This window comes from Peromyscus californicus, unplaced genomic scaffold (assembly GCF_007827085.1).
Source record: "Peromyscus californicus insignis strain IS unplaced genomic scaffold, ASM782708v3 Scaffold_7__1_contigs__length_154581171, whole genome shotgun sequence".
Lineage (NCBI taxonomy): Eukaryota > Metazoa > Chordata > Mammalia > Rodentia > Cricetidae > Peromyscus > Peromyscus californicus.
Window position 1 is genome coordinate 12,939,623 of NW_026294595.1, and position 144,179 is coordinate 13,083,801.

General features: G+C 42.8%; 3 protein-coding genes across 3 annotated transcripts; 1 reads left to right on the plus strand and 2 right to left on the minus strand.

The window, feature by feature from the left end:
* Window positions 1–48,370: 48,370 nt before the first annotated feature.
* On the minus strand, window positions 48,371–53,261 carry LOC128102701 (vomeronasal secretory protein 2-like). The gene is made up of 6 exons (XM_052726710.1): window positions 53,169–53,261; window positions 52,574–52,704; window positions 52,267–52,337; window positions 50,927–51,037; window positions 50,165–50,266; window positions 48,371–48,444 (listed from the first exon to the last, which is right to left on the minus strand). Exons 1-6 carry the CDS (start codon window positions 53,259–53,261, stop codon window positions 48,371–48,373), a joined length of 582 nt encoding a protein of 193 aa, XP_052582670.1.
* A 79-nt stretch (window positions 53,262–53,340) lies between these two features.
* LOC128102702 (vomeronasal secretory protein 2-like) lies at window positions 53,341–95,202 on the minus strand. The gene is made up of 7 exons (XM_052726711.1): window positions 95,110–95,202; window positions 94,532–94,665; window positions 94,226–94,296; window positions 93,302–93,412; window positions 92,541–92,642; window positions 92,310–92,336; window positions 53,341–53,513 (listed from the first exon to the last, which is right to left on the minus strand). Exons 1-7 carry the CDS (start codon window positions 95,200–95,202, stop codon window positions 53,341–53,343), a joined length of 711 nt encoding a protein of 236 aa, XP_052582671.1.
* A 125-nt stretch (window positions 95,203–95,327) lies between these two features.
* LOC128102703 (G/T mismatch-specific thymine DNA glycosylase-like) lies at window positions 95,328–107,097 on the plus strand. Its single transcript, XM_052726712.1, is given in 3 exon segments — window positions 95,328–95,374; window positions 105,080–105,223; window positions 105,993–107,097. Coding segments are annotated over 3 exon segments (1,296 nt in total).
* Window positions 107,098–144,179: the final 37,082 nt, after the last annotated feature.

The window sequence follows — 144,179 nt, forward strand, 5'->3', positions numbered from 1 at the left end:
TGCAGGCTGGTCCATAAACTGTTTTTGTCTGTATGATTAAAGGCTAAATCCACCATGCAGTGTGCTGGGCAGCTTCAAGACCTCTGTGTACTGAAATGGGAATCTGTCATGCTGTGCTCAAGCCCAAATGCTGGGGCATCTTGCAGCCCACATGAGACACGAAGCAGGAATCTGTTTTTAGCTCCATTTTAGAATCTCTTATTAAGTTCTCTTGATTTTTAGATGGAAACTCGAGCCAACACATTGGGTAGCCAAATGGAGCCAGAAGGTTTTCCTTGGTCCTTCCCAGCCCTGCAGTCCTACAGCTGCTTATAAAACAATCATTCAGAGGCTTAATATTAATTGTCAACTGTACAGCCTATGGAAGACCTCTTGTGAGCTAGTTCTTATAACTTAACTCAACCAATGACTATTAATCTATCACCATATGTTCTGTGGCTTTACCTGCATCCCATTGCATGGTGCTCCTAAGATGCCATTCTGGCATCCCCCAAGACTCCACCTTTCTCTTTTCTGTCTCTCTCCTTGTATTTCCTGCCTGCTTCTAAGCTGCCTTGCCATAAGCCAAAGCAGCTTATTGACTAACCAATGGGAACAACATATATTCACAGCATACAGAAAGACACAGCTGTGGGGTGTTTCCTACAGCCCTTTGGTAATGTGTTTTACACCTCTGGGCACACATTTAGCTGTGGATTTCTGTTTTAGTTGTATAATTCTGATGAACAGAAATATTACCAGAATATTCTTCTTTACTGACACAGGAAAGTAACAGTATTATCAGTCTCAAAGACAGCCTTTTACACATTTTGCAAAGACCTTAGACAAGTCCAAAACAGACTAAACTGCCCCTACAGAATGTACACAAAGACTAATTCCCAGGTGTTGTTTATTGCTAAATCAAGGACAGTCTGTTTACACTGAGATTGTCTCTTTGCAATAGCTCTCTTTCTGCATGTATCCTGTCTGTTTAAGGTTCAGCCAGCTGTTCAATGTCTGGGAACCCTCACCAACTTAGAGCTATGCGCATGGGTCAATGTGACATTACTAGCCTAGGAGAAACTACATGACCTTTCTTGTGTTTTGAGAATGGGTAGGGTCCTGAAAATGTAACTTAAACTGTCCAGAGTTTTGGCTGTGAGAGAGCAGCAGCAGTGGTGTGGAGAGAGATGGCTGTGGAGAGCCACATGAGAGCTGCTGCAGAATGTGAGTGAAGTGTGTGTGCACGTGTATGCTGAGTGAGACATGAAGAAGAAGCATGAGAGAAGTGTGAGGGAGCAAGTGGGTGAAAGAGTGAATGAATAATCTAGAAGAAATATGTGAATGAGTGAGGGTAAAAGAGAGAGCTATGTGAAAGCTGCTGCTACATAGAGGAGCTGTGCCTAGGAACTGTGTAAAGTGCTGTATGGTGAGAGATATATGTAAATGAGATGTTTATCTGTGGCTGTAGGAGATTTGTAACTGTGTGGGGGTAAGGAAGATGAAGCTGTATGTAGGAGCCAGTTTTCAGGTTCCTCATGGCTTTACCCAGCAGGTCCATACAGAGAGGATGATTAGGACCACGGGCCTGAGTGCAGGTGTCTGAGATGGTCTGCATTTGGCTGTGCTGGGGGAGAAGGTCTTTTGCTCCACCCCTTGGCATCTCTAAATACCCTGGGGCAGAGACAGTCAGGGCTGTTGGAAAAGGTTCCAGGCCCTCTCGAGGCTATCCTTTATTTTCTATCTGTTTATCTCAGCAATATAAATCACTGACTGACTAAGGCAAACACAAGCCCCAAGGAAAGTTGCTATCAGAAATGCCAGCCTCAATGTCACTTAACGAGTCAGGTGCAGTTCTGATCCGGGGCCAGTGTCAGATGAAGGAGAGACACCTGTTAAAGCCAGCTGAAGAGAGACCAGAAACCTCCCAATGTCCCATAGTTGAAAATGTAAAATGCTTGGTCAAATCTCCCACTGCAAAAGCAAAAAACTTTATTCAAACCTCCTGGGCAAGAATTTGTAAGCAAGTCTGGTAAAAGAGAACCAGTTGACTCTCAGATCCTAAAAGACTATGGGAAATGGAGTCCATAAGCTTGCTTGTAACAAAGGACTGTTATAAGAGGAATGCATTCTGGGAAATGTAGCATTTCAGCTAAAGATGGTGATATTGTCCAAAAACTTTTCAGCTCACAATGAAGTTTCTTCTCAAAGCAATGCTAGAAAGCTTAATCTTACCTCTTGAGAACTCAGATCAGATAAAAAGCTACCTATAAGCGCAAACAAGCCACTTTAAAATCCTTAAAACAAGTGAAAGCAGTTTATACACTGAACTTTGTCTTAGATATGAAGAAACTTATGTTGAAATTAAAGTTCTTTGCCTTTTGAACAAACTGCCTGCAATGAGTAATTCCTTTGCAAATCTAATAAGGAGACAAGGAAACAGGGATTCAAAAAGAAATGACTGCTGTTGTGCCCAGATCGTGACCCCCAGAGAGACCACCGAGGATGAGCGTACCAGAATGCAAAAGCAAGGTTTATTTCTGTTACAAGTCACGACAGGGAACTCATCTCAACTCACTGGCAGTGAGGCAGGGAGGAGTTACTCTTTCTTGGGGAAGTTAGTTTTTATAGGCAAAACCCACAAAATTTCTTAGAGGGGAGGGGGTTAGTACCGGTCCATCCTTGATTGGTCCAGCTTTTCCCAGGCCTGGACTTTGTCTTACTCTAGCTTATCTGTTTGCCCTGTCAGGAGTTTTACAACCCATCTCTGGGGTCTGGTCATGTTATCTCTGGAGAGGGGTATCTCGTGGTTAATTGGTTAGCATCAGACATCCTGACTTTGTTCTTTTGAAAACTCCTGACTTCACCCTCTCCAGGAAGGGGGAACTGACTCAGTTTTGTTTATTTTTAAGATATCTCTTCCCTCAGTTCTTTTGGGTTTCTGGGGGAACTGTGTCTGGGTCTTTGGTGGGGGTCTTTCAACTGCTTTACAGACTGGAACAAACTTCAGAAAATCTAGCTGTCTTACAAAAGAGTTGCTTTACCTGAAAGTTCCTTATAAGAAATCAATGCTAAATATCACAGCTGCTAATAACATCAGGAGTTAAATCAAATAAGTGAAAATACTAAATCCTGAAAATGCTTTTTCTCAAAGTAAGTTAATGAAGGATACGTTTTATGAAAGAACATCTATATTCTTGACTCCTTTGAATAGTAACAATTTTGGTGAAAATATTGGAACTAACAAGTCAAAATGTTTCAACAAATTCAAGACACTATTCACAAAAGAAAGCTGCCATGCTTTGTGGGCCATATTAGAGCTCACTTCAATCTTCCTGGTCCTTTAGCTGAGGCTAATGCAATAGCTGGTAAGTTAACAAAGATAGCATTATCCCAAGTGGAAATGGCTCAACAGTCACATGCTCTTCATCAAAATAGCAAAAGTTTAAGAAAGCAATTCAATCTTACCAAAGAAGCAGTTCATCAAATAGTTAAACGATGTGGGGTATGTCGAAAATATTTTCCTGTCCCTCACTTAGGGATAAGCCCTCGAGGTCTTCCCAATCATCTATGGCAAATGGCAAATCATCTATGGCATATTGCAGAATTTGGCAAATTAAGATATGTACATGTGACCATTGACACTTAGGATTTTTAATGGCTAGTGCACAACCTGGGGAAGCTACAAAACATGTAACTATGCACTGCTTGAAGTGTTTTTCGTATATGGGTATATAAAAATTATTAAAACCGATAATGGTTCTGGATATAGAAGTAAGACATTTCAACAATGTTGACCCAATGGGAAATTGTACATAAAACAGATTTTCCTTATAATCCTCAGGGACAAGGTATTGTAGAAAGGGCTCATAGGAGTCTTAAAATACAACTTTAAAAAATAAAAATAAAAAAGGAAGAAATTTAACCTCAGTCACCACATAATGCATTAAATCATGCTCTTTTCATTGTGAACTTGGATGCTGAACTGAATATGGATGTCCGTGAGCAGTCTGCTGCATATAAGATTTTGGTACAGTGGCATCCAAGCGACTTTTGCTCAAGTGAAATGGAAAGATCCCTGCTCGGGATTATGGAAGGGTCCCAATCCTGTTTTAATATGGGGTTGAGGACATGTTTGTGTTTTTTCACAAGAGGAGAATGAAGCTTGGTGGTTACTGGAGCATCTGGTAAGGAGCGTGGAACTAAGGAAGGTCAGCTCCAATGACGTTCCTATAAAGGAACCAGAATGAAAGTGGTTCAATTGGTGTTTCTGAGGTTTTGTCACTGGTTAATGTAAATAGTGAGGAAATAAAGAGTTCGGAGCTGTGCTGCTTTTGGCTTTACTAGCTCCTTTAGAAAAATACTTTATATCACCTAAAAACTGTGCAGTATTTGGCAAAGAGCTTTACAGGAGCTAAATACAGTAATTTCACCCTCAGTGTGAAGTGAACTTTTTCGGTAGAACAAACCAAAAGTACTGCTGTAATAGAAACATTTGTCTGAATTGAAGTACTTAGGGGAGCTATTATGAATTTGGGTGAAGGACAGCCTCTAGTTGAAAACCGTTTACCGATGACAGTGCATCTCTGCCAGTTAGGAAAGGCTGAGAGAACTCGGCAACTTTGGGGTGTGGCTTTGTCCCAAGGTTACAGTCCCCTAGCAACAAGTAACACAATTCTATAATGACAACACTCACTAAATCCCAGTGTTGTATAGCAAAGCTGACTATAAACTTCTAAACTTTAGAAATGATGTACGTACTTCCTGTCTAGTTAAGAGAATCTTTCTAATAGAGATAGTGATGATAATTAAGAGTAAGAAGTAGAAAAAGATGAAAATAAGATATGTGAGTTTGTAGAAATTATTCTGTCTTCTTAGATCTGTGTTAAGATATCTTTAGGTGTTTGCTAAGTTAAATATATGCTAATGGTAGCACTATATGAGTTTGTAAAATAGATCTATAGAGTTCCTTTAAGCATATAAGCTTGTGGCCAGGTGGTGGTGGTGCACACCTTTAATCCCAGCACTCGGGAGGCAGAGCCAGGTGGATCTCTGTGAGTTCGAGGCCAGCCTGGGCTACCAAGTGAGTTCCAGGGAAAGGTGCAAAGCTACACAGAGAAACCATGTCTTGAAAAACCAAACAAACAAACAAAAAAAAGAATATAAGCTTGTAAGAAGTACCTAAGGTAGTCTTAAGACATGTAGTAATAAGCTTGTAAGAAGTAAAGATACTAGTTGTAAATGTAAGTTTAAATAAGAAATAAGATAAGAAGTATATAAGAAGTAATAGGAAATACATTTGCTAAAGTAGTTCTATAGTTTCCTTAAGGAGTATAAATAAGTAGATGTTAATGTTATATGTGAGTTTGTAAAAATGTGTAAATGTTGAGTGTGAGTTTATGCTTAAGCACATGTTATATGTGAGTTTGTGAAAAAGTGTAAATATTGATTGTGAATCTATGCTTAATGTATATGGTGAAAGAACCTGAGATACAGAAGGTAGTGTCCTAGTAGACTGCAAAGTAGGCAGTCTGAATGGTTTCAAAAGCTCCAGAAGCCGCTAAGAAGCTAAGAATGGCGGATGCCAGAACCAGCACAACAAGGCATCCGCAGCTGAGATCCGTGGAAAATCAATGCAACATAGAAAAACCTGAGCTAACAGCAAAAACAGTGCAGTTTAAAATATTACCATAACTAAAAATGTCTCTGGCTTGAGAATAAAAGTTGCAGAGGCGCTTGTTTTTAACTAAAATTGTTAACTGAAAAAAGTTTTGGTTGTAAAACGTCTCTTCATATTTTGAAGTGTGAAAGCCTGATACTAGAATTTATTTCTTGTTTGAACTTTTTGAACTTAAAATGAGATAAAAACTACAAAAAGATTTTCATTATGGATTTCTTCATATTAGGAAGGCTAGTACCAGAATTTATTATTTGAATTTTGGGACTTAAGAAATGAAATGAACAATAGTGATTTCATTGCAATGGGATAATTTTGAGTCTACTTATAGTAATGACCTAGGAACTGTTTTCTGGAATTGGGTTAAAAATGGAACTGTTTAAATGAAGAAATTTATTGTTTCTACCTAGACTAAAGATGCAATTTTATGTATGCATATATGCTTTATTAACTGGTGATTCATGAATTGTTTTATGGAACTGTTTATGTAAAAATGGAATTACTTATGGAACTGGTCTTGTGTTACAAATGGAACTATTTAAACAGAAAAGTTTGGATTTTCTAACTAGGCTTGAGACTTTGCTTAAAAAATTATAAAGAAAAGGGAGAGTTAATATTCCTTAGTCTACTTAATTTAAAAAATTGTTTGAGTGGATTAATGTCATGTTTTTTTAGTAAGAAATGCAAATGGGTATACTAAGAGACTAATTCTTAAGTGTAAAGAGTTTTATTAAGAAACTGCTTTGGAATGTTTTGCTAAAAGTTTTCAAAGTGTTAATGGTTAGATTAAGAATATTGCTTTTCAATATGGGTATGTAGGAATTGTGTAAGTTTGGGTTTTTTCTAACTAGGTTTGAGATTTTGTTTAAAAAATATAAAGAAAAGGAGGAATTATGAATGAATTAAGGTTGAATGTATGTTTGCAGAAATTATGTTTAACCTATTGATATTAATGCACCCTGATTTTGTGGATTTAAGGAAATATTTAAGTTTGATGTGAATACATCGAAGTTTTTCCTATGTTCTGTTAGCAAGAAAATTAAAATGATTAAGAGTTAAAATTGTAAGACTGAGAAAATTGTTAACTATATATAGCACCATATATGTTAATTCAAATGGTTCTGTTAAGAGTTTGCTTTGTGTTGTAAGATTGGGAGAATTGTGACTATGTATAGCAATATTTATGTTAACCTGTTAATGGTAATGATGAAGCTAAGGGATTCTTTACATTTGCAATTTCATTAAGTTTTTGGTTTAGAAAGGGCTTGAGGCAGCTAAGACTGCTGTAGTCACCTTGGACCTAATTCAAAAGAGAAATGCCATCTTTATCATCCTCTACTCCCATGCTGGGAGGTATAATAGCTATGGAGATTGCTGTAAGCTATTAATGAGTTATTTTTTATATATTAAGAAAGGGGGACCTGTGGGAGCCCATTTTCAGGTTCCTCATGGCTTTACCCAGCAGGTCCACATAGTGAGGATGATTAGGACCACGGGCCTGAGTGCAGGTGTCTGAGATGGTCTGCACTTGGCTGTGCTGGGGGAGGAGGTCTCTTGCTCCACTCCTTGGCATCTCTATAAATACCCTGGGGCAGAGACAGTCAGGGCTGTTGGAAAAGGTTCCAGGCCCTCTCGAGGCTATCCTTTATTTTCTATCTGTTTATCTCAGCAATATAAATCGTTCTATCTAATATTTCCTGCTGCTCGCACTCAAGAACACTCTGGGGAACTGTGGGGTTAGTGGGTAAATGCCCCACAGCTGTATAGAAAAGAGATGTAGAAGAGAAATGTATGTAAAAGAAAGCTGTGTAGCCATGTGAAAAGATGTATGTATGTAAAGATATGTAGCTGTATGCAGTATGGTGGAGATACGTAGTAGTGTGGAAACAGAAAGAGTCAGAGACCATTTTTAAGATGAAGTAAAAGAGAAAGTTACCATCAGAAAGCATGTGTGTTTCCTTATTTCACCGGTCATAGATAGATTAAAACTTGTTCCTGGGCTGGAGAGATGGCTCAGCCGTTAAAGGCTAGGCTCACAACCAAAACTTGTTCCTAATTACCCTCAGATAAAAAAGTTTCCCACCCCTCGCTCCTCTGAGGCATTCTTTTTATTACCCTGAGCTGATTATGGGAGCTGATCTCTCAGGGTCTGCATTAGTTAACCAACTGTCACATTAGGGAATCTTGAGCAAAAGAGACCTCAAAGCCTGCCCCTACAGAGACATACTTCCTCCAACAAAGCCATACCTCCTAATAGTGCCATTACCTTTGGGGACCATTTACTTTCAAACCACCACAGATGGTTAAGAGTGTGTTCCATTTTGTAAGATGCTTCCATCATCTCCCTCAGTGACTATAGCATTTTGTGTTCCCTCAAGGATGAAGTTCCCAGTTGCTCCCTTCCTTGCCAGAATTGACAATATCAGTATTCAAGGATCTGTCCTTTTTACCACAGGCATGTCCTGTTTTATTTTGTGGTGTGTGTGTGTGTGTGTGTGTGTGTGTGTGTGTGTGTGTAAGAAAGAGTGAGAGAGAGTGTGTTCACGTACCATGAAGGACATGTGGGAGTCAGAGGACAACATTTGGGGACTGGTTCTCTTGCTCTACAATGTGGATCCCTGCAGAATTCAGTTTCAAGCTTGGTGGCAAGCACCTCTCCTCACTGAAACTTTTGTTGGCCTGTGTTTTAATTTGAATTCCTGATGCCTGATGACATTTGATGTGAAGTATTGTCTTATTTATGGTTTTTATTGCTGTAAAGAGACACCATGACCACGGCAACTCTTATAAGGAAAACATTTAATTGGGTGGCTTGCTTACGGTTCAGTCCAGTATCATCATGGTGAGGAGCATGGCAGAATGAAGGCAGATGTGATGTTGAAGATGAGAGTCCTACAGCCTGCAGGCAACAGAAAGTTGACTGAGACAGTGGATGGTATCCTGAGCATAGGAAACACAAAGCCCACTCCCACAGTGACATACTTCCTCCAATAAGGTCATACACACTTGAATAAAGCCACAACTCCTAATAGTTCCATTCTCTATGAGATTATGGGGGACAATTACATTCAAACTACCACAAGTTTTTTTTCATGTTTATTTTTATCTACATCTTTCCTCATGAGATCTCTCTATAACCTTAGCCCATTTTCCAGTTGTGTTATTTATTTTCCTATTGCTGAGTGATGAGAGTTCTTTGTGTGTTTTGTATTTTAACTACTTGTCAGAGATGTACTTTGCATTGTTTTCCTATAGTTGGTAATCTTGTCTTTTCATACTCTTCACAGCATCTTTTTTTTTTTTTTTCTTGAGACTGGCTATTGTGTGTCACGTGTTGGGTTTGAACTGGCTATGTACTTCTTAGTGCTTAAGTTGCAGATGTCTGCCACCATACCTGGTCAATGCAATGGTAGGGACTGGACCCAGGGCTTCATATATGCTATAAAAGTGCTATATCATCTGAGCTACATCATAACCTGATCAGAGCATCCTTTACATAACAGAAGTTTTTCATTTCAATGGAATCATCTCATCAGTTGTCTTTCATGGCTTGCACTTTTTAAGTGACCTTGCCATAGTCACTTGGACTTTCTCCCAGGTATTGTCTAGGCATTGTATGATATTTCACTTTATACTTAAATTTAAGACTTATTATTTATTTATTTAATTCTTCCTTCATATAATACATCCCAACCACTGTTTATCCACCCTCTGCCAGTCTCTATCCCCCACCTCCTTTATTCCACCCACTCTGCCTCTCTCAGAAAAGAACAGAGCTCCCAGGGATATCAACCAAACTTGGCATTGTAAGCTTCAATAAAACCAGGCACATACCATCATAACAAGACTATATAAAGAAACCTAGTAGAAGGAAAAGTGTCCCAGAAGTAGGTAAAACAGAGACAGCCCCCACTTACCTGTTAGGAATCCTAGAAGAATGCCAAGCTACTTGGACATAACACATATGCAGAGGACCTAGGTTGGATTCCTACAGGCTTCCTGATTTCTGGGAGTCTCCATGAGTGTTGGTCAGTTGACTCTGTGGGCTGTGTTCTCATGATATTCCTGACCCCTCTAGTTCTTATGATCCTCCTATACTGTCCTCCACAGGACTTCCTCAGTTCCACCTAGTGTTTGGCTATAGGACTCTCCATCTGCTCCCATTAGTTCCTGAATGAATTCTCTCTGGTTGCTTTGATGACAATTGTGGCAGGGTCCTGTGCTGTTGTTCTTTTTTGGGGAGGGGACCAAGTAGGCACAGAGTCAATGACACAGACTCTGGGAGAATGTTGAACCAACGAGCTCAGTTTATTCAGGAAGAGGCAAGCCTTATATACCCTCTACCCCATCCTGGGGGAAGATTTGGATGAATATGCATCTGTCAGTGGAACATGGCTGCCTCTCATTGGTCCAGGCCAATGCCAGATCATGTCTCAGCTGCTGTTGCTAAGGCCCTTTGGCAGACCCAGGTTGGCTCTCAGAAAGTATCTTTTTACTGATTTGGGCCAGCTGGCCATCAAGCCTGTTAGGGATTAGTCATCCACATATTCACCACTTTTTATTATTTTATGGGACGTGCTCAGTGGGAACTAGGGTATATTGCCCTAACCTTGTTGACCCCACCTCAGGAGAGCTCAGCATAATGGACTGTGCTTGGCTTAGGTTGGCTTGCCAAACAAGCTCATACCAGTCTTTGACTATCAGCCCTTGAAGAGCACTCAATCCTGGAGAGCTGTCTGGGTGGTGGGCTTTAGGGAGTTTTCTGTATCTCAGTAAGCCATGCATACATTACCTCTCTAGGAGGACTTTCATCTAGGTGTCTGAGAGCCAATAAAACCTGTAGGGTCACCCTTGTGGCTGCCTTCTATTAGTGAACTTGTTGTAAAAGAAATTTGAACAGGAGAAGGATTAGTCAAAATTCAGTCTCAAGGACATGGATGGGACCCTAGTCATGTTTATTGTGCCAATTGAAGTCTTTCTGATGATGCATTAGCAACCTTGTAGGGGGTGATTCAATTCCTTGATATCTAGGGTCACATGCCAGTAATGACATGACCTTTACTAATGCCTCAGTAGGACAGCAAAGCATACATTACCCCTCTGAAGCTTCTTCTTTGGCCAAAGTCTCTTGGTCTGCTGCCAGATGCACATCTCTGGAGGTTATCCATATTGGTGTAGTGGTATTCTTGGGAAAAATGCAAGCATACCCTCACCTTTGTGTTAATAGGGGAGCAGGGGATTGCCATTGAAGGGTGATGGGATCCCTCCAATGCACCAAGGGCAATGGTGTCTCTTGAGGCAGATAAATAAGCTTAATGTCCAATTGGGGCTTGTGTGACAGGGTTAACATATGGTTCTCAGCCTATGAGCATCTCAAGAGAAACAGTGATGTTGTACTGCATATTAAAATGAATCTGAGTCTCAGTCTGGTAATCATAGGCAGCTTGCCAATTAAGGAAGACCGCAGGCTCTAACACAACCTTCATCAAATGGTACCAGTCATAATATGTCTGTAAATGCATTGCCCATTGCCATAGGACTTGCTCAAAATACAGCAAGTCAGGACCCGATTCATTAGCAGCCTTATGGACCAAAGACAGGTCTGCAATAGAGGTAAGTATCCATGATTGGTTGGCTGCATTGGGGCCCACATTAACTGGAAATGCCATGATGGGCATGTGTGGCACCATAGGTGGAATTTTCTGAGCAGTGAGGTGAGAAAACAGGGTGCCCATGACCCTATCTCATGTCCTTTCTGTGTCAGCCATGACCTTAATTGACTCTTCTGTTTCTCAGTTTCCTTGTTGTCTTTTTATGTCACCATGTGCCCTGCTCTGTCCTCATAAGGACTGAAGAGCCCTTCTTCCGAACTCAGTCATGAACCTTCTAAGCTGCAGGTATGATGGTGTCTGGGTCTTCACCCAGTACACCTCCTTTTCAACCCTGGGTTGTTCATTTTTTTTCCTACATAAATGTGCATCCCTGAAGATCACAATAGTAAGTGACTCCCTGTGAGAACTGTAGGAGAGCTCAGACTCCTCAGTTCCTGAGGACTGTGATCCATCTGCCTGGACTCTGCTGCTGAGGCAGGAGAGTCCCTGCTTGTCCAGATATGAGTATCTACACCAGGATGTAGCCCAAGCACAATTCCCAAGACACTTAGGAAGTGTGTCCTTTCTCCAGAGTCCTTACTATACCCTGGTCTCTACTTAGCCTCATCTTCAATCCAACATACTCACCAAAAATACTTAGCAATCTTGCTGTTCTAGGTGGACCAGAATTATGTTTGAGATTTTATGACTATCCAGCAGTGACTTCACCATATCTTTGGGAATGACATTCTCTGATTGGCATCTGCCTCCCATGAAGCAATTCACCTACTGCTACTCTTACAGTAGAAGAAAGGGGTCCCACATATGTGTTTCTCTTCCTGTTACAGCTGCCCCTCAGAACTACAAATTCTATGCCAATTCTCTCATTCACACATAGCATTGTCTTTCCTGGAGTACGCATTTCCCTGCACCACACTACACTGAGACACACTCTTCCTCTCATCCTAGATCCCTACTACCCACTGGACCAACCTCCTGCTAGAGCCCTCTACCCCACCCCAATCTAACCTGAATCAAAGTAAGGCACTGAGTAGCCATTCTGGATCAGCATCAGTGAAGTCATCTGTAAGCTCCTAGAAGTTCTAGCACAAGGCTGTGGAACTCTGAGACCCAGCAGTTGTCAGAACCTAAGAACCATGACATCTCACAGTCCTGTAGGATACAGGATGTACTAGAACAGTTGTTTGTAACCTGAGTATTGTGACTCACTTGTGGGTTGAACAATCTTTTCACAGGGGTCACCCAAAACCATCAGAAAATGCATTTATTTATGTCACATTTTATAAAAGTAGCTAAATTACAATTATGAAGTAACAATGAAAATAATCTTAGCTGGGTGGTGGTGGCACACGCCTTTAATCCCAGCACTCGGGAGGCAGAGCCAGGCGGATCTCTGTGAGTTCGAAGCCAGCCTGGGCTACCAAGTGAGTTCCAGGTAAAGGCGCAAAGCTACACAGAGAAAACTTGTCTTGAAAAAAAGAAAATAATCTTAAGGTTGGGGGTCAACAAAATATGAAGAGCTGTATTAAAGGGTTGCAACATTAGGAAGGTTTAGAACCACTGTTCTAGAAGTTCAACCACCCAATATGGCTTCAAAATATGTATAACAAGGGGGCAGGAGAATTTGGGAAGCTACTTGATTGGGCAGAACATGAGAGACAGTATCACATCTTCATATGTGTGGAGGTTCCCAAAAGGATCTTGCTCCAGTGGGTACTCCATCAGTGAGTAGCCTGGGAGCAGGGGCTAGGGTGGAGGGAAGAGGATGGCTAGATTCTCTGTCATCAACCCTGAAGCAAGACAGAACCAGCTACAGCTCCACTAGTCATTTTCACACACTTTGCCCTCCATGTGATTTGTCCAGTGTACAGAGTCTGTGCAGCCACTGCCTCCTGGGGATATGGGGGCCAAAGTGAGGGAGGAGTGGCCATATACCTTGAATAATATAGGCAGATCCATAAATTCCCATCTCAATGATACCTAGATTCCTGGAGGATGAGCATTCCTGGAGGTGCCATTTTTCCCTGAGAGGCTGTTGATGGTTCCCAACTCAGCAACTCTTCAGCTCCCACCCTAACTTATTATCCTTTCCTTGAACCTTTCTGCCTGTATATGATTCTTGTTGAGTAACATAGATCATTCTGATAGGAAGCAACTACTTTCAAGTTCCTGGTGGAGCCTGAGGTGATTGGACATATTGGTGGTGAGGGTTAGCTAGAACTCTACAAAACAAGTTAGCACAGCACCCCACACTACAGGATAACAGAAAATATGGAAGGCCTTCATTTAGCATTGTAAGAAAACAACACTTGAACAATGACATGTCAATAGGCAAGTGTGCTGATATATTGTGTATCAAATAAAACTTATCTGAGGATCAGAGGGCAGAGCCAGCCACTAGATTAAACATAGAGACCAGGCAGTTGTGGTACATGCCTTTAATCCTAGCACTTGGGAGGCAGAGATCAGTCTGGATCTATGTGAGTTCAAAGACACACTGGACTACATGAGATCAATTCATTTTAGGACAGAAACAGCACAAGGCAGTGGTGGCATACACCTTTAATTCCAGTACTTGGGAGTCACACACCTTTAATCCCAGCACTTGAGATCTCATGACTTTGCTACCAGTATTTGGGGAGCACACACACCATTAATCCCAGCACTAAGAAGGAAGTTATATGGCTGGGTGGAGAAAAGTATATAAGGCATGAGGAGACAGGAACTAGAGCCTTGTCAGTTGAGAACTCAGAGGCTTTCAGTCTGAGGATTCATGGAGATAGGATCTCATCTTCCATTCAGCCTGAGGATTTGGCAGTGGTGAGAAGTTTCTCTAGTGGCTTGTTCCTTTGTCTCTCTGATTTTTCAGCATTTACCCCAATATTTGGCTCTGGGTTTTTATTATAATACCATTAGAATTTGTGGTACAGGCAAGCTAAAAGTTGAAGGGGGCAATCTCATGGGTTCCTTCCCATAGACAGAGAACTACAGGTAGCTAATGACAGATGGGAGAGGGAGAATTAGATAAGCTCTCAATTGTGTTATCCATTACAAAGCAGTCAGTTCCAAAATCATGTACAGCAAATCAACACCAAACAGACTCAGCAGTTGTATTTAAATATTTATGTACATACTCACACATGCATATATAAAAGATAATTATCAAATAAAAAGAGGCCATCAGTTTGAGAGGGTATGTGGGGCTTGAAAGAGTTTGAGGGAAGAAAGGGAAAAGGAAATTGATGCAATATTTTTTAAAATTTCTTTAAGTAAAGGAAGTGGAAATCTTTCAGCAATATCTGGAAACTTAAGGAGTTATGAAGCACTGAAGCAATGGTACAAAATTCTGGGCTTCACAGTCCAGATTGTTTTTCAAGAAGTATCACACATATCTGTAGAAAGCATTATTAACTTTTGTTTTAGTGGTCATATGTTTACTACTTTAGAGGCAATAGGACCTGGAAGAGTGGGGCCAATAAATGAGGTGGATTTAAATCTGAATCAATAGCCAACTTTATTCAGAGCCTCTGACAATTCGTAGTTTGAGAGTTAAAAGGAGTCATATGAGTGAAATGTATAATCACAAGGGCAAGCAAAATGTGACCAACATGGGAAAAAACAAATTTATCCATAGAGGCATATAAACAAATAATAAAAACAACCAGTTATAACAAATAATCTGAAGTAAACTCACTCCTATTCACCATGCCTGGGAGCAGCACCAAAGCATAATTCAGGAACAATTCCTTGTTTTTGAAGAAACTGTGATCGCAAGACCCTTGTCTTGGTTTCTTGGATTTTTCTCACAAGCACTCAAAAATCTTCTCACATAATTTCAGTCTTGGACTGCATTCCAACAGTCATATTTTACACTTGAGTTTTTCTTTCTTTATTTTTAATACTAATTTCAATGTACAGTTAACTCATGTTGCCAGCATACTAAATACACAGTACAATTATGTCAGCCAAACCTCTGTGCTGTCCTTTATGGACATGCCCTCCATACAACTTACACTTCTGAGCTATACTAACCCAAATTTGTCTCTTGAACCTGTCACATTGTTGCATGATTTCCCTGGGGACAATGTCCATTTAACTCAAATAGGACAGACAAAAAGACCACCCCTGTCCAGCTTGCAACACCAGTGAGATTCTTGGGGAAAGTTGTTACATTATTTCATGAGCATAGGTTCCTCAGTGAGCTCCGTCTTCAATATACCCACTGTGGCATGGGTGAATCCCATGAAAGCTGCATCACTGGGGTAACTGCTGTGAAGTCTCCTCTTTTTCAGTTATTGTTGCATTTCTGTGATATTACAGAGGGAATCGTGGGTTTTGTAATTTCTTGGGAATTCTTAAAATTTTCTTATGAGTTTTGTGAGTCTGTCCCTCTTCCCTCCATGAGACAACATGGCCATCCTAAATCACAACCCCTGGAAGAAGACCATCCCAGTATGAGGAACCCCAGTTAAGACACCACCCACTACCCACTAATATGCCTTAAGTCCTGCCCAGTAGTCCCCAACAGCACCTCCTCCCCTTGACTCTATATCCTGGCCCATAACCCCTTACAGAAGGCTCCTTCTCTACTGAAGGCCATACAGGTATTAGGAACCCCAGAAAACACCCACTCTACTGGATAACACATTGTTATTAGGAACCCTAGGCATCCCAGGTACCTAACCCCAGAGACCACACTGGTATTTAGAAAACTAGAGGCCATGCCATTTTCCAGAACCTCAGAAGAAAAGTGAGGACCCAAAAACCCAGAGGCAAAGTCAGTCACCTAGCAGAGACGTGTAACTGGACCTGAAGAGTTAGTTCCTGGTCACCAGAATCACAGGCCACTCAGACCAGAAGACCAGAAAAGATACACAAGAAAAGGGGAAAATCATTCATAAAGCATCCATCCAACAAAGATAAACTCAGAAATCAGCACCTAAACTGATAATAACCCCAAGTCCAGATGACTAGAGGCCAGCATAAGGACACAATCAACCACACCCAGGGCAATAGGGCACCACAAGCTATCCTACTACAGAATGCACTGGATATTCCAATACAGTGGAAGCACAAGACCAGGACCTTAAATATAATCTTATGAAGATGATAGAGATTCTTAAAGAGGAAATTAAAAAAACGCCTTAAAGAAATGCAAGAAAACACAAACAAACAGGTGAAAGAAATAAATAAAAACCCTTCAAGACCTGAAAATGGAAATAGAAGCAATAAAAAAAAAGACAAACAGAGGGAATCCTGGTTTTGGAAAATATAGGCAAGTGAACAGCAACTGCAGATGCAAATATCACCAACTGAATACAAGAGATGGAAAGGAGAATATTGGGCATTGAAGTTACAACAGAATAAATTGATATAGCAATCAAAGAAAATGTTAAATCTAAGAAGTTCCCGACACAAACCATCTAAGAAATCTGGTACACTATAAAAAGACCAAACCTAAGAATAATAGTAACAGAAAAAGGAGAATATACACAGCTGAAAGACCCAGAAAATATCTTCAACAAAATCATAGAAGAAAACTTTCATAACCTAAGAAAGGAGATGCTTAGAAATGTAAAAGAAGCTTAAGAACACCACATAGATTGGATCAGAAATATAAACACCCCCCCCCCCCACAGCTGCATAATAATCAAAACACTAAACCTCCAGAACAAAGAAAGAATATTAAAAGCTGCAAAGGAAAAAAGCCAAGTATTATATAAATGCAGACATATTAGAATTACACCTGACTTTTCAATGAAGAATCTAAAACCCAGCAGGGCATAGATAGATGTTCTGCAGACTATAAGGGACCTAAGATGCCAGCTCAGACCACTATATCCTGCACTTCCATCTGGAGAAACGGTGACATACAGACCTGGCTACTGCTGAGAACCATGTCTGGGTCCATGGTCCTACCATGGCTTAGGTTTGTGCTGAAGTCCAAGTTCCATATTGCCACAAAAGGTCACATAGAAGTTCAAGATTGGAGCCACAGTCTGAAGCCTTGGTGGTGTCCAGGAGCCTTGCTGCCACCAGAACTATCCACTGGAGTAGCCAGTGCTTCTACCTAGGCCAGGGTCTCATCTGGTCTCAAGCTGCTAATGAAGTCCATGTCACCTCAGGGGATCTTAGGAACCATGCAAGATGAAATCAGAGGGCCATACTGAGCAGAAGCCAACCTTCACTTGGCCAGGGAAAGCTGACCTTGTCTCCCACTGGATATTGCAGCAAGAGAGCTGTCCCTGACCCTCGCAGGAGAGTTGGCCCCTGCATTCTGGAGAGATGGCCCCACCCCTCTCCACAGGGAGAGTGAACTGACCATGAGGGAATGGGTATACGGCAGCTGATTCCACCTCCTTGCTGCCTGAGGTGGGTGGCCCCTGTGGCCATGACTGACCACACGTAGGCCCTGGGTTGACCCATCCTAACCTCTAACCCATCTAGGACCTGCTGAAGCTTGTGAAGGGACTGGTCCTGTGGAACAATATCCATGGGATCTCCAATCTTGGGGCATCCACGGGATATGCCAGAGAAATTTCGGTGAGGATCCAGTGATGGGGGTATATCAGAAACCCCTGGTCTTGAATCAGAGCAATGACTCATTAAAATGAACTGTTGTTAATAAAGCTTATGGACAAAAGGGTATACTATATGACACAGAGGCCCTCAATGCCACCAAGATGAATGGAGAGGTGTTGGAGAGGCAGAAAAAAAGGAGAAGGGGTTTTTTTTGTGTGTTAGTTTTGTTCTTGTTTTTGTTTGTTTGCTTGCTTGTTTTGTTTTCTTTTGTTGGGGGGTGCTGCAGGGATTATGGGAGATATGGGGGGCAGGAAGGTGAGCAGAATTTGGGTACATGATGTGAAACTTCCAAAGATTCAATAAAGAAGTTAAATTAAAAAATTAATATAAAAACAATGACATCATGAAATTTGGGACAAATGAATGGACTAGAAAAAAATCATGCTGAGTGAGTTAATCCAGACTCAGAAAGATAAATATGGTATGTACTCATTTATAAGTAGATATTAACTGTAGGGTAAAAATAACCATGCTACATTTCTTTGACTTAGAGACACTAGCTAACAAGTTGGGAGGTGCTTGGGTCTCCCTGGGAAGGAGAAACAGAAAAGATTATGTGGGTGGACTGGAGGTAGGTGAAGAGGGGAACATGAGGGATCGTGTGGTGTGGAATGAAGAAGAATACTGAAAGAGATGACTGCAAAAGGGGGGCATTTCATGTGGGGTAACCTAGTGCAAAGGAAACTTCTAGGAATCTACAAGGATGACCCCAGTTAAGATTCTTAGCAATAGGAGATATGTGGTCGGAACTGGTATCTCCTGTGACCAGACAAGACTACCAGTAGAGAGATTGGAACATCACCCCAGCAACATATCCTTTGACCTACAGTCTGTCCTGCCTATGGATGTCCTGGGGTAAGGGTGGTGCAAAGACTGTGGGAGTGGTCAACCAATGACTGGCTCAGCCTTACCCATGCCACAAGAATGAGCCCACCCCTGACAATGCCTGCAGCACCAGGACCCATAGGCTGAATGTCCCAGAGACCTAGGATAGAACCAAACACAACTGGCAAAAAAATTTAAAAAAAAAAATCAATGTAATGATGCCTAATGATATTCTGCTCTACTCACAGATTTGTGTCTAGCATAATTGTCATCAGAGAGGCTTCATCTAGCAACTGATGGAAATAGATGCAGAGACCCACATTGTAAGGTACCAGTAAGCCACAAGCCATGTGGCAACTTATAGACTAATAGATATGGGTTAGTTTAAGATATAAGAACTAGGTAACAAGAAGCCTGCTGCGGCCATACAGTTTGTAAGCAATATAAGTCTCTGTGTGTTTACTTGGTTGAGTCTAAGTGGCTGCGGGACTGGTGGGTGAGAGAGATTTGTCCTGACTGTGGGCCAGGCAAGACTGGAAATCTCCAGCTACAAATGGTGCCCAATGTGTTGGCAAGAGTTTCCACCTAAAACTTGACAAAAAAGAGTCTAACACGGAGCTAAAAACAGCTTTCTAGTTGTCTCTCTCAGGTTAGCGGTAGTCTGAGTGTTTGAACTACTCTGTGGCGGGTTTGTGGCATGCGTGCAGGCTTAGCCTATGCTATGTTACACAGAGATGTCTCCAAGTGGCACATTATGCTGTGTGGTGGATTTAGCCTTTGCTAGTACAAAAGAAAGAAAAGAAAGAAAGAAAGAAAGAAAGAAAGAAAGAAAGAAAGAAAGAAAGAAAGAAAGAAAGAAAGAAAGAAAAAAGAAAAAGAAAAAAGAGGCTTCTGGGCTATGTGCTGCTTTGACAGAACTGCTTCTGATAGTTGATGGTATGCATAGCTCCAGACCCAGAGCTGGTGGTAAACTGTACCACTGCCATGTTGGGAAGCTGTGCTGGGCACAGCCAGCAGCCACAGCACTGTTTCAGTCTTAAAATGCTGCAGTTTAAAGCAATAGATTCACCATAAGACAGATTCAAATGAAATAAACCTCTAAATGGTTTGCAATATGTATAAAAATGTACATGGGCTTGAAAGAAAAAAGAAAGGAATACATACAGTTATATTAAAAAATAAAAAGTTTTAATAATAAAGTCTTTAAAGAGACAGTAAAATATAAGCCACGTAAAGATGGATACCACACAGAGAATCTGGATTGTGTTGTCTTTGGGATTCTTAACTGTAGAGATATATTTGATTGTAAAGGAAGCTGAGTTAAACCAATATGTATATTTTAAAGATACCTTGACTTCAAAATTTGGATGTAAGGATATGTTGCTTTGGAAAGGAGGCTCTGCTTTTGTTTCCACAGAAAGCCAGAGGCTATGGATTTGTTCCAGATTAAGATACATCAGGTTTGACCAGCCAAGACCCCCTGAAACGTCTCGGATGACACCATGGCCCAGATGATCCAACATCCAGAACGGTTTCAAGGCAACTGGCTCAGATGATACACCTTCACAGACTACTCCATAATCCTAAAATTTTCTTTGTGTCCCTATAAGATATAGTGCCCCCCTCCAGCAGGAAGTAGTAAGAGAAGCTATGCCCAAATTCCCAAATAGACCAAGCTGGCTTTGGAGATGGAATTGGCTCACTCCTTCTCTAAACCCAAACATATTGCTAAAAGAAAGGTTAAGAGATTCTTGTGTCCCAAATCAGAAGAGTCCTCTGGTGTGGGACAGAAAAAAAAACAATTATTTTTATTTAAATCAGGTTGATTATAAATACAATATCTTTCTAAAGAAGAAAAGGGGATAGTTTAAACATGATAGGATGAAAGGGTAGATTAATAAACCTACTTTTAAAGAGCAACAACTTGTTTGAAGTGTTTTACATTGGTATAGATTTTAGTTTATTGATACAAGTTTAAACTTAATTTTGTTATACGCATATATATTTCTATTCTCATTTGAGATATTATGTTTATGTAACTCATTTAGATTGTAATGGATAATTAAGAAATACAGATTAATAATTAGTCTTCTATGATAGTCAAACTTGTAGCATGTTAGTTAAGTTTTCTAAGTATACATAGATATATTTCAGATAGACAGGTAATCTTCAAACACTTCAAAGATCTACAGAATATGGCATTTAAATATTTTTAAAAATTTAGACTTTCTGGACAGTGAGACATGTCTCTTCCTGGCAGCACTTCAGAGAGGAGGATGGGCATTGAAGACACTCCATATGGAGTTTATCTTCTCCTTTACAAAAAAATAGCCATTTGGGCAAGAAACTGTTCTTGCCTGGACTGCTTGATCGACTCGACATGCAGGACCCATGGGAAGGTGACCACTGAACTTTGCTTGGCAAAATGGTCCTTTAGGTTCCTGCTTCACAGAGGAAACTGCCAGACATTCTACAGGACACAGAGAAAAATGACTGAGAGACTCTAGCCCTGTGGGCTGAAGACAGAAGCCCCAACTTTACAAGAGAACTTCGGATGACTGTCCAGGCTGCCAGCTGTCTCTGTATACCCTGCAAGACTACTGAAAGTTGCTTGCATCCTTCTCCCATTTCTCAGGTAATATTGTACCCTTCTGAGGTCTTTGATGTAGTTGAAGACTAGTTATAATTTTCCTTAGTTATGATAAAAGATAAGTTAGATATAAAACCTTAGACTCACAAATGTAAGATAGATAGGCTATCTTCTTTAATTTTGCCAAATACAAATAGACTAGTTATTATAAATAGACACAGAGGTCTGATTTTCTTTCATTTTGTGATGAGCACTGCTTGTTATACCACACCAACAGTCACTCTCATCAGTTTGATCAGTTATGAGTTGTAGTAACCATAACCCACAGCATAAATAACTTTCACACTGAAGTTAGGCTGACAGCAGCCATGACCTATGGGCATGATCAGCATGATCAGAAGCATTTAGAAGGCATTTGACAAGCATACCATGTGCAATTATCAAAATAAAAGCAGTAATCACCTCACAGGGGCATTTTTAATTTAAATCACATTTAAAACGTGATTGTTCGCCATTATTGTTTCCATTTTTGAGAACGGTTTGTTCATGTCATCAGCCGATTTGTTGATTGGATTGTTTGGAGTTTTATTATTTATAGTTTAGAATTGCTTTTTCCATTTCTGTGAGCAAAGATGTTACAATTTTGATCAGAATTCCATGGAATCTATAGATTGCTCTGATAATATGGACATGATCCCAGTATCAATTCTACCATTCCATACACAAGGAAACTATTCCCATTTCTGTTTCTTCTTCAATTTTTTTCCCTTGTGATTCAAAACGTTCATTCTTTCATTCTTCACTCCACAGAAAATTTCGCTGTTGAGGCCTTTAACTCCCTTGACTGAACTTCTAAGGTATTTTATTTCTCATTTGGAAGCCAATGCTACCTGGAGCACTTTCTTGACTTCTCTCTCCATATGACCCTCTTGGTATGGGGGAAAGATGCTGGGTCTTATTCATCAATTTTGTAACCTGATGTTTTTGTAAAAGTTTTTATTAGTCCTCAGAATTTCCTTGTGGATCTCTGAAGTCTCTTATGTACAGGATCATATCATCAGCCACTGCTATTATTTTGACTTCTTCCTTTTCTATTTGTATCCCTTTTATTTCTTGCTGTTGTCTTATTACTCTAGATCATACTTTAAGAAATAATTCAGTAGGATAGAAGAAAGAAGACAGCCCTGTCCCTGCTGACTTCATTGACATTGCTTTGATTTGTCTCCACTTAGGATGCTGCTGGCTGTGTTAATTCACTCCTCTCAGGAATAGTTCCTTCAGAACTATGATCATGAAGGATGGATGGCCTTTCTCAAAGGGCTTCTCTCCATCTCAGTTGATTGTGCCATTTCTGCCCCTAAATACTTCAGTGTGATATATCCCATTTATTGCTTTTTATATATCAGACCAGAGGGATAGTAGTAAAATATGTTGATACTTTGTTAAATCCTTTCTCTAAATGTAACTGACAGTTTGTGCTTACATGTTAATCAGGAAATCAGCCTACAATTCCCTTGGTTGGGTATGTCAGGACAATACCAGATTCATCAAAGAGTTTGGTAGCATGCAACCCCCTTTAAGATTTCTGGAATGGATTCAGGAATTTTGTGTTCATTCTTGGAGAATTCAGCATTGGACACATTTGGCCCAGGCTTATTCCACTTAGAAGACATTTTGTTGCTGTTTAATCTCACTGCTCACTGTACAACTCTTTATGTTGTCCGTGTTTTTCTTTTTAATTTGTGTATCACAGTGTATAATACTGTTCATTTCTTTTATATTTTCCAAGTTACTTGAGTACATGATTTTAAGGTATATCCTGAAGGTCCTCTGATTTTCATGGGTTATTCATATGTATTCTCTTTCATCTATTATTATATATAATTTTAGTTTTTCTTTTTTTGCTTTGTCAAGACAGGGTTTCTCTGTGTAGTTTTGTGCCTTTCCTGGAACTCACTCTGTAGACCAGGCTGGCCTCGAACTCACAGAGATCTGCCTGCCTCTGCCTCCTGAGTGCTGGGTTTAAAAGCATGTGCCACCACCACCTGGCTAATTTTAGTTTTTCTTTTGCTTTGTTTTGCTAAAGGTTGACATTCATGACACTCTTTTCAAAATAATTTATTTTTATTTTTTTCCTCTTAATGCTGTTACTTGTGGGATTTGCCCCTGATCTTGTTTGCATCTTGGTGAATCAGGAAGCTGAGTGCCAGGGCAGACCCAGAAGCAAATTCCACTGACATCCATGTCTTCTAGTGAAGACACAGTGCCAAAACTTCCACATTTTCCAAAATAGGGCCTGTGTATGCTATTTCATATCCAAAAAAAAAAATCCTAGAAACTAATACACAAACATAAATAGACATTATACACACACACACACACACACACACACACACACACACACACACACACAGACCCACTGATATGAATGCATACAGACACATGTGCACACACAGAAAAAGGCATACACACAGTCACACATAGAATGACATGTCCATATATGGGCAATGGCACTAGTCACAGAGAAAAACACACAAACACGCTGTATCTACATATTCAAAACATACACAACTGATACAAATGCACAAAAGATCTACACAGGCATAAATTTACACAATCAAGCAAAGGCACCAGCACACAGAGACATTTGCACACATTAACACATAAACATAAATATTCATGTGCAATCTCCACAGCTACCCAGACACATATGCACATTCTGTACACTCAGGCACAGACAGCTACATACATACACAGAAGCAGGACAATGCATTTACACTGTAGTGTGACAGAGAATGAAAGAGAAATGAGAAGTAGGACACCCAGGAACTTTTGTCAGAGACCCTATTCCGAAAGAATCTTGGATCTGGGAAAGTGTGAAGGCAGCTGCTCAAGAAAAGGTGGGTTGGGATTTATGTGAATTTTAAGGCCAATCTGTTAGCTTGGTAGAAATCAGCTGTGGAGAGTCAGGGAGTAATGTTTTTCTAGGGGTCCAGGTGATTGCCCTATGTCCGGTGTGGGATATCTGAGGGAAAAAAAATCTACATACACTATGCTCTTATATCTGTTAATTTTATTCCTCCAAGACAAAATTCTATCAATACAGCTATATCTCCCTCCAGATGCTTAAGTTTTAGTCGGGGAGGTCTGAGGAACAAGAGACGGATTTTACTCCGTGTCCTGAATTTTTTTTCCTGATGATTGATGGCTTAAGGACAGCTTTTGGAAGATCTGCCAGTAGGCAGACTATAAACCGATCCTTTTGGAAGACTTGTCTGAGGCTATAAGCTGATTTTTGGCTTAAGAGCCATCCTGACTACTGTAAACTTATTTGTATGGATCTTAGCTGCTTCCAGACCCATCTGTGCTTCTCAAGGCAGTTTGAGAATGAGTGGGTGGAGTTAAGGTGAGTTAGGGCTAGAATCATAGAAACCACCCAAGCCTGCCCATTTGAGCCCGCCTACTGCCAGTGGAAGTCAGACAGAAAAGGTTGTATGTGCCAGATGCAGCAGTGGGGAGGGAGAAGGGTTTAAAGATTTAGCAGAAAGTTTGGGGATAAAGTAACTCTTTTATTTGTCTGTTCACTGGCAGAAGTTCCCACGAAGCTGTTATGCAACCAGATTTACCGGTACCTGCCCCTTTGTTCTATGGCTTTTGCCCATTTGCTGGCAGAAGTTCCCGTGACACTATTATGTGGCCAGATTTATCGGTACCCACCCCTATCCGCCAATGTAAGTGGTAAATGTATCCATCCCTTTGTGTCATGGCTGTAGCCAAGAGAAAAATAAAAAATTATAATAACAAACAGGGATCAGACTCCAATCTCAGGTGTCCCCAAAGAGTGGAAAGAGATCTAAGAATCAGCTCAAGCTCCCGTCCTCTTTGTCAAGGGATGGGAAGGGCTACAGCTGCGCTGGAGTTGGTCCACAGTTGGACCTTAGACAGCATTTATGCCTTGTCAGGAGCGAAAATGTGCCTGCCATTGCCAGCACAGCCTGAGGACAACCCCCGGGGTGTCTGTCACAAAGAATATAGCTCAGACTACAGCCTTGAGAACAGCAGACTCACTGTGGTGACGGCAGCGGTAGCTCTGTGGGGGTCCAGCAGAAGCAGCGAGGGACGTGCATGCACTCGAGGTCTCCTGGTCTTGCTGGATGGGGGAGGAGGTGGCAGGTGGCAGCAGTCACAGCAGGTCCTTGGTGCTTGGTGGTGTATCTGAGTCATGGCACCAAATGTTGGTTAAACAGCGCTGCTCGTGGCTGGCCGCCGCCTGCGGCAGCCATGCCAGCAAAGGAGAGTGCTGATTGGAAGAACCACAATCCATGGTTACCTTTTTAGAGCTTTATTGGGAGAGGGGGGAGAGAGAGAGGGAGAGAGGAAGAGAGGTGGGAGAGAGAGAGAGAGAGAGAGAGAGAGAGAGAGAGAGAGAGAGAGAGAGGAAAGAAAAGAAGAACGCACAGAGGGTCTGCCCGCTTTTTAGGCTGGGACACTGTTGCAGGCTGGTGATGTAATTAAGGACAGAATCCTTATACACAGTCCTGCTAATGTGAAGGCCTAGACTTAACTTTACAGGCTCTATTTTAGGGAAGGGGCCACCATCTCAGACCACTTGCTGTACTCAGTTCTAGGAAAGACCTCAGGAATATGCCATGGTAACTCGAACAGATACAGAGCAGTATCCTCCTGCAGACATCCTGTCTGCTGTTTATACAGGAAAGGAAAGCTTAACAGGATCCTGTCTGTGGTTTATAGCCCTTAGAGATATCTAGATAATCCTGCTGAGCAGTCCAGGTAATCTTGTTCAGTGGGTTGTGGTTTTGCACCCAAAGTCTAGACCAATAGTTTCAAAAAAATCACCTTGCCCTTCTACCCAATTCCAAGTTGCCAATTCCTGGCTTGTGGTTTTTCCCTATAAAAACCTTCTACACCTGGACTCATGGCCATCACCACATTTCCTTCTATCTGCCATGTGGCAGCCCAGGTTGGACCTGAATAAAAGGACCCTTGTGTGCTTGCATCAGAAACCGGCTCCTTGGTAGTCTCTGGGGGTTTTGCGAAACGGGTACGACACTAATGACTAAACTCCTGTGTCTAGCCTCATCTTTGATCTGTTTCCTCATTCTCCATTCCCACTACTCTACTCCTGGCACTCAGAAAACACTACCCAAGATCTGCTTACCCTTTATGGAACCTCTGTCTTCCTCCCTTTTCTCTTGCCATGCCATTTCTCCAGAAAATGCCTGTCCTCCTCTCCCTGGCCACATGGTTCTCTGCCTCCTCAGGAATGTTCCTCCACCCTGACTTCCACCTTGATATGTAAAAACCTCTTTTGTTCTCAGTCAATTGCTCTGGAGTGCCACTAGGCTTCAAGGTGAGGGATGGTCTGAGCTTCATTTGCACAAGAAGCAAAGCTGTACATCTCCAGCCAGCTTGTCTCCTAGGCTCAGAGGGAGAGTTAGTAACTTAGAAGTTCAGCAGGTCTGGAAATGTTTGGTTACACAAGAATTTCATCATGAGGAAAGATGGAACAGAGGGGCCAAGGTGAGGAAGGGTGGCACCATAGCTCAGTTATCAGGGGGACTGTGGCTAGAGAACACACTCCTGGCTACTACCCTGCTGTGTGGAGACAGGCTGGTGATTGCTCTTGAAACTGGAGGTTTTGAGGGGGAAGAAAGTGTTGTGGCACCTTTTCATGGGAATAGAGCCAGGCATGGGGAGGTTGAGAACACGGGAGCTCTTGTTATCCTCCAGCTCTGGGTTCTCAGGTGTCACTTCTCACTCTGATAACATTCTCTCTCCTGACAAGGCTTCCTGAGAATGAGTGAAAATGAAGGCAGGTGGCTAATTACAGAAATTAGCACCACGTTTTCATGAGGTCCAAACAAAACAGTGCAACCAGACTATAGCATGGATGGAGGCTCTGTGCAGATGGGGTGTCACCCAGTGCAGGACATAAATGCTGCAGCAAGGCCAGGAGCACAGAGGCACCATGGTGACCATGCAGCTGCTCCTGCTGACTGTGGCTCTGACCCTGCCCTCTGTGGGGCAATCATCCTACAGAAATTTTCAATATGATGTCACTATTGATGAGGTGAGAGTGCTGGGCAGACAGAATATGTACAGTGGGTTCCCGTGGATTGAATGAGAGTTTCTGGGCTGCTGATGAGAGCTGAAAATGCACACCACTGAAATGCTATTTTTCCTAACTCACTGTCCATCCTCCATCATGGCTTTTCTTGATGTCTGACATCAGGGGTACCCAGATGCCAAATGGTGATTTAAGAATGCCTCTGTCTCATCATATGCCACAGAAACCCACTGCTTCCTCTGTCAGCCTGAAGTCTTCTAAAGCCTTCTAGATATTCCACAGAAATGACTCTTTTCAGAGTTTCTATTTCTCAATGAAAGCCTCATGCAGGATGATGTATGCAATGCAGGGCTGCTGTCTGCAGAGGGCTGAACACTGCTGGGTAAAAGAAGGGCTGGAGGGAGGGAGGGACTTCCTGAGGTATTTTGATGTTTAATTTGATGATGTGTTTTGAGAAGATAAGAGACTCTGGAGATGATCAGGTTTCCTCCTACGCCCTGTCACTGATGGATAAAGATGCCCTTGTGGCTTCCCCAATCTTCCATGGCCTCCTCATGGAAACTCAGTTGACGTGAACGCAAGTACTCCCCATGGATGAAGTTGGTATCTGGGTAACCTGTCTCTCTCTGACAACAACAGCTTAATCTGGACCAACACTCCTTCTCAGTCTTAGAATGAAAGGATTGGACAACTCTAGATCATGCTCTTAGCCTGGTGCTGTTTGTGATTTTCTCTGTTGTTTATGTGGGATGTGTGCAGGAACCCTAGAATCAATCTGTAGCCCAAAGATTTCCTATGTCCCAGCCTGCCAGTGGTCGGGACAAAACTTTCCCACATGCATCCCCTAGTAAACACACAGAGGCTTATATTAATTATAACTGCATGGCCATGGCTCAAGCCTTTTGCTAGCTAGTTCAGTATCTAATATTAGCTCATAAGTATTAATCTATGTATCACCACATGTTCTGTGGCTTTATATGTGTCCCATTACGTGTTGCTCCTTGGGCAACTCACTGACGTTCCTCCCCACCTTCTTCCTATCTCTTTCTTTGAATTTCCTACTGGCCTCTAAGCTGTCTTGCCATAGGCCAAACAGCTTTATTTATCAACCAATTAGAGCAACACATATTTGCAGTGTACAGAAAGACATTCCACAGCATCAATCTGTCCCAGGAATGATAACTTCCACTCAAGGTCCCAGGACTATCCTGCCTGGATCTGCCCACTCATGACAGAGAGGGGCTAACCATGACTAGGGCTCTTTTTGATGCTTCAATATATCGTGTCCCTTCAAATGGTACAGGGACCTTACACCAGGCTCTTGCTTCATCTCCTCCCATCTCAATTACTTCCTAGAACCACTTTGTTTAGCTTCCCTTTTCCATGCTCCCCCCTAATGGGTGGCTTTGCTCTCTAGCTTCTAGGAAAGTGGTATATAGTTGCCTGGGTAGGAAATGTGCCTATTCCTGAAAAGAAGAAGTTCAGCCCACTGCCACCCTTCACATTCGTCAGGAACATTATTGGCAAGTTGGAGTTCAGAATGAACATCTCGTGAGTACCTGCCCTCAGAAAGCCCTCTCTGCACTTGGCTTCATGGAATCACCACACTAACCATGTGCATGCCCCAGACATCAACTGGGCACTCAATGTCAACATGGAATCCTTTTCTGTTGTCTGGACAATGGTTCAGGTAACTTTCGTAAGCACAGGAGAGATGTTCACAGTACACTGGCTGCAAACAGAAGGCTTAGTGTGTCACATTCTGTTCTCCTAGCACAGTCCCTGGAGGACTGAAGCTTTCCTTCCCTGAACTGCTTTGCTCCCTGGAGCCAGTGTAGATGCTGTGCTTATTTCTGTGCAGGCACAGAACCTCAGGCCCCTCAAGATTTCACTGAGTTCCTTGTGCAGTGAGGACCCAGGGGTAGAGACAGCAGGTGCAAGACTCTGTCTTCTGGGGGATACCTTTGGAGACACAGTAGCAGAATAAGGGAAGGACTTGGCCTCCTGGGTAAAATAGATTGGGCTGGCAATATACTGTTCAGAACTGGAAGATGGGCTGTCTTCAGATATGGACCATTTTTCTGTTGCTCCCATCTGCTGTGATGTAGAGCACACAAGAGGTTGTAGAAAGCCATGAGCTGATGCTTGTCTAGCTGGTATATGTATCAGAAAAAGGGTTGGGGGTGTATAGCTCAAAGATGGCAACAGCAAGGACAGGGCTGACATCATTGAGAAGGCCATGCTTATGTCCTGTGTTACAGAAAACCCACCGGGTGTACTGAGCTCAAGATCTGTATGGATAAAATTAAACATGAACCTGGTGTCTTCAAGATCTGTGAGTGCTTGGGTTTATGTTCTTCCTTTTCTGGTGCCATTGTCCTTCAGCTACATGATTTATTTTTCTCCACAGGGCCAGATCACCGCATCAAATTTGTGTTTGTGCATGGGAAGGACTTCGCTATTGCCCATTATGTGAACAATCAAAATAAGAAGATTATGACAATGCTTATGGGTACGTCTCACTCTGCCTAAGCTTGTGAGAGATGAGCATGGTTTGGGGGGCAGTGTGTACAGAGTAGGTCACTATCTCCTGCTCTCCTGCTCTAGTCCCCACCTTGAGGTCTTTTCTGAGATGCTTGGAGTCTTTGAGAGAGGGGATTGTGAGCTCTTGATGTGTCCTCAGCCCTCTCCAGATGGCTACTGAAACACTAGGCTCACAACCACACCCCACACACTGAGCCCTAGGTCCTCCCTTCCTTTCTCCGTCGGCCTCTTTTCTTGTCCTGTTCTAAGAAGAGATCTGCTTGGAATCATTTCCCATGGTGACACTGAGAAACATTTGGAGACAATGTGCTATTGTCGTGGTAACAGGTCCTGATCTGACAACCAGTCTATGGAGGGCAGAGTTGTACTCAACTCCTGCTGTACATAAATTGCTCCACTCTCTCCAGATAGATATGAGGTACTGGAATCCACATTTATTATAACATCAAAAGAGGAGTGAGAGACAAATTGCTGAAGGAAGGTTTCATGTATAGTTTTAGTCAGTGTTAAGTAGAGAAAAATACTTCGTTACTCTCTTCTTCCTTCAGATTGTTTAAAATGTAATAAGAAGCTTGAACAAGGCTTAGGAAGTCTCAGTGGTCAAGAGTTCTTGTTCTGCAAACATAAAGACCTGATTCCAGATCACAAGAGTTCACATAAATAGCTAGACATGGCTGAGCATGCCTGCAACCATTATTGTGGAAGAGACAGTGGGTCCTCAGAGCTGGCTATTCAGACAATCAAGGCACATTGATGAAGGTCCAGATCAGTGAGTGACTGTGTCTCAAGAAAACAATGTTGAGAGCTGTGGAGGAAGATGATTGACATCCTTCTCTGGTCACCATGGTTGCAAACAGACACATCCAACCATCCAATGCACACACACATACACAAACACATACACACACACACACACACACACACACACACACACACACACACACACACACACATTTGCCAGTTGGGAGCAAAAACAGGACTTAGGCATGTGTTTATTTCCTCAAGAGAGAACTTCAGTCACATTCTGGGGAATGGAGGTGTCCTGATCAAGCGTTACATGCTGTGTCTGTTCTAGACATTAAAGTACACATGAAAAGAACTCGGGTTCAAAGTTACCAGTGTTGGGTGGAAACCTGACCTCCACCATCCACCATCACCAAGCACTTAGATCCCAATTCTGGCAGCACATTTCTAGCCTCTGCTTGTATTCTCCAGTAGCTCTTCTCTCATGATCTTCTGAACATCAGGTGGTACTGTGCTTCCTCCCTCTCTCTAGGTCAGCCTGAACACCCAGTAATCTCTGCACACAAGAATTCCAACAATGGCCTAGGAGTCCCTCAGCCTAGACATGGAGACTCTACATACACCTACTGCTGTCCTTTGGGAGTGCTTCCACCTGGTCCTCCTCATGCTCATGAATATTCAGCTGGAGATTCTCTCTATGACTTGAAATCTCTCAGGTCCCAGAATAAATACCGGAATGATATGTGTGTTAACTGTCTATAGTCAGAGACTTCCACCTTCTTGTCCCATACCCATGTGTCCTGCAGGTCACAACATGGCTCCAAAGCGAACAATACTATTGGATTTTGAAAATGTTGTTGTAAATGCTGGGATGAAAAGAACAGACATCATCCACCGTAGATGTGATGGTAATGAGATTAATATTTTGCTTATTTCTATTTCCCTCCCATTCATGATTTTCCTGTAAGACAATGACCATACCAACACCATTCTGAGACAACTATCTCTGTTTCTAATAGATTCCTGTGAGCTGTCCAGAGAAATTTAGTGCTTGAAGAAGTACCACAGGGTCTGCACAGGACCTTGAACCTGGGACCACTGCACTTACCCTGTCATACTATAAATACAATCCTAGGTGCCAAGAGAAGGCAGACCATACATCCACACCCCATCAAGTCTCAGATTTCAGTAAAAGTGGTAAATATTCTCTTCTGTATGTGTCATGTGTGATCAAATTATGCCTGGATTTATTTTACTCTGGTGTGAGAAGCCAAACATTCCTGAACTTGATCACCAGCACTCATGGGTCCCCATGTCATGCATGGCCCATGAGGCCATGGCGCTCAGCTTTGGCAGACAGAGCATCTAGAGAGAGAGAGAGACAGGATAGGAACATGCATTATGGCTAGTGAGGGTAGGAGAGGGTTATTACAGTCACAGGCAAGCAGGTGTAGGTCAGCTAGTGTGAGTCAGTTTAACAACATTATGTTCTGGTGCCTAATGTTGGATTGTTGCCCTGTTGTGAGGGCCATGGAGGAGGTAGCATGGACTCTGTAAACTTGGAATGCAGGGCTTGCAGGCAAGGCCTTTACTATGTCTACCAATTAGGTAATCAGGGACTGAGGTCACCAGAAGCAGAGAGGTCCAGACACAGAACTTCAGATACAGAGGAAGTCAAACACAAACATGCTCCTCCATAAGCCCAGATAAAAAGAAAGGGAAAATTTACCACACATCACCACTTCAGTTCTAATAAACAATCTTCTTTTGCACACTACATATCTTTCCTTGTGGAAAGATATTCATATAAAATGCAGAAATCCTCTTTCTGCTGTCTTCCCAAATTCAGGGAAGCAGGTGGGTTTACTGTTACAAGTCAGGTCCACCTGGGGTCACTCTCTGCATGAGGTTCCTGAAGGTCAGGCTACTATGGTCATGAAACATGTACAGTGAAAAGTCAGCCCATCTGGCCCTGTCCCTTGGGTATGCCAGCAAAGGGCTGTCATATGAATTTGTGGATTAGTGGATTTGTGCCCTGAGTAATGTATAGAAGAGAGGACCTCAGAAGACACAGTGACATCTCAGGATGGTCATGTCCATAGATCAGGATGAAGGACGAATCCTCTTCATGGAGTCACATCTTTTGTGCCTTCCACCTGTCTCACACTGAACTTCTGGGACAGAAAAATGGCAGAGTGCTCCTAAGTCCTGGTAAGTCTGGTTGTGTTAATCAACAAACATCTTCTCACATTTGACTATCACATGCAAAAGAATGAAGTACAGTTCCACTGAAAATTAACTAGATGAACCAAAGAGTAATTTGATTATAATGATCAAGGGTGAAGGGGTATTTCCAGGTGCATGACTGACCTGTAGGAAGCCACACCACTGAAACAACTCACCAGGGCATGGATGACAAACTACCGACAGCAGTATAGATGGAGCTTTCTTCAGTTAACCTTTTGTGTATTCCAAGATAAGACCATGTGTAGTTTGTGCAGTTACATGCATCTTGAAGAGAGGTCTAGTAGGGAGTAGATGGAACCTCACCTGAAGGTGTAAGACCCACCACAAGCTTATTTGAGGGAACATATATAGACCTGATTTCAACGGTGTTTTGATTATCACAGCTGCTAATAGAAGATGGTTGGGGGTGTTATGCTTGGAGAACAGAGTTCTACAAACAGGCAAGGTCAGGAGTTTGCACAGTCACCTACAGTGCATGAATGGGTTCGGAATCATCATTTCTCTGGATCCCTGGTGACACCATTTCCATGGAAACTCAAATCCCCTCTGTACCATACATCTTGGATAAGACAAGTGATTCTTGACTTTCTTTAGCTACACAGACCATAGGTGGTAAGAATTACTGATGTCTGTGATATCTGTGCACACTTGGCTCACTATGAAGCCTTGCTGGCATTGCTCATTCAACAGAGTATAGGATGAGATTTAGACACTTGACACAATGGACTCCATTCAGAGGACTCCAAAAGAGGAGAGTTGGGCAGATAACTGTTCCCTTGATGGTGTTTATCCTAGCTTAGCAGCAGAAACACATTCAAATAAATAGTGTTATGGGTTTGGGGCTGTGACAACTGCCAGGAGAATGTTCCTGGATCAGGGTGTGTTGCAAGTGGGATGATATTTTGTGGTCATGCCCACAATGACCTCAGGAAATGTGAGGCGGAGTTATTCTTGACTAGAGACCCAAATGTAGAAAGCAGCTCAGAAATCTGGCCACAGAGAACCTTGCTTCTGGGATATGGTAGAAGTGAGCTGGGTCTTATTGACACTAGATATGTATTTTGTTTTTATGGGCTTCATGGGAGCTGACCAATTATGGATGCTCCAGCTCACAGTGGATCTTGTTCTAGGTTATTAGAGTTGTGTGTGGGCCCAGAGTGTGAGAGTAGTGTTGAGACTGTATAGATTTTACCTAAACTGTTCTGGAATTAATAAAAACTTGGCAATCATAAATTGAGATATAAACCTGATAAATCTAAGGAACAGCAGAGGAACAATCAGCTGACCTTACGCTCCATGTTTTAACCATCCAAATGCCCTAGAAGACTCTCCTCAGCCCTTCCTTTTCTGTTCCTGTTGCTCTCTCTCTTCAACTTCCTCAGTCTTCCAACAAATCTATGGCTTATCTTGGTCAGCCAGTCACTGAATCTGTCCTTGACTTAAGGTGAATTTATTGGGACAGCAGGATGGCAGTTTGAACAATTATCCCACAACATTTCTTCATTTTTGTCTGAATGAAAGGGAAGGGTTTTAGCTCTAATATAGTAAAATTGTATACAATAAAACAATTATCAAGTGAAAAATACATCCATAATGTCCAGTCCATTAGTATTTGGAAATACAAAGAAAATACTGTTATTTATCCTATCTTGGTGAATCCAAAGTTTTGTACCTGAACTACTTTCTATCAAAACTATAAAAACCGTGCCTATAACTGTCTAATCTTCAACCCCATCAGAGGTCTAAAAAAGATATAATATTATCTGATTAAATAGAATGTGCAGAATTATCAACTTCCAAAACTAAAAAGCAACAAAGACATCTGGCTGCCTGGATAGGTTCCCCAAGGTTCCTCTGGAACATTGGGGCATACACCGTTGGCCTACATGTCTAGAATATCTAACGGACTTTTCTGTGAAGCAAGAATTTTGAAGGACTGTCCTACCTTGTATTAACAAATTTTGGCAGTTGTCTTCTTTTGTGTTCTGCTTGACAGATTTGGACAGCATACTGTCAGCAGTCAAGGCAAAGACAGTTTCTTTGCTCAGTGGCTAACTTTGCCACAAATGAAAGCAAACTCTATGTGGGAGTTCTTTAATGCCTGTCATCCTCTTTTAAAGCAAATTGGTACTGTCAGGAGCAAATGTGTGTCATTGTCATGAAAAGCCCTTTGTTATTAACACATTTTTTTTTTGGCTTTTTGAGGCAGGGTTTCTCTGTGTAGCTTTGGAACCTGTCCTGGAATTCACTCTGTAGCCCCGGCTGGCCTTAAACTCACAGAGATCTGCCTGTATCTGCCTCCTGAGTGCCTGGATTGAAGGTGTGTGCCACTACCACCTGCTTTGTTATTAACATTTTAAATGCCATATTCTATAGGTCTCAGAAGTGTTTGAAGACCATCTATCTATTTAAAATATGTCTCTGTTTGAAAACATACCTAACATGACTAGAAGTTTGATTGTTATAAATAAATAACTACTAATCTGTATTTCTTGGTTATCTTAAATACCCTTCAAAGACTAAAACTTTATTTTACATTTTTAAATGAGCTGAAAAGGTATAAGACCTTAAACAAGAAATAGAAGCATATAATACAACGTAACAAAAATAACCTTAAATTTGTATCAATATACAAAAATATCTTAAATAAGAGTAGAAAGATATATACAGTATAACAATAATAACCTTAAATTTGTATCAATATATGAAAATCCATACCAATGTAAAATATTTGAGACTAGTAGTTGCTTTTTAGTCTTAAAGTAGATTCAATAATCTACCCTTTTATTATTTCATTTCCATATCTACCCTGAATCTAATTTCCCTTGCTTAGTTTCCTCCCTGACCATGACCAATACCAACTTGTAATCTATCCCACTAAATGATGACAAACATCCGTCGAATGACCAAAGACTGCCCATTACCCGTCTTGGGTATATGGACAACATGTTCCTGCTGTCTGGAGAGGTGAGAGCATCTTTAGGGGACCCTGAAGTAATTGAGATAAAGATCAAGTCTTGGGAGAGCTAGCTGAGGTACATTCTCTGTATGATAGGAAAGTGCAAGACTTATCTGAAGTTCTGACTGTAGTAGTCTGTGATGCTGGACCAACTTATCTAACCACCTTGAAATTGTCATGAGTAGTTTGTAGTCCAAGGGTGATCTTTGCATCATGTTTGTCAGCTTAGTGGCATTACCACAATTCAGATGGAATCATCTTTGTGGGGTCCCATCATCCTTTTGGAGACTTCAAAGGTCACTGTTAGGAATAGTCACAGATCAGTGTAGAAATCTTAACCATTTTTAAATATCACATTCAGCAGTTGTTAAAAGACCACAATCTATTAAATATATCTAGAATACTATCAGGGAAAAGGACAGAATCTCTAGTTAGTGGAAAAATACAGATCCCCATAAGACAGGGAACTAGATCATCTTACAGTCAGGTTGCCTAGCAACAGGACATTGAGTCAGAGCCCTTGACCCTTTCACCCTGTAAACATCCTATACAAACATCCTGTTAGCTTGCCCCACCTTATGCAGATGACAGCTTCTTGCTCCCCCCACCCTGCAGGAACTATATAAACCCTCCTGGAGAAAAATAAAGTTGCATCTTGATCAGAATCTAGACTTGGTGTATTTCCTTTGTATCTCCTGTCCCTATCATTCCGCCCTTAGGGTGGTCAAGAACCTGTTGAAGCCCTGCAGGTGGGGTAACTGGCGCCCAACGTGGATGAAACTACCTTTTGAGGATTTGGAACGTCGTCTCCCGGAGGAAAGACCAAGGCCTTGGTGAAGTTGTTGGATCCCCCTGAAATTGCCCGGTTCAGGACTCGATCCCATAGGAGAGCGGAGATGACGCAGGTAAGAAAATGACGAGTCATGGGACAGGCAACTTCGTCACAAGATTTATTTCTGGCCTAAATGAGCCCCTCAAGTTACAAGGAACTAGGGTAAAGAAAAAAGACCTCAAAGCCTTTGTTGATTATTAATGACATTCTTAGGGTCTATAAACATTCCCCTGACATACAAGAGCTTATTAATATAGGAGAAAAAAATCTTCAAAGAAGACTTTCACTCCCCCTCTACCTGCCCTAAGACCCCCCCCCCCCCCCCAGTGCTTTCTCGTCTGCCTTCGGTGTGTCCCTCGGATTACGTCCTATGCTCTATGGAAGAGGGGACGCTCATGACTTTTAAACCTAAGAATCCTCAGGAGTCTGCCCCTGCCCATCTTTATCCCTCTCTTAACAATTTTACCTCTAACTTCCCTCTAGACCCTGCCGAGGAGGCCTCCCTAGAGGGTTGGTCCAAGGGTAGTGGTGTTTACAACTAATTGATCACAACCAGTTACAGATTTCTTTGTTCCTTCTCCACTCCCACTACTTCACTTGAACAGCCATCCTCAAAAACTTGGACGCTAAAGAAACTTCTCAGCATCTCCCCTTACGATACAAATGCAGCACAGGCAAAATTCCCTCTCGGCCAAGAGACTGTTCGGGCCAGACAAAAACAAAAGTACCTTCGTTAAACACTTGGCCTTTGAAAACGCAAACCCTGCCTGCCAGGAACTAGGGCTTGGGGTAGCTACTTGTGTTTTCAGGATTTGCCGAGGCAACCATGAGTCCCCTGGGTGGCTAGAGGGGACAGGGGACATTTTGTCTCTGGATGGGCAGTCGCCTGGTATGCAGGACAGGGTCATCTCTGAGATCGTGTTTCTGCTCCAACAGAGTAAGGCCGGTCTGGATGGGGTGGTGGTGGAGGATCTCAAAGTGTAGGAGGTGTTGGCGATAGTTTGTCTTTATGGGGGGGGGGGGCGAAGCCGGCCTTGGAGGTGGTTCCTGGGACTGGGGTGCTGGCAGGCCGGATGCTTGCTGTTGTGGAGGGTCAGGTCTTGGTGGCACTGGGGGGAGGGGAGCTTGTGGGGAGTGGAGGGTGGAGGGGAGGGCCTTTCCACCTTGGTGCTGCTGGCTCCTTCATTCATGAGGAGAGAGTCACAGGGGCCGGCAGGGGGAAGGGGGTCTGAGAAGGCCAGCAGCCTTCTGATTCTCATGATGTGAGGTAGGAGAACATTCAGCATTAACACCATTGCTGATCATCACAGAAAGACTAAATCCTGTTAATGGTGCCATAAAAGAGATACACTCTGCTCCCAGATGGTTGCCGGAACGCCTGGTTAGAGCTGTAAATATACCTGATCTGCCCAGGAGAGATAGCCCCTCTCCTGAGGAAACTTCTTCTGTTTCAAATGCTGTCCCTCCGGCAAGCCCTCCAGGCTGTTGTCCTCACCCACAGCAACCCCCACCAGCCCTTTAGCTCTGTTATCACTCTGCTCAGAGTTCCTGTGGGGGGACAGTGGGAACTTTACAGCAAACTGTGTTTGAGACGTTTCACAGAGCATACAAGTCCCATAGTCAATCACGTTCTGGGCTGAGCAGGGACACTGCTTGTCACAAATCCAGTCTGACAGCAGGGGTCATGTTTCCAAGGGCAGTGCTGAATTTTCATCCAAAGTGTCAGAAAGGCTTGTCAGACTTGCTGGCCTTGGTGTCACAGGCGGTCATAGGCGTGTTGGGCCAGCTTGACACAGCCTGTGGCTGGCAGGTAGCAGAGCAAACAGGGTAGCACCAGAGAGAGGGCACCCATGAAGGACCAGCGGGTACAGCAGTTGGAGCGGGAGTAGGAGCAGGGATGGTCAGCACAGGAGCCCTCATCATCCTCATTGGTGCAATGGTAAAAGATGCCTTGTACTAGGCACATACATGTGCCATAGACCCAAATCTTCCTTGCTCAGTTGATTCTAACCTTCTGCTTATAAAGATACTCTTTTAAAAAATCCTGTAGCACTGATGGCAGAGGAAGCCCACCAATCCCATCATATGTAGTGCACATGCAGATCACTGGGTCAGGTCGCTGTGTTGCCACTCAGGGCACTTAGGTCCCTTCCACCTAGACTAACCTATTATTCCTCAGATCAATTCTTAGATCTCTAGGAAGAGAAGCCGCGCTGAGACGACTGCCTTGACGGAAGCCTGTTACTGCCATCACCTTAGAAGTCCTTTTGGGGGTTGGAGCAGCAGGAACAGGCACAGGGATTGCCTCTCTGGTCCTGTCCAACCAACATTACTCTGAGCTTCAACTGTCCATAGATGAGGATATTGTCCAATTTGAACAGGGAATTTCTGCTCTCGAGTCATCCCTTTCCTCCCTAGCTGAGGTAGTTTTACAGAACAGGAGAGGCCTGGATCTTCTCTTTCTACAACAGGGTGGCCTTTGTACTGGGCTCAAAGAGGAATGTTGCTTCTTTACAGACCACACCAGGGTAGTCAGGGACAGTATGGTAGGTTAGAAAAGGACTAGAAAAAGAGAAAAAGAAAAGGAGAATAAGAGCTTGGGTGGTTCCAGAATTGGTTTTCCAACTCCCCTTGGCTAACAACCCTTCTTCCCTCCCTCCTAGGACCTGTTGTAGACCTGCTCCTGGTCCTTGCCTTTGGGCCATGGGTACTTTCCTGGCTCACTCGGTTCATCTGAAGCCAAATAACAGACCTGCCGGGCAGGCAGATCCAGGTTCATTACCACTGCCTTGATATGCAGGACTCCAGGGTTGAAATTTCCCCTGACGAGAGATGCCCCACACAGACCCCTTCACTCGGGGGAGACTGCACCTGTGTGTGGGAAAAAGGCTCACTCAAGGCATGATTGGAGTGCAGCTGGAACTGCACAGGCTGGGGACCATGGTACCCCAAAATCCCGAGAACCTGGATTATATGCCCTGTTGCATAGTGGTTGTGCAGTAATAGCCTTGCGCTTACCCATTTCCTCTCCCTCAAAAAACTGTACGGTCCATTGATTCCCGCACTATGGGGATGCCCGTGGTGCTTGAATCTGGAGAGACATTCCCTCTCAGACTTTTTTTCACAACCTTTAGAGGGATAGGGCCTCTGTAATCCTCCATGCAAAGCCTCTTTCAGAGCCCTCCTTTTAGACCACTCAAACCTGGTTTATGTTGGCCCTTAGATTTATTACTAAGAAGGGGGAGATGTCAGGGACAAGGACAGAATCTCTAGTTAGTGGAAAAATACAGACCCCCGATAAGACAGGGAACTAGATCATCTTACAGTCAGGTTGCCTAGCAACAGGACATTGAGTAGAGCCCTTGACCTTTTCATCCTGTAAACATCATACAAAAACATCCTGTTAGCTTGCCCCACCCTATGCAGATGACAGCTTCTTGCTCCCCCAACCCTGCAGGAACTATATAAACCCTCCTGGAGAAAAATAAAGTGGCACCTTGATCAGAATCTTGTCTTGGTGTATTTTCTTTGTGTCTCCTGTCCCTATCATTCTGTCCTTCGGGTGGTTGAGAACCTGTTGAAGCCCTGCTGGCTGGGGCAGTTTACAATGTTAAAACTTGGTTTTGCCATCTACAGATTGTGATTATGCTCTACATCTTAGGACCAAAGCTAAACACCAGGGACTGAGATATTCCTATTTTATGTTGCACCAAGGTGATGACCAATTTAAAAATACTTGTCTAACCTTCTTATAAGAGGTCACATACAATGGCAGGAAGCACCACCTCTTTGGGCCGTATAGCAGAGCAAATACTACCACATTCTCTGCTTCCTCAAGAAACAGATCCCTGAGACCTCCAGGATAACAGCTAACCAAGTGCTTCTTCACCCCTAACTCCCACTAAGCATGAGCCCCCTCCCCACATCATCTGAAGTAGCAAGAAGCAGACAGACTTGAATCATCACCCATATAGCCAACAAGGTTAGGATGTTCTCTTGGAAGCTCTGCCTCAGCCTCCTCCTCCTTCTCCAAACCCTGCCCCTCAGAAATCCTACCAAGCGACAACTCCTCCCCCGGAGCTCCTCAAGACTGCACCTACAGGGTATTTAAGCTCTGATTCATAGACCTGCCATGTGATTTCTCCTTCCCCCACGATCACCCTGGAATGCTTGGCTCATTAAACCTGGACATGTAATTTGGCTTGATTTGGTTTACTGCATCAGCAGAGAAACCTAAGACTGAGGATCCAAAAATTCTTATTACATAGGGCCACTGTATGACCAAACATATAGGTGACATCCAAAGAACACAGGTAATACCATACTCTAATCAGTAGAACCCTGTATTTCAAGGTCACTAGCCTGCCTCCTGTCTCTGGAGGACACTGTCCATAAATGACATCTATTAGGGCATAGCCTTTCAGTGAGACTGCCTGCTATGAAACCTGAAACCCCAGAAGGGACATGTAGTAAGTCACTGGTTAGAACTCCTGTTCAATTGTTCAGTGCTTAAGGACACATCTGTTCATGGAAGTTCTGCACAGACCACACCTTCCCACTTCAGAGCATGCACACTGACCATACAGCACCCTTTGCAGAGCTGCTAGAAGAACACTGAGGGTGCCAGGGTATAGCTGTGCACATTCAAATAACTAATAGTAGTAGAGAACATGGGCAGGAGGTGGAATCTCTGGGGTCCCTCACCTATGAAGTGTCCATCTTAGAATTTTTTTCTCAAACGAAAGGTTTCAGAGTATAAGATGTAGTGGTACTTTATTGACATCTCATGGGTGTGTAAGGACTTATGGCCCAAAATTTCAGAATAAAGAGAAATGGGTGTGTAGTGTCCTTTTCAAAAACAACATTCAGAACACACTAAGAACAGTTTAGAAGATTTCACCAGTAACCCATGAGTAACCAGTCAGCTGGCTCCAAGCTTGGCTCTACCCCCATCACAAGACAGAAGTTCCTCCTGGAAAAGTGCCATCTCCAGCTATGGAGTCAGGACAAGAGGTCTCAGGAAAGATGGAGGCTGTGCATGAATGGCGCCCTAGCAGCTACACTTCCCTGCTTCCTATATCCTAAGCTTCAGTCTCCATGTCTGAAAGTGGACAGAGGCATGGTTTCTTCTGTGGACTAACCTGTGATCTCTAAAGCCACCTGGGAATTAACTGGGTAGGCCTTCCTGAAAAGTAAGAAAAGCAGGGATACTACAACCCCAGGAGCTTACCTTGCAAGGGATAATCAGGTGCAGCCAGGGGTACCATGTTAACTAATAACTTGACACAATCTAGGATCACCTGAGAGATGTTCCACTGGTCATGACAATGGCTGTTGTATTGATTATGTTAATGATTGTGGAAGACTTATCTTAATTGTGGGCAGGAACATTCTGTGGGCAGAAGATCCGAGGCTGTGTAAAATGGTGAAGCCACCTGAGCACGAGTATGAATGCATTCATTCTCTCTTCTGACTACGGGCATAATATGAGCAGCTGCTTTATGCTCCATCTGGAGAGCCCCACCATTGTGGACTGTACATTGTGGACTGAACTGTGGGCTAAAGCAAATCCTTTCTCCCTTAAGTGGTGTTGATTTGAGTGTTTTATCTCTTCAACAGGAGAAGAAACTGAGACAGGAACTCACAGTCGTTATATTGACCGGCTCCTCTGTTCTCTGCATACAGAATCCTACCTTAATGCACTGGCCCTCAGATTTGGAAAATAGGAAAGCAACCCACAGCCTCTTTCAGAACACATGCCTGTGCTCTACTGAGGTCAGCTGGTTCATCAGCCTTAGCACAATATCCCCTGAAATCCCACATCAACCCTTCCCATGTTTTTGAATGCTAAGATTGTATCCCCTCAAAGGAAGGGGCTTTTTCTATCATCAGTGTCCAAACATAGACAGAGAAGGGGATAGAAAGCTGAAAGTACCCATGGGGGACACTCACATGAACTCCAATGTTTTTTGTTCCAGTTTGTGAGTATAAAAGGAAACACTACCAGACATCTCCTCAGCTCAGTCAGATTCCCTTGATTCACTGTCACCTTTACAAACCAGATACCTGAGAGCTGTAGCAGACAGTCATGATCCCACACTTGTCCAGCCATAAGTCTCCCCCAGTTTGCCAATAAGGGGTGTAGCTTGAACACATATCCCAGACCCCAAGATTTAGCCCCCAAGTTAGTGAACTTCCACTTTCCAGCCCCTTATTCCTTAAAAGTAGGCTAGAACTACATTTTGATGGCCTATTAGAAGCAGAATATGCCTGTCTCCAAAGGCTCCAAACCCTTAGGATTCTCAGAAACAACACATAAAGGCCCTACCAAGTAAGACTTTCTGGTTCTTGGTGTCACTGCTAGGACACTTTCTGCTCCAGCTCTATGGAGCTGGAGCCCATGTGTGCTGGAGAACAGCAGCCTCTGCTCAGACTCAGAGGACTTGAACACTCATGAGTGCTAGCTCTGGTCCTCAGACACTGGCCAGCAGTCAAGCCTTCCACATACACCTGTCCACCATCCCTCTCTGCCTCACTTTGTTTTCTTCTGAGGGAACGGGCAGGTCATCCTGGGTCTGCAAGACAGCCATCAGACCAAACAGTATGACAGTCAGGAGCAGGATCTTCAGGCTCTGTGCTCACAGACAAGGCAGGCCACTGTGCTGGCTCCTCAGAGGATGCCCTTTATAGCCAAAAATGACACTGGCCACACCCCTCCTGGCCATCAGTCATAGAAAAGTCCATGTCCATCATGGCATTGGAAATTGTTGCTGTTGTGATATGGTTGTTATTTCCTGCAGATAAAAGACACAATATTCTGCAATGCCTGTACCATCCAAGTTTGCTACTCCTGAAGGACCCCAGAGAGTATAAGTTACTCAGGCATTGGGTGGGGAGACAGACTGCACTCTGGACCAGTAAGGGGGGATTAGTTCATTCCCTTGTCATATCTAGGCCTGTTCTCCCACTTTGGACACCCATAGCTGCCATTGACACCTTCCCAGCAAGGTGACTTCTCAGCTCCTGCTGCTCATAAAGGGATTGGGCTTCTTTCTCCACACATGGTTCTGCTGATTTGCAGAGCCCACACTATGTTCTAATAGCTCAGGTCAATGCTATTAATGCCTGGTAGGCATACCCTAGATGTGGGTAGGGTCACTGTGTAATGGCTCAGGGTGTCCTGAAATAACACCTCCTCTAAGAGTCTTCTAACCACTCTCAAGCTCAGTCACCTAAACTAATATATACAGCTGTGCTCTCTTAGAACACTTATTCTCAGATGTCTTGCTTCTTCTTCATTACCTTTACCCATCAACTACCTCCTATGTTTCATTCTAAGCTCCTGAGGAGTATGGCCTTGATGGCTGAGCTTCATGATTTTATCCTGAAGCTGGAAAAGCTCTAGCTGTATGTCAAGTTATCACAATTACATGTTATTTCATCTGTGTGATCTCAGGGACATCAACTTTGACAAAGGATATTGGCTCTCCCACTGTGTTGGTTATCTGGGGGCCTGCCCAAAAGACTGGTGGAGTCCCAGCCCACTCTGCAAAATTGAGGCTCCTTCCACAACTTGTGGCCCACATGAGATTCTTAGCTCAAACAGAGACAGTTGAGAGTCAGCCATTTGTACAGCTGCATCAATTTTCTCAGTCTACAGCCCCCAACACTCTAAGGTTTATCCTCTCATGTGTCTGAACACTGACAGGTCATCAAGGTGACCAAGTATAAGTCTCTTTGGGTAAAGATGTCAAGAGGGGCACAGGGAGGCCATGGCCCCCTACATCTGGTGTCCATGGCTTAACTTTCCTGTCTCATTTGGAGTGACTCCACCCACCTCCCTCCCCCAGAAGGAACTCTGCCTCCTTCCTCTCCATCTTTCACTTCTTGGCCCTCAGTGTCCTGTTCTGAGACCATGCTGGCCCAGGCTCTGGAAGCAGGTGCTGGTCACACAGTGGCATCTTTGTACTATAAACTATATGGACCCAGATTGGACAGCAACACATATCTGCAAACAATATTAATGAGCACTCTCTGGCAAACCTTGCTGAGGCGCTCATAAGACCTAGGGCTTGACCCCAGCAAGCAAAGTGCTACAGAACAGGAAGTCTGTCATCTCAAGAGCAGAAAAAGATGGGGCCTGTGCTATGTAGAAACAGCAGATACAGATAGGTTGAGAGTCAATGACAAACCCATGATCTGAGTTCAGGATGGTCTTCCAACCAAGCCACCCCAGGTCATTCTCCATGAGGAGGCCAGGCTATGCCCTTGATCTCCAAATGTTTCTCCAAGGGCCTCTCCCAGATGACAGGGTCCTGAATGTGCCCATGATCCCTCAGGCTCCTCATTGCCTACAGAACTGACTGAAATCCTGGAGAGCAAGACTCCCTCCCTACACAGAAATGAGCAGTGTGCACACTGGTTTTTCCAAGAGCCAGCAGTACTGTACTTGGAAGTTCCTGTCATTCCCAATGTGCAGCAGTACAGAGTGCATCAGGTGGGACCCTGGGTCTCCTGTTCTAAGCTCAGTGTTCCTGAGTACATCTTTCCTGCAGTTACAGAAGACAAGATTATTCCATGTTTGAATCCACTTTTCAGCTGAAGTTGAGAGAGAGCATGTGTGGGGTGAGGGTGAGGAGGCCATGCACCAAAGAGCCAAGCAGATGGCCTGAGAGCAGGTACTCAGAAGATATTCATCCTGAACTCCAAGTAGCCAATTCTATTTTGGGTCAATGTGAAGGGCTTCTCAGCTTTGCTTCCAGGAGAGGAAGGTTTCCTGCTCAGTGAATTATGTACCAATTTCCTAAAAGCTAAATGGGGAAGCCATTGCTGAGGAGGGCAGGAGGGAGAGCCAGGAAAGGGGGTTTCAGGCCTTAGCTGAAGTGGGAACAGATGCAGGAGGGGTTTGGGAAGCATTTCAGAGCAGACTGGAGGGTCAAGGGAACTTGGTCATAACCAACCCCTCTGCCCCACTGGCAGGCTGTTCTAGGCAAGATAAGGCAAGAATCTCCTGGGAGATGCTGTTCCTGACAGTGGATATGGCCATGGCCCTGCAAAGTTCTCTCAGAAGGAAGAGAAAAGTCACCTCCAGGATAAGGTTGGGGGTGGAGTGGACAGAGATCAGAAATTACTGGTCATATGTGGACAATACCACCACATACACACTGAGTATTGGATCACTGAAGATCATACCCACCATATATGTGTGTGCCTTGCTCTTGTGGTCTCTGTCTCTGTATGTCCACATATCAGTGTATGTGTGTACCTGTATCATGTTTGTGTATGCCTGTGTGTAATCCTGTGTTACTGTGCATTTTGGGGCATATCTGTATATATGTGATTGTGTGTGCACCTCAACTTCTCTGTGTGCATATGTGTGTGTGTTTGTGTGTGCACATCTGTGTGTGCAAATTTATGTGTATCTGTGTAGACATTTCTTTGTTTGTGCCCCTGATGTATTACCTGGGTATTTCCCTCAGGCTCTTGCATGTGAACACCTCCGCACTAGATGGAGGCACTTTTCTGGGAAATATGTGGACCTGTGGTCCTGGAGTCTCATGAGAAGAAATGGGATGTTGGTAGAACCAACCTTAGGGTCTAAAGCAGTTTTTGATCCCTCAAGATGCAAATAAGCCATGAGCCCAGCTTGTACTGCCATGGTTCAGCTGTTGCAGGCACCACACCTTACTCCTTTCCATGAGCCAGAACAAATCCTTCCTCCACTGTGTTGTTTCCATTTTGTATTGTGTATTTTGCCAATTGACCAGAAGAGGAACTAATGTAAGAAATTGATACTAAGAAGTAAGGTCATTTCTTGAGAACCCTGAATATGTGGATTTAGGCTTTTAGAAACTAGGAAGGGTTTAGAGCTGGGGGGTCAAAAAAGCAAAGGAGTTTAGTCAAAGGATGACTGCTAAGATAGGGTCAGTTTTCTTCAGAGGAGTTTGCCCATAGTGGTTTTCCCATCCTTAGTTGCAGGGTCTTATACTCATACACACATACACAGCACTGTGTATGCTTTGGGTTTGTGAATGAGAAGTTAAGGAAGAATGAAGAAGGATAGGAAGGAGGACAAGGAGTGAGAGGAAAAGGAGGAGAAATTGCGAAATAATCATCAAGTTGGGAAGAGGACATGGTGTAGGGTCCAGGGGCCATTGGAAGGGAGAAGAGGTGGCTATTGGACATAAGTCCAAATAGTCCCATATGAGGTTTCCCAGGACTATGTAATAAAAAGGAAAATAAATATTAAGAAAAGGAAAGAACAAAGCAAATGGTCAACCAAAAAGTGAGACAACAAAATGAATAAGATTGAAGAAAAATAACTAATCAAAAGAAAAAAGGGAAACACAATTTAATTCATTAGAAATAAAAGACACTACCTCAGACACCAAATGAAGTTCAAAAGATCATTAAGGTATGTACTAAAAGCTATATTTAAATAAATTGAGATATATAAATGAAATAGATACTTTCATAGACAACCATGACTTAACAAAGTTCAACAAGAGAAAAACAACTCAAAGAGTTCTGTATTGAGCATGAGATGGAAGCAGTAATAAAAGCCTCTCCAATAATTAAAGCTCAGACAAACATGGATTTTTCTTTTTTCCTTCCTTCCTTCCTTCCTTCCTTCTTTCCTTCCTTCCTTCCTTCCTTCCTTCCTTCCTTCCTTCCTTTCTTCCTTCCTTTTTTGCAGTTTGTACTGTTACTGCAGAGACTCTTGGCTGACTAAATTACTGAAAATACGTAACTGTTACTACATACAAAAGAAAATGTGTCTTCTATCCTACATCCCTCAAAGATTCAGTAAACTTCAGAGAAGATTGAACAGAAAGAATGTAAGCATTCTAGGAATGGGTGGAGTGCAGTTTATCTATTTATTTCATATTGAAACATTCCATTATGGATAGAACTGCAGGAGGCTCACAAAACTCACAAGAAATTTACAAGATTCATGACCCTTCCCTGACCCTTTCCTATTACCAAGGTTGTGTAAGTAGTAAACAATTGCTAGGAAAGAGGAGACGTTTTGGTGTAGTTACCTAGGACCTGCAGAGGGAGATTAAACTACTTAGCTTTCAGGAGGCATGACCAATGGAGAAGGAGCTTTTGATGATGCAGTGTGTTAAGTCACACACACACACTCTTCAAATTAGGATATCTGACATTGTCCTAATAAATCCAGTTGGTCAGCTGGCTAGACTTGAATGATATGGATTCTTTATTTATTGTCATTGCCCAGTCTGGGGTCAATGGACATTCTCAATATCCCCAGGAAAAGTCATATCTGCCCACAAAGGACACCACAGAGAAAGATTTGGGTAAAAAATTTGGTAGAAGCACAGATTAAAATACACAATACATGGACTGGAAACATACATGAAAACAAAAATCCAATGAAAAATAAACTGTATTAGACAAATACTAAGTTCTGTTTTTTGGAGACTGGGTCTCTCTCTATAGTCCTCTCTCTCATGATACTCACCATGTAGACCAGGCTAGTCTCAAACTCACAGATACCCATCTGCCTCTTTCCCCAAGTGCTTGCATTTAAGGTGTGCACTACTTTTCTGGGCTCAACCACTAAGTTTTTAAAGCATGGTATATACTTAAGTGCAGTCAAAACTATTTTTCACGTAAGATTTTTCACTCTGTGATTCAATATTATGAAGCTCACTTTTTATCCTGAGTTCAGTAAAATATATCCACTTCTTTTTTAAGTTCTTCCATGGAGATTGTTGACCCTTCCATGATATACATGAGTCCTACACAGCAGAGACACAGGGAATGATCACCAGCTTTATAATTTCATGCTGTCCTTTCCCTTGTACTTGTCCCTGCTGCCTCAGGCTCCAGCAGGTACCTGAGGGGCTGACTCCAGGTCCAGTTGACCAAGTCCAGGCAGACAGGTGCAAGGAGAAGACAACAAGTGAGCATGGGAGTTTGACTGAAGGGTTACTGCGAATGCTCATTTGAGAGCAATGGGCAGCTTCTTGGGAGAAAATGATGTTGCACACTCATCCTCCAGGAATACGTGTACAACTAAGATTGTCAATGAGCATAATCATTCAAAGTACTGGCCCAGCCCTCCATCACTGTGGTTCTACCATGTCCCTGAGGCAGTGTCAACACAGACCTTGAATACTGACCGACCATAGAAAGCCAGGGTGAGTAAACATACCCAGAGATCTGCATCCAGGTCTACCTTGCTTGAGGTGTGATGAGGGAGGGTCCTGTAATCTTCCTCCCTCCACTGCTGCCACTGCTCCTAGATTACTCAAAGCTAGGTCCCTCACAGATTCCATGAAGTTCCCCAATGCAGCAAGATCTCTGTAGGGACCTGCAGACATTAGTACACCTGATGCCATCGCCAGTCCTGCCCACCCTAGTGACTACTCAACTTTCCTGCCCCGGTGTCTGCAATCTTCTGAAGCTGTTTGGCATTGGCTGCACATTACTTGATCTTCTAAGATATCATATAGTTCTATAGGATTGTTGGGTGCCATGCTACTTGGTGTCTGGTATCTGTTCCAATATTTCATCAAACTTGTGAACTGAGAAGGCCTGCCACATAAAAACTGAACTCAGACAAAAATGCTAAACTCTTTATTGGATTCAGACAGGGCAGGGACAGGAGTTTAAAGCTAAAGTAGGATAGCAGTCCAGTGGGAGTAACAGTCAAGGAAGGAGTGGGTCTCCAGTGGGGGAAATGCAGCTCTGTGGGGTGTGGTCCAGCGGGAAGAGTAGTCCAGTGAGGTCATTGCCTTGTACTAGTGGCAAAGATAGCTCAGCAGTTGTGGTCCTGGTGGGCTGTGACTAAGAGAGGAACACAAGTGAGAGACTCCCCCCCCCCCTTACCGTGGGAACAGCAGTCAGAGAGTAGCAACCTGGGAGGTGGGTGCCTATCAGAGGTCTTCCTTGCATCAAGCCTCTAGGAGGTCTCTCCAGAGAATACATGGGCCCCTGAACAATCCTAACTCCATGATCTTGTAGACCTCAAATTGTGATTGGTGGGTTCCTAGGGCGTGAAATTAGACCAAGTGGAGACCCACAGTAGGGGAGGGACTCTGGGAAAAGAAAGGAGAGATTTCCCAAGTATCTTGGGAATTAACCTTGAGGACACCTCCTGAAGTGGTCACTGTTTCCTGGCTAAGCTGGGTCCCTCCTGAGAGAGAGGATGGGAGCAGGGCCAAGAACAGATAGAAACTTTAACTCTGGAGCTGACAAATCTGTGTCCTATCAATGTTCCTTCAGTGGGTCACTTACCACTGTGATGCTCGGGAACACAATGTTCTGTAAAAGCAAGGGGAAAAAAATCAAATAAAAGAAGGTGTGATGGTTGAAGAACCAGATTACCCTCTGCAGCCCCAAGATCAGAGAAAGGCCTTACTGGCAAAGAAGGGCACATAGTTACACAAGCGTAGAAGTACTACGGATAGCACATAGGGCACATAAGGGGGGGGGCAGAGCAGAGTATCCTCTCACCCCTCTGCTCAGGCACAATAATGTTTTCTTGGAGAAGTCCTTTGTGCTGTATGAATTTCTTAAATTCTTCCAGGGCGTCTATGTTTTCTTTTAGATGCTTTCCTGCAGGCAGAGGTCAGAACAGAACAGGCATGACTGTACAGCTCTGTTGGGAGCCAGTGACACAAGGACAAAAACCCTGCCTAGCACTAGGGCCTTCAACCGGGAGAAGATGGAAGCAAAAGGGGAGGAGATTTCAGAGTGAACACGGAGGTGGGATATGGATGATTGGCTTGCCCACAGGAAGTGAGTATCACTGACACGTAGGGCCACCATAAGACTAAACATATAGCTGACAACCTAAGGAGACAAGTAATGTCACACACTAACCAGGAAGGACCCTGTGTTTCAGGGTCACTAGCCTGCCTCCTGTTCCTAGGAGCCATTGCCCATGAAAGGTCTCTGATAGGACACAGACTTTCAATGAGACCTGCCTATTATGAAATCTGAGACCCCAGCAAGTGACATGTAGGAAATCACTGGCTAGAACTTCTGCCCTATTGGTCAGTGCTCAAGGCCACATCTGCTCATGGAAGTTCTACACAGACCACAGTTTCCCACTTCAGAGCATGTACATTGACCACACAGCACCTTAACCAGAGCTACTAGAAGGACACCCAGGGGACTTTGTAGTTCTGAGTGCCAGAGCGTAGTTGTGCACATTCAAATAGTTAATGATAATAGATAAAATTGGCAGAAGCTGGAGTCTCTGGAGTTCCTCACCTAGGAGGTCAACTGCTTCAGATTTTTTCTCAAACATAAGGATTTCAGTGTGTATGATGTAGTGGTCCTTCACTGGAAGCTCATAGATGTGGAAAAGCACATGGCTGGAAACTGCAGATTAAGGAGAAATGGAAATGTAGTGTCTTTTTCAAAGACAACATTCAGAGCACACTAAGAAACAGCTGAGAAAGTTTCATCAATAACCCATAAGCACCCAGCCAGATGACTCCAGGCCTCAATGTGGCCCCAACACAAGACAGAGGCTCCTCCTGGAAAGATGTCATCAGTAGCTTGGAGTTGGGACCACAAGTGTCATGGAAGATGGAGGTTGTACATGACTGGTCCACTAGCAGCTGCTTTGTCCTGCTTCTTAAATCCTAAATTTCTGTCTCCTGGCCTGACACTGGATAGTACTATCTAAAGGGAAACATGGTCTCTTCTTGCTTCTGAAAGCAAGATGTCTTTCTGTATGCTGTGAATGTGTTGCTCTGATTGATTGATAAATAAAATGCTGATTGACCAGTAGCCAGGCAGGAAGTATAGTATAGGTGGGATAAGCAGAGAGGAGAATGCTAGGAAGTGGGAGGCTGAGTCAGGAGATGCTGCCAGCTGCCACCACCATGAGAAGCAAGATGTAAAGTACCAGTAAGCCACAAGCCACATGGCAACTTATAGACTAATAAAAATGGGTTAATTTAAGATATAAGAACTTGATAGCAAGAAACCTGCCACAGCCATACAGTTTATAAGTAATATAAGTCTCTGTATATTTACTTGGGTCTGAGGGGCTGTGGGTCTGAGCAGGACTGGAGAAAACTCCAACTACACTAACCTTTGATCTCTAAAGTTACCTGGTAATTAACTGGGTAAATCTTCCTGCAAGATAATCAGAGAAGAGATGCTACAATCTCAGGAGCTTGCCTTCCAAGGGATAATCACATGCAGCCAGGGTACCTTGTTGGCTAATAATGTGATGTGATCTAGAATCACGTGAGTTTATTCCACTGGTCATGACAGTGGAAATGATATTGATTATGTTCATTGATTGTGGAAGAATCATCTTAATTGTGGGCAGGAGCATTCCATAAGCAGAAGATCCTGGAGTATATAAAATGGTGAAGCCATCTGGTGAGCACTAGCATTAATGCATTCATTCTCTCTTCTGACTATGGGCATAATATGAGTAGCTGCCTCATGCTCCAGCTGCCAGGAATGCTCCACCATCGTGGACTGTACCTTGAAATGAACCTTGAACTAAAGTAAACCCTTTCTCCCTTAAGCAGTGTTGATTAGAGTGTTTTTTGACAGCAACAGGAGAAGAAACTGAGATAAGGACTCACAGGAGCTGTATTGATCAGGCTTCTCTGTTCTCTGCATATGCATTGTTGTCTTCATGCACTGGCCCTCAGACCTGGAAAACAGGAAACCAACTTGCATCCTCTTTCAGAACACATGCCTGAGCTCCACTGAGGTCACCTGGTTCATCAGCCTTAATACAATGTCCTCTGAAATCCTATACCAACCCTTCCTATGTTTTTGGGTGCGGGAACTGTGGCCCCTCAGAGGAAGGGGCTTTTCTGTCATCAGTATCCAAACATAGATAGAAGAGGTAAGAGAAAGTTGAAAAGACACATGGGGGATACTCACATGATGGTGGTCCTGATCTCCAAAGTTCCTTGTTCCGGAAATGACACTCTATTAGGGAATGCTACCAGAGGTCTCAGATTTGTCAGGTTCTTATCACTCACTGTAGCCTTCACGAACCAGACACCCGAGAGCTGGGGCATACAGAGTCCTGAGCCCACACTAGGCAGCCTCAAATCTCCCCCAGGTTCCCATAGGCAATGTAGCCTGAACACATATCTCAGAACCCAAGATACAGCCCCTGAGTTAGTGAGGTTCCATGCTCCAAACCCATGCTCCTTAATATTATATTAGACTACAAATTAGTGGCCCAGCAGAAACACATGGTGTCTGGCTCCAAAGGCTCCAAATCCCTAGGAGTCTATGAAACAACAAACAAAGGTCCTATCAAGTGAGAATTTATGGTTCTGGGTGTCCTTGCTCTAGAACCCTTCCTGCTCCAACTCTGTGGCTCAGGAGCCCATGTGTGATGGAGATCAGCAGCCTCTGCTCAGACTCAGAGGACTTGAACCCTCATGAGTGCTGGCTCCCGTCCTCAGACACTGGCCAGCAGTCAAGCCTTCCACATACACCTGTCCACCATCCCTCTCTGCCTCACTTTCTTTTCTTCTGAGAGGAAGGGCAGGTCATCCTGAGCTTGTAGGACAGCCACCAGGACAAACAGTGTGACAATCAGGAGCAGGCTCTGCATCTCCAGGCTCTGTGCTCTCAGACAAGGCAGGTCATGGAGTGACAAAATGAGTCTCTGCTGGCTCCTCAGAGGACGCCCTTTATGGCCACAAGTTGCACTGGCCACACCCCTCCTGGCCATCTTTCACGGCCAAATCTATTACCATCATTGGGCTGGATGTTGTTGCTGTTGGGATCTGGTGTTCTTTCGATGCCATCTCCAGATAAAAGACACAATGCCTTGCAATGTCTGCACCATCCAATGCTGCTAGTCCTGTAGGACCCCAGGGAATGTGAGGTACTCAGCTGTGGAGTGGGGACACAGTCTGGGCCAGCCAATAAGGGAAGGCTGAGTTCATTCCCTTTCCACATCTAGCTCTGCTCTCTCCCTTCAGACAATCATGGCTGCCCTGGCCACCTTCTCTGGAAGGTGATTTCTTGGCTCCTGGTACTCAGAAAAGGACTGGAATTCTCCACATGCAGTCCTGTTGATTTCCAGAGCCCGCATTATGTTCTAGGATCCAACTCAATGCTGCTAACGTGTGGCAGGCCACCCTAGATGTGGGTTGGGTCCTGTGTGGTGGCTCTGGGTCTCCTGAAACAGTCCCTCCTCTAAGAGTCTCCTAGCCACAGTTAAGCCCACAGTCACCTAAACTGCTGCATTCTGCACTTGGGACAGCTGTGCTCCCTTAGGGCACTTCTTACTCTCGAGGGTCTAGCTCCTTCTTCCCACCTTATTCTTTCATCCTACCCCAAACCTATCTCCTTATTTCATTCTAAGATCCCGAGGAATAGGGCCTTGATGCCCATGCTTTACAATTTATCCTAAAGCTGGAAAAGCTTAGCTACATGTCAGGGGCCATTATTATGTGTTCACTACGGGATATGTCAGTGTTTCACCTGTGTGAGCTTAGGAACAAAGGATATTGGATCCTCTGTTGTGTTGGTCATCAGAGTGCCTGATGAAAGGACTGGTGGACCCCCAGCCCTCCCTGCGCAGTGGAGTCCCCTTCTACACCTGCGGCCTGCATGAGGTTCTTAGGTCAGGCATCGACAGTTGTGAGCCAGTGTTTGTACAGCTGCACCAAATTTCTCAAACTAGAGCCCCCATAATACTTAAGTTTACCCTCTACTTTTTCTGAAAATTGAAAGGCTACCAAGGTGACCCCAAGTCTAAGTCCCTTTGGGTAAAAAGGGCAGGAGGGATACAAGGTGGCCAGGGCCTCCCTGAATCCAGAGAACATGGCTGAGCTTCCCTGGCTGCCCTCTCTAATGACTCAGCCCAGCTTTCTCCCCAGCAGGAACTCTGCCTCCTTCCTCCCCATCCTGCACTTCTTGGCCCTGAAGAGTCCTGTTCTGAGACAATGCTGGCCCAGACTCTGGATACAGGTGCTAGTCACACAATGGCATCTTTGTACCTCTGTGGACCCATGTTGCACAGCTCCACATATCTATAAACAATGTGGAGTCAGGTTGGACAGCAACACATATCTACAAACAATATTAATGAGCATTCTCTTACAAGCTTTGGCTCTTGCTGAGGTGTTCATAAGACCAAGGCCCTGACCCTAGCATGCAAGGTGCTACTGAGCAGGAAGTCTGTCATCCCAAGGACTGGAAAGGGTGGGTCCTGTGATCTTTAGAAGCAAAGAATAATGAGAAGGTTGAAGTACCCATATCTGTGGTGCCAAGGATTATTTTGGTTGTTGTCCTGCTGATTGAAATAAAAAAAGCTTATACTTCACTGCATGTGGATCACTGATTAAAGTATTTATGACAATGGTATATGGACTTTAAAAGACTGACCAATCATGAATCTCATGTGTAGTATGATGTGAAGCCTCCCCACACCTCTTACCCACCTGTCATTCCTATGTCCCTGTGAGCTGAGTTCTGCCACCTATGCTCATAGAGACCCAAAAGTTAAAGTGATGAAAGAATCCATCCAGAGCTGGTGAGGCAGAGTTTGAAGTCAATCCCTGGTGACTGAGAGAGGGCATCATGTGGAGTCCTCAGATGGCACATGATCTCAGGAGTCAAAAAACAGGTGGCTGGGGACAACCCAGGGTTAACAAGGTGGAGAGATGGTAGGGTAGGAGGGAGAGGATGCCCTGTCCACAGTGTGCCATGGCCTAAGGCATTTAGGAGTGACCCCATTTCATTCTAGTGGTGGTTCTTACAGAGTTCTCCAACTCCACAGCTCCTGGTCTTACCACTTCTGGTCACATCCTTCACTGCCCTTGAATATGAACCCCAATGTGGTCAACTTTTAGATGCTGCTAAGTCACAGGTGCCTCACTACAGGGTCTTGTGTCTGTGCATTCTACAAAATTTACAGATGGGGGGTATTGATAGCTCAACCGATAGCACCAGGCAAGATGGGGTATTGACTGGGACTGAGATTCATTGAAAAGAAGTGGAGAGCAGTCCTGAGATTGCTATCAGTAAATCCTGGAATACGGACTCCGTAGTAGGGGCTACAGATTGTTTCTCCATAGACTTCAGTTGAGGCTGCACTTGGACCACCATGAATGCCTAGCTCCAGTTTAAAGCCAATCTGAAGCATGAGTGCTCAGTACAAGAAGTGAAAGATCCTTTCGGGTGCTGCTGCTGAACTCTGCTGGTTCTCTCTTTTTTTTTTTTTTAAAGGCAGGTCCAGGCACACTGATTTATGGCTTGCCACCTCCAGTACGGTACGTCCCTCCTCTGTGTTTCAAGTGACACACTCTGGTCAGGCCCAGATGTGTCCTGTGTTAGCACACTCAGTTAACAAAGGCAGTTACCAATAGGATAAGAGGAGTCTGGTGTGGTGCTGCAGACCTTAATCCCAGTGCTTGGGAGGTGGAGACAGGAGGATGAGGAGTTCAGTGCAAACCTAAGACGCAAACTGAGTTTCATGCCAGACTGACTTACCTGCATTAGACTGTGTCTCCAAAGAATTTTTAAGGAATAAAGAAAGAAAAAGGTCTGTTTTTCAGTTCCTCCGTCACCCCTCCCTCTCTCTCTCTCTCTCTCTGACACTGTCTCTGTTTGTCTCTGTCTCTGTCTGTCTGTCTCTGTCTCTCTCTGTGTGTGTGTGTGTGTGTGTGTGTGTGTGTGTGTGTGTGTGTGTGTGTGTGTGTGTGTGTGCTCCTTCATTCTCTCTCTCCCTCCCATTTCTCTCTGAGGAAAATCAAGCACACTAACTGTCCCACAGTGCTCATCTTCTAGGTGGCATTCTTTCCATATTCTCTGCATTTTTTTAATTTTACTGAAATATTTTCATTGTATATAGTGGTTTGAGTGACAGTCACCCTCATAGGCTCAGATATTTTGAATACTTGGACTCCAGTTTGTGGTTCTGTTTGGCTAGGTGTAAGAGGTGTGGCCCTGCTGATGGAAGTACGTCACTGAGGGGCAGGATTTGTGATTTCAAATGCCACATGGTATTTTGAGTTTGTTAGCTTTGCTTTCTGCCTGTGGAGTGAGATGTGAGCTCTCAGATTATTTTCTTGCTACCATGGCAGCCTACTGCCACACCTCATGATGGTGATGGCCTTATATGCCTCTAGAACTATAAGCCCCAAACAGACACTTACGTCCATAAGTTGGCTTAGTCTTGGTGTTTTATCATTAAAGTAGAAAAAGGATTAAGACAGAATCTGGTGCCAGGGGTGGGGTATTGCTGTGACAGACCTGATTATGTGATTTGGGGAGGATTGTGGTGGCATTAGAACTTTGAGCTGGAAAAACAGTTGGCTGATCAGAGCTCAATGGCTCTTCTGTGATCAATGGGAAGGATGGAATGCTGAGAGAAAGGCAGATGATAGAGGATTACCTTGTGAAGATAAAGAACCATGGAGTCTATCTCAGGCATTTGGTGATTTTTGAGTTAATAATCCATGGTGTCTAGTGTCTTTAGCTGGAGCTGAAGAATACCTGTGATTATCCAGAGACTGGAACCAATACTTCACTCATACAATCAGTACTGGTTAACTGGAACTGAGAAATGAGCAATGATTTAGATGAGACCAGAATTAGAGTCTTCTGGAAATATTCCCTCAGAATTAGCACAAGAAGATGTGGTGCAGAGGAGAATAAGGCTGTATCTCATGATTTCATCTGAACTTGGTAAAATATAAGAGCTGCCAAAGTGGTGCTGGGATTTATATAAGTTTTGTTAGTTTTATTCATTTCATTTTTCATGTGAGGGTATTGCCTGCATGTATGTCTATGCACCATGTGAGTGATTGGTGCCAACAGACATCAGAAGAGGGCATCAGATCCCCTCAAAATGAAATTAGAAATGGTTTTGAACTACCATGTGGGTACTGGGAGTCAATCCCCAACCTTCTGCAAGATCATCAAATGCTCTTAACCACTGAATCATCTCTCCATTCCCCAAGGTGGTACTGGTTTTGAAGATACAAAGAGATCATGGGGATAAGCTGAGGCTTTGCATTATGTGGCAGGGTTGGGGCCCTGAAGAGAGGCCATTGGTGAGGGTGTAGTGTCCATAGCAACGGAGACCCCAGGACACTGGAGATACCATAACTATCTGTAATCACTGCAAAAGACAGCAGCAGATGTGAGATGAAGGCTGGCTTGTGTCTGTGAAAAATACTATTTGTTCTCTATCAGGCAGAGACAGGGAAGTGGAGTGAGGTGCCCATGCACTTTGGAGCCCAGAGAACTATAAGTACATCCTAGACATCAAGCACTTTTTATACTGTTGAAGTTTGGTTGTGCTTTGATTTGATTGTGATTGTACCCTGGTTCTTCCCTTTTGGAGCAAGAAGTATTTAACTTGGATTTTGTTTTTATTATTATTTTATAAGAGCCCACAGTTGAGAGACTTTGGACTTTGAAAGAGACACTGGATTTTTAAAGAGAACTTGGATTTTTACAATTTTGAAGTTTTTGAAGACTGTGGGACTTTTAAAGTTGTTTGGGTTTTATATTGTAATAGTAATGTCAACCTGACATCTCAGAAACAAATGAGAAAGGGAAGACTGTGGTTTAATACTGATGTGATTTATGCATGAAGTTGATGAGTGGTCTACTCTGCTGGTTAGTTTTTATGTCAGCTTAACACAAACTTAGACTTCTCTGGGAAGAGGGAATCTCAATTAATGGGTTTCATCCATCAGACTGGAATATAAGCAAGTCTGTGAGTTATGTTCTTGATTATTGAATGATGTGGGAGAACATAACTCATTGTGACAATACTGCCATTATGCAGTTGGTCGTGGGCAGTACAAGAAAGCATGCTGAGCAGGTCTTGAGGTGCAAGCCAATGAGGAGCATTCCTCACTTGATGAATTCTGCTTCAGTTCCTGCCTCCAGGTGCATGCCTTGAGTTCCTGTTTTGAGTTTCCTCTGTTATGGATTGTAACCTGGAAGTTTAAGACAAAATAAATCCCTTTCTCTCCCAACTTTGAATAGGTAAGTTTTTACCAAAGAAAGAGAAAACCAAACAAAACCCCGATTCTCATGATGAACAATGAACAGTGTCGTGATTTCCAACTGGACTAGTGAGAGTGAAAAAGGGAACCAAAGACACATATCTATAGGAAAAAATAAGACCCTATGTAGGGCTGGTATGACTGTCTCTGTGGAAAAATCCAATGAGTATAAAAGCAGAACCAGAACTGAAAAGTGACACTTCCAAGACCCAGGCCGTAGCACTTTTTCTGCCATGATGGAACCAGCCAAGTGTAAGAAATTGCAGCACAAAATGGTTTCCTCAGCTGATCTCCTGTAACCCTCTGTTAGTGTCTCTAGCTCTCCTTACACTGTGTTATTCAGTGTTCATTATATTCACTATCCCTGCTCAGTCTACTGTGTGCTCCTGTCTCCTGATTACTTAATTATATATTATTACAAGAGTGGAGTGTGCCATGAGGAAGCCCCAAATGAACAAGGTCAACTGCAATTATGGGCATGAGGGGTTGTAGAATTAATGGAAGAGTCGGAGTCAGCTGCACAAAGGGCCATTTAAACGCATAATTGAAGGTAGTGAAGGGAATGAGACATGAATGCGGAAGTGAAAAAGAACTCCAGATGGGAGGGACATTCAGTGAGGCCTGGAAGGGGCAAAGGGAGCCTCACTATGCCAGGAATAGACAGGAGGGCAGGGGAGATGGAGCAGATGGCAGGGCAGGGAGATGGCCAGAGACCAGGTTTCAGAAAGGGTAGAGCAAACAGTAGTGATTTGTGGGCCACTGTGGCACCTCTGCTTTTACTATGAGTAAAATGGAGAATGGAGATAAGGGGAGGGTGTTGTCATTGTGTAGACATACCTCCTTGTCTTAGACAAAAAGAATAAGTGAATCAAAGATGCGGTAAATGACAAGATAGCAGGAGATGTAGAAGATTCAAAAGGCTGAAACATCTATCTTTCTGTGGCCTTCTCCAGCTTCCACTGCAGATTTCAGGTCCTTCTTCCCCTTCCTCAAGATCCCAATTTTTTTCCATGTGAGATGGGAGCTCTCTCTGGGGTGAGATCCTGTGGGTGCTGCCTTCTCCCCTTTAGATTCCCATTGCTCTGTCAGCTCTATGGCCACATGAACTGCTGCCCAGACATGGTCTCTGGCACTATCCTGCACATCTTGTGGGCTTCCTCTTGGACTTCAAAGGGCTCATGGCACCTTCTCAGCCAGGTGGCCTGCCTGGGTTCTCAGCTATGATTAGTGGCACCTAGAAGGGGCAAAGAGCACTAGGGACCTGGGAAGTGTTTCAGTTTGCATGGTCACTCTCCAGCCCCTATAGGAATTTTGGTGCCCCATGGACAGACTGTTACACTACATGTTGTTACATTCTCTGACAGGAAATGTGCCCCATGATGACCAAGATTCATTCTTTTTTATTGCTTTGTATACTTCTCCACAAAGTTTTTATTGATGAAGTTACATTAGCAAAAAAAATTTCTGCTTCCAGAAAAATTATATTTTTGAAGTAGGAAAGGTAGAGCCCACATAATAGAGTTGTGTAAACATGACATGTTGACCCAGCTTTAAGGGGATAGCTGGGGAGGTCAGTCATTTCCCTGTGTTCCTGAGCAAATACTGAGTCCAATGCCAACCACATCCATACTCTGGGACCAGACACACATCTCTGATTACACCACAATAAGAGACACTGTGATCTGGAGCACCACCACTTGGTCAGCACATATGGACTCTAATAAACCAGCCACACACACAGTGGCTCTTAGATCCAGCTCTCCTCCACCCTGTCTCACATAGGAGCCCCTCTGTGAGCCAGCCTCCCAAGCTGTGCTCTAGGCTGGGGCTGCAATCCACAAGGAGTCTCACAGTTCCCTGAAGTCACTTTAGGGCTACCTACTAAAGTGCATTACTCCTTACATTACACCCTGATCCAGGAAAGAACTCCAGTGAGTTTCCACAGCCTATTAACATGTCTGCTGGTTCTCAAGAGAAATCTATTTGACATACATGAATTGCCGCGGACTGGGTCTCAGTAGGAACACCAGACCGAGGGAGAACAGGTTGAAGGTACTCGAGATAAGTGGGATTCGGCAAATGACAGACAGACACAGACACCAGAGTATGCTGTGAACTGCTGCAATTTTACTCAGATCAAGCAGTGTTTTTTATACAATCATTTGAAGAAAACAAGGCAATCGGCCAGTGGGGCAATAGACATAGAATCAACAATGTGGTCACACAATTTTCTCAGAATGACTAACAGATCTCATGAGTACAGGTGTTATTTCCTCTTTTGTGGTCTCTCATCCAGAGAACATTACGCACTAGCTGAAGTTTTTCCTTCTACGTAGTTATTAGACCTTTGTTTTGTATCACAATTAAACCCTTCCCACCATCGTTCTAATCATGGTTTCATTTGTGTGAAAATATTTAACCTTTGCTTGCAGGTGAGAAGGCACCAGGGGGGTTGGGACCTCGCTATTCTTTCCATGAACTGTAACTTATGCCATTCTGTTTTCATGCTATTATGATTCACCCATTGGTTCCCATGTTTATCATAAGCTCCCGTAAAGGGCAATGACTCCAAATAATTATTATATCTAGGATTAAAGTTAGGGGGTTGCCACCACCGACCCTTGATGAGAAACTCTATTTGTCCCTTGATAATTCTTGTAGGACTGGTTAGTTCCTGTAACTGCTTCCTTACAGCTGCTGTTGGCTGCGCGTATGGATTGCTTATGAGTTCCTGGACTTTTACTTTCATTCTCTCTTTGCTAGAATCTTTGTCCCTCTGAGTCATAAGTTCTTTTTGTTCTAAGTCATTCATAAATTCCCCCAAACTTCTAGGACCCTCTTTAACTGTTTGCCTAAAAGCTTGAATTATAGGTGGGGGTATTGAGGCCACTTTTGAGGAATCATTATTCTCTTTATGGGGCACATCAGGAACATTGAGAGCTAACTCCCTGAAATCAATACACAAGGAAACAGCAATAGTCACAGCTGCAAAGAGAAAAAGGCAGAGTGCCAGCCAGCCTCTGCAAGCAGATTTTGCGTGGTTCCGTGTAGCCTGGCACCATGATTCGGGCAGATTGATAAGGGGTCGCCGGGGGCATAGACCCGAGGGCCGCGAGCCCCCCTTTCCCACATAACCACCTTATCCAAGGCATTTGTTACGCGGGCGACACCGTCGTGGGCGTGGCAATGAATCCTGTCCCTGAATCGAGGCTTGGGTGAAACTTTCCCAGGACAAAGCCAGTTTCCCTCTGTCAGGAGCTGTTAAGAATGGGGTCTACCATACCACTGTCTCCATCCCATGTTCTATGTTCTCTCAACATAAAAGGTGGCAGGTGATTAGCTCCTGGTTGCTGAGTCATCTCCACAGAGCCTGCTCCATTACTAAGATTCTCAGATTACTCACAGGAATCTATTTCAAGAAGCACAAAGAGACAGAGGGCTCTAAAGAGTGCTTGTGTGGTTGTGTCTTATAGGGAAACGCTGAAAAGAAAGGAAGGAGACATGAGGGAAAACCCAATCTCTACTGTCACAAGGAGGGTTGAAGATGTCTATTCTCTTCAGACCTGTATTCAACATAATTGTTTCATACACCCTCACCGATAGTGGGTTTGCAAGAAGAGAATGACCTGTAGGACACATATGGTGATAGTGTGTGTGACTGCAAGACCCCAGTCTATATAGGGATAGGAAACGATGTTTTAGGAAATGAGACCTACAAGTAGGCCACCATGGTTCCTCTTGGATCTTCTATGACATGGGAAGACTTAGGCCAGGAATAGGGAGGCCCCAGCTCAAACTTCCTGGAAAAGAGGCCAGCAAGGTGGGAGGAGTCAGGAGGGAATCATGTTTGCATGTGGTTTGGAACAAGTATCATCTGAGCAGATGTGTCTGCAGTAGGGCTGGAAGTCTCAGGTGGATCACACACAAAGGCTTCTGAGTAGGGGTTTCCACCCCCACAGCCCAGGGGAGCAGAGGACACACAGGATTCAATGCACAGGCAGAAGCTGAGGACAGGATACACACTGCTAAATTGAAGTGCTGAGTTTGACAGCTGAGGCAGCATGAGGGAGGTGTCTTAGGTTTTCTTTTGCTGTGACGAAACACCATGACCAAAACATAGTTAGGGAGGAAAGGGTTTATTTTTCTTACATGTAACTGGAGTATTCCTGTGTCCACCCAGATCCTGTAGCCACTCAGGCCCAATTAAACACACAGAGATTTATATTACGTATAAACTGTATGGCCATGGCAGGCTTCTTGCTATCTGTTCTTACATCTTAAATTAACCCATTTCTATTCATCTATAAGTTGCCACATAGCTTGTGGCTTACCGGTATCTTACATCACGCTTCTCCTCATGGCGGCTGCCAGCGTCTCCTGACTCAGCCTTCTATCACCCAGCATTCTCCTCTCTCCTTGTCCCACCTACACTATCCTTCCTACCTGGCTACTGGCCAATCAGCATTTTATTTATCAATCAATTATAGCAACATATACTCGCAGCATACAGGATACCCCACAGCACTTCCCCTTTTCTGTTTTTTTCAAAAAGGAAGATTTTAACTTTAACATAGTAAAATTACATATAACAAAACAATTATCAAACAAGAATTGCAGTTACAATATCTAGTCTATTTATAATGTCTAGTCTATTTCTATTTGGCAGAATTAAAGAAGATATCCTATCTATCCTATATTTGTGAGTCTAAGGTTTCATATCTAACTTATCTTTTATCATAACTAAGGAAATTATAACTATCTAGTCTTCAACTGCATCAAAGACCTCAGAAGGATATAATATTACCTGAGAAATGGAGACGGACACAAGCAACTTTCGGGAGTCTTGCAAGAGTAGACAGAGACAGCTGGCTGCCCAGACAGTCATCCAAAGTTCTTCCGTAAAGTTGGGGCATCTGTCTTTAGCCCACAGGCCTAGAGTCTCTCAGTCATTTCTCTCTATGTCCTGTAGAATGTCTGGCAGTTTCCTCTGTGAAGCAGGAACCTGAAAGACCATTTTGCCAAGCAAAGTTCAGTGGTCACCTTCTTATGGGTCCTGCATGTCCAGTCGATCAAGCAGTCCAGGCAAGAACAGTTTCTTGCCCAAATGGCTATTTTTGCCAAGAAGAAGATAAACTCCATATAGAGTGTCTTCGATACCCGTCCTCCTCTCTGAAGTAAAACAGTGCTGCCAGGAGCAGACATGTCTCATTGTCCAGAAAGTCTGAATTTTTAAAAATATTTTAAATGCCATATTATGTGGATCTTTGAAGTGTTTGAAGATTACATACCTAACTGAATTATATCTATGTATACCTAGAAAACTTAACTAACATGACTATAAGTTTGACTATCATAGAAGACTAATTATTAATCTGTATTTCTTAATTATCCATTACAATCTAAATGAGTTACATAAACATAATACCTTTAAAAAGAGTAGAAATATATATACACAGTAGAACAAAACCAACTCTAAATTTGTATAAATAAACTAAAATCTATACCAATGTAAAACATTTTAAACAAGTTGCTCTTTAAAAGTAGTTTCAATAATCTACCCTTTCATCCTATCATTATCTATACTGTCCCCTTTTCTTCTTTTGAAAGTGATTGCATTTATAATCAACTTGTTTTAAATAAAAATGTTGGTTATTTTCTGTCCCACACCAGAGGGCTCTTCTGATATGGGACAAAAGAATCTCTCAACCTTTTTTTTTTTTTTTAGCAATATGCTTGGGTTTAGAGAAGGAGTGAGCCAATTCTATCTCCAAAGCCAGCTTGGTATATTGGGAATTTGGATTCCCATCATCTGCTGGATGCGGGCGCTGTATTCTTATGGGAACATAAAGAAAATTTTAGGATTATGGAGTAGTCCATGAGGCTGAATTCTCTGAGCCAGTTGCCTTGAAACCATTCTGGATGTTGGATCATCTGGGCCATGGTTGTGGGGCGTTTACCCACCAACCCCACAGTTCCCCAGAGTTTTCTTGAGTGTGAGCAGCAGGAAATATTAGATAGAAGGATTTATTGCGGAGAATATCGCGGAAATAAACAGATAGAAAATAAAGGATAGCCTCGAGAGGGTCTGGAACCTATTCCAATGGGCCCCGACTGTCTCTGCCCCAGGGTTTTTATAGAGACGCCAGGGGGTGGAGCAAAAGACCTCCTCCCCCAGCACAGCCAAGTGCAGACCATCTCAGACACCTGCACTCAGGCCTGTGGTCCTAATCATCCTCTATGTGGACCTGCTGGGTAAAGCCACGAGGAACCTGAGAACGGGCTCCCACACATGGTGTCATCAGAGACCTTTCAGGGGGTCTTGGCTAGTCAAACCTGATGTATCTTAATCTGGAACAAATCCATAGCCTCTGGCTTTCTGTGGAAACAAAAGCAGTGTCTCCTTTCCAAAGCAACATATCTTTAGATCCAAATTTTGAAGTCAAGTTATCTTTAAAATATATATGTTGGTTTTTACAATCAAATGCCTTTCTGCAGTTAAAAATATCAAAGACAACACAATCCAGATTCTCTGTGTGATATCCATCTTTATGTGACTTATTTTTCATATTACTTTTAGTTTCTCTTTAAAGATTTTATTTTCTAAAACTTTCTATTTGTTTAATATAACTGTCTATATTCCTTTTCTTTTCTCTTCCAAGCCTACGTACATTTTTACAGACATTGTAAACCATTTAGAGATTTAACCCATTTGAATCTCTCTTATTGTGAATCCAGTGCTTTAAACTGCAGCATTTGTAAGACTGAAACAGCTGCTGTAGCTGCTGGCTCCACCTACCTCAGCTTTCCAACATGGCGGTGGTACATTTACTGCCAGCTCTGGGAGCCAACAACTCTCAGAAGCAGTTGGTCTATGCTTCTATCAAAGTAGCATGTAGCCCAGAAACCTCTTTTTTTTTTTTTTGTACTAGCAAAGGCTAAATCCACCATGCACCACGTTACATGGCTTACAAAATCTTCTGTGTAACTTGGCGGGAATAGGTCAAGCCCACATGCTGCAAACCCGCCATAGAGTAGCTCAAGCCTGCATGTTGCAGCCTCTCGCTGCCTGTGTGAGACATGTTTACAACTCCATTTAGAATTGGTTATTAAGTATTTTGAAGTTTAAGGTGGAAACTCGAGCCATTGGGTGCCATTTATAACTGGAGTAGTCCTGTGTCCACTCAGCTCCTGTAGCCACTCAGGCCCAATTAAACACACAGAGACTTATATTACTTACAAACTGTTTGGCTGTGGCAGGTTTCTTGCTGACTGTTCTTACATCTTAAATTAACCCATTTCTATTCATCTATAAGTTGCCATGTAGCTTGTGGCTTACCGGTATCTTACATCATGCTTCTCCTCATGGCGGCTGCCAGCGTCTCCTGATTCAGCCTTCTATCACCCAGCATTCTCCTCTCTCCTTGCCCCACCTACACTATCCTTCCTACCTGGCTACTGGCCAATCAGCATTTTATTTATCAATCAGTCATAACAACATATATTCACAGCATACAGGACATCCCACAACACTTACATGTCAACATTGCTGTTCATCACTGAAGGAAGTCAGAACAGGAATTCAAACAGGGCAGGAACCTGGAGGTAGGAGCTGATGCAGAGGCAATGGAGGGGAGCTGCTTACTGGCTTGCTTCCCATGGCTTGCTCAGCCTGCTTTCTTATAGAACCGAGGTGTAAGATGATTTGCTAAATAGTCTTATTAACAAAAACCTCAGAGTCAGATATTGGGGTGAAAAACCAAGAGATCAGAGGAGTAGGACAAGCCACAGCCAACCTCACCTCACCAATTCCTCAGCTTCTAAAGAGCCCTACTTCCTGTACACCCACGCCTACACGCCTTTCTGTTTGGCCATCTCACTTCCTCTTTCTGTCCAGCCCTGTCACTTCCTGTCTGTCTGTACAGACCTCCATGGTTAGTGCTGGAATTAAAGACATGTGCTACCATTGCCTGACATATATGTTTGATATAGTGGCTGGCTTTTTCCTCCGATCCTCAGATAAGCTTTATTAGGGTGCACAATGTATTGGGGGACACAATATATCACCACATTTCCCCTTTCTTGTCTAAAATAAAAAAGTTATAACTAATATAAGAAAAACTATATACAATAAGTACAATAACTATATACAATATACACAAGTAATAAATACATCAATAATGTCTAGTCCATTTGCATTTGACAAATTCAGAGAAAATATTCCATTATCTATCCTATCTTGGAAAGTCCAAACAGCCATGTGAGTGAAATAGAGCCAGGCATGGTCATAATTCCTTGCAGAAAACTGATAGAGACTCAAACACAAAAACATGTGCAGGCAGCTAGAAGAAGCCTTTTTTCTAGAATTAGTTAGTACTCTATATGACCATTAATATCATGACAAAAGTTTAATATATATATAAATAAAATATAATAAAATTTGATATAAAATTCATACCTTAAGAAAAGTTTTAAAGAATCAAAATAGAACCAAAGAATTATGAGATTAGTGGCAATAGAATAGTCCCTTAATTTTGGTTTTCTTCTGTCCCATATCAGATGGCTCTTCTGACATGATACAGAGATTTTGCATTTTCTTTTAACAAGCATGCTTGGGTTTAGAGAAGGAGAGAGTCATTCTCCAACTCCAAAGCCAGCCTTATTTTTTTTTCTGGTTTTTTGAGACAGGGTTTCTCTGTGTAGTTTTGGTGCCTGTCCTGAGTCAAACTCACAGAGATCTGCCTGTCTCCAGCTCCCAAGTGCTGGGATTAAAGATGTGCACCGCCACCACCTGGAAATAATGATTTCTATAAATGTGTATGATACTTCTCACAAACATTTTGCCCCAATGCTTTAGTGTTTCTTAACTCCTTCATTTTCCTGGCATTGCTGAAATGTTGCCACTTGTTTCATTTTGATTAATTAAAATATTACATTACTTTCCCTTTAAATTTCCTCTCTCCAACCACTCCCATGCCTCCCTTACATCCTCTCAAGTTGATGATCTTATTTTCTTTGATTATTATGATTACACACGTGTGTGTGTGTGTGTGTGTGTGTGTGTGTGTGTGTGTACATAAAGATATAAATACAACTACTGAGTCTGTTTGGTGTTGCTTTGTTGTATATTATTTTTGGAACTAATTGCTTTATAATGGATAACATAATTGGGAATTCATCCCAAGGAGAGTCTAATTCTCTCTCTCTCTCTCAATTGCCATTAGTTGCCTGTAGTTCTCTGTCTAGATGTGGGACCCCCAAGAGATTACCCCTGTCTTAGGGTTTTCTATTGCTGTGAAAAGACACCATGATGATGGCAACTCTTATAAGCAAAACATTTCCTTGAGGTGTCTCACTTACAGTTTCAGAGGTTCAGGCCATTATCATCATGGTGGGGAGCATGGCAGCATGCAGGCAGACATGACGCTGGAGAAATAGCTGTGAGTCCTACATCTTGCAAGTAACAGGAAGTCAAATGACAATGGGCAGTATCCTGAGCATCGAAAACCTCAGTGACAAACTTCCTCCAACAAGGTCACATATCCTAATAGTGTCACTCCCTTTGGGGGCCATTCTCTTTCAAATCACCACAGCACCTTCCACATCATCATGCCTACTGATATCATCATTGTTTGGGTGTTGTTTTCTTACTTTGTTTTACAAAGGACTTTGACAGTTCCGTATTTTCTGTGGTCCTGCAGAGTGGGATACCGTGTTTGCTAGGTTTGTAGGGTTCTGCCATCCAACATGTCCAACCACCTCAGTCTCCACCAGGCACTTGAAAGGGGTTGCTTTCTTTCAGGATGACCTATGATCCTCAGCAATAATCACATCCAGGTAGAGAGTGACAAGGAAAGGACAATATGTGAGGGTGGGAGCTGAAGAGTTGCTGAGCTGGGAACAATCAACAGCCTCTCAGGGAAAGATGATACCATATGCTCATCCTCTGGAAATCTAAGTCCCATTGAGATGACAGTTTATGGGTCTTTGTCATTCAAGGTACAGAGCCACTCCTCCCTCATTGTGACAACTTGTCCCCATGAGGTAGTGTCCACATAGACCTCAAACACTGGACAAACAACATGGAGGGCAGAGAATAAAAACAAGTAGTGGGGCTCTAGCTGGTACTGTCTTGCTTGAGAAATGATGATGATTCATTTGTACTCTTCACTGCTGCCCTTTCTACAAGGTCACTCACTACTGGGTCCCTTAAAGGATTCTCCAGAAGTCACCACTGGAGCAAGATCTCTATGGGGATCTGCATACACTTGAATCTGTCATAACACTCCCCTAGTCCTGCTGAACCCAGTAGCTTCCCAAATTCTGAAGCCATGTTGGGTAGTCCTACATCCTATAGGACTTCAAGATGCCATGGTCCTTGGGGTCTGGTACATCTTGGGTCCCACAGCTCCTCAATCTTGTCATAGAGCTTCTGGGAACTTACAGGAGACTTCAAAACACATGCTGAATTCAGAATGGCTGCTTAAGGCTTTACTTGGGTTTGGGGTGGAAGAGGGGGGGTCCTAGCAGCAGTAGTCTGTCAGGTAGGGAGTATCCTGGATAAAGATGGTTTCAAAAGGTGTATCTCAGTGTTATATGGTCCAGACAGAAAGTACTCCAGTAAAGCAATACTATGCATTCCTGGCAGACTTGGCTCAAAATTTAAAGTTCTGATGGGCAGCTGTGACAGGAAGAGGAGAGAGGTCAAGGTCCCCTCCTTCTACTATGGGAATAGCAATCAGAATGTGGCTAATAGGAATCAGACAACAATCAGAGAACTTCCTTCCCACAGGTACTCTGAAGATGCTTCTGGGTACTCATGGTCCTCAAGCACAGCCTGCCACCTTGACTGGGGAGGTCACTAAGCATTTTGCTGGGTATGTTGGGTGGGAGATGAAGCTACAAGGAGATCATTACATGGAAAGAATACAATGGAAAAAAGGACAAATTCCCATGTGTCCTGAAATTTTGTTTGGGGCCACATACTTGAAAGGCTACTCACATCGAGACATGCAGGGGCTCTTCTATGTCAGTATAATGACCCAAGCAAATGGACCACAGAACTCAGGTACTGAGGAGTCTTAAGCTGCCCTAAGATTCTTCAACTTCCCATTGTGATCATCAGGGATACACATTTCTGTAGAAACAAAGAATAAACTGTAATTGATGAGGTACAGTGTGTAAAGATCCAGACCCCATTACACATTCCCCCTAGATACCATTATGACAAGACCTGAAGTATGGCCCTGTTGTTCTTGTGGGGGGAGATGGGGGCAAATGGTGACGCAAAGAGATAAGGGGATATGGAGAAACACAAGGGTCACTTTGGACACAGGAAGACATGGGAAGGATTATGGGCCAGTCTATGTATCTAGAAGGAAGCATGGTCTCTTTGGTGGATTAACTGAGACCACTAAAAGAATACGCAGAAGTGACAACTAGTATTTAACAAGACGACCTACCACATGTATAACCCCCTGCTAGGGAGCCCCACTCGGCAGAGCTGTGGGGATACTGATGGTGAATAACTGGTTGTTTCTGTCCATAACTTCTCAAGTGCCACCACTTTATCTCCCAATAAGAACAGCTGTGGAGTTCTTTCCACAGCCCTTTGGTGGTGTGATTTATACTTTGGGGGCATAATTATGTCTGTGATTTGTCAGAGGGATGACTTTCCCTTATACTTAGTAATTTTAGTGAATAAAATATACTTTCATAGCCAGGCCTTTAGCTAAAGACCCTAGCAAATTCAAAAAAGACTAGTTGCCCTGGAGACAAAGAGCTCAAGGACAAGTTTTCAGGTGGCTAACAAAGTCAGGCATGAAACAACTTCAGTGCCAATTTTTCTGCTTACAGAAAAAGCTTGATGAATAACAAAGATGCAACTCACTGTTTCAATAATTGACTTTCTGCACATATTTCTAACCTCATTTTTATGTTATAAAAATCAAGGTCTAGCTAACTAACTGTTTATGCAGGGTAGAAGAATATATCTTAAGATTTGGGATGCTTTCCAGGTCACTGTCTTTTGCTATGTGCCTTTTTGCCTGCTTCATAGACTACACATCAGGGAATCTCACTGACACACAAACTTTGCCCTGGTTATGGTTGGTGTGACTTTTTCAAGCCTGAGAGAAAAACGTTGTCATTTCTTATGTTTTTATAGTATGGCTCTGTCTCTACACTTAAGAAATGTAATATGCCCTTCAATATACAGCTCTTGTGCTGGCTAGAGTTTTTTTTTTTTTTTTCTGTGAGGAAGAATTTTCACAGGAAGCCGTAGTAAAGAAAGTTACCTTCAAAATGTGTGAGCCTGCTTTTCCTAAAGACTTTTTTTAGATAGATAAAATCTTTGCCTAGCCCTCACTACTCTGAGGTATTCTTTTTGCTACCCTGGTGCAGATGGGGAGCTGGCCTCTTGGTCTGCTTTAGTGAACTACCTTGGGATTTCTAAACTCAACTGCTTATCTCTCTGCTCATGTAAAATGATGTTTTCTGGTGGAAAGCATCTCCACTGTATGAATTTGTTGAAATCTTCTATGGCCTCATGATTTTCTTTGGAGTCCTTTTCAATAGGCAGAGGTCAGATGAGTAGAGGGGTCATGAATGCACAGCTCTGCAGGGAGCCAGTGGCACACAGACAGGAACTTTGCTTAGCACTAGGGACTTCATCCTGGCCCAGGTGCTAACAGGAAAGGAGGGAGCACTTGAGAGTAAACAGGGAGGTAGGGTATGGATGAAGGAGATGGACACCAGCCTGGAGGCAGTTACAAGGAGCTGGCATATATCCTAAATGCTGTGCAGGATTACTCCCTGACCTGGAAGGACCATGGGTCACAGAGAGACTAGTCTGTTTCTCAACTCTAGAGGAACATTGTCAACTAAAGGCCTTTTAGGACCCAACCCTTCAAACGAGATTCCTGAAATCTGAGACCCCAGGAAATGGTACTTGTCAGTACACTGCTTGGAATTTCCATTATGAGTAGTTACAGCCCTGATAGCCATATCTGTTCTTTTCTCTGAAAGTCCCCATCAATCTGACCCTTCTCTCTCAGATCTTGCACACTGCACAAGCAACACCTGGTGTCCAGAACCCAGACAAACATCAAGTCTCCCATACTAAGCATTCTAGTCCCTAGTGCCAAGGTGTAGTGCTGCACATCCTCTGGCTTCTGGTAACAAAGACCATACAGGAATGGGGTGCCTGGGGTCCCACCTATGAGCTCTCCCACATACATTTCTGCTGAAATAACTTTTATTCACTGTAGAATTGCAATGGTCCATCACTGGCAACTTATAGATGTACATGAGAAACATATCCAAAACTGTAGGTGAACAGAGAAAATGAGTCTGTAGTTTCTTATTCCAGATGCATCATTCTGACCATGCTGAGGAAATGTCTAGAGCAGTGGTTCTCAACCTTCCTAATACTGTGACCCTTTAATATAGTAACTCTTATTGTGGTGACCCCCAACCATAAAATTATTTTGTTGCTACTTCATAACTGTAATTTTGCTACTGTTAGGAATCATAATGCAAATATCTGATATACAGGATATGTGATATGTGAAAACTGCTACTCTAGAAAATGTTAGTAATGACCCATTAACTCTCAGTCATTGGAGCCTGAGCTTGATGTAGTCTCAACACAGGAACAAAGTTCTCTCCTGGAAAGGTGTCATCTCCGGGTATGGAGTCTGGACCAATGGTGGCAGGGAAGATGGAGGTTGAAGTTTGACAAGGCCACTTAGCAGCTGCCCTGCCCTGATTCCTAGATCCTAATCCTCAGTTTGCCTATGGGTCAAGGGACAGAACTATCTAGAAGAAAGCATGGTCTCTTCTGTGGAATAGCTTGTGACCTCTGAAGTCCCCTAGGAGTTAACTGGCTAGCCTTTCATGGAAGCTAAATGGGGCAGGGAATGCTCCAATCACAGGAGCTTGTCCCTGTAATGGAGGGTCACATGTAGCCTGGGAGACTGCAACAGCTCAGGTTAAATGTATACTTGACAAGCAAGAATCTCCTGGGAGATGTGCCTTTGGCCATTCCAGTGATGCATTATCTTGATTATAATAATTGAAGTCTTAAGAGACATTTTTACCTATGGTGAGACTATCAGACCCTGTGTGGAAGACCCTGGACTATGTAAAATGAAAAAGTCAGCTGAGCAGAAGCATGCAAGCATCCCTCATTATCTTCTGGCAGTAGATGTAATATAACCAACTATTTCAAGCACCAGCTGCCTTGAATTCCCTGTGATGGTGGACTCTATCTTGAACAGTGAGCTAAAATAAACCCCCTTTCCCTAATCCTATGGACAGAGTGTTTTATCTAAGCAAAGGGAGAAGAAATTCAAACAGAGACTGACAGGCTCTGTATTAGTCAGGCTTTCTCCACTCGTTTCCTCCACCAGGAATTCCCCTGCATGCACTCACCATTAAACATAGAAAATAGGAAGCATACCAGCAGCCTGTTTGTGAGCCCACACCTGTGCTCTGCTCAGCTTCAATGGTGAATCAGTGACTTCCAAATCCCCTATCAACAGCAGCTTCAGTTTAGGATGGTTGCTGGGATGGTGTTCCCTCAAAGAAATAATATGCTTGTCATCAACACTCAAAGCATATATGGGAAAAGAAGGGAAATCTGGGAAGATTCATGGTGGTGATACTCACATAGTTATGAGCATAACCTCCATGCTCATTACTATGAGCTCTATGGCTCTGAATACAAAAGGGAATTCTTCCATAGGACTCTTCCAATCTGTGATATTCAGGGACCTGTACTAGGTCCCTGAGACCTATAACAGACAGACCCCTGAACACACCCAGCCCAGGCCAAGTTCTTCCCCATGCTCCAGCCCATGGGCAGGTGTTGCAGTAACGCCTGCGCTACCGATACCCATTCACCATGTCCGAGCGAGGGCCTGTGGATTAAAAAATAAGAGACAAGAGACAGTGAGTCATTTGCCACAGCTGAATGCCAAATGCCGTTTATCGAAAGAGGGAGGAAACCTTAAATACAGGCTTACAGCACAATGGAGGATTCCCAGAGGGCAGAAGTTCGCTACTGAATGTTCTACATTCTTGCATCTAAGCTGTTTACACCAAATGCAGGATACAGAAACAAAGAACCTCTGGTGATCATTAGGTGAGAAGGAAACCGGCAGGGAATCTGCATAGGGAGGACATCTGGTCAAGGTCGGCAAGCAAGGCGGCAGCCACTCACAGTAGGGGACCAGGGCCCACAGGCAGGAACCTAAAGAAACATTTCAGAGGCTAGGCTGAAGACCCTGAGATGGACTGGTCCTACTCCCTAATACTTTGTTACTTGAAGTTTGCCTGAAAAGTCAAATTCCAGTAAGGCAGGAGATGTCTGTTCCCAAAGCTCCTAAAGTCTTTGGGTCTATGACAGGGCATGAAGGTTATACCCCTGAGAAATTCTGGTTCCTGGAGTCACTGCAACTAGGATGTCCCTGTGAGCCAGAAGGGCCTGTGCTCTGCTGGTAGAATAGCATAGAGAGAGCAGAGCATTAGAGAGAAGACTCCAGGCTGAGGCACGTTGTTAGAAGCCAGACTCAGAGGGCTTAAAAGCTCATGAGTGCTAGCTTCCAACCTCAAGCAGTGGACAACAGTCAAACATTCCACCCACCCCTATCCACCATCCCTCCCTGCCTCACATTCCTATCTTCTGAGAGGAAGTTCAGGTCATCTCAGATATGTAAGACACCCGAGGACACCAGGACAAATAATATGACACTCAGGAGCAGGCTCTTCATCTTCAGGCTCTGTCCTCTAGACAAGGCAGGTCACTTGGGTAACATGGTGAGACTGAACTGGTTCCTCAAGAAATGCCCTTTATGGACACAAATGGCACTGATCACACCCCTCCTAGACAAATCTATGTCCATCTTGGGGATGCAAACACTGTTGAGATCTGGTGATCATTCTCACCAGACCAACTGCAGTTTATCTCAACTTCTTTTCCTACCACTTGTCCTCCCATGGTTGCCTGCAAACCCTGGTCCTTCCACCTCCTGATGGTGCCTTTCATCATTAACATAATGACAATTTGCCCTAAAGACATAGTGCCCTAAAAGGTCTGCACTGTCCAAGTATGCTACATGTACAGAACCCACCACACTGGGTAAGTGAGGAGGCCAGGGAGGTCCCTGGTTTCCACCTGCTCTGACTCCACACCAGCACTTACTCACCAGTCATCTTTGGCCTCCTTGACTCTTATCTCGAAGCTGACTTCTCTCCCACTGGTGCTGAGAAAATGATTGGGCTACTTTACCATACAGAAGCCTGACAGTGCCCTGGGTACAAGCTGCACACTAACAGACCACCAGTTACTACTGCTGCTGGGTGGCCCTGCTTAAGATGTAAGTAGGGAAACATTTGATGTTTCTAATTGACAGGACCTAGTTGATAGCTCAGGAGCTCCTCGACCTTGACTGCTCTGAGAGGGAGGGACTCCATAGCAACATTAGAGACCACATTCACCTGAACAGCTTCTCTTTGTTCATCATGCAGCTGTGCTCTCTTACAGCATTTCTTACTCTACAGTGTCTTGTCCCTCTTCTTTCTCTACTGCACCTGTAGCGAGCACATACCCCAGTTACGGGGGAGGAATAATCACTTTTGATTCAGACTTGGTATAGCACTCATTTATTCACACAGTAAGATTACAAGCAATATTCATCCTGTCTTCCAAATGGAAGCAGGAGTACCTCTCCGGGTGTACAGGTCCGGACTCACCACATCTGTTCCTCTGGATCTTGGGTCAGCCTTCCTCAGGTCAGCCACATCTGCACTGGGGACAGGATCTCACATCTCTGGCAGAGGAGAGTCGTCTCGCGCGAGGGCCTGACGAGCTCTGTTGGTCGGGTCTGAGGCTTCATCTTTTATATTCTTTCCTGGCTAGGTTTCTAGTCTTATCCCTACTTCCACACATAGCTTATAGCTTATCACTACTCCATTTGTGGTTTACTTACATCATTCTATTGCTTATCACTCCTGACCAGGGTTGTTCACCCTAGGCCTTACATGTGTTCCTTACAGTACCCATCAACTAAATATATCCACTCAATTACATTCCAAGTTTCTGAGGAGTCGGAATTGACTCCTGTGCTTCACCTTTTATTCCAGAAGCTATCAAGGCTTTAACCACATAAAGCAGTCAAAAAAAACTTGTGACCACTAAAGGAAGTTTCTCAACCGTGGATCAGGGTTTTATCTCCAACAGAGGGAACTGGGTCTTCTATTGCGTCAACCATCTTAGGATCTTATGATAGGACACATGTAAACCATGTACTCCCATGGCATAACTCAGGTTCCTTTCATAACTTCTGGCCTGATGTGAGACCCATAGGGCTCATCAAAGCCTGATGTGCAACCATCTTAAAACAATAGAGCTCCTGATTTACCAAATGTTTTCACTACCTTGTCAGGTTGACTCATGGCAAGCTCTCAAGGAGACCCCAAGTTTGGATCCCTTTGAACAAGTAGCAAGAGTCACACATGGAGACCAGAGACCCATATGGGCCCAAAGCCCGTAACTGAGATGCCTTGTTCTGGCCACAGCCCAGCTCTCTCTCCAGCACAAAATCTGTTTTGTCCCTGCACATCCTAATATGCTGATACCAATCTGACCTCAGCTCTACAGAGAGGTTCCACTTCTAAAGGTACTTTTGTGTCTCTGTATATCAAGCCTGGATAGCTTTAAGAATTGATAAACAATATTAATGAGAACTTTATGACAAGCCCTGGGCTGTGCTGAGGAACTGCCATAATCCAGTTCTGTAAACTGCTGCTGAGCAGGAAGCTGACAATTCAGTTGTGAGAACTTGGTGACAGTGCTCTTTAGGACCAGAGATTAGTGAGCAACCTGGAGTCTCTGTACTCAGTGTGTCAAGGACTTTGTGTACTTTGTCTTGCTGACTGCACCATAGATACCTTTCACATCATTTCTTAGATCACTGATATCAGCACTTACGACAGTGGTTTGTGTAATGATTCCCTTTGCAAAATCCTGAAGAGCCACATGCAGATAGATGAGGTCTGCAGTCATGATCTTGTGTGCAGTATGAAGGGCAGCTCTTGCAGTCTACAATTGCTTCCCATCATCCACCTGACTTTTGCTGTATCCCAGTTAACTGCATTCTACCAAGTTCTGCAGATATACTCATAGACATTTCTTATGTTAATGATGAAAAGCACCATAAGGAGGTGGAAGGCCCAGGGTTTGCAGGCAACCATGGAAGGACAAGTGGTAGGAAAAGAAGTTGAGGTCTACTTATGGTAGGTGCTCTCAGGAGTCAACAGAACAGGGGGTTGTGGTCAGCCCTGGGTAGACATGGTAGGACAGAAAGGAGAGGTTTCCTGGATCATGCTGTTCTCACGTTCTAAGGCATCTCCCTTCATTCCTCCTCTTTCTTTCTGGTGACAGGTTCTGCAGGGATTCCCCAGCTCCACAGTTTTAGCCTCTATTACTTCTGGTCATGTCCCTCACTACCCTTGAATTTTAACCTCAGCTTGGCCACCCATTCTCTGTTCTGCTAATTCCTAGGTACCTCACTGCAAAGGACAGAGTCTGGGCTTTACTCAGCATTAGCATAGCTTTTGATGGTCCCAGGCAGAAGGTGAACTGGCTGGGACTGAGGAGTGTCTTCATTAGGCTTCTACTGATGTGGTAATACATCATGTCAAAAGCAACAGGAGTGGAAAGGGATTCTTTAGTTTACAGTTAACAGTCTATCATCCTGGAAAGTCAGGAAAAGGGCTTAAGACAGGGATCTGGAGGTAGAAATTGATGCTGAGGTCATGTAGGAGTGTTGTTTACTCATTTGCTCCTTATGGATTGCTCACCCTGATTTCTTATAGTACCAAGGACTACCAACTAAGAAGTGGTACTGCCTACAGTGAGCTAGACCCTTCCACATCAACTACAAATTAGGAAAATATACCACAGGCTTTTCTACAGGCCATTTTTAAAGAGCATTTTCTCAATCAAAGTTCCCTCTTCCCAAATGACTCTAGCTCATTTCAAGTTGACATCAAATTAGCTATGACAAGACACATCTGAAACTCCTGGGGAGTAGTCTGAAATGAATATCCATAACACCTGGAAGATCATCTGCATTGTGTGTAGTAGAGATTGTTTCCCTAAACATGATTATTTTAATCTTTTTAAATTCATTTATTTTGTATGTTTAAGTCTTTTTCCTACAAGTATGTATGTGCTCTACATGATTGCCAGGTAGAGGAAGTCATAAAAAGTTATCAGATTCCCCCTGGAAGTGGAGTTACATACAGTTATGAGCTGCCCTATATGTACTGTGAACAGAGCTCAGGTCTTATACAAGAGCTATATGTGTTCTTAACCAATGAGCTATCTCTCCAGTCTCTCATTTATTATTTGAGAAGCTGTGTTTCCATAACTCTGAATACTCAGCTATAGAATAAATTCAGTATGAAGCATAAATGGGTCAGTACAAGAGGATGGACTGTTGTTGAAGTGGCCAGTGATCAACCATCTTGGTCCTTTTGCAGTTTTTGCATTTTTTTTTTTTTTTTTTTGGTGTTTTGAGACAGGGTTTCTCTGTGTAGCTTTGCGCCTTTCCTGGAACTCACTTGGTAGCCCAGGCTGGCCTCGAACTCACAGAGATCTGCCGGCCTCTGCCTCCCGAGTGCTGGGATTAAAGGCGTGCGCCACCACCACCCGGCTCCTTTTGCAGTTTTTAAAGATAGTGCTTGTCCCAGTTGTCATACCACCCACTTCTGGTACCTGCATCCCTCTTTTCTGTGTTTCCAGTGACAAACTCTGGTGAAATCCAGATGTGCTGTGAATTACTACAGTTTATTAAGTCTGTTGCTAATTGGATAAAAGCAGCCTAGCGTTGTAGTAAGAAGGTAGAGGCAGGAGGATCAGGAGTCCATTTCCAGCCCCAGATTTATACTGAGTTTTAGACTAGCCTCAGCTACATTAGATTCTGTCTTTAAGAAAAAACAAACCAATTACTTAAACAATTGAAGTAGAAAAATTCTGTGTCATGTCAATCAATCAGTGCTGGAAAGTCATTTGACAAGATTCTGTGTAAGAACTATTGGAAGAAGAGTCTCTCCCTATGTTGATTAACAGCTTCTAAAATAGATGTGTAACCTGTGTCATTCCTACTGTGCAACGTTGCACTTTCTGCAGCTTCTAGGGCAAGTGAAGGAATGGGATCCTATGTGGGGATGGCATGATTGTCTCTATGAAAGGATCCAGGAAGTATAAAACAAAGCCAGAACTGATAAGTGAGTTGACCAAGGTCCCCAAACCTGTCACAAAGCTGAAAGTACTCAGTTTCTAATACTAGAAACACACACACAAAGGTATAGGCAAATCTTCACAATTTTCAATAAAATTGAAACATTGAGGCAATTTTCAATAAAATAATTGGTAAAGTAAATTTAATAACACATCACAAATAGCATTTACTACGATCAACTTGACTTCATTCCTGGGATACATGAATGGTTCAACATATCCAAATAAAAATTTCAATAAAGCAAATAAATGGATGCAGTGACTGAAGTGTCATGATCAGGTTTGACTCAGAAAAGCACTCTGACAAAGTCAGCTACCCCTTCATGATATCTGCCCACAAGAAAGTAGTAACAGAAGGAGCAAATCCACATAAAGAAAGCTATGCTCAAAACTACAGCCAACATTATTCTATGTGAAGAAAAACATTATCACTAAAGCCAGCATAATAAGGCTGTCCATATTCTTCACCCTTACTCAATAAACAGCTTGAATCTTAGCTAGTCAATAAGACAAGAAAAATAGATAAAAAGGGATATAAATAGTAGAGAAAGATGTCAAAAGATCAGTATTTGCTGATGGTATGATCCCCTGTGTAAGATACTTGGGAAATTCTAAGAACTAATAAACACTTCCATAAAAGTATCAAGTTACAAAATCAAGGTTTAAACCAGTAACTTTTTTATGTATTGTATCACTATGTAGTAAACACATGGATAACAAAGTCAGGGGAAATTCCCATTCTCAACAGTTTAAAAAATAATCAATTTAACATGTTGGAATTAACCTACCAAACAAGTGAAAGAATTTTAAAATAATAAAAAAAAAGTTAAAATGATGAATTGAAGAAGACACTACAGTACAGAAATATCTCCAATGCTCACAGGTGAGCAGAATTAATACTGTGAAAGTTTCTACATTATAAAATACAGTCTATAAAATCATCACAATCCACATCAAATGCCAATCCTCACAGAAAGACAGAATGCAATTATAAAATTTATGTGGAAGCATGAAAGACACCAAATAGCCAAAGCAATTCTGAGCAAAAGGAACGATGTCAGAGGTGTCATCACTCTAGATTCCAAGTTACAATACAGTAACCAAACCATTGTGGTACTGGCAGCAAACAGAAAGATAGACCACAGGGCAAGAATTAAAGGGCTTAGGAAGAGAACTACACCTTTTGACCACCTTATTAACAATTATGCTAAAAACATGCACTGGGTGAATGAAAGCTGCCTCAACAGATGCTGTTGGAGACTGAAGGTCATGTCCAAGAATGGAGCTGGGTCTCCACCTAACTCAGTCAAAAATCCATGCAAAAGGAGTCAAAGATTTTAATGTAGGACCTGAAACTCTGAAATTGAGAGAGAAACTAAAGCCTTCTGGCAACTTCAGTCTCTTGAGTAGGCTCAGTATTAACAACATACAGAGACATGGCTCTTTTAAGAGACCCTGCTACTGAGCACTTGAATGGGATTTATGAGCAGTGGAAGGTGCCCTACTCAGTGGCAGGAGACTAGGTAGAAACACCTACTGCACCAGAAACTTCCCAGAGTTGGGGCAGTAAACCTGGCACCTGCCTGTACCCACTAGCAAGAGCTAGGCTCTCAGGAAACTTAGGGTAGGGAAACCAGCCACCAATGAATCATGTGCTAAGCTGAGCCATGCAGCTAGCAGTTTAAGACTTGGCTTATGAGGTCAGAGAGGCTTCAGCACCCAGAAAGTCAGATCCAGACCAAGAAAACCTCAGAACAGAAATGATATACTTAAAAATGTGCATAGATTCTGAAGAAAGAAAAAATGGTATAGACAGTCATAGAAAAAATAGTTTAAAAATAATAAAGTAAAATCATTAAAGAAAAAGTAAAGTTATATAAAAAAAATAAGCCACATAAAAATGGGAAATACATAGGGTATCTGGATACTGTATGGTGCTCTATTGATTTTGAATATTTTAAATGCTAATAAACAGAAAACAATAGCTGCTGGGAGGGATTGGATTATGGAAACTGCTAAATTAAACAAACCTATGTACTTTTAAAAGTCTTAACTGCAAAATGGAAGTCAGAAAATATGTTGCATTGGGGAAGAGGTCATGCCTTTGTTTCCACAGGAGACAAAAAGTTATGTTTCTCTTCAAAATTAAGGAAGAACAGATTTGATTGAGAGAGACATCCTGAAAATTTTGGTTACAGACATGAAAAAAGAAACTAAGAAAGACTACAGGACAAGTGGCATGTATGCTGATTCCTCTACTATGGGAACAACTCTGAGACTGGATAAGACATGATAAATATTGTCTACAGAGTCCTTATGACTTATTATTACATGCTATTCTTTCATATGGTATGGATAGAGGTTTGGTTATACTGTCCAAACAAATTCATAAAGCTAACAGGTATGTTTTACCTGTTCAAACATAAAACAAAAAAATATTTAACTGACTTATGCATACTGCACATTCCATACTTGTGTTAATGCAGATATATATATATATATATATATATATATATATATATATATATATTACCTTTAAAAGTTTATATGTTTTCAGAAAAAAGGGACTGGATACCAATAAAGACAGGTAGCCCAGGTGACCCAGCTCTTAGAATGCCTATATTGCAGTATCCTCAAATTTCTGCATCCAGAACAATTAAAGGTGCTAGCTGAGATGGTCCAGCCCCACAGAGTATCCAGCCAAGACTTCAGATAAGCTCTACACTTTCCCATCACATGGAGACTAAACAAAAAAAAAAATACAGCTAGCTCTCTCAGGACTTGATTATTATCTCAATTTCCTCAGGGTCCCCTAAAGCTGCCATCACCCCCAGACAGTAGGAAGGAGTCTAAAGAACACAATACCCATATTCCCAAGAGGTGGGGTGGGTAGTTTATGGTCATTCAGTTGGTTGTGGATTTTTGTCATTGTTTAGGGGGTAGGTTCCAATTTGTTATTGGTCATGGTCAGGAGAAAAAGCTGAACAAAAGAGATTACATTCAGGGATCTCTTTCCAAATGGAAAAGGTGGAAAATATAGTACAGAAATGATGGGATAAAGTGTAGATTGTTGAGTCTAATTTTGAACTACCTCAAGTTTGAAATATTTTACATGGACATGGATTTTTTTAAAACAAATTTAAGTTTATTCTTGTTAGAAAATACTCTACATATGTGCCTACTCTTAAGATATTTTTGGACTCTCTTTATGACTGAGGAGTTGGTGAGATCATATGTCAACCATCCCCTGTGGCACCAGTAATGCCCACACTGCACAGATTGGGAACAGTGAAGACCAGAGCTATAAGCCACCTCCTGGGAATGGAGAATGTGGGAAGAAGAACAACCACAGGAGCCAGAGGACCCACCTGGACCAACTGGAAAAAGAGTGACCTGGAGCCCCACCTGTTCAGATTAAAGGAAGAAATAGGTATATGGCAGTGTAAGAACACATTAAACAACCCAAAGAGCAATACAGTACCACCAAAATCTAGTGATCTACAACAGCAAGACCTGAACATCCCAAAGCAGATGATCCAGAAGAAAACGATCTTAAAAACAACTTTATGAAGATGATAGAAGACCTAAAAAAGGAAATGAAAAAAAATCACTTAAAGAAATGGAGGAAAATACAAACAAAAAATTGAAGGAAATCAAGAATTCTCTTAAAGAAAGTCAAGAAACCCAAGAAAAAACAATCAAACAGGAGGAGACAGTTTAAGACATGAAAATTGAAATGGAAGCAATAAAGAAAACACAAACTGAGAGAATTCAGGAAAAGGAAAATCTGAGTAAACAAACAGAAACTACAGAGGCAAGCATAACCAACAGAATACAATAAATGGAAGAGAGAATCTCAGGTGTTGAGGATATAATAGAGGAAATAGATTCATCGATCAAAGAAAATGATAAATTCAGAAAATTTTTAACACAAAACATGCAGGAAATCTGGGACACCATAAAAATACCAAACCTAAGAATAATAGAGATAGAAGAAGGAGAAGAATTCCAGCTCAAAGGTACAGAAAATATATTCAACAAAATTATAGAAGAAAAATTTCCCAACCTAAAGAAAGACATGCCTATGAAGGTACAAGAAGCATACAGAGCCGGGCGGTGGTGGCGCACGCCTTTAATCCCAGCACTCGGGAGGCAGAGCCAGGCGGATCTCTGTGAGTTCGAGGCCAGCCTGGGCTACCAAGTGAGTTCCAGGAAAGGCGCAAAGCTACACAGAGAAACCCTGTCTCGAAAAACCAAAAAAAAAAAAAAAAAAAAAAAAGAAGCATACAGAACACCAAATATGCTGGACCACAAAAAAAAAGTCCTCTTGTCATATAATAGTCAAAATATTAAACATACAGAATATAGAAAGAATATTAAGAGCAGTAAAGGAAAAAGATCAACTAACATATAAAGGCAGACCTTTCAGAATTACACCTGACTTCTCAGTGCAAACTATGAAAACCAGGAGGTCCTAGACAGACATTCTGCAGATACTAAGAAACCATGGATGCCAGCCCAGACTACTATACCCAGAAAAGCTTTCAATCATTGTAGATGGAGAAAACAAGATATTTCATGACAAAACCAGATTAAAACATTACATATCCACAAATCCAGCCTTACAGAAAGTACTAGAAGGAAGACTCCAACCCAAGGAAGCTAGCTGCAACCACCAAAACACAGGCAACAGATAACCTCACATCAACAAATCCCAAAGAAGGGAAACATGCACACACTACCACCAAAAATAACAGGAATTAACAAACACTGGTCACTAATATCCCTTAATATCAGTGGACTCAATTCACCTGTAAAATGATGCAGGCTAACAGAATGGATATGAAAACAGGATCCATCCTTCTGCTGCATACAAGATACATACCTCAACCTCAAAGACAGACATTACCTCAGAGTAAAGGGTTGGGAAAAAAATTTCCAATCAAATGTACCTAAGAAACAAGTTGGTGGAGCTATCCTAATGTCTAACAAAATGGAATTCAAATTAAAATAAATCAAAATAGATGTAGAAGGGCATTTCATACTCATCACAGAAAAAAAAAATCCATGAAGAGGAAGTCTCAATTCTGAACATTTATGCTCCAAATACAAGGGCACCTACATTCATAAAAGAAACATTACTAAAGCTCAAACCACACATCAAACCCCACACATTAATAGTGAGAGACTTCAACCCCCTGTATCTTATCAGACCACCATGGCTTAAAGCTAGAATTCAGCAACAACACAAATGCAGAAAGCCTACAAACTCATGGAAACTGAACAATCCTCAAATGAATCACCAATGGGTCAAGGAAGAAATAAAGAAAAAAATTAAAGACTTTCTAGAATTAAAAGAAAATGAAGGCACAACATACCCAAACTTAGGGGACACTATGAAAGCAGTGCCAGGAGGAGAGTTCAGAGCACTAATTGCCCACATAAAGAAGTTGGAGAAATCTCACACTAGCGACTCAACAGCACACCTGGAAGTTCTCAAACAAAAAGAAGCAAACTCACCCAAGAGGAGTAGAAGACAGGAAATAATCAAATTGAAGGCTGAAATTATTAAGATACAAACAAAGAACAATACAAAGAATCAATGAAACAAAGACACGGTTCTTTGAGAAAATCAACAAGACAGACAAACCCTGATCCAAACTAATCAAAAAGCAGAGAGAGAATACCAAAATTAACAAAATCAGAAATGAAAAGGGAGATATAATAACAGACACTGAGAAAATCCAGAGGATCATTAAGTCATACTTCAAAAACCTGTACTCGGGGCTGGAGAAATGGCTCAGTGGTTAAGAGCACCGACTGCTCTTACAGAGGACTTGAGTTCAATTCCCAGCAACCACATGGTGGCTCCCAGCCATCTGTAATGAGATCTGGCGCCCTCTTCTGGCCTTCAGGCAGAACACTGTATACAAAATAAATCTTTTTTTAAAACAAAAAAACAAAAAAAAAAAAAACCTGTACTCCAGAAAATTGAAAAATACAAAAGAAATGGATAATTTTTTTGGATAGGTACCACATACCAAAATTAAATCAAGATCAGTTAAATAATTTAAATAGACCTATAATCCATAAGGAAATAGAAAGAGTCATCAAAAGTCTCCCAACCAAAAAAGCCCAGGACCAGATGGTTTCAGTGCAGAATTATACCAGAATTTCAAAGAAGAGCTAATACCAATACTCCTGAAATTGTTCCAAACAATAGAAACAGAAGAAACATTGCCAAACACTTTTTACAAGGCTATAGTTACCCTGATGCCCAAAACACATAAAGATGCAACTAGGAAAGAGAATTTCAGACCAATCTCCCTCATGAACATTGATTCAAAAAATAGTAACAAACCGAATCCAAGAACACATAAAAAAAATAAAAAATAAAATAAAATAAAAAACATCCACCATGATCAGGTAGGCTTCATCCCAGGGATGCAGGGATGGTTCAACATATGAAAATCTGTCAATATAATCTACCATATAAACAAATTTAAAAAAAACACATGATCATCTCATTAGATGCTGAAAAAGCCTTTGACAAAATCCAACAACCCTTCATGATAAAGGTCTTGGAGAGATCAGGAATAAAGGAACATACTTAAACATAATAAAGGCAATATACAGCAAACCAATGCCAACATCAAACTAAATGGAGAGAAACTCAAAGTGATTCCACTAAAATCAGGAACAAGACAAGGCTGTCCACTCTCTATATACCTATTCAATATAGTACTCAAAGTTCTAGCTAGACCAATAAGACAACAAAAGGAGATCAAGGGGATACAAATTGGGAAGGAAGAAGTCAAAGTCAAAAACTTTTGCTATTTGCAGATGATATGATAGTCTATATAAGTGACTCCAAAAAGTCCACCAAGGAACTCCTACAGCTGATAAACACTTTCAGTAATGTGGCAGGATACAAGATTAACTCAAAAAAATCAGTAACCCTCCTATATACAAATGATAAATGGGCTAAGAAAGAAATTAGAGAAACATCACACTTTACAATAGCCACAGATAGCATAAAGTATCTTGGAGTAACTCTAACAAAGCATGTGAAAGACCTGTATGACAAGAACTTTAAATTTTTGAAGAAAGAAGTTGAAGAAGATATCAAAAAATGGAAAGAATTCCCATGTTCATGGATAGGTAGGATTGACATAGTGAAAATGACAATCTTATCAAAAGCATTCTACAGATTCAATACAATCCCCATCAAAATCCCAATGCAATTCTTCACAGACATTGAAGGAACAATAATAAACTTCATATGGAAAAACAAAAAAAACAGGATAACCCAAACAATCTTCTACAATAAAGGAACTTCCAAAGACATCCCCATCCCTGAATTCAAGCTCCACTAATAGAGCTATAATAATAAAATCAGCTTGGTATTGGCATAAAAATAGAAACAGTGACCAATGGAATCAAATTGAAGACCCTGACATTAACCCACATACTTCTGAACACCTGAGTTTTGACAAAGAAGCCAAAATTGTACAATGGAAAAAAGAAAGCATCTTCAGCAAATGGTGCTGTCATAACTGGATACCTACACATAGAAGATTGCAAATAGATCCATATATATCGTCACACACAAAACTCAAGTCCAAATGGATCAAAGATCTCAACATAAATTCAGTTACACTGAACCTCATAGAAGAGAAAATGGGAAATAGCCTTGAATGCATTGGCACAAGAGACTACTTTCTAAATATAACACCAGTAGCACAGACACCGAGAGCAACAATTAATAAATGGAACTTCTTGAAACTGAGAAACTTCTGTAAGGTGAAGGACACTGTCAATAAGACAAAAAGGCAGCCTACAAAATGGCAAAAGGTCTTTACCAACCCCGCATCAGATAGAGGGCTGATCTCTAAAATATGTAAAAAACTCAAGAAACTAGACAGCAAAATATCAAATAATCTAATTAAAAAATGGACTACAGAGCTAAACAGAGAATTCTCAACAGAAGAATCTCAAGTGGCTGAAAGAAAATATTCAAAATCCTTAGCCTCAGGGAAATGCAAATCAAAATGACTCTGAGATACCATCTTATGCCTGTCAGAATGGCTAAGATAAAAAAATACAGATGACAGCTTAAGCTGAAGAAGATGTGGAAAAAGGGGGACACTTCCACTGCTGTTGGGAATGCAATTTTGTACTGTCACTCTGGAAATCAGTATGGTGGTATCTCAGAAAACTGAGAATCCACCTACCTCAAGACCTAGCTATACCACTATTGGGCATATAACCAAAAGTTGCTCAACCACACCACAAGAATATTTGCTCAACCATATTCATAGCAGCATTCCTGGAAACAACCTAGATGCCCTTCAACAGAAGAATGGATAAAGAAAATGTGTTACATTTACACAATAGAGTATTATGCACCATTAAAAAAAATGTCATCATGAAATTTGCAGGCAAATGGATGGAACTAGAATAACTCATCCTGAGTGAGGTAACCCAGACCCAGAAAGATAAATACAGTATGTACTCACTCATAAGTCAATGTTTGAAGCAAAGCAAAGGATAACTATGCTACAGTCCACAACCCCAGAGAAGCTAGGCAAAGAGGAGGACACTAAGAGGGACACACATGGATCACCCCAGGAAGGGGAAAAGGTTAAGATCTCCTCAGCAAAATGAGAGGGGGGAATAGAGGGGATGGGATGGGAGGGAATAGAAGGTGGAAACATGGGGTAGAGACAGGGAGGGAGAACAATGAAAGATATATCTTGAGAGAGTGTACCATTAGGGGGATGGGGAGAAATATGCAGCTAGGGAACTCACAAGATTATCCCCAGCTAAGACTCATAGCAATGGTGGAGAGTGTTTTTGAACTAGCCTTCCCCTGCACTCAGACTGGTGTCTACTCTAATTGTCATCATAGAACCTACATCCAGTGACTGATGGGAACAGATGCAGAGACCCACAGCCAAGCACTTGGCCAAGTTCCTGGAGTTCAGTTGAAGAGAGGGAGGAAGCATTATAAGAGCAAGTGGGGAAATCAGAATCATGATGAGAAAAACCACAGAAATAGATGACCCAAGCTAGTGGGAGCTCATGGACTCTGGACTGAAGCTGGGGAGCCTGCATGGGATCGAACTAGGCCCTCTGAATGTGGGTTAAAGTTGTGTGGCTTGATGTGTTTGTGGATTCCCTGGCAATGGGACCATGACTTACCCTGGGTACACAAACTGGCTTTTTAGACCCGATTCTCTATGGTGCAATGCCTTACTCAGCCTTGATGCAGGAGGCAGGGGCTAGGTCTAGCCCCAACATGGTGTAGCAGCCTGTGTTGACTACCCAAGGGAGGCCTTACTCTCTATGAGGAAGGGATGGGGGTGGGATGGGGGTAGGTGGGGGAAGTGGGAGAAGAGGAGAGAGGGGGAATTGGGTTGGTATGTAAAAGGAAATAAAATCTTCTTTTTAATAAAAGATTAATTTAAAAAAGAAGTGGTTAGTTAAAGTGTTAGGAGTCTATCAGTGATGAGTGGAAATAAAACTACCTTATTTTCCTCTGGCCAAAAAAAGATATTTTTGTATATTGATACAAATTTAAGTTTATTTTTGTTATATGATATATATGTATAATTATACACACACACATAGATATTTGCTTTTGTTTAAGGTATTATACCTTTGAAACTGATTTGACAATGTAGTATAAAGTTCTGGTCCTTGAAAGTTATTATTACAAGCCATTTAGGATAATTAAAAAATACATTTCAGTAGTTAATAATTTAGCAATCAAATTTGTGGCCATGTTAGGTATATTTTCAAGGTCAAACATGAGATATATTTTAGATAGACAGATGGTCTTCAAACACTTCCGGGACCTGCAGAATATGGAATTTAAGATATTTTAATAACATAAGGATTCTTATGATTGTGAGACACATCTGCTCCTGTCAGCACCAATATACATAAAAAAGAATGATGGGCATTGAAGAACCTCCATATGGAATTTGCCTTCAGTGTAAAAGAGCTAGCCATTTAGGCAAGAAACTGCCTTTGTCTCAATCACTCATAGTCTTCTGTCCAAATTAGATGAGCAAAACACAAAAGAAGGCAACTGCCAAACTTTGCCAAGACAAGGTAGGGCAGTCCTACAAAATTCTTGCATCACAAGAATGTCTGTCAGATATTCTAGGCTTGTAGGCTGAAGATGAATGTCCCAACATTGCAGAGGAACCTTGGTTGACTATCCAGACAGCCACCAGTTTCTGTCATTTCTATAGTTTTGGAAGCTGCTTGCTCTGTACTTTCTGTTTCCTTGAGTAATAGTATATTCTTCTGGGGTCTTTAATAGGGTTGTAGACTAGATAATTATAGTTGCAGTTTTCCTTGTTATCAAATTAAGAAAATAAACCTACATAAGAGATGTAAAGTTTATAAGGTTGAGAAGCATAAAAGCTTAAGTTATTTATCTAATAACATGTTTTAAATTCAAGAAGATATTTTTAGGAAGGTAATATAAGTTATGATAGGAAATGGTTTGACTATAAACTTTGGTCTCGCTAAGATAGGATAGATAATACAGTACTTTCTCCAAATTTGCAAAATACAAAAGGAGTGGATATTGTAAATTTAATTCTACCCAATAATTATTCTTACTGTATATAGTTTTAATATGTTGGAGTTAAAATCTTTCCTTTTTATTTAGACAAAACGATGAACATGTTGTGGGATATTTGTAAACTATGTGAAGATATATTGTTGTGATTGTTTTAATAAAGAGTTGAATGGCCAATAGTAGGCAAGAGATAAAGGTCAAACTTCTGGACAGACAGAGAAAATATAAAGAGATAATCAAGGTGCAGGGGAGACACCAGGAGACATGGAGAAGAAATAGGAGGTGCAAAATGGAAGAGAGATAATGTTGTGATAGAATGTAGATTAATATAAATGGGTTAGTTTAAGTTATAAGATCTAGTTAGGAACAAGCTTAAGCTATTCACCAAGCTTTCATAATTAATAATAAGTCTCCACGTCATTATTTTTGAGCTGGTGGCTCAAAGAAAACTCTGACAGCAATGAAACATTTCATTACGGAGAGGATTTTAGGAGGCCCACAAAACTCACAAGAAATGTACACAATTCATGAACCTTCCCTGTCACCAAGGTTATATAAATAGTAAATAATTGCTAGGGAAGAGGAAACTCTGGTGGAACTGCCTAGAACTAGTGAGAGTAGGTCAAGCTACTCAACTTCTAGGAGATGGGGCTTTTCATGATGCAATGTGCTGCATCCCTCACACTCTTCAAAATAGCCTGTCATACACTATCCTAAAAAATTCAGTGGGCAACATTGCACAGGTTCCAGGAGATAATCTGGAGGCAACTCCATGAGTCAAGTGGTGAGGCACACTTCCCAAAAATGCCAAGACAGAAAGATTTGGGTGACTAAATTGTGCTAGAAACACAGATTTAAATGCATGAAACATGGATGGAAACATGGATTAAAACTTATTGAAACAAAAAGTCAATGAAAAATCAACTGTAATAGACAAATACTAAGTTTGGGGTTGTTTGTTTTGAGATAGGGTCTCTCTATGTAGTCCTGGCTGTCCTGGAACTCCCCATGTAGAAAAGACTAGTCTCAAATTCACAGAGATCTGATTCCTTTTCCCAAATGCTGGGTTGAGTACCACTCTATCAGGCTCAAACACTGAATTTTTAAAGCATATCTACTTCAGTGCAGTCAAATCTACTTTGCACATAAGATTTTTCACCCTATACTTTGATACTATGAAACAAACTTTTTATCCCTAGTTCAGTAAAATATGTCCACTTCTTCTTTTATATTTTTACATGGAGGACTTTGACCTTTCCGAAATATACCTGGATCTCATACATCAGAGACACACACAGTGCTCACCAGATTTATACTTTTCTTGCTATCTCTTCCCTCCAACTTGTTGAGGGTTTTATGCCAAGTCCAGATGACCAGGTCCAGGCAGACAGAGGCAGGAGAGGGCAACAGGTGAGGGTGGGAGTTGGGCTGAAGGGTTACTGCTGATGCTCATTTAACAGCAATGGGCATCTCCTCAGGGATAATGATGTTGCACACTCATCCTCCAGGAATACATGTACAACTAAGATTGGCAATGACTTTTATCATTCAAAGTACTGGTCAATCCCTCCATCACTGTGGTCCCACCATGTCCCTGAGGCAATGTCAACACAGACCTTGAATACTAACCAATCACACAAAAGCCAAAATAAGTAAAAATAACCAGAGTTCTGCACCCAGATCTGCCTTGCTTGAGGTGTGGTGAGGGAGGGTCTTGCAATCTTCTTCCCTCCACCCCTGCCACTGCTACTACATTATTAAAAGCTAGGTCCCTCACAGGATTCCATGAAGTTCCCTCAATGGAGCAAGATCTCTGTAGAGACCTGCAGACATTTGTAAACCTGATGCCATCGCCAGTCCTGTCCACCCTGGTGGCTCCTCAAATTCTCCTTCCCCGGTGTCAGAAATCTTCTGAAGCTGTTTGGCATTGGCTGCACATCATTTGAACTTCTAAGATATCACATAGCTCTACAGGATTGTTGGGTGCCATGCTACTTGGTGTCTGGTATCTGTTAATTCCAATATCACATCAAACTTCTGAAACTGAGAAGGTCTGTCACATAAAAGCTGAACGCAGACAAAAAATGCTAAACTCTTTATTGGATTCAGATGGGCAGAGAGGGGTTGAAAGCTAAAGCAGGATGGTGGTCCAGTGGGGAATAACAATCAAGGAAGGAGTAAATCTCAGGTGGGGGAAATGCAGCTCAGGAGACGGTGGTCCGGGGGAGAGTAGTCCAGTCAGGTCACTGCGATGTAGTAGTGGCAAAGATAGCTCAGCATTTGTGGTCCTGGTGGGCTGTGACAGAGAGAAACACAAGTGAGAGAACTCTCCTCTTACCGTGGGAACAGCAGTCAGAGAGAAGCTGCTTGGGAGGTGGGTGCCTGTTAGGGGTTTTCCTTCCATCAAGCCTCTGGGAGGTCACTGTGAAAACACATGGGCCCCAGAACAGTTCTGAATTCCTGGACATTGCAGATGTCTAATTATGTTTGGTGGGTACCGAGAGAAAGTGGAGATCATGACGTGGGAAAGACTCTGGGGAAAGAAAGGGCAGATTTCTTGGGCACAGTACTTGAGGACACCTCTTGAGGTGGCCACTGCTTCCTGGCTAAACATGATCGCTCCTGAGTGAAAGGATGGGAGCAAGGTCAAGAACAGATAGAACCTTCAACCCTGGAACTGAGGAAATCTGGGTTCTCTCAAGGTTCCTTTAGAGTATCACTCACCACGGCCATGATTGGGAACACAACGTTCTGTAAAAGAAAGAAAAAACTGAATGTAAGAAAGTGTCAAGGTGAAGACCCAGAGTACACCTGCCCCTTGGATGGCCTCATGATTAAGATGACAAGAAGGGCCCTGCTGGTGAAGGAGGGCACATGGTTACACAAGAGCTGCAGCAGCATGGGTGACACAGAGGGTACATGGGGCAGGGGGGGTGGAGCAGAGTATCCTCTCACCCCTCTGCTGAGGCACAATAATGTTTTCTTGGAGAAGTCCTTTGTGCTGCGTGAATTTCTTAAATTCTTCCAGGGCCTCCATATTTTCTTTGGGGCACTTCCCTGTGGGTAGAGGCAAAATGAGCAGAGACACGACTGCACAGCTCTACAGGGAGCCAGCAACACACGGACAAGAACACTGTCCAGCATTAGGGTCTTCAACCCGGAGAAGATGGGAGAAAGAGGGGAGGGGCCCTCAGAGTGAACATGGAGGTGGGATGTGGGTGGATGACTTCTCCACAGGCAGTGGGTATCACTGACACATAAGAATACTATATGACCAAGAATATAGGTGACATCCTGAAAAGCCAAGCAATGTCACACTCTAACCAGGAAGGACCCTGTGTTTCAGGGTCACTAGTATGCATCCTGTCCCTGGGGTGCATTGCCCATAAAAGGCCCCTTTAGGAAGCAAATTTTCAAGGAGGCATGCCTGCTCTGAAACCTGAGACCCAAGCAAGTGACATGTAGTAAGTCACTGGCTGGATCTTCTCCCCTATTGGTCAGTGCTCAAGACCACATCTGCTCATGGAAGTTCTGCGCATACCACAATTTCCCACTTCAGATCATGCACATTGGCCACAGAGCACCTAAACCAGAGCTGCTAGAGGGATACCCAGAGGGCTTTTAATTCCCAATGCCAGGATGTAGCCGTTACACATTCAAATAGCTAATGGTAGTAGAGAGCATGGGTAGGAGGTAGTGTCTCTGGGGTCCCTCACCTATCAGATGTCCTGAAAGAAATTTTTTCTCATGCAAAAGAGTTTCTATGTATATGATGTAGTGGTCCTTCACTGGCAGCTCATAGATGTAGAAGAGTTTATGGCCGGAAACTGCAGATTAAAGAGAAATGAGTGTATAGCATCTTTTTCAAAAACAGCATTCAGAGAACACTAAGGAACAGTCTAGAATATTTCAGCAATAACCCATGAGCATCCAGCCAGATGGCTCCAGACCTTGCAGTGGATCAATCACAAGACAGAAGTTCCTCCTAGAAAGGTGTCATCCCTAGCTGTGGACCACAAGTGTCAGGGAAGATGGAAGCTGTGCCTGACTTGTCCCCTAGAAGCTACCCTGCCCTGCTTCCTAAATCCTAAGCTTCAGTCTCCATGTCTGACAGTGGACAGAGGCATAGCCTCTTGTGTGGACTAGCCTGTGATCTCTAAAGCCACCTGGAAATTAACTGGGTGGGTCTTCCTGAAAAGTAAGCAGGGCAGGGATGCTGCAACCCCAGGAGCTTGCTTGCAAGGGATAATCAGGTGCAGCCAGAGGAGCCTTATTGGCTAATGACTTGACATGATCTAGAATTGCCTGGGTTTTGTTCCACTGGCCATGACAGTGGAAATATTATGCTAATTTATTGTGGAAGAAACATCTTAATTGTGGGCAGGGGCATTGTTGGGCAGCAGATCCTGGACTGTGTAAATGGTGAAGCCATCTGAGCACCAGCATGAATGCCCTCATTCTCTCTTCTGACTATGGGCACAATATCAGCAGCTGCTTCATGCTCCAGCTGCCAGGAATGCTCCACCATTGTGGACTGTACCTTGAACTGTGAGCTAGAGCAAACCCTTTCTCCCTTAAGCAGTGTTGATTAGAGTGTTTTTTTGACAGCAACAGGAGAAGAAACTGAGATAAAGACTCACAGGAGCTGTATTGACCAGGCTTCTCTGTTCTCTGCATATGCATTGTTGTCTTCATGCACTGGCCCTCATACCTGGAAAACAGGAAAACAACCCATAGACTATTTCAGAACACATGCCTGTGCTCTACTGAGTTCACCTGCTTCATCGTCCTTAGAACAATGTCCCATGAAATGCCATATGAATCCCTCCAAGTTGTAGAAATCTAAGACTGTGGCCCCCTCTAATAAAGGGGCTTTTCTATCATCAATATCCCAACACAGTGAAGAAGGGGATAGAAAGGTGAAAAGACACACTGGGGATACTCACATGACCGTAGTCTTGACCTCCAAAATTCCTTGTTCCAGACATGACAGTGTATAAGGGAACAGAACCAGAGGTCTCCCCAGCTCTGTCAGGTTTCTTTCATTCACTATAGCCTTCACGAACCAGACACCTGAGAGCTAGGGCAGAGAGAGTCCTGAGCCCACACTTGCCCAGCCCCAAGTCTCCCCCAGGTTCCCATAGGCATGCAGCCTGAACACACATCTCAGAACCCAAGATACAGCCTCCAAGTTAGTGATGTTCCACTCTCCAACCCCTTGCTCCTTAAAATTATATTAGAACTACTGATTGGTGGCAAACTAGAAGAGGTATCCATATCCAGAGTCTGGGAAACAACACACAAGAGGTCCTAACAAGTGAGACTTTATGGTTCTGGGTGTCCCTGCTCTAGGACCCTTCCTGCTCCAACTCTGTGGCTCAGGAGCCCATGTGTGCTGGAGATCAGCAGCCTCTGCTCAGACTCAGAGGACTTGAACCCTCATGAGTGCTGGCTCCCGTCCTCAGACACTGGCCAGCAGTCAAGCCTTCCACATACGCCTGTCCACCATCCCTCTCTGCCTCACTTTCTTTTCTTCTGAGAGGAAGGGCAGGTCATCCTGAGCTTGTAGGACAGCCACCAGGACAAACAGTGTGACAATCAGGAGCAGGCTCTGCATCTCCAGGCTCTGTGCTCTCAGACAAGGCAAGTCGCTGGGGTGGCCTGATGAGGCTGTGCTGGCTCCTCAGAGGATGCCCTTTATGGCCACAATGACACTAGCCACACCCTTCCTGGCCGGCTGTCATGGCCAAATACATGTCCATCATGGGGGTGTATATTGTTGGTGTTGGGTAATATGGTGGTAGTTCACTGAAGATAAAAGACACAATGCCTTGCAATGTCTGCACCATCCAAAGGTGTTACTCCTGAAGGACCAGAAGAATACAAGAGACTCAGGAGTGGGGTAGGGACACAGCCCACACTCTGGGCCAATCATGTAGGGATGAGTTCATTCCCTTGCTATACCTAGCCCTGCTCTGCCCCTTTGGACATCATGGCTGCCCTGGCCCCTTTCTCTGGAAGGTGACATTCCTGTGCCTCTTGACCACAAAGGTACTAGAATACTTCTCCACACAAAGTCCTGATGATTTACAGAGCCCACACTGCAATCTAGGATCTGATCTCTCTACTGCTCATGCCTGGCAGGCATGTATGTAGACTCTGGGTCTCCTGAAAGAGCACCTCTTCAAAGAGGCTCCCAGCCACATTCAAACCTACCATCACCTGAATTGCTACATTTTGTACCTGGAGACAGCTGTGCTCTCTTAGAGTGCTTCTTACTCTCAAGTGTCTCACTCCTTCTTCCTCACCTCTACCCATCATCCACCTCCTCTGTTACATCCTAAGCTCCCGAGGAGTGATGAATGCCTTGATGCCTGTGCTTCATGATGTTACCTGGGAGCTGGATATCTCTAGCTACATGTCAGGGATCAAGATTAAGTGTTCACTAAGGGATAGGTCAGTGTTTCAACTGTGTACGCTCGGGAACATCAACTTTGACAAAGAATATTGTATCCTCTGATGTGTTGGTCATCTGAGGGCGGCTGAAAGGAGTGATGGAACCCCAGCCCACCCCGCAAAACTGAAGCCCCTTCCACACCTGTGGCCTGTGATAGGTTCTTAGGTCAGACACAGACAGTTGAGAGCTAGTGTTTGTTCGACTGCACCAGCTTTCTCAGACAAAGCCCCCACCACACTAGATTTTACCCTCTCGTTTGTCTGAACACTGACAGGACACCAAAGTCACCCCAGGTCTAAGTCACATTGGATGAGAAGGGCAAGAGAAGAACAAAGAGGCCAGGGCCCCCTGCATCCAGAGTCCATGGCTGAGCTTCCCTGGCTGCCTCCTCTAATGACTCAGCCCAGCTCCCTCCTCAGCAAGAACTCTGCTTCCTTCCTCCCCATCCTGTGCTTCTTAGCCCTCAATGTCCTGTTCTGAGACTCAGCTGGCCCAGGCTCTGGTCACAGGTGCTGGTCACACAATGGCATCTTTGTGCCTCTGTGGACCCAGGTTGGACAGCTCCACATATCTATGAACAATATTAATGAGCACTCTCTGACAAGCCTTGGCTCTTGCTGAGGTGGTCATAAGACCTAAGCCTTGGTCCCAGCATTCAAGGTGCTACTGAGCAGGAAGTCTGTCATCCTAAGGGCAGGAAAAGTGACGCCTGTGCTCTTTAGAAGCAAAGAATAATGAGAAGGTTTAAATTTCCACATCTGGAATCCCAGGAACATTTCTGTTTGTTATCCTGTTGACTGAAATAAAATAGGTTATACTTCACTGTGTGTGATCACCGAGGAAAGCATTTACAACAATGGTGTATATAATTTCATCCTTTAAAATGGGAAACAATAACTATAGGTGATTGACAAATCATGACTCTCATGTCTAGTATGATGGGAAGCCTCTACACTCCTACCACCTACCTGTCATTCCCTGTGTCTCATGAACTGAATACTGTCAACTATGCTCATAAAGACTGTCTTAGTTAGGGTTTCTATTGCTGTGGGAAGACACCATGACCAAGGCAGCTCTTATATGAGAAAATATTTAATTGGGGCTAGCTTACAGTTCAGAGGTCTAGTCCATTATCATTATGTCAGGTGGCATGCAGGCAGACATGGTCCTAGAGAAGGAGCTAAGAGTTCTACATGTTGATCTACATGCAGCAGAAGGAGTCTATGTCCCACACTGGGCATAGCTTGAACAAAGGAGACCTCAAAGCCCACCCCCCACAGTTACACACTTTCTTCAACAAGGCCACACTTACTCCAACAAACTAGGGTAAACAACATGGAGAGATGTAGGAGAGAAAGGAGTCCCTATCCACAGTGTGCCATGGCCTAAGGCATTTCTGAGTGACCCCATTTCATTCTAGTGGTGGTTCTTACAGAGTTCTCCAACTCCACAGCTTCCAGTCTCAACTTCTGGTCACATCCTTCACTTCCCTTGAATGTGAACCTCAGTATGGTGACCTTTTAGATGCTGCTAAGTCACAGGTGCCTCACTGCAGGGTCCTGTGTCTGGGTGTTACATGCCATTTATAGATAGGGAGGTATTGATAGCTCCACCAATAGTATCAGGCCAAAATGAGACTGAGGTGCATTGAAGGAAATGGGGAGCAGTCCTGAGATAAACATCAAGAACTCCTGGAGGATGAACTACATACTGGGGACTACAGTTTGTTTCCCCATGGACTTCATTATTTTTTGAGGATGTACTTGGACTATGCTGAATACTCAGTTCCAGAATAAAGTCAATCTGAAGCATGAGTGCTCAGTACAAGAAGTGGAGGATCCTTGAAGGTGCTGATGACCAACCCTCTTGGTTTTTTTAAAGGCAGGGCCAGGCATTCTGATTCATGGCTTCCCACCTCCAGTGCTGTCTGCCTCTCATCTATGTTTCAAGTGATACACTCTGTTGAGGCCCAGATGTGCCCATATTAGCACACTCAGTTAACAGAGGCAGTTACTAATAGGAAATGAACAGCCTGGTGTGGTGCTGCACACCTTAATCCCAGTGCTTGGGAGGTGGAGACAGGAGGATCAGGAATTCAGTGCAAACTTCAGATACATACTGAGATACAGGTCAGACTCAGCTACATTAGACTCTGTCTCCTAAAATGTTTAATGAAAAGGAAAAGAAAAGGGATCTGTGTTTCCATGTTCCTCCTTCACATATCTCTTTCCCATACTTCTCCCTCTCTCCCCCATTTCTGTCTGAAGAAAATCAAGTAGACTGAGTCTCCTACGGTGCTCATCTTCTGGGTGGCATGCTTGTCATGGTCTCTGTATTTTGATTTCTTTCTTTTATTGGACTATTTTCATTGTATCTAGTGGTTTAAGTGACAATGACTCCAATAGGCTCAGATATTTTGAATACTTGGCCACAAATTTATGGCCTTGTTTTGGTAGATGCAAGAGGTGTGGCATCCCTAATGGAAATATGTCATGGTGGGGGGGCAGATTTTGTGATTTCAAAAACTACATGGCATTTTGAGTTTGTTTGCTCCTCTTTCTGCTTGTGTTTGAGATGTGAGCTCTCAGCTGTTCCTACCACCATGGCAGCCTGCTGTCACACCTCCCTGACATGATGGCAATGAACTCTTATCCCTCTGGAACTGTAAGCCCCAAATTGACAATTCTGTAGCTAGAGTTTTCCTGCCTTGCCCACAGTCAGGACAAATCTCTCTCACCCGCCAGTCCCACAGCCACTCAGACCCAACCAAGTAAACACAGAGACTTATATTGCTTACAAACTGTATGGCCATACCAGGCTTCTTGCTAACTGTTCTTATATCTTAAATTAATCCATTTCTATAAATCTATACCTTGCCACGTGGCTTGTGGCTTACCAGCATCTTCACATGCTGTTTGTCATGGCGGCGGCTGGCAGTGTCTCTTTGACTCAGCCTTCCACTTCCCAGAATTCTCTCCTCCTTGTCCCGCCTATACTTCCTGCCTGACTACTGGCCAATCAGTGTTTTATTTACTAACCAATCAGAGCAACACATTTGCCATACAGAACATCCCACAGCACACTTCTGCCATAAGTTTCCATAATCTTGGTATTTTATCACAGAAGTAGAAAAATAACTAAGACAGAACTTCTTGCCAGGAGTGGGGTACTGCTGTGACAGACCTGACCATGTGATATGGTAAGGATTGTGGTGGCATTGGAACTTTGGACTGGAAAAGCCAATGACTGATCAAAGCTCAGTGGCTCTTCTGTGAGAGATTAAAAAAAAACAAGATGAGAACAAGGCGGATGATGGGGGACTCCCTTGTGAAGGTTCAGAAGGAAGCAAAGTCTACCTGTGTCACTTTGTTATATTTTTTGAATTACTAATCAGTCTGTGGTGTCGGCTCAGCCAGAGCTGAAGAATAGCTGTGATTAGCTAGAGACCAGCACCACTGAAGTAAAACCACTGCTTCACTCTGACAATCAGTGCTGGTTAACAGGAGCTAGGAAATGAGCAATGGTTGAGAAGAAACAGGTATCACTGAGGTACAGTCTTCATGAAATATACCCTCAGGTTCAGCACACAGAAGCTGTGGTCTAGAGAGGGCAAAGACTGCATCTCATGCTTTTGTCTGAACCTGGTAGGAGTCACCCAAGTGGTGCTCATATTTATGTAAGTTTTATTAGCTTTTTTTTTCCATTTCATTTTATGTGCAAAGGTTTTGTCTGCATGTATGTCTGTGCACCATGTAAGTACTTGGTGCCCACAAAGATTGAAAGAGGGCATGAGATCTTCAAAAATAAATTAGAGATGGTTTGGAACTACCATGTGGGTACTGGGAATCAATCACTAGTCCTCTGCAAGAGCATCAAGTGCTCTTAACCACTGAATAATCTCTCCAGTCCCCAAGGTAGAGCTGTTTTTGAAGGTGTAAAGAGATCATGAAGAGAAGCTGAGGCTTGGCATTTTGTGGCAGTGCTGGAGTCCCTGAAGAGAGGCCATTGGTGAGGGCATAGCCTCAGTTGCAATGGAGACCCCAGGACATTGGAGATACCAGTACCATGTGTAATCACTGCCAAAGACAGCAGTGGAGGCTGGCCTGAGCCTATGAAATGAGCTATTTGTTCTGTAGAGGTAGGGGCAGTGAAATGAAGCTAGCTCCCCAGGCTCTTTGGGACCCAGAGAATTATGAGTGTGTCCCAGACATCAAGCATGTTTTGCAGTGTTGAAGTTTGTTTGTGGTTTGATTTGGTTGTGACTCTGCCCTGGTTTTTATCTTTTGAAGTAAGAAGAATTTTAACTTGTTTGGGTTTTTATTATTATTATTATTATTATTATTATTATTATTATTATTATTATTGAAAAGCCCACAGTTGAGAAACTTTGAACTTTAAAAGAGCCATTGGGTTTTAAAGAGAACTTAAATTTTTACGGCTTTGGAATTTTTGAAGACTATGGGACTTTAAAAGTTGTTTGGGTTTTATATTGTGATAGTAATTGTTTGACCCCAAAGTTTAGGGTCTCAAGTGGGCACCCCAAGAACCCAGACTCCAGTCCAGTTGATGCAACAGCACGAGGATTTATTAAGCTTCTATATAGAAGGGCAAACTCTGCTCGTAAGAGCAAGAGCCGCATCTTACTGCAGCCCCATAAGGGCTTTTAAAGGAAAAACCCATAAAAGCCATAAGATTACAATTCCCATACAATTTCGTTTTACAAGAACATGATCTGATCACAGGGTGATCACAGAGGGGGTACAGCTACGTAAACCTCAAGGGGGGTATCAGGGCGGGAGTGGAGCTTACACACAGGTCACGGTGGTCCTTCCTGGAACACCTGCAACTATCCCAGTCACAGTTGAGCACATCTCTTAACAGAAATCTTTTTACATTGTTATATTGTTACAGGGGTGATTGAGTAGTGGCTGAGTCAGGTTGCCCTGGGAACTAGATTTTTAGTTTCTCATTTCCTGGTGCTTGAAGCTTCTCTTTTCCTGAGGCTTGGGGGTGTAAGCCTGAAGGGCTAGGGTGTTTCAGTAATGTCAATGTGACAGCTTAGGAACAGATGAGAATGTGTTGGGTCTGGGAGTCACACAAATATTGAAGACTAGGCCACCAAAGTTAGATGAACAAAGTCAACTTTACTCCATCACCATGGGGTAGCAGAACTTCTAACTAGTTAGAGCCACAGGCAGCTTAGGTTCTGACACCATGACCCTGAACAGAGGGAGTAGCTCCTTTTTAAAGCAAAAGCCATAAGTGGGGGGGGGGGATCAAGGTTGATATAAGAAAGGAATTTTTACAATTTGAGATTAAGTCTTGATGGTACATTCTGGGAATTTACAACTTATGATAACATTTTACAACTAGTAGTACAATTTGTGGTAACAAGGTATTTGTACAAGCTTAACAGGGGATTTGCTTACACAAGTCTGTGATTATCTTAACATAGTTCTTGACACAACTGGGGCCTTGTCTTAACTTTTAACCAACTGTTCTTCTCAGAACTGCAGAAGAAACAGGGTAGGTGACTAATATTTTGAATTATTGTGGACTCCACATTTCCCCCTAGAGTTTGTAACAGATCAAACCCTTGATTCATTGTCTGTATATAAATCTTCCTACATTCGGTCTTCAAAGGTTTGGGTGGCTAGGGGAAAGTATTGTGAGCAGAAGACCAAGAGTTCCACTTTAGAAATGCAGTTTCTCACAAATCTAATCAGCACATTAATCACACATGAACTTGTAATGGTTTATTGTGTACCCCAATAAAGCTTGCCTTGAGGATCAGAGGACAGAGCCAGCCACTAGATTAGACATAGAGGCCAGACAGTGGTGACACACATCTTTAATCCTATCACTGGGAGGCAGATCTGTCTGGATCTCTGTGAGTTCAAGTCACACTGGAAAAGAGCCAGGCAGTGGCGGCACACACCTTTAATCCCAGTACTGGGAAGCACACACGCCTTTAATCCCAGGAAGTGACAGCAGGGCGGAGAAAGGTATATAAGCCATGAGGAAACAGGAACTAAGGCAGTTCAGCTGACATTCTTTCAGGTGAGGACCCAAAGGCTTGTAGTCTGAGGAAACAGGATTGGCTGAGGAGTTGGTGAGATGAGGTTGGCTGTGGCTTGCTCTGCTTCTCTTATCTTTCAGCTTTTACCCCAAAATCTGGCTCTAGATTTTTTTTAATTTATTTTAATTTATTTTGCAATACAATTCAGTTCTACATATCAGCCACGGATTCCCTTGTTCTCCCCCCTCCCGTCCCCCTCACCTTCCCCCGAACCCCCCTCCATTCCCATCTCCTCCAGGGCAAAGCCTTCCCCACAGACTGAGGTCAACCTGGTAGACTCAGTCCAGGTAGGTCTAGTCCCCTCCTCCCAGGCCGAGCCAAACAATCCTGCATACGCCCCAGGTTTCAAACAGCCAACTCATGCAATGAGCACAAGATCTGGTCCCACTGCCTGGATGCCTCCCAAACAGATCAAGCCAATCAACTGTCTCACCCATTCGGAGGGCCTGATCCAGTGGGGACCCCTCAGCCATTGGTTCATAGTTCATGTGTTTCCATTCATTTGGCTATTTGTCCCTGTGCTTTATCCAACCTTGGTCTCAACAATTCTCACTCATATAAACCCTCCTCATTCCCGCTAATTGGACTCCCAGAGATCCACCCGGGGCCTAGTCATGGATCTCTGCATCCAGATCCCTCAGTAGTTGGATGAGGTTTCTAGCACAACAATTAGGGTGTTTGGCCATCCCATCACCAGAGTAGGTCAGTTCGGGCTGTCTCTCGACCATTGCCAGCAGTCTGTTGTGTGGGTATCTTTGTGGATTTCTGTGGGCCTCTCTAGCACTTTGCTTCTTCCTATTCTCATGTGGTCTTCATTTACCATGGTCTCCTATTCCTTGTTCTCCCTCTCTGTTGTTGATCCAGCTGGGATCTCCCGCTCCCCCAAGCTCTCTTTCCCTCAACCCTCGCCTTTCATTACCCCCACTCATGTCCCGGCTGTTCATGTAGATCTCATTCCATTTCTCTGTCATTGGGCGATCCCTGTGTCTTTCTTGGGGTCCTGTTTTCCAGGTAGCCTCCCTGGTGATGTGAGTAGCAGACAAGTCATCCTTGTTTCATGTCTAGTATCCTGCTATGAGTGAATACATACCATGTTTGTCTTTCTGAGTCTGGGTTACCTCACTCAGGATGATTTTTTCTAGATCCATCCATTTGTCTGCAAACCTCATGATGCCATTGTTTTTCTCTGCTGAGTAGTATTCCATTGTGTATATGTACCACATTTTGCTTATCCATTCTTCAGTTGAAGGGCATCTGGGTTGTTTCCATGTTCTGGCTATTACAAACAATGCTGATATGAACATAGTTGAACAAGTGCTCTTATGGTGTGGTTGAGCATTTCTTGGGTATATGCCCAAGAGTGGTATAGCTGGATCTTGGGGGAGATTGATTCCCAATTTTCTAAGAAAGCACCATATTGATTTCCAAAGTGGTTGTACAAGCTTGCATTCCCACCAAGACTTTTCAAGATTAATGTTACATGAACCAATCATTAAGAATATCTGTAGCACAAATCCTAATTGGTCTTGATAATAAAAACTCAGTGTCAGATGTCAGGGTTAAAGCAGAAAGATCAGAGAAGCAGAGCAGCCAGCCACTAGAAAGACTTCTTACTTAGAAGTCTTAGACTGAAAAGGGTCCTGTCTCTACAAATCCTTAAACAATGCAATATGCTCCTGTCTTCTCCCACTTTATATTCCTCTCTCCACCCAGCCCCTCCTGTCTCCACCTTCCTAGTGCTGGGATTAAAAGCATGTGTCTCCTAAGTGCTGAGATTAAAGGTGTGAGCCATCATCGCCTAGCTCTGTTTCTCTTTTAGACTGTATTAATCTCATTTAGTTCAGGGTGGCCTTGAACTCACAGAAATCCATCTGCTTCTACCTCCTCAATGCTCGGATTAAAGGTATGTGCCACCACTGCCTGGCCTCTATGGCTAATTAATGGCTTATCTCTGTACTCTAATCTTCAAGCAAGCTTTATTTGTTAGATCACAAACAAAATATCACCACAAGTATCAAAACAATACGCAATGGTCCAGCAATGGAGAATAATAGGTTGTTAGCCAAGGGGACCAATTAAAGAGTTTATGAAACCAGGAAAATTATGGTTGTTTCTCTTTTGTGTCTTACAAGAAGACTTACTTTGAGCTCTTAAAGAGTATTTCTAACAATGTGAGTGGTTAGCATAGAAGCAACAGGATTCACCCAAGGCAGCACATACCCTCCCTCTTTTTTTAGGAGTACTAAGTCTAGTCCCCTTCTATTTCATAGAACCATTTCTGCTGAAGAGTTCAGGTCAGTTTCCCATGGTAAAAAGGTTAGTTGATATACAGGAATATAGACCCATGGTACAGGCATACCAAGACCCTTGCGGGGGAGGGCAATCAATTAATGGGAGTTTGTGGTGGTATTGTGTTCCCCAAAATATTGTGTATCCTAATAAACTTATCTGGGGTCAGAGAACAGAAAAGCCACAATATTAAACATAGAGGTTAGGCAGTGGTAGCACACGCCTTTAATCCTAGCATTCCAGAGACAGAAATCCCTCTGGATCTCTGTGAGTTCAAGGCCGCATTGGAAACAGCCAGGCATGGTGACTCACGCCCTTAATCCCAGAAAGCAGCCTTTAATCCCAGGGAGTGGTGGTAGAAAGCAGAAAGGTTTATAAGGCGTTGAGGACCAGAAACTAGCATTTGTCTGGTTAAGCTTTCAGGCTTTGGAGCAACATAGTTGAGCTGAGAGTCATTGGGATGAGGACACAGAAGCTTCCAGTCTGAGGAAACAAGACCAGCTGAGAAGTTGGCCAGGTGAGGTTAGCTGTGGCTTGTTTTCTCTCTCTGATCTACCAGCATTAACCCCAATAACTGGCCTCGGGTTTGATTTTATTAATAAGAACTTTTAAGATTCACGCTATAGGAGTTTTTTAAGTTAAGAGTATTGCAGTAGCACTCTGCGGCAGAGTGGGCCGCTCTCTCAGTGGTGCCACCACGGATGTGGAGGGTGTGCGCAGGTATTCCCTGGAGCAAGTTCAAGCTTTCTACTCATTTCCATTTCAACAAATGATGGCTGAAGCTCCTAACATTGTCATGACTGAATAGCAGATGCTGTAGATGTAATTCTAAACGATCTTATTAAATAAGAAACACAGAGCCAAATAAAAAGTTAAAAGCCCAGAGATTGAGCAGTAACCAAGAGCTAAGACCACCTTATCTTACCACTCGATGCTGTCCTTGCCCTCAGAGAGAGACCTTCTTCCTGTGTCCTGTCTTTTTATTGCCTTTCTGTTCTGCCTTCTCATTGGTTCTAAACTCAACCATGTGACTTCCTCGTCACTGCCTGTCTATACAGACCTCCAGGTCTCTATGGTTCATACTGAGATTAAAGGTTCAGGTCTTCTCTGCTTCTTCCTATTCCTCTGGGGTCTTCATTCATCATGGTATCTCCCTCTCTGTTCTCCCACTCTGAGCCTGGGGCCTATGCTGGGACACTTTGCTCAGCCTTGGTGTAGGGAGGAGGGGGCTGGACCTGCCTTGACTGAGTCTACCAGGCTGGGCTGACTCCCCAGGGGAGACCTTGTCTTGGAGGAGGTGAGAATAGAGGGTGGATTGGAGGGAAGGGCTGGGGGGTGGGAGGAGAGAGGACAGGGGAATCGGTGGCTGACACGTGAAATTAAGTTAATTATAAAGGTTCGGGTCACCGCTTGGCTGTGTCCTTGAACACACAGAAATTCTGCCTGCCATGTGATTGGATTAAGGATGTATGCCACCATGCCAGACGTCTTCTAAATGGCTTGCTCTTAGCTCTGATCTCCAGGCAACTTTATTAACATACAAATAAAATCACATTTCAGCACAAATAAAATATCACTATAGGATGCCAGTAGAAGCTCCTGCCGAGGAGCCTGTACCAGAGGCTCCAAAAAGAAGGAAAAGGAAAACCAGAGCATCAGAACCCAAGGACCCAGTGGAACCCAAGAAAACTGCTGAGTCAAAAAAATCTGGCAAGTCCACAAAATCAAAAGAGAAGCAAAAAAAAATCACTGACACCTTTAAAGTGAAAAGAAAAGTGAACCGTTTCAGTGGCGTTTCTGAAGCAGAGCTTTTGGCTAAGACTCTGCCTGATATTTTGACCTTCAATCTGGATATTGTGATCATCGGCATTAACCCAGGATTAATGGCTGCTTACAAAGGGCATCATTACCCTGGACCTGGAAACCATTTCTGGAAGTGTCTGTTCATGTCGGGGCTGAGTGAGGTTCAGCTGAATCACATGGATGACCACACCTTACCAGGGAAGTATGGCATTGGGTTCACCAACATGGTAGAAAGGACAACGCCGGGCAGCAAGGATCTGTCTAGTAAGGAGTTCCGGGAAGGAGGGCGAATCCTAGTGCAGAAACTGCAGAAATACCGGCCACGCATAGCGGTGTTTAATGGAAAATGTATTTATGAAATTTTCAGTAAAGAAGTGTTTGGAGTAAAGGTTAAGAACTTGGAATTTGGGCTTCAGCCCCACAAGATCCCAGACACAGAAACTCTCTGCTATGTCATGCCGTCTTCCAGTGCCAGTTGTGCTCAGTTTCCTCGAGCCCAGGACAAAGTTCATTACTACATTAAGCTGAAGGATTTACGAGATCAGCTGAAAGGCATTGAGTGGAACACAGACGTCCAGGAGGTGCAGTACACGTTTGACCTACAGCTCGCACAAGAAGATGCAAAGAAGATGGTTATTAAGGAAGAAAAGTATGATCCCGGCTATGAAGCAGCGTATGGCGGTGCTTATGGTGAAAACCCATGTAATGGTGAACCTCGCAGCTTTCCTTCAAATGGGCTGACAGCCGACGGTGCCGAGCTGAGAGGAGAAGCGCCCCCTGGTGACGTTCCAAATGGGCAGTGGATGACACAGTCATTTACAGAACAGATCCCGTCTTTTAATAATTGTGGGACCCATGAACAGGAAGAAGGAAGCCATGCTTAATGACGGTACTTCTCGGCTCTGCCTCAATGCTGCAATTTTAATGCAGTTGACAGAACCTAGAACCTCAGTTTCCTGACTGAAGAGTTAGTATTAATAGTACTTTATACCAGTGGTGTAATTGTATATGGATCAGTTACATGGTAGGGTCAACTGTATGAACCTATGTAGTTTGGAGGAAAAAAATAGGGTGTTTTCTACCTGAGTTTTGTATTTGAATTACGCATCATCCCAGCTTTTTTATATACTATATTTCATTTATGAAGAAACTGGTTTTCTTTGGGGAGTTACTTTGATGTAATTTTAAAATGCAACAGTCTGAATATTTATAGTTGATTCTTGACTGTGCATACCTATATATGCCATTATCCCTTTTAATGCCTCACAAGGGCATGCTAGAAAGAATCAAACTAGTAAAAGGCAGATGTGCCGATTTTCATGCAAGAAGCTAACCTACCCTCAGTGGAGTCTGGTTAGTTTTGGAAGCCGGGGGGTAAACTCAGAACTTCCTGGTCACACTCTCCAGATGGTGTATATGGCAATTGCTTAGTAATAGAATCAGAGTGTGGCCTGACCTGATGGTTTGGCCTCCCAATCCTGTGTGCTGGTCCTCTCAGAGACAGAAACTGTTTTGCTGAGCTGGTAGGTTCCTGAGAATGCAGTAGACCTTTTAGAGTTTGCCAATTGTGTATTTTACTGAATTTCCCCATCAGTGTTTATCACTGTTCTAATTTTATCCTTGACTGGAAAGTAGTAAGAAATGAACTTTCAGGGAGAGCAACAGGATGCTGTAGGTGTTTGATAATTCTGTTTAAACTGGTGCTGTGTGTACATGGGATATACTAAGATAATGCAGAATTTTTCTTGCTAATTAAAACTAATTAGTCAATAATTTAAAAATGATTGCCACTACTGTTTGTTACTGTGGACTAAGTGAAACTCATGAAAAGGTTGGCTGAAATTTGTACCTTTGTGGTTTCTAATGCATTTTCCATTAGAAAATACAAATAGTCCAGCCCATTAGGGCTGGCGGATGTTAAAACCAGGTATTCAGAAATACCTATTACATTCAATCCTGATCACTCATGAATATTCTAACTTGATGTATACCCAAGGAGCATGCTGGTTTTGCAGTATGAAATGTCTGTGAAATTTTTATATTCCACAGAGGTTAAGTAGTCTTCAGAGAAGCAGTTTCTTGTGAATTTTAACATGCCTTTTAGCTGTAGCAATGATGGATTTTATTTTCCTTAAGTCTAGTCAAGCCGTGTATGAGTCATGTTATTTAAAAGATGTACTGCACTGCTGTTTACATGGACATTTTGTGTGAGTGCTTTGAAGTGCCTTGCATCAGGGATTAGGACCAGTTAAATTATTTTTTTCTTTTTTCTTTTTTTGTTTTTTCAAGACAGGGTTTCTCTGTGTAGCTTTGCGCCTTTCCTGGGACTCACTTGGTAGCCCAGGCTGGCCTCAAACTCACAGAGATCCACCTGGCTCTGCCTCCCGAGTGCTGGGATTAAAGGCGTGCGCCACCACTGCCCAGCGAATTATTTTTTTTATGGGACTATGTAAAGCATGTAACTAGGTATTGCTTTGGTATATAACTGTTGTAGCTTTCCCACAGATTTCCTTGAGTAGAGAAATACCTTTAAATTATGTCACTCTGAGCCTGGTGGCAGTGGCACACGCCTTTAATCCCAGCACTCGGGAGGCAGAGGCAGGCAGATCTCTGCAAGTTCGAGGCCAGCCTGGGCTACAGAGAGAGTTCCAGGAAAGGCACAAAGCTACACAGAGAAACCTTGTCTCAAAAAAAAAAAAAAAAAAAAAAAAAAATTATGTCACTCTGGAGAATGGGTGTGAGGGTCTTCCGATACAGCCCGGTGATTTTCATTGAACATGGCAAATGAGTAATAAATGTTGATGTATCCTGTACATGACAGGATGGGTTTTTCTTCATTATAATACTGAGATTTTAAATTCATATGAAAGTCTGGATGGCTTTTACAATAAACATTAAGAATGGCTATGCTTAAAAAAAGAGTATTGGAAGACTTTGTGAGAATATTCTTTTTGCATATCAATGAATAGGCAGTTTTATGTAAGGGATAGTTGTATGAGTGGAAGTAGGTGGCAGGCTCTCGAATGTCTCTTAGGGTAAGAGGGGCCTCCCTGTCCTGTTTGTTAGGGACACAAGCTGTCCTGTTTGTTAGGGACACAGTCCTGAGTGTTATGGATGGCTGCATAATCAGAAGAACTAATCCTATATAAAAAGATGGTCTAGGATCTAGACATAACCAGCAGCCATCAGTGAGATTAGCATTGATAGAATTAAGGAGGGAGTAGGTAGCCAGGACCATTTCAAAGAGGGGCACTGGTGGCTTAATTTGTTTTTTTTAGTTATTGTCAATATATTGGTCCCTGATGAGGTGACATTTTGGGCTATCTGGGTGGTGTGGGACTGAGTTGTCAGGACCTGAGTGGGGACCTGGAGAGGTTGAAGGATGTCATACAAAGGTACTATATGGAGGACAGAAGTCCTAACCTGTGATTTCTGTATGGTAAATGCCATTCCATAATCATTACTAGACTCCCATAACCTAAGTCCCCAAGATCTCCCTGAATTCTAGAAGCTGTAAGCTTGTAGATGCAAAGCATCCCATCTTTTAACTTGGATTATAACAGGGTTACAGAATATGGGTTTTGTTCAGGAACCATTAACAAAGCTGATATTGTTATAAAGGGGTCCTTGTCAACATCCCAAGAGGGGGCCCAAGTTTCACATGCCCTGGAATGGACACCAGAATTCATTTTGATTGGAACAAGATGGGGTAGAGACAGACAGGCAAACATAGTAGTATTTTCCTTGAAAATCTCCTGAAAGGTATTTAGCAAGGGCTAGGGATTCACATATTTTCCTAGGCTCCTGTCTCCTCCCACCTTAAATTCCTTCCTCTCTTAGAACCAAGTTGGAGGGCTCTCCCATGAGCAGGTTTTCTGGGTACCCAATTGAATATTAGGTCTGGCATTAGATGACATAAATCAGTCTTAAAGATTGGAGCTGCCATGAAATCTGTTTGGAGCATCTCAGATATCAGGTACCCTGTACAGAAATCTGAGTCTCCAAATAAAAGTATAGGGTACTGGGAGGTTCCCAGAGTTCCCAGAAACTAGGCATAAGTAATTCAGAAAAGTCATGATAGCTTGAGAGCTCTTAGTCTTATCTTTAGCAGGTCTTTGGGGTATAAGAAGGCCTTCCATCTGATGTCTGGGTCATCCAATCTTCTGTTAAGAGTGGGTTTGAGATGTGAGTGATGAATCCATGCCTTGATTCTGTCGACCTTAACATCAGTAGGGGTAGTCAGGATCACTGAGTGTAGTCCTTTCTAGCGTGGTCCAAGAGCTTCTTTATGATGTCTCTGGACCCAAACAAAATCAACCAGTTTGTGACTATGTGGCTTGGCAGGTTGTAACTTATAAACATGTCTTAGGAGTGGGAAAACATTGTTGTGGACTGTTTGGAGCACCTGGATGGATTTTAAAAATTTATATCCAGACATCTTAGCCATGACTTCTGAAGGGAGCCTCAGAGCCCAGGGATGAGGTCTGCCAAACATGATTTCATAGGGAGGTAACCCAAAGTAGTATGGGGTTTTTTCATACCCAGAACTGAGCAAAGGGTAGGAGGACTATCCAGTCATTGCCAGTTTCTAGGGTTAATTTAGTTAGGGTCTCCTTCAGAGTCTTGTTCATTATCTCTACTTATCTAGAATTCTGAGCCTTATATGCCCAATGTAATTTCAAATTAGCCCCCAATATTTTAACTAAGTTTTGTGTTACCTTAGAGATGAAGGCAGGTCCATTTTTGGTCCTAGTATGGAAGGAAGTCCATACCTTGAAATGAGCACATCAATGATCTTGATTACTGTGGATGCTGTCTTCTTCTTAGTAGGGAAAGCTTCTATCCAACTAGAAAAGTATCTACAAAGACTAGGAGGTATTTTTTTTTTATTATTTTACAGTACAGTTCAGTTCCACATATCAGCCACGGATTCCCCCGATCTCCCCCCTCCGCCCACCCCCCACCTTCCCCCCAGCCCACCCCCCCACTCCTACCTCCTCCAGGGCAAAGCCTCCCCCACAGACTGAGATCAACCTGGTAGACTCAGTCCAGGCAGGTCCAGTCCCCTCCTCCCAGGCCGAGCCAAGCGACCCTGCATAGGCCCCAGGTCTCAAACAATCAACTCATGCAATGAGCACAGGACCCGGTCCAACTGCTTGGGTGCCTCCCAAATAGACCAAAACAATCAACTGTCTCACCCATTCAGAGGGCCCAATCCAGGTGGGGCCCCCATTGGTTCATAGTTCATGTGTTTCCATTCGTCTGGCTATTTGTCCCTGTGCTTTATCCAACCTCGGTCCCAACAATTCTCGCTCATATAAACCCTCCTCATTCTCGCTAACTGGACTCCCAGAGCTCCACCCAGGACCCAGCCATGGATCGCTGCATCCAGATCCCTCAGTAGTTGGATGGGGTTTCTAGCACGACAATTAGGGTGTTTGGCCATACTATCACCAGAGTAGGTCAGCTCGGGCCATCTCTCGACCATTGCCAGCAGTCTGTTGTGGGGGCATCTTTGTGGATTTCTGTGGGCCTCTCTAGCACTTTGCTTCTTCCTATTCTCATGTGGTCTTCATTTACCATGGTCTCCTATTCCCTGTACTCCCTCTCTGCTGTTGATCCAGCTGGGATCTCCCGCTCCCCCAAGCTCTCTTTCCCTTGATCCTCGCCCCTCACGACCCCCACCCATGTCCAGGCTGTTGATGTAGATCCCCTCCACCTCTCCATCATTGGGCGATCCCCGTGTCTCTCTTGGGGTCCTGTTTTCTAGGTAGCCTCCCTGGTGATGTGAGTAGCAGTCCAGTCATCCTTGTTCCACATCTAGTATCCTCCTATGAGTGAGTACATACCATGTTTGTCTTTCTGAGTCTGGGTTACCTCACTCAGGGTGATTTTTTCTAGATCCATCCATTTGCCTGCAAACCTCATGATGTCATTGTTTTTCTCTGCTGAGTAGTATTCCATTGTGTATATGTACCACATTTTGTTTATCCATTCTTCAGTTGAAGGGCATCTAGGTTGTTTCCATGTTCTGGCTATTACAAACAATGCTGATATGAACATAGCTGAACAAGTTCTCTTGTGGTTTGATTGAGCATTCCTTGGGTATATGCCCAAGAGTGGTATAGCTGGATCTTGGGGGAGATTGATTACCAATTTTCTAAGAAAGCACCATATTGATTTCCAAAGTGGTTGTACAAGCTTGCATTCCCACCAGCAGTGGAGGAGAGTTCCCCTAGCTCCACATCCTCTCCAGGATAAGGTGTCTTCAGTGTTTTTGATCTTAGCCATTCTGACAGGCATAAGGTGGTATCTCAGAGTTGTTTTGATTTGCATTTCCCTGATGATTAGGGATGTTGAGCAATTCCTTAAGTGTCTTTCAGCCATTTGAGTTTCCTCTGTTGAGAATTCTCTGTTTAGTTCTATAGCCCATTTCTTAATTGGACTGTTGGGCATTTTGATGTCTAATTTCTTGAGTTCCTTATATATTCTGGATATCAGTCCTCTGTCAGATGTGGGGTTGGTGAAGACCTTTTCCCATTCTGTAGGCTGTTGCTTTGCCTTGTTGACCATATCCTTTGCTCTACAAAAGCTTCTCAGTTTCAAGAGGTCCCATTGATTGTTTCTCTCAGTGTCTGTGCTACTGGTGTTATATTTAGGAAGTGATCTCCTATGCCAATGCATTCAAGACTACTTCCTACTTTCTCTTCTAGCAGGTTCAGAGTAGCTGGATTTATGTTAAGGTCCTTGATCCACTTGGACGTAAGTTTTGTGCATGGTGATAAATGTGGATCTATTTTCAGCCTTCTACATGTTGATATCCAGTTATGCCAGCACCATTTGTTGAAGATGCTTTCTTTTTTCCATTGTGGACTTTTGGCTTCTTTGTCAAAAATTATATGTTTGTAGGTGTGCGGATTAATGTCAGGGTCTTCTATTCAATTCCATTGGTCCACATGTCGGTTTTTATGCCAGTACCAAGCTGTTTTTATTACCGTAGCTCTATAGTAGAGCTTGAAGTCAGGGATCGTGATGCCTCCAGAGGTTGTGTTATTGTACAGGATTCTTTTGGCTATCCTGGGTTTTTTGTTTTTCCATATGAACTTGAGTATTATTCTTTCCAGGTCTGTGAAGAATTGTGTTGGGATTTTGATGGGGATTGCATTGAATCTGTAGATTGCTTTTGGTAAGATTGCCATTTTTACTATGTTAGTCCTGCCTATCCATGAGCATGGGAGATCTTTCCATTTCCTGACATCTTCAATTTCTTTTTTCAGCGACTTAAAGTTCTTGTCATATAGGTCCTTCACTTGCTTGGTTAGTGTTACTCCAAGGTATTTTATGTCATTTGTGGCTATTGTAAAGGGTGATGTATCTCTGATTTCCTTGTCAGCTTCTTTGTCCATTGTGTATAGGAGGGCTACTGATTTTTTGAGTTGATCTTGTATCCTGCTATGTTGCTGAAGGTGTTTATAAGCTGTTCAGTTTCTTGATGGAATCTTTGGGGTCACTCAAGTATACTATCATGTCATCTGCAAATAGGGAAATCTTGACTTCTTCCTTTCCAATTTTTATCCCCTTAATCTCCTTATGTTGTCTTATTGCTCTGGCTAGAACTTCGAGTACTATATTGAATAAATATGGGGAGAGCGGACAGCCTTGCCTCATTCCTGATTTTAGTGGAATTGCTTTGAGTTTCTCTTCATTTAATTTGATGTTGGCTGTTGGCTTGCTGTAAATTACCTTTATTATGTTTAGGCATGTTCCCTGTATTCCTGATTGCTCCAAGACTTTTATCATGAAGGAGTGTTGGATTTTGTCAAATGCCTTTTCTGCATCTAGTGAGATGATCATGTGGTTTTTTTCTTTGAGTTTGTTTATATGGTGTATTACATTGACAGACTTTCGTATGTTGAACCACACTTGCATCCCTGGAATGAAGCCTACTTGATCATGGTGGATAATTGTTTTGATGTGTTCTTGGAGTCTGTTTGCCAGTATTTTATTGAGTATTTTTGCATCAATGTTCATGAGGGAGATCGGTCTGTAGTTCTCTTTCTTTGTTGTATCCTTGTTTGCTTTAGGAATCAGGGTAATTGTAGCCTCATAGAAGGAGTTTGGTAATGTTCTTTCTGTTTCTATTGTGTGAAACAATTTAGAGAGTATTGGTATTAACTCTTCTTTGAAGATCTGGTAGAATTCTGCGCTGAAACCATCTGGTTCTGGGCTTTTTTTGGTTGGGAGACTTTTAATGACTGTTTCTAATTCTTTCGGGGTTATTGGACTATTTAAATAGTTTATGTGGTCTTGATTTAACTTAGGTGTGTGGTACCTATTCAGAAAGTTATCCATTTCTTTTAGGTTTTCCAGTTTTGTGGAGTAGAGGTTTTTGAAGTATGACCTGACGATTCTCTGGATTTCCTCGATGTCTGTTGTTATGTCCCCCTTTTCATTTCTGATTTTGTTGATTTGGATGCTCTCTCTCTGTCTTTTGGTTAGTTTGGATAAGGGCTTGTCTATCTTGTTGATTTTCTCAAAGAACCAACTCTTTGTTTCATTAATTTTTTGTATTGTTCTCTTTGTTTCTATTTTATTGATTTCAGCTCTCACTTTGATAATTTCCTGGCATCCTTTTTTCCTGGGAGACTTTGCTTCTTCTTGTTCTAGAGCTTTCAGTTGTGCTCTCAAGTCACTAGTGTGAGATTTCTCCAACTTCTTTATGTGGGCATTTAGTGCTATGAATTTCCCTCTCAGCACTGCTTTCATAGTGTCCCATAGGTTTGGGTATGTAGTACATTCATTTTCATTGAACTCTAGGAAGCCTTTAATTTCTTTCTTTATTTCTTCCTTAACCCATTGGTGATTCAGGTGAGTATTATTCAGTTTCCATGAGATTGTAGGTTTTCTGTAGTTTTTGTTGTTGTTGAAGTCCAACTTTAGACCATGGTGGTCTGATAGAACACAGGAGGTTATTCCAATTGTTTTATATCTGTTGAGATTTGTTTTGTGGCCAAGTATGTGGTCAATTTTAGAGAAGGTTCCATGGGGTGCTGAGAAGAAGGTATATTCTTTTTTGTTAGGATGGAATGTTCTGTAGATATCCATTAAGTCCATTTGAGTCATGACATCAGTTAAGTCCTTTATTTCTCTGTTAAGTTTCGATTTGGGAGATCTGTCCAGTGGTGAAAGTGGGGTGTTGAGGTCTCCCACTATTAATGTGTGGGGTTTTATATGTGATTTAAGCTTTAGTAATGTTTCTTTTACATATGTGGGTGCCCTTGTGTTTGAGGCATAAATGTTCAGAACTGAGACTTCATCTTGGTGGATCTTTCCTGTGATGAGTATGTAATGCCCTTCTTGATCTCTTTTGATTGATTTTAGTTTGAAGTCTATTTTGCTGGATATCAGGATGGCTACACCCGCTTGTTTCTTAAGACCGTTTGATTGGAAAGTCTTTTCCCAGCCTTTTATTTTTAGGTAGTGTCTATCTTTGAATTTGAGATGTGTTTCTTGTGTGCAGCAGAAAGATGGGTCCTGCTTTCATATTCATTCTGTAAGCCTATGTCTTTTTATAGGTGAATTAAGTCCATTGATATTGAGGGATATTAATGACCAGCAATTGTTCATTCCTGTTATTTTTTGGTGGTAATGTGTGTGCACTTCTCTTCGTTGGGGTTTACTACTGTGGCTTTGTCTATTGCCTGTGTTTTTGAGGATGTATCTGATTTCCTTAGGTTGGAATTTTCCTTCTAGTGCTTTCTGTAGGGCTGGGTTTGTGGATAAGTATTGTTTAAATCTGGCTTTTTCTTGGAATGTCTTGTTCGCTCCATCTATGATGATTGAAAGTTTTGCTGAGTATATTAGTCTAGGCTGGCATCCATGGTCTCTTAGTGTCTGCATTACATCTGTCCAGGTCCTTCTGGCTTTCAAAGTCTCCATTGAGAAATTGGGTGTTATTCTGATGGGTTTGCCTTTATAAGTTACTTGGCCTTTTTCCTTTGCTGCTCTTAATATTCTTTCTTTATTCTGTACATTTAGTTGTTTAATTATTTTGTGGCGAGGGGACTTTTTGGGGGGGGTCTAGTCTGTTTGGTGTTCTATAGGCTTCTTGTATCTTCATAGGCATTTCCTTCTTTAAGTTGGGAAAGTTTTCTTCTATGATCTTGTTGAATATATTTTCTGTGCCCTTGAGTCGGTATACTTCTCCTTCTTCTACCCCTATTATTCATAGGTTTGGTCTTTTCATGGTGTCCCAAATTTCTTGAACATTTTGGTTCATGACTTTGTTGGCTTTAGTGTTTTCTTTGACTGATGAATCTATTTCTTCTACTGTATCTTCAATGCCAGAGATCCTCTCTTCCATCTGTTGCATTCTGTTGGTTATACTTGCATCTGAAGTTCCCGATCGTTTACTCAGATTTTCTATTTCCAGCATTCCCTCTGTTTGTGTCTTCTTCATTTTTTCTATTTCCCTTTTCAGGTCTTGGACTGTTTCCTTCATTTGTTTCATTGCTTTTTCTTGATTTTCTTTCAGTACTTTATTGTTTTCTTCCAGGACTTTATTGTTTTATTCTAATTTGTTTGCCCTTTCCTCTAGTTGTTTACAGCGTTCTTCCCATTTTTTTTGTCTTTTCCTCTACACAAGCCTCTACCTTCTTCATGATGTCATTCATAAGGCTGTTTTCTTCTGCTTCTTCCAATTTTTGATGTTCAGGTCTAGATGTTGGAGGAGGGCTAGGTTCTGGTGATGCTGTATTGCTCTTCATTTTGTTGTATGTATTTCTGCCTTGACGTCTGCCCATTTCCTTGTGGTTCATTCTTGGTCTTATCAGCACACTTGGTTCAGACAGAGCTGACAGATTCAGGAAGTCTCTCTCTCTGTCCAGATGGGAGCTCTCTTGTCCAAATGGGAACTCCAGGGCAGGATGGGAGCTCTTGTCTGGATGGGAAGTCTGGGGCAGGATGGGAGCTCTTGTCCAGACAGAAAGTCCGGGGCAGGATGGGTGCTCTTGTCCAGAAGAGAAGTCCAGGGTAGGATGGGCGCTCTTGTCCAGAAGGGAAGTCCGGGGCAGGATGGGAGCTCTTCTCTCTCTCTCTCTCTCTCTCTCTCTCTCTCTCTCTCTCTCTCTCTCTCTCTCTCTCTCTCTCTCGTCCCGAAGGGAGGTCCAGGGCAAGGTGGGAGCTGGGGGCCGGTCTCTAAGTCTCAGGAAGTGGCTGGGGTCTCGGGCGATGGGCATGGGGGCAGAGCGTGGAGATTGCAGGGTCTGCCGGGGGTCTTGGAGAAGGGGATCCTTCCTGGTGGGGCTAGAAGGGAACCTGCCCGGTGGCCAGAACCTGGGGGCAAGTTGGGCAGGTGTTCCCTGGAGTGGCTGGTGCCCAGGGATGGGGTCGGGGCCTAGCCAGGGCACTCACCTGTGGTCCAGAAGGGAAGTCCAGGGCAGGATGGGAGCTGGGGGCTGGCCTCTAAGTCTCAGGAAGTGACTGGGGTCTCGGGCGGATGGGCGTGGGGGCAGAGCATGGAGATTGCAGGGTCTGCCGGGGGTCTTGGAGAAGGGGATCCTTCCTGGTGGGGCTAGAAGGGAACCTGCCCAGTGGCCAGAACCTGGGGGCAAGTTGGGCAGGTCTTCCCTGGAGTGGCTGGTGCCCAGGGATGGGATCGGGGCCAAGTCAGGGCACTCACCTGTGGTCCAGAAGGGAAGTCCGGGCAGGATCTAGGAGGTATTTATATCCATATTTACCAGGTTTTACCTTGGTGAAGTCCACCTTCTAGTGGACTCCAGGCAAAGTTCCTCTCTCTCTCTCTCTCTCTCTCTCTCTCTCTCTCTCTCTCTCTCTCTCTCATTTTGAAAGATTTCTTTCTTTTGTGGGTTAGTAGCCTGGCAAGGGAGGCATCAGGTCACACTTTTTTTTTTTGGTTTATGTTAAAGATTTTGAAGTTAGAGTGTTCCAGAAGTTCTTTTAATTTTCTTTGTCCAAGATATGTTCCTCTGTGGATTTGGTAGACCAGGGACTTGGCCAGTTCAGTTGGCAGGATGAGTCTTTTATCAGTAATGTACCTCCATCCATCCTCCATCCATCCATCTTTAATCTATATGTTTGGTAAAGAGGCAAAGTCTCCACCATCTTAGGCAGAATATTTTGGTATCTCAGGCAACATAGGATCTGATACTGGTATTAATAACTCAGTGGCAGCCATAGCAGCCTCTCTGGCTGTTAGTCTACTCTTCTATTACCCTGAACTTCATAAGAGTCCCCTTTCTGATGTCCCAGATGGTGAATTATAGCCAGCCATTTTGGGAGCCAGAGGGCAGACAGTAATGTAGCATGAATCTTAAATGGTCTTATTAATAAGAACAAACCTGGAACTAGGTATTCAGGTGAATGCTGGAAGATCAGAGAAGCAGAACAAGCCACAGCCACCTCACCTCACCAATTCCTCAGCTGATCCTGTTTCCTCAGACTGGATGTCTCTCAGCTGAACTGTGCTACTCAAAAGCCTAAAAGCTTAACCAGGCTAGTTCCTGGTTTTCACGCCTTTTAAACCTTTCTGCTTCCTGCCATCACTTCTTGAGATTAAAGGCTCTTGTTACCATGCCTGGCTGTTTCCAGTGTGGCCTTGAACTCACAGAGATCCAGACGGATCTCTGCCTCTGGAATGCTAGGATTAAAGGCATGTGCCTAACTTCAATGTTTAATATTATGGCTGTTCTGTTCTCTGACCCTAGATAAGTTTATTATGGTGCACAATATTTTGGGGAACACAGTATCACCACATTTCCAATTTTTTGTCTAAAATTTAAAAAAGCTTATAACTAATACAAGAAAAACTATATCCAATAAGTATATACAATATATATAGTCAAGAATTACATTAACTATGTCTAGTCCATTAACATTTGACAGATTCAGACAAAAAACTCCATTATATATATTAACAATGCCAGTTCAGTAACATTTGATAAACTCAGACAAAAAAAAATTTCATTATTTATCCTATTTAAAACAAGTAGTTCCTTTTTAAAAGTAGATTCAATAATCTCCCTTTTTATCTTATCATATCCATATTTTCTCTTTTTTCTTTTCATAATAGATTCAATAATCTACCTTTTGTCATTTTTATATCTTCCCCTTTTTCTTTATAGAGTAGATTCAATGATCTACCCATTTATCCTATTATTTCTTTATCATTTTTCTCAGAGTAGATTCAATGATTTGATCTACCTCAAATCTATATTCTCTTTTTTCTTTTTTAAACAAAAACTCTGAATCTAATCTCCTTGTTCAGCTTTTTTCCTGACTATTAACAATTAACAACTTGTAACCAACCATCATAAACAATGACAATTATCCATAAGCCATTGAATGACCAAAAAACACCTACCCCCACCTCTTGGGAATATGTACATAGTTTTCTTAAAATTACTTCCTGCTTTCTGGGGGCAGAGGCATCTTTAGGGGATCTTGAAAAGAAAATTTGGGGGTTAATTATCATGTCCTGTATCATTTGTTCAGTCTCTGCATAATAGGAAAGTGCAGGGTTTGTCTCAAGTCCTTGTTCAAGTAGTCGTGAATTTGGACCATTTCAGCTAGCCATCTTGAAATTGTCCTGAACAGTTTGTAGTCCAAAGTTGATTTTTCCATGGTGTTAATCAGTTTAATGGCTTTACCATAGTCCATGTGGAATCGTTGTTGTGGGGTCCCGTCATCCTTTGAAGATTTCAAAGTTGCTGTTAGGCATGGTCATGGTTCCCTGCAGGTTTTTGTTTTGTTTTGTTTTGTTTTTTTGTTTGTTTGTTTGTTTTTTGCCTCCTCTGTGGTTTGGAACAATCACAGTGTGATAAATGTCTGTCTCTCGTAATCATGAATGTTCTTCCCTAGAAGAGAATATCTTCACAGCAATTTCTCCCCACAATTTGTCTTGCCAAACTTTTCCAAACTGACCTTTGCTGATGCTTTCTTGTAACATGATACTCCTGGCAATTTTTCTCTGAACAAGCAGCAGTAAACCCTGCGTCCCAGGTAGCAGCATCACCACAGTCACCAACATGATGAGAAGCAGCCGCTACCTTCATGGACCCACTGCCACCATTTGTGGCTCCATCCCCAACTGAAGCTTCTCCTTAGCAAGCCTCCTAGGCTGGACTTAAACTCGGGATCCTCCTGCCTCTGCCTCCTTCAGCAAATCCTACCAGTGTGTGCCACCACAACTGGCTGAGGGTAGCTTGCATTTGAGCTGGAGCCTGCAAAGCAAGTAGCTTTTTCATGAATTTGTACCATGAATGTTGGGCACCAGATGTAGCATGAATCTTAAATGGTCTTATTAATAAGAACAAACCTGGAACTAGGTATTCAGGTGAATGCTGGAAGATCAGAGAAGCAGAACAAGCCACAGCCACCTCACCTCACCAATTCCTCAGCTGATCCTGTTTCCTCAGACTGGATGTCTCTCAGCTGAACTGTGCTACTCAAAAGCCTAAAAGCTTAACCAGGCTAGTTCCTGGTTTTCACGCCTTTTAAACCTTTCTGCTTCCTGCCATCACTTCTTGAGATTAAAGGCTCTTGTTACCATGCCTAGCTGTTTCCAGTGTGGCCTTGAACTCACAGAGATCCAGATGGATCTCTGCCTCTGGAATGCTAGGATTAAAGGCATGTGCCTAACCTCAATGTTTAATATTATGGCTGTTCTGTTTTCTGACCCCAGATAAGTTTATTAGGGTACACAGTATATTGGGGAACACAATATCACCACACAGTAAGTCTTATAATTTCTTGTTTGTCTTCAATAGTCTTTCCTTCAGCAGTGAGTAAGCCCCTTTCTCTATCAATGGCCCTGTGGATGTGTAATGCTGCAAAAGCCGAGCAGCTCTCTATATTTTGTCTTTTCCCAATTGTAGAGTCTGAGTCAAAGCAATCAGTTCAGCCTTTTGTGCTGAAGTGCCAGGGGGTAGAGATGTGGCCCAGACAGTCTCTGAGGAAGTAAACACTGCCACCCCTGCATACCTGGGTCCTTTCCAAACGAAGCTGCTGTCATCAATGAAGTAGGTGAAGTCTGGATCCAGCCAGGGATGTCAGTCAGTTCTGATCAGGTCCCATGTACCTGTTGTAGTATTTCTGTGCAGTCATGAATGATTTCTGAATCTGGGTTGGGCAGCAAGTTTGCCAGGTTAGGAGAAGTGCTTGGGGGGAACCTAATGCAAGGCAGGTTGAAAAGCAAGACCTGATAGTGTGTCAGCTGGGCATTTGTCATCCATTGATAAAGGAGGTTTTTGAGAACTCCCTCTACCGAGTGGGAAGTAGTTATGGTAAGCAGTTTCCCCAGAGTCAATTTGTCAGCATCTTTGGCCAGGAGTGCCATAGCTGCAGTGATATGGAGGCAGCTGGGCCATCCTGAGGCCACAGGATCCATTCCCTTGGACAAATAGGACACATGCCACTTCCAATGTCCAAACTGTTGAGTTAGGACTCTTTAGCCACTTCCATATTCTGCTGCAAGCCACAGAAAAATGTAATGGAATCCAGCTACTATAACCAAAGCTACTAGCTAGAAGGTCAAGGACTTTTCCAGAAGTTAACCAACGGCTAAATGATATTTTAACTTTTGTATATATATTAGCCAGTTCTTACAATGATTTTCTTGTATGCTATGTATGCTTCCAAGAACTCCTAACATTGTATTTTACCTGAAATACCTATTAAGCATCCAAGGCCAAACAATCTCCTGAACTAAGATAAACACCCTTCCAGAGACACTGCCTAGAAGATAGGCAGATGCTAGGTGCATAGCGTTGTTTCTTGTGCAAATGAAGCTCAGGCCCTCCCTTTATCTCACAGGCCAAGTGGCATTCCAGAGCAACTGACTCAGAACAAAAGGATTTTTTTTGCATAGCAGGTGGAGGGAAGTGATTGAGGCAAGATTCCTAGAAGAGTGGCAGTCCTGAGGAGAAAGCAGCAAGGCAGAGAGTTTGGGCAGATTGTAAGTAGATTGAGTAGGGTAAGGAGAGGAAGAGAGTAAGGGATGAGCATGGATGGAGGATCAGAGGATGAAGATGAGGTCGAGAGCAAAAGAGCTTAGTTGGGACTAGGATAATGAGAGGACAGGAAGAAAAGGGCCAGAAAAGAGCTGAATGTGAGAACAGAACTGAAGCTGTGTAGATAGAATTTTGTCTTAGAGGAATGATTCATTTCCCACAGATTACCACCACCATTAGTAGTGTCTCTTCTGGGCCACTGGGAAGGAAACTAAGAGGCTGGACCTCAATAATTTCTAAAAATGGTCTCATCTATGAACAGTTGGAAGGGCTTATTTATGTCTGGCAAGGGCCTTTAGCAAAGTCTCTTCATAGTTTTGAAGGCCTTTTCCTGAGCCTCAGTGCAGAGGAAGAACTCTCAACCCCACAAGTAGCCTCATAAAGGGGTTTGGCCATCTCAGTGAACCCCAGTATCCATAGTCAGCAGAATCCTGCCGAATCCATGAATCCTCAAAGCTGTTTTTGGGTGTTTGGGGCTGGGATGCCTAGGATAATTTGTTTCAGAGTACGCGATAGCCATTTCAGTGATCTAAGATCTGTAACAAATCTCTAGTTGCCTGTAACAGGAGTCACAATCCTTGGAGGCAATCAAGAGGTCATCCACATATTGGAGGAGGCATACCTCAAGATGTGAGGTCCGATATTCTCTTAGGTCCTGGTCAAGGGCTTCATCAAAGATTGTTGGGGAGTTCTTGAATCCTTGGGGCAGGTGGGTCCAGGCGAGCTGTTTGCTAAAGCTCTGGTCCAGGTCATGCCATTCGAAGGCAAAGATGAAATGGCTTTTGCCTTCCAGAGTCAGGCTAAAGAAGGCATCCTTGAGGTCCAGAACCATATAGACTTGCAGCTCTGGGAAAAGAGAGCTCAGGAGAGTATAAGGATTGGGATAGTTGGATAAATATCTTCAACCTAATTATTAACCACTCTGAGATCCTGCACTGGACAGTAATTATTAGTCCCTTGTAGACAAAATTCTAAAGAGTCTTATTAAATAAGAAACACAGAGCCAAATACAGAGGTAATAGCCAAAGAGATCAGAGCAATAGCCATGACTAGCTTTAGCTTACCATCAGCAGTAGCTTCCCCAGAGAAGCTACTTCCTGTCTGACTTGTGTTTTTATTGCCTTTCTGTTCTGCTTTCTCATTGGCTCTAAGCCCAGCCACATGATTTCCTCATCACTGCCTGTCTATTCAGACCTCCAGGTCTCTATGGTTGGTACTGGGATTAAAGGCTCGTGTCACCATGCTTGGCTGTGTCCTTGACCACACAGAGACTCTGCCTGCCATGTGATCATATTAAGGGCATGTGCTACCACCACCGGACTTCTGCTTAATGGCTATTTGACCTCTGATCTCTATAGTAGACACAAGTTCACTAACACACATAGACTGATGTAGACAACATGACAATTAAACAAAATTGATGAGACAAGAATTTGGCAGATACAGAAGGAAGAACACTTCACACAGTGTTACCAGCTTCCATAGGTGGTCCCTTACCAGTTCTGAAGGGTCATATGAGTACATCCCAACAGCCAGAAAAGGGGCAAGGCATCCCTGCTCCCCATCTTGGCTCAGGGATCAATAGTGCATCTGCCTAGTTCTCATGGAGTCCCAGTATGTCCAGACACCAAATGCAAAAGTCAGAGAGAAAGAAGAAAAAGCTCACTGATTGATTGCCAGAGAATAGTTACCTGCAACTGAGGTGTCTCCCTCAAATTGCATGAGTCCCCATATAGGACACTAAAATGTTGAGTCTGGGAGTTTCACAAATATTGAGAATGAGGCCACCAAAGTTAGATGAACAGAGGCAACTTTATTTCATCACCACAGGGTACCAGAACTTCTAACTGGTTAGGGCAATAGGCAGATAAATTCTGACACCATGACCCCAAGCAGAAGAAGTAGCTCCTTTTAAAAGCAAAGCCATAAGTAGGGGGACAAGGGGTGATATAAGAAAAGAACTTTTACAATTTGAGGTTAAGCATTGGGTGGTGGTACATTCTGGGAATTTACAACTTGTGATAACATTTTACAACTAGTAGTACAATTAGTGATAATAAGGTGTTTGTACAAGCTTAATAGGTGGTTTGCTTAAACAAGGTTATCTTGACATAGCTGTTGACACAGCTGGGGTCTTGTCTTAATTTTAACCAATTGTTTTCTCCTAACTGCAGAGAATATGGGACAAGGGTCATGCAACAGAAGAAGCAGGACAGGTAACTAATGTTTTTGAATTGTTGTGGACTCCACAAATGGAAAGGCTATGGTTTAAAACAGATGTGTTTGGGCAACAAGTTGATATGTGGTCCATTGTGCTCCTTAGTCAGCTTGACACAATCCTAGACCTCCCTGGGAAGGAGTTTTAATTGAGTTCCTCCATCAGACTGGCCTGTAAGCAAGTCTGTGAGTCATGTTCTTGATTAACAATTGATGTAGGAGAACATAACTAATTGTGGGCAAAACTATCCCTGTGCAGGTGGTCCTGGCAGTCTAATAAAGCAGGATAGGCAAGTCATGTGATCAAGCAAGTGAGCAGCACTCCTCCCTTCCTGGCTTCTGCTTCAGTTCCCACCTCCACATGCATGTTTGAGTTTCTGCCTTTGCTTTCCTCTGTCATGGATTATGACTTGGATGTTGCAAGATGAAATAAACCCAAAACCCCCATTGGACCCTAAAATCTACAAGACCCATGCCCTACCCCAATACCCATCTGCCTGCAACCCCAGTAACTTCCTGAGACAAGGAATCTGCCAGCTTTCATTGGGCCAAGAGGTGAGTGACTCTTCTCCCACTCAGAGAGTACTGCCTCTAGGACCCAGGCCCTGGGACACATCCAGTGCCTGGGAACCCCCACCCAACTCTGTCACAGTTGCTGGCCTGCAGGGAAAACTCCTGAGGCCAGGCTCCCCCCACCAAAACCCCCCATTGGACCCTGAAATCTACAAGACCCATGCCCTACCCCAATACCCATCTGCCTGCAACCCTAGTAACTTCTGGGGACAAGAAATCTGCCAGCTCTCATTGGAACAAGAGTGGCTTCCTGAGACACAGAATCTGCCAGCTTTCATTGGACCAAGAGAGGATCCTGAGACACAGAATCCACCAGCTCTGACTGGAACAATAGCCCTGTTAAGACCAAGAGCAGCTCCCTGAGTTACAGAATCAGCTAGCTTGAATTGGGACAAGAGCAGCTCCCTGAGATACAGAATCTGCCAGCCCCAATTAAACCAAGAGCTAAGATTGGACCCAGAGGGGCCACCTGAGACACAGATACAACAAGCACAGAGTGTATCAATAGCAACTTGCTCTGACACAGGCACCTCTTGCACCTATTAGAGGAAGAGATGGGTAGATGTCAGTGCAAAAATGCATACAATAACATAAAGAGTAATATGGCATCACCAGAACCTAGCCTTCCTACAACAGCAAGACCTGAACATCACAATGTAGAAGAAGCAGAAGAAAGTGACCTTAAAAATAGCTTCATGAAGATGCTAGAGGCTTTTAAAGAAAAACTGCAAAATTCCCTTAAAGAAATTGAGGAAAAGACAAACAAAAAATTGGAAGAAATCAATAAATCCCTTAAAGAAATCCAAGAAAACCATGAAAAAGCAATTAAACATGTGAAGGAAACAGTTCAAGATCTGAAAAATTGAAATAGAAACAATGAAGAAGACACAAACTGAGGGAATGCTGGAAATAGAAAATCTGAGTAAATGAACAGGAAGCACAGATGTAAGCATAACCAACAGAATACAAGAGATAGAAGACAGAATCTCTAGTGTAGAGGATACAATAGATGAAATAGATTTGTCAGTCAAAGAAAACACCAAAGCCAAAAAAAGTCATAACACAAAATGTCCAGGAAATCAAGGACACCATGAAGAGGCCAAACCTAAGAATAATAGGGATAGAAGAAGGAGAAAAATACCAACTCAAAGGCACAGAAAATATATTCAACAAAATTGTGGAAGAAAACTTTCCCAACTTAAAGAAGGAAATACCTATGAAGATGCAGGAAGCTTATACAACACCGAATAGACTAGACCCCACCCCTAAAAAGTCCCCTCGCCACATAATAACTAAACCACTAAACATGCAGAATAAAGAAAGAATATTAAGAGCAGCAAAGGAAAAAGGCCAAGTAACTTATAAAGGCAAACCCATCAGAATAACACCCAATTTCTCAATGGAGACTTTGAAAGCCAGAAGGTCCTGAACAGCTGTAATGCAGACACTAAGAGACCATGGATGCCAGCCTAGACTAATATACCCAGCAAAACTTTCAATCACCATAGACAGAGTGAAGAAGACATTCCAAGACAAAACCAGATTTAAACAGTATCTATCCACCAATCCGGCCCTACAGAAAGCACTAGAAGAAAAATTCCAACCTAAAGAAGTCACATACACCCATGGAAACACAGGCAATAGATAACCCCACAGTAGTAATGCCCAAAGAAGAGAAACACACTACCACCAAAAGATAACAGGAATTAACAATCATTGGTCATTAATATCCCTCAATATCAATGGACTTAATTCACCTATAAAAAGACATAGGCTTACAGAATGGATATGAAAGCAGGACCCATCTTTCTGCTGCATATAAGAAACATACCTGAACTTCAAAGACAGACACTACCTCAGAGTAAAAGGCTGGGAAAAGTCTTTCCAATCAAATGGACTTAAAAAAGCAAGCTGGTATAGCTATCCTAATATCCAACAAAATAGACTGCAAACTAAAATCAATCAAAAGAGATTGAGAAGGACATTACATACTTATCACAGGGAAGATCCACCAAGATGAAGTTTCAATTCTGAACACTTATGCCCCAAATACAAGGGTACCCATATATGTAAAGGAAACATTCCTAAAGCTTAAATCACACATCAAAGCCAATACATTAATAATGGGAGACTTTAACACCCTACTCTCAACAATGGACAGATCTGCCAGATCAAAACTTAACAGAGAACTAAGAGACCTAACTGATGTTATGACTCAAATGGACATAATCGATATCTATAGAACATTCCACCCTAACAAAAAAGAATATACCTTCTTCTCAACACCCATGGAACCTTCTCTAAAATCGACCACATGCTCAGTCATAAAGCAATTCTCAACAGGTACAAAAAAATTGCAATAACCTCCAGTATTTTAGCAGACCACCATGGCTTAAAGTTAGATTTCTACAACAACAAAAATTACAGAAAGCCTACAATCTCATGGAAACCGAATAAAGTCTAAATGAATCACCAATGGGTCAAGGAAGAAATAAAGAAAGAAGTTAAAGACTTCCTAGAGTTCAATGAAAATGAATGTACTACATACCCAAACTTATGGGACACTATGAAAGCAGTGCTAAGAGGGAAATTTATAGCACTAAATGCCCACATAAAGAAGTTGAAGAAATCTTACACTAGTGACTTAACAGCACACCTAAAAGCACTAGAACAAGAAGAAGCAAAGTCACCCAGGAGGAAGAGACACCAGGAAATAATCAAATTGAGGGCTAAAATCAATGTAATAGAAACAAAGAGAATAATACAAAGAATCAATGAAACAAAGAGTTGGTTCTTTGAGAAAATCAACAAGATAGACAAGCACTTATCCAGACTAACCAAAAGGCAGAGAGCATCTAAATTAACAAAATCAGAAATGAAAAGGGAAAGAAAAACTGACAACGAGGAAATCCAGAGAATCATCAGGTCATACTTCAAAAACCTGCACTCCACAAAATTGGAAAATCTAAAAGAAATGGACAAGAATCTGGATAGGTACCACATACCGAAATTAAATAAAGACCATATGAGCAATTTAAATAGACCTATTACCCCTAAGAAAATAGAAGCAATCATTAAAAGTCTCCCAACCAAAAAAAGCTCAGGGCCAGATTGTTTCAGCACAGAATTCTACCAGAATTTAAAGAAGAGCTAATACCAATACTCCACAAATTATTATACAAATAGAAACAGAAGGAACATGTCCAAACTCTTTCTATGAGGCTATAGTTACGCTGATACCAAACTACACAAAGATGCAACAAAGAAAGAGAACTACAGGCCAATCTCCCTCATGAACATTGATGTGAAAAATACTCAAGAAAATACTGGCAAACCAAACCCAAGAACACATCAAAAAAAATCATAAACCATGATCATTTAGGCTTCATCCCAGAGGTGCAAGGATGGTTCAACATACAAAAATTTGTCAATATAATACACCATATGAATAAACTGAAAGAAAAAAAAACACATAATCATCTCATTAGATGCTGAAAAAGCCTTTGACAAAATCTAACACCCGTTCATGATAAAAGTCTTGAAGAGATCAGGAATGCAAGGAACATAGCTAAACATAATAAATGCAACTTACAACAAGCCAACAGCCAACATCAAATTAAATGGAGAGAAGCTCAAAATGATTTCACTAAAATCAGGAACAAGACAGGGCTGTCCACTCTCCCCATATCTGTTAAATATAGTACTTGAGTTCTAGCTAGAGCAATAAGACAACAAAAGGAGATTAAGGGGATACAAATTGGAGAGGAAGAAGTCAAACTTTCACTATTTGCAGATGATATGATAGTATAAATAAGTGACCCCAAAAATTCTACCAGGGAACTCCTACAGCTGATAAAAAACCTTCATTGATATGGCAGCATACAAGATTAACTAAAAAAAAAAATCAGTAGCTCTTCCTCATACAAATGATAAATGGGCCAAAAAAGAAATCAGAGAAACATCACCCTTTACAGTAGCCACAAATAATATAAAATACCTAGGAGTAACTCTAACAAAGCAAGTGAAGACCTATATGATCAGAACTTCAAGTCTCTGAAGAAAGAAATTGAAGAAGATATCAGAAAATGGAAAGATCTCCCATGCTCATGGATAGGTAGGATTAACATAGTAAAAATGGCAAACTTACCAAAAGCAATCGACAGAGTCAACGCAATCCCCATCAAAATCCCAACACAATTCTTTACAGACCTTGAAAGAACAATAATCAACTTCAGATGGAAAAACCAAAAACCCAGGATAGCTAAAACAATACCATACAATAAAGCAACTTCTGGAGGCATCCCCATCCCTAAATTCAAGCTGTACTATAGAGAGCTATAGTAATAAAAATAGCTTGATATTAACCTAAAAACTGACATGTGGACCAATGGAATCAAATTGAAGACCCTGACACTAATCCACACATCTATTATCACCTGATTTTTGACAAAGAAGCCAAAACTGTACAATGGAAAAAAGAAAGCATCTTCAACAAATGATGCTGGCATAACTGGATATCAACATGTAGAAGATTTCAAGTAGATTCATATCTATCACCATGCACAAAACTCAAGTCAAAATGGATCAAAGACCTCAACATAAATCCAGTTACACTGAACCTGATAGAAGAGAAAGCAGGAAGTAACCTTGAATGCATTGACACAGGAGACCACTTCCTAAATATAACACCAGGACCACAGACACTGAGAGCAACAATTAATAAATGGGACCTCCTGAAACTGAGAAGCTTCTGTAAGTCAAAGGACATGGTCAATAAGGCAAAACGACAGCCTACAGGATGGGAAAAGATCTTCACCAACCCCACATCTGACAGAAGGCTGATCTCCAAAATATATAAAGAACTCAAGAACCTAGACAATCAAAATACTAAATAATCCAATTAAAAATGGAGTAAAGATCTAAACAGAGAATTATCATCAGAAGAATCTCAAATGCCTGAAAGACATTTAAAGAATTGCAAAAAATCCTTAGTCACTGGGGAAATGCAAATCAGAACAACTCTGAGATACCATCTTACACCTGTCAGAATGGCTAAGATCAAAAACACTGAAGAGAGCTTATGTTGGGGAGGATGTGGAGCAAAGGAGTAGTCCTCCACTGCTGGTGGGAGTGCAAACTTGTACAGCCACTTTGAAAACCAGTATGATGACTTCTCAGAAAAATTGGGAATCAGTCTAACTCAAGACCCAATGATACCAGTCTTGAGCATATACCCAAGGCATGCTCAATCCTACCACAAGGACACTTGCTCAACTATTTCATAGCAGCAATATTTGTACTAGTCAGAACCTGAAAACAACCTATATGCCTTTCAACTGAAGAATGGATAAAGAAAATGTGGTACATATACACAATGGAGTATTATTTGGCTGTAAAAAAAACAATGACACCATGAAATGTGCAGGCAAATAGATGGAACTAGAAAATATCATCCTGAGTGAGGAAATCCAGACTCAGAAAGACAAACACAGTATGTACTCACAAATACAATCCACAGCTCCAGAGAAACTAGATAACAAGGAGGACTCTAAGAGGGATATATAGATTACCCTGGGAAGTGGAAATCAATGAGATCTCCAGAGTAAACTATGGGTGAGAGGGGTCATTAGAGGGGAGAGGATGGGGAATGAGAACATGAGGGAATAGGACGGTCAAGTTGGTAGAGGGACAGAGTGGGAGAGCAATGAAATAGATAACTTGATTGAGGGAGCCAATATGAGGTTAGGGAGAAACTTGGTGCTAGGGAAATTCATAGGAATCAACAATGATGACCCAATACTAACAATAGTGGAGAGGGTGCCTGAACTGGCCTATCCTGGTATATATCCTAACTTATCATCATAGAGTCTTCATCCAGTAACTGATGGAAGCAGATGCAGAGATCCACCTCCAAGCACTAGGCTGAGCTCCAGGAGTCCACTCAAAGAGAGGGAAGAGGGATTATATGAGCAAAGGGGATCGAGATCATGATGGGGAAATCTACTGTGACAACTGAACCAAGCTGGCGGGAACTCACAAACTCTAGACTGACAGCTGTGGAGCCTACATGGAACCAGACTAGGCCCTCTACGTGTGGAAGACCATTTGTGTAGCTTGTTTGTTTGAGGGGCCCCTGGCAGTGGGATAAGGATGTATCCCTGGTGCATGAGCTGCCTTTATGGAGCCCATTACCTATGGTCAGACACCTTGCTCACCTTTTATGCAGTGCGGAGGGGCTTAGTCCTGCCTCAACTGAATGTACCAAGCTTTGCTGACTCCCCATGGGAGGCCTTATCCTTTTGGAGGAGAGGACAGGAGGAGTGGAGGGGAGTGGGGAGAGAGCCTGGGGGGTAAGGGGGAGGGATGAAAGGGGGATCTGAGTTGCTATATAAAACGAATTAAAAAAATTTCTTAAATAAAAAAAAGGAATGAGAGCACACGGGGAAGGAGCCATCTCCTTGAGACGCGACCAGAATGGATCCGAACACTCTGCCTGAGGCCAACCCAGGGCCCAGCTGCTGATCCTGTGAAACCCAACAACTTGGAGGTGTTGGTGAGATTGCCCTACTAAACAACCTGCTCAGCTGAGTTCCATTTGGGAGAGGATTCAGAATCCTACAGTCTGCAGTCTGAGGAAACAAGATCAGTTGAGGAGTTACGAATGAGCAAAATGTGACCTGAGAACACAAAAGAAAGCACCACCCAGCCACCTAACCAGATCACCAGAATCATAAGCCTACCCTACACTGACTAGGAACAGGTAAACCCCTATCTCCAGACCGGCATACCAGGTCTCTAGCCCCTAGGACCTACCGATCACATCCCAGGGACCAGACAGTTACCTTTCCCTGCTCCCCCACCAAAAAAAAAAAAAAAAAACCTACGAACCTAACAACCACTGGAACCATAAGCACACCCTGCACCAATTGGGAGCAACTGATGCTCCCTAAGACAGAACCCACTAACACTGATTGGACTAAGCTGCTCCCAAAGAAACAGTGCCCAACAGCACCAATTTGACCAAGAACTCCTAGTGGACCAAGACTAACAACTAGTACAAGAGAGGCATCTTCAGACACAGACACTGCCTACACCGAGCAGAGGAAGAGATGAGTAGACACCAGTGCAAAAATACAGGCAACACAAACACCTTAATTGTCGTGCTAGAAATCCCATCCAACTACTGAGGGATCTGGATGCAGAGATCCATGGCTAGGCCCCGGGTGGAGCTCGGGGAGTCCAATTAGCGAGAATGAGGAGGGTTTATATGAGCGAGAATTGTTGAGACCAAGGTTGGATAAAGCACAGGGACAAATAGCCAAACGAATGGAAACACATGAACTATGAACCAATGGCTGAGGGGTCACCAACTGGATCAGGCCCTCTGAATGGGTGAGACAGTTGATTGACTTGATCTGTTTGGGAGGCATCCAGGCAGTGGGACCGGGTCCTGTGCTCATTGCATGAGTTGGCTATTTGAAACCTGGGGCCTATGCAGGGTCGCTTGGCTTGGTCTGGGAGGAGGGGACTGGACCTGCCTGGACTGAGTCTACCAGGTTGATCTCAATCCTCGGGGGAGGCTTTGCCCTGGAGGAGGTGGGAATGGGGGGTGGGCTGGGGGGAAGGTGAGGAGAGCCAGAGGGGGGAGAACAAGGGAATCCGTGGCTGATATGTAGAACTGAATTGTATTGTAAAATAAAAATTAAAAAAAAAATCCCATGTGCTAAAGCACATTATTGGAGCCCCCCCCCAAAAAAAAAAATACAGGCAACAACATAAAGACCTATGTGACAACATCAGAACCTAGTGATTCTATACCTGCAAGACCTGAACATACCAAGGCAGAAGAAGCAGAAGAAATCAATCCTAAAAATGACTTTAAGAAGATGATAGAGACTCTTAAAGAGGAAATGAAAAACTCCCTTAAAGAGGAAATAAAAAATTCCCTTAAAGAAATGGAAGAAAAAACAAACAAAAATTGAAAGAAATCAAAGAAAGCCAAGAAAAAGTAATTAAACAGATGAAGGAAACAGTTCAAGATTTGAAAATTGAAATTGAGACAATAAAGAAAACACAAACTGAGAGAATTCTGGAAATAAAAATCCTGACTAAATAAACAGGAACTACAGAAGCAAGCATAACCAACCAAATGCAAGAGATGGAACATAGAATCTCTGACACTGAAGACACAATAGAAAAAATAGATTCGTCAATCAAAGAAAACACTAAAGACAAAAAAGTCATAACACAAAACGTCCAAGAAATTTGGGACACCATGAAAAGACCAAACCTAAGAAAAATAGGGATAGAAGAAGGAGAAGAATACCAACTCAAAGGCACAGAAAATATATTCAACAAAATCATAGAAGAAAACTTTCCTAACTTAAAGGAAGAAATACTTATAAAGATACAAGAAGCTTACAGAACACCGAATAGGCTGGATCCCAAAAAAAAAAGTCCCCTCACCATATAGTAATCAAAACACTAAACATACAGAACAAAGAAAAAATATTAAGAGCTGCAAAGGGAAAAGATCAAGTAACATATAAAGGCAGACCCATCAGAAAAGCACCAGAATTCTCAATAGAGACTATTAAAGCTGGAAGGTGCTGGACAAATGTTATGCAGACACTAAGAGACCATGGATGCCAACCCAGACTATTATATTCAGCAAAACTCTCAATCAACATAGACAGAGTAAACAAAATATTTCATGATAAAACCAGATTTAAACAATATCTCTCCACAAATCCAGCCCTACAGAAAGCACTAGAAGGAAAACTCTAACCTAAAGAAGCTAAACACACCCATGAAAACTCAGGCAATAGATAATCCCACACCAACAAATATACCAAAGAAGGAAAACGCAACACTACCACTAAAAAATAACAGGAATTAACAATCACTGGTCATTAATATCCATCAATATCAATGGTCTCAACTCACTTATAAAAAGACACAGACTAACAGAATGGATAAGAAAACAGGATCCTTCTGCTGCATACAAGAAACACACCTTAACTTCAAAGACAGATGCTACCTCAGAATAAAGGGCTGGGAAAAGCTTTCCAATCAAATGGATCTAAGAAGCAAGCTGGTGTAGCTATCTTAATATCTAATAAAAGAAACTTCAAACTAAAATCAATCAAAAGAGATCAGGGTGGACATTACATATTTATCACAGGGAATATCCACCAAGATGAAGTCTCAATTCTGAACATTTATGCCCCAAATACAAAGGCACCCACATATATAAAAGAAACATTACTAAAGCTTAAATTGCACATCAAACCCCACACATTAGTAGTGGGAGACTTCAAAACCCCACTCACACCAAAAGACAGATCTACCAGAATGAAATTTAACAAAGAAATAAAGGACCTAACAGATGTTATGACTCAAATGGACTTAATAGATATCTACAGAACACTCCATCCTAACACAAAAGAATATACCTTCTTCTCAGCACCCCATGGAACCTTTTCAAAAATTGAACACATGCTTGGTCACAAAGCAAATCTCAACAGATACAAAAACATTGGAATAATCTCCTGTATCTTATTGGACCACCATGTCTTAAAGTTAGATTTCAACAACAACAAAAATTATAAAAAGCCTACAATCTCATGTAAACTGAATAATGCCCACCTGAAACACCAATGGGTCAAGGAAGAAATAATGAAAAAATAAAAGATTTCCTAGAATTCAATGAAAATGAAAGTACAACATACCCAAACTTATGGGACACTATGAAAGCAGTGCTAAGAGGAAAATTCATAGCTCTAAATGCACACATTACGAAGATGGAGAAGTCTCATACCAATGACTTAACAGCACAACTGAAAGCTCTAGAACAAAAAGAAACAAACTCAGTACCCAGGAGAAATAGATGCCATGAAAGAATCAAATTGAGGGCTGAAATCAATGAAATAGAAACCAAGAGAACAACACAAAGAATCAATGAAACAAAGAATTGGTTCTTTGAGAAAATCAACAAGATAGACAAACCCCTAGCCAATTAACCAAAAGGCAAAGAGAGAGCACCCAAATTAACAAAATCAGAAATGAAAAAGGAGACATAACAACAGACAACAAGAAAATCCAGGGAATCATCAGGTCATACTTCAAAAACATGTACTCCACAAAATTGAAAAATCTGGAAGAAATGGACAATTTTCTGGATAGGTACCACATACCAAAGTTAAATCAAGACCAGATAAACTATTTAAATAGACCAATAACCCCTAAATAAGTAGAAACAGACATCAAAAGTCTCCCAGCCAAAAAAAGCCCAGAACCAGATAGTTTCAGTGCAGAATTCTACCAGATTTTCAAAGAAGAACTAATACCAATACTCTTCAAATTTTTCCACAGAATAGAAACAGAAGGAACACTACCAAACTCTTTTTATGAGGCTACAATTACCCTGATACCCAAACCACACAAAGATGCAACAAAGAAAGAGAATTAGAGACCAATCTCCCTCATGAACATTGATGCAAAAATACTCAACAAAATATTGGCAAACTGAATCCAAGAACACATCAAAAATATTATCCACGATGACCAAGTAGGTTTCATCCCAGGGATGCAAGGATGGTACAACATATGAAAATCTGTCAATGTAATACACCATATAAACAAACTGAAAGAAAAAAAAAACATGATTGTTGTGGGATGTTCTGTATGGCAAATGTGTTGCTGATTTGTCAATAAATAAAACACTGATTGGCCATTGGCTAGGCAGAAAGTATAGGTGGAACAAGGAGGAGAATAAAGCTGGGAAGTGGAAGGCTGAGTCAGAGAGACACTGCCAGCAGCCATGATGAGAAACAGCATGTGAAGATGCCAGTAAGCCACGAGCCATGTGGCAAGGTATAGATTAATAGAAATGGATTAATTTAAGCTATAAGAACAGTTAGCAAGAAGCCTGCCACGGCCATACAGTTTGTAACCAATATAAGTCTCTGTGTTTACTTGGTTGGGTCTGAGAGGCTGTGGGACTAGCAGGTGAGAGAGATTTGCCCTGACTGTGGGCCAGGCAGGAAAACACATGATCATCTCATTAGATGCTGAAAAAGCCTTTGACAAAATCCAACGCCCCTTCATGATAAAGGTCTTAGAGAGATCAGGAATACAAGGAACATTCCTAAACATAATAAAGGCAATTTACAGCAAGCCAACAGCCACCATCAAATTAAACGGAGAGAAACTCAAAGTGATTCCACTAAAATCAGGAACAAGACAAGGCTGTCCACTCTCCCCATATTTATTCAATATAGTACTTGAAGTTCTAGCTAGAGCAATAAGACAACAAAAGGAGATCAAAGGGATACAAATTAGAATAGAAGAAGTCAAACTTTCACTATTTGCAGATGATAAGATAGTATACATAAGTGACCCCAAAAATTCTACCAAGGAACTCCTACATCTGATAAACTCCTTCAGTAAAGTGGCAGGACACAAGATCAACTCAAAAAAATCAGTAGCCCTCCTATACACAAATGATAAAAGGGCTGAGAAAGAAGTCAGATAAACATCACCCTTAACAATAGCCACAAATAATATAAAATACCTTGGGATAACACTAACTAAACAAGTGAAGGACCTTTTTGATAAGAACTTTAAATCTCTAAAGAAAGAAATTGAAGAAGATATCAGAAAATGGAAGGATCTCCCATGCTCATGGACAGGTAGGATTAACATAGTAAAAATGGCAATCTTACCAAAAGCAATATACAGATTCAATGCAATCCCCATCAAAATCCCAACAGAATTCTTCACAGACTTGGAACGAAAAATACTCAACTTCATATGGAAAAACAAAAGACCCAGGGTGGGTAAAAGAATCCTGTAAAATAAAGCAACCTCTGGAGGCATCACCATCCCTGACATCAAGCTCTACTATAGAGTTATAGTAATAAAAACAGCTTGGTACTGGTATAAAAACCGACATACAGACCAATGGAATCGAATTGAAGACCCTGACATTAATCCACGCACATATGAACACCTGATTTTTGACAAAGAAGCCAAAACTATACAATGGAAAAAAGAAAGTATCTTCAACAAATGTTGCTGGCATAACTGGATGTCAATATGTAAAAGATTACAAATAGATCCATATCTGTCACCATGCACAAAACTCAAATCCAAGTGGATCAAAGACTTCAACATAAATCCAGTTACACTGGATAGAAGAGAAAGCAGGAAGTACTCTTGAACACATTGGCACAGGAGATCACTTCCTAAATATAACACCAGTAGCACAGACACTGAGCACAACAATTAATAAATGGGACCTCTTGAAACTGAGAAGCTTTTGTAGGGCAAAAGACACCATCAATAAGACAAAAAGACAGCCTACAGAATGGGAAAAGACCTTCACCAACCCCACATCTGACAGAGGACTAATCTCCAAAGTATATAAAGAACTCAAAAACCTAGACATAAAAATACTAAATAATCAAATTTAAAATGGGCTAAAGAGCTAAAGAGAGAATTCTCAAAAGAAGAATCACAAATGGGTGAAAGACATTTAAAGAAACGCTCAACATCCTTAATCATCAGAGAAATGCAAATCAAAACAACTCTGAGATACCACCTTACACCTGTCAGAATGGCTATGATCAAAAACACTAATGACAGTCTATGTTGGAGAGGATGAGGAACAAAGGGAACACTCCTCCACTGTTGGTGGGAATACAAACTTGTACAACCACTGTGGATATCAGTATGGTGGTTTCTCAGAAAATTGGGAATTGATCTACCCCAAGACCCAGCCATACCACTCTTGGGCATATACCCAAGGGAATGCTCAATCATACCACAAAGATACATGCTCAACTATGTTCATAACATCACTATTTGTAATAGCCAGAACCTGAAAACAACCTAGACACCTGTCAGCTGAAGAATGGATTAAGAAAATGTAGTGCATATACACGATGGAGTACTACTCAGCAGAGAAAAACAATGACATCATGAAATTTGCAGGCAAATGGATGGAACTAGAAAATATCATCCTGAGTGAGGTAACCCAAACCCAGAAGGACAAACATGGTATGTACTCACTCATAAATGGATACCAGATATAAAGCAAAGAACAATCAGATCATAAATGGATACCAGATATAAAGCAAAGAACAATCAGACTGCAACCCACAGAACCAGGGGGGATCCTAGGATGACTGTGGCTTATAATAAGTTTTGATTTTACTCAATTACTGGGCAAGCCTCAATGAAACATTTCACCATCAGGATAAGAATTTATACTGTATCAAGCTGTTAATAGAAAAATAAATAAATAAATAAAAATGGGAAAAAAAAGGAACAAAAATGCCGCCCAAAGGGAGTGGCACTATTAGATGTGACCTTGTTGGAGTGGTGGTCTTGTTGGAAAAAGTGTGTCACTGTGGGGGCAGGCTTTGAGGTCTCTTTTCTCTAGCTTCAGTCAGTGTGTCAGTCAGTCAACTTCCTGCTGCCTTCTGGTCAAGATGTAGCCAGCACCACATCTGCCTGCACGCTGCCGTGCTCCCTGTCGTGACAATAATGGCCTGAATCTCTGAAACTGTAAGCCATCAGCTCAATTAAGAAAAAAAAAAATAAAAGAAATGGCTGCAGAGGAAAGTAGGGACGGTTGGGAGCTGTGGACTAGAGAGGACCCACAGCACTGTGCACTCAGCTCAGTGGATCGTTCTGGAGAGTTCAGAAGATCACAGTCTGAAGGCAGGGGGAAAATGGGTTTCCGTGGTTTAGGAGGTAAGTGTGGATGCTATCCTGACCTGGACTAGAGGGCCCTTATGTCACACCATGGTAAAGAATCTAGCTATATTCTGCTGGCATCCGCCAGTTTGAGCGAGGCTGGATTGAACAGTCATAGACTCACTTGTCTGGTGGAGGTTTCAAGAGAGCTCAGCATTCAGGCTGTGGCCTGGTGAGGACACCAGGCAGGGATGCTCCAGGCTCTTCCATGTTGCAGCAATATCAACTTTCAGGCTGAGCCCATTCTCTAGTTAATCTATTTCATAGTGGCTGCCTTTACCTGAATTGCCCCATTTTGTAATACATGACAGAAAAGAATGACTCCGTATCTTCTTTAGACAAGTTAACATCCCCCTTCTTCCAGCACAGCTGGAGGGACAAACTGAAGAGAGATTTCTGTGTGACAATCAACAATGACACTGAGTCATGTCAGATTGTGTCAGAAACATCAGACCTGTGGGCTTGTCAATCACCCCAGATGGAACCCTCTCACCCAGGACTTTAGAAGAAGGAGCATCCCAACACTGAGCTGTCCATCACTCTGGCTGTCACCTGACACTCTTCAAGAGCTTCTTCCACTAAAATGGCCACAGGCAAGGGCTCTGCCTCTGTTCCCAGCTGGGTTAGATATCTTATCCCCCATAGCAGGGCAATGTAATCCATCATCCCAGACACATCTTTAGTCCTATGTCTGGTCAGGACAATTCTGACCCCTGACACCTGGAACTTCCTGCGGTTTGTCCAGGAGCGCCACCAAGAAAGCCAGAAGGAATTCTGGTCTGTCTTCCTACTCTTCCTGCCTGCTTCACCAACCCTCCTCATCTAGAAAGATCCTCAAAGGACCCAGAGGTCCTCAAAGGACCCATGCACTATAGAGAAACAAGGGAGTGCTGAATTTCTTTACGGAAAGGTGGGGAGGAGGATTAGGGGGTGAGGAGGAAGTATAACAGGTAGAAGAGAGATTATTTTACGTCCTATAGGAAACCACTCCAGGGGTAGTGCCCTGGGCTGCTTGGAGCCTGGTCATTCATGATCCAGAACAGAGGAGGAGTCTTTGAAGCCAGCAGAGAAGGGCAGGGGAGGCTGAAGTCAGAGATGTGATGCTGGAATCTCAGGGGCTCCACCCAGCAGAACAGACAGTGGGAGAAAAGTCAGTGCCCCAGGCTGCCCTCAATGCCCCATGCTCATGTGTGTGAGGAAAGAAGAGAGTTCAGGACAACAGCATGGCAAGGATGGACAAGGATGCTGCCCAAGTCTGGATCTGACCATACCTGGGAACCTGGCCTTGGCCAGGCTTGAGACCTCCATCTCTAAAACATCACACAGCAGAGGGACCCAGGAACTCTGACATCTCCTGGTCATGGCTGAAATAGTCTACAATGAAACTCATGAGTAAATGGGGCCACTGTCAGCACTGAGGGGTGATGGAAATGCCACAGAGGAATTTCCCACTTACTATCAAGCAGAGTGGGGGATAAAGGCCCAGGGATATCATCTCCAGAAATGGGCTACAAACAAAAGATGTGGGAATGGGGGGGGTGGGCTGGGGGGAAGGTGAGGGGGGCGGGAGGGGGGAGAACAAGGGAATCCGTGGCTGATATGTAGAACTGAATTGTATTGCAAAATAAAAATAAAAAATTAAATAAAACACACACACACACACACACACACACACACACACACACACACACACACACACACACACACACAAAAGATGTCCGAGAAATGAGATCCATGAGAAAAATGTGAACACATTTTTGTAGGCACAGAAAGTTTCAGAAACATGCTGCACACCTGTTTGGTGAATAGATTCTCTCCTACCCAGGACACAGAACACAGGACCTCCTGAAATCCATCCAACCCTTAGACAAGGGTTTTATCAAGAGTCTGCTAAACATGGTCACATGGGGCTAATTGCCTCCTGGAGAATAGGCTTCTGTTCAAGAAGGATTCTGAAACCCAGGGAATCCTATCAGGACCTCAGGGTCCTTCCAACAGCCATCATCACCCCAACCACTAAAGGAGAAAGTCAGAATGAGAGGCAGCCCATTGCCCTGGAGTGAATTTCTGACTTCCATGCATGGACTGGTAGGGTGGGCACAGCAGCCTCTTCTTATACCTCTGCTTAGGGATGAAGATGCTCTCCATGTGAGGACTCTGGCTTTTTCAACCTTCTTAAAGCTCTCTAGATCTTCCTGGTTTATTGGGGCTTGGGGATTCTCTGCAGCTGAGACCCCAGAGAGACAGGAGTGTAGGGGTCAGAGATGGGGAGCTGATGGAACTTCCTTCCTAGCCTGGAGGACTGGGATACTATTGGATGGGGAAGGGGAGTGACACTTTTCCCATACATGAGTATACACATCAGATGCTTGTGGCCCAGCTAAGCAAGAAGAACCAGATAATACTAACTCCGGATACTCAAAGCAGCTGACTGGGAGACCAGGTCACTCCCTTCAGAGTGCCTCAGCTTCCCCCTAGGCAGGATTGGGGTGTCAGCAATGACCCCAACTGTAGAAGCCCATCTCTCTGGGCTCAGGGCTTTCTGTGTCCTGTTCTGTGTTCACAAAGGCACTGCCATTGGGAAATCTCAGGAGCCTTGACCTCCATATGAATGGTGATGACACCAAGTCTCTGCTTGGGGCCGGCTTTACATGCTGGCTCCTGTTTCTGCCCCTGCCCCTTTCCTCTGATAATGCCCCACAGTAATCAGGAGCTTTATCTGCAATGAGACCTTGACTACAGTGGTGATGTTTGTGGCATCCATGTCACTGTGAACAGTTAGCACTTTCTACCTTTCCCTTGACAGAGAGAGAGCAAGAATGTGCAACCTCAGCTCCTCAGTCCCGGGGTAGGACAAGGATTTGCGGGTTTTGGATGCTGGTGGATTCTCCCAGGGAAGGAGAGGACAAATGATAACTTGACTCCCCGTGATTTTTGCTATTCAGATCTGATGCTCCTTCAGCTTCTCCCCACCATAGAGGAGACAGTAGTCCTCTGCTGGATACTTTATGAGATACACCACATGATTGCCTCCATCCATGGTGGACAATGACACTACTTCTGAATAAGCCACCTGACCCTTCACAGAAGATCTACAGTGGCCTGGCACCCAGCCTGGATAAGCCTTGGCTTCCACAACCTCCAGAGCTCCTCACCAGGTTCCTCCACCAATCAGAGTTCTCAGATGAGTCCCCAGCTCCCAGGATCCCAACACATCTGAGAGGTGGCCCTTCCCCCGCCATGATTCACTGGAAGGGCTACAGGAGCCAGACTCACAGAGGTCACAGCTGGAGCAGCTCAGTCTCAAACAGCCAAATTCAGCCCTGCTCCTGACCGTGCCAGGGTCTCAGTCACCAGCTATGGGACAGCACTAGACAGCCCAGGCCTCCTGGGCACAAGTGTTTGGTTTCAGCTGTTGTCAACTTTAAGGAGAAATGACCCATAGAGCAGAGAATGGACAATAGGGTCAAAAAGAGAACAAAGTTCTCAGGTTCAAGGACACCTCACAGAGTGCAACTGGTGTCACTGTCCTGCAGATTATCGGGATGCAGCCCAGACAGGCTCCACACTCACCGTGCATTGCCAGGCTCATCTTTGATCTTAGGTCAGAGCTCACCTCCCACCATTCGCCTGAGATCCTGGACAACAGATGCTCTGTGAGGAATACTGCCTGGCTACATGATCCCTCACTGGGACCAGCCATAGTGTGTGTCCTACATGTGCTGTGCCAGGAGAGTTCCCAAGGCAAAACTGGCTTCTATTCACATCATGGACAGCCACCAGCTGAACCATCCAAGTCACACATGTCAGCCAAAGCTCTGTACTACACCTCTTGATGGCTGCCCTCTCAACCCACCCTATACCCAGGAGAGGGGACTCAGGCTGTCGGACTTGATGACACTATTTAAGGCCATGGTCCTGCTCATTAACCCTTACCCTGCACAAATACTCTCCATAAGGCTTTCTGTCTCTGGAGACATTCAGACCAGCACCATGCCCCCTCTCACCTGGTCTAAGAAGGAAAGTTTCAGTTTGGGAATTTGGGGGAACAAAGGAAACCACAGGGTCATGGTCAGGGTCAGTGACTGCCCAAGCACCCACTTCCGTGATCAGACACTATCCTGTCATCCAGGTGGGAGACATGTGGGTGTGAGTCCCATGGATAGACTCACACAGATGAAGCCACACAGATATGAAGTGTATAGGAGTCATATGCACTGTCAGGAGCCACAGAGCTGGGGAATCACACAGGTATGACACAGACAGCCTCAGATCACATGAGAGGAAGCTAATAGGTGAGAAATCACAAGGTGTGTGTGTGTGTGGGGGGTCACTCAGGCGAAATGTCACACTGATAGGCACTGTATGTGTGAGATTCACTCAGATGTCAACCTTAGAGGGCCAGGCTGAAAAAAATGGAAGCCAAATGATGGGAAGTCATAAGGGTGTGGGATGCATGGGCTAAGGAGGTCACATGTGTAAGCCCACGAAGGGATTTCACTGTCGTTGCAGGGTCTGACAAGCCTTCTCCTGGTGTCTTGCGCCCCCTCTTGACCATCTGCAAACCCAGTCTCTGCAGTCTCCAAAGCAGAAACTCACTAGGAGAATCCCCAGAATCCAAGGCCGATCTGTCATTTCTGAAGGACTCTGGGAATGAAACCCTTGACCCCTAAGGCCTTGTGTGGCAGGCAGCTATTCTCCTGTAAGAGTAGGGAGTGAACACTGTGTGGTTCAGCCATCCGCTCTCATCCTGTTCCCTCCCCTCCACAAGGTTTCTGTTTCCCACTCTTGCACGTCCAGGGACAATTGCATGTCTCTCAGATGAGTTTCCAAATCTGTTAAACACTCAGTGTCAGCATGATATCATCTACATATTGATAACTTTTTACAGAGGATGAGCAGGGTAAGAAAGCAGGGCCCTAGGCCACCATCCAGGACAAGTAGTGGGACACATGGGGCTGTGGGGATAATCTCTGTCAAGCACTCTGAAAGTCCATTGCAATCCATTCCAACCAGGAGTCAGCAACTAGAGTGATGTGTTAGCAAAATCTAACACAGCATAGAAAGATCCCATCAGCTGTCTCAGTTACTTCCTCAGATCAGTGTTGGCTACAGCAGCATGGGTAGGAGCACCCCCCGATTAGTTCTCCGTATTCACACTCATTCTTCCCAAGCTGTCCCACTTATTCATCCTGGGATTGTTCCCTTGGGGACTTTGTGCATCTCCCCTTGCTTGTTGAACGCAATGTAGCCAGGTCGAGGTGCTTTGCCATGCCTGATTCCATAGGGGCACAGGATTGCTTGCTGTGCCTACCAACTACCAGAAGCCCACCTGCTGGGGCTTTGAAGATTCTTGACTGCTACTGCATGCAGCTTCAGCCACC

Bases quoted from the DNA above. Each gene is read 5' to 3' on its own strand.
- LOC128102702 (XM_052726711.1), bottom strand. From the start codon at position 95,202: ATGCAGAGCCTGCTCCTGATTGTCACACTGTTTGTCCTGGTGGCTGTC. The intron at 94,297-94,531 runs GTGAGTATCCCC...CCTGTTTTCCAG, and splicing joins GAGGTCAAGACTACGGTCAT to GTATGAGGGCCAGTGCATGA. The intron at 93,413-94,225 runs GTGAGTCTTTAT...TTTAATCTGCAG, and splicing joins GCCTGGTCAATACAGCTCCT to TTTCCGGCCATAAACTCTTC.
- LOC128102701 (XM_052726710.1), bottom strand. From the start codon at position 53,261: ATGCAGAGCCTGCTCCTGATTGTCACACTGTTTGTCCTGGTGGCTGTC. The intron at 50,267-50,926 runs GTGAGGAACTCC...CTCTGCCTGCAG, and splicing joins TGAAGCAGTTGACCTCCTAG to GAAAGCATCTAAAAGAAAAC. The intron at 48,445-50,164 runs GTGAGAGGATAC...TCTGCTGTGTAG, and splicing joins TATTGTGCCTGAGCAGAGGG to GACTCATGTATATCATGGAA.